We start from the raw sequence: 142842 nt of genomic DNA, 5'->3' as shown, positions 1-142842 counted from the left end.
CTAAGAAACAAAAAAGGTTCTGACTGCGGGTCACCTAGGATGTTACTCCATGCTGGTAGGGTAGAAGGCAGGGAGCCCGACAGTAGGTGGCGCCAGAGGCCAATGACAGGGAAAGCCAGGTTATTCGAGTTCTGTCCCCTTCTCCCTCCTGTGGAGTTCTACAAGGGCGACATGGAGGCTAAGGAGGAGGAAGTTGGCAGGCAACATCACCCCTGGGACCCTTCAGAAGGCAAGCAGATGGGGCTGGATGAGGTCAGACTGAGGCTGGCAGAGCAGCGCCCCATTTGCCCTAATGGACCCGCCTCCCCTGGTGTCACTCAAGGAGATCAGTTCGAACAGTCCGAGACTCTCTTACATTGATTAGCAATGTGTTTCACTAAATGATCTGCAATTCACAACCCATTTGTTGCTGAATAGTTTTATTAAAGCTGTTGAAGAGACAAGCTGCTCTGGACGAAATGGGAGAGTGGATTGCAGATGAAAGATACTTTCTGTTGAAATATGACTCTTCACTTCACACTTGGATTATTTCCATTTCCAGCCATTATATATACAATAGCATGAGTTGACCCTTTCATTGCTAATTGGAAATTCAGCCTTCTGGGTTCTCATCATAGGAGAATGGAGAACGGCATGTTAGAAAGATTGTCTCCCTGTTAGGAGGTAATGTAATGATTCGGGGGTGATTTAAATCTCTTTTCTACAAATTAGTCAATTGTGACTAACCATATTCAATTATATTCAGATAAGGGAGAAACAAATTACTTTTGTTACCTTGACCAAAGTACATTACCCAGGTCAGTCAGAAATAAGGCAGTTTATTCAGACAGTGTCTACTGTAAAAACCTGGGGATATTCTAATAGTAGGGGCAGCACCTCTGCTCACTGCTCAGCAACCACACGACCATTCCCCCCACTTTAACCCCCTTCCCCATGCAACTGAGCTCATTTTTCTGCTTCCCAACTCCATTTCTTTTTTTCATTTGGGGGGGCATAATAAAAATTTTAAAATATTTATACTTCTCAAGTCCATACATTTCACTAATTTTACAATCATTTTGACATTTCAAAACTTGACTTCCTTCCCCCTCTTTCTGCTGTTCCTTAAAATTATTTTTAATGTCTTCTGCATATCCAAATTAACTTAATTTGCTCATTTAGTCATCATCTTTAAATATATACTCTTATGAAACTGCAGGTTATTACAATAATCCTGCCAATGTTATTATCTGTTTACAGTTTATCTGTAAATATTCAATAAACCATTTCCATTCTTTTATGAAAATTTTGTTATCTTGATTTCTTATTCTTCCAGTAAGTTTCGCCATTTCTGCATATTCCATGAGTTTTTGTATCCATTCTTCCTTTGCTGGGACTTCTGCTTCTTTCCATTTGGGGGCAAGTAACATTCTTCCTGCTGTAGTAGCATACATAAATAAGTTTCTATACAGTTTAGGTCGTTCTGTCCCTATAATTCCCAAAAGAAAAGCTTCTGGGTTTGTTTGTTTTTTACAAAGGTTATTTTAAACATCCTTTTCATTTCATTATATATCATTTCCCAATAAGCTTTAACCTTACTACAAGACCACCACATATGATAAAAATAACCTTCATTCTCTGTACATTTCCAACACTTATTTGATTTAGATTTAAACATTTTTGCCAATTTCCTCGGTGTTAGATACCATCGATATATCATTTTCATATAATTTCCCCTTAAACCATAACATGCTGTAAAATTTATATCCATATTCCACAACTGTTCCCATTTCTCAACTCAATTTCTAAGGTCACTTCTCTCGTCTATTCTGAAGCCCCAATGACATACCTTTAAGATGAATGGGATCTTAAGAGCAAGCCTGTCAGCTTGTTCAATGAGAGAAGGTAAAATTCAGTTGATGGATGCTGTGCATATATGGGTGTTTGCTTGTTAATAAAATATTTCTTCTAAATTACAACACTGAATCTGGAACATCATGTTGAATACAACAGGTGGTACCAGGAGTGACATACACTGCAGAAAGGTACTATAGGATATTTGAGGCTCTGCATCCTTAATCTTACACGAGGCAACTGAGGAACAGAAGCAAGTGAAGATTCTTTCAGTGCTGCTCACTTCTTGCTGTACTCAAACAACAGTGGATGTTGACTTAAATCTGGGGTGGGAAGGACATGGAGGTGAAAATTGTGGTTTAAAAACAACAACAGATGTTTGAGTAAAGCAGGGATAGATATAGATAGATAGATGACAGATAGATGATAGATAGATAGATGATAGATAGATAGATAGATAGATAGATAGATAGATAGATAGATAGATGATAGATAGATAGATAGATAGATGATAGATAGATAGATGATAGATAGATAGATAGATAGATAGATAGATAGATGATAGATAGATAGATAGATAGATAGATAGATGATAGATAGATAGATAGATGATATAGATAGATAGATGATATAGATAGATAGATATAGATAGATAGATGATAGATGATAGATAGATAGATAGATAGATAGATAGATAGATAGATAGATAGATGATGATAGATAGATAGATAGATAGATGATAGATAGATAGATAGATAGATAGATAGATAGATAGATAGATAGATAGATTAGATAGATAGATAGATAGATAGATAGATAGATAGATAGATAGATGATAGATAGATAGATAGATGATAGATAGATAGGGTAAAGATATGTATAATTTTATAACATGCAGAGAATAATATGTGTAGAGAAATCAGAGAGAGGAGCTGAAGAAAGTCCCTGGCGGGGGGGGAGGGATGGAAGGGGGGTGGGGAAAAGGGGGAGAAAAGTAATGTATGTGATTATACGGTTTGATAATTTGTTATATTGAAATTGCTTAATAAAAATATTTATATATAAAAAACAAGGTGAAATAGCAGAGATGGGTACAACACAGAAGCTGGCACTAACAAGCTAACACAACAGAGCCTTTTCCCAACTTCCCTTCCCAATTTAAATATTTAAATAATTTAAATAATCCTCAATTTAAATAATCACATAACAGGCTGGAGAACTGCATTGCAAAATTCAGAGAGTTGAGAATTTTGAAGGTTGGCGATGTTCTGGTTCCTGCATTGTTTCAGAAAGCATTAAGTAAGGAAATTCACTTTTAATGTGATCAGGATTGACCTTCTATCCCCTCCCTACTCAGAAGTAAGTGCAATTAAGTTCAATGGGACTGAGTTCCAGAAACGTGAATGTAAGATTGCAGCTTGTTCATCTGAAGCTCATCAGGCTTTTTATTATTATTTAGGTTTATATCCCACCTTTCATCACTTTTGTCATCTGAAGAGCAGATCCTGCAACTCCCAAGCTCATCTCTGGAACTTCTGCTTTCTGGAACAAGCAATTCCTTATTGTGCTCCAAGCCATTTCTCTTCCAAATAGGGTTGAAAGAAAGAAAGAAAGAAAGAAAGAAAGAAAGAAAGAAAGAATTTAAGTTAGTTTTGCTCCTAACCCATCTAGAATTTCAGTGAAGGATGAGCATGTAATTTGTTAGAGGCTTCTGAAAATTTTAGCCTGAACCACTAAGGAATAAAAACAAGCTGGGAAGAAGGATTTTTGGACCAAAAGGAGAGAGTTAAAGACCAGGCTTTAAAATAAAATAAAATGGGGGGGGGGTGGTCCCTTTCCAGGAAATGTGTTCTGCTTTCACCTTATGATCCAAACATCAGTAATGTCAAAAAGGTCCACAGTGTGGAACTCATTAAAACTAGTTCATTAACCTCTGTATTTATTGAAACTGGTTTTTTAAAAAATCTTATTTTCCCCCTCCCTCCTCCATCAAGAAAAGTAGCTGAGGATTTTTCTTGTGCACAGAAAAGGTATGTTTAAAAAACACAAAATATTCAAAATGTCAATGTTATGACAACATATTTCCCAAGTTGAATTATATGGTGCCTTGAGTCATCCACTCTGCAAATGCCAAATTCTCATACAAAGTAACAACAAAGCCTGACGTTATTATTCAGGTCACAGATGTATTAAGAAACAGATGTGATTTCTTTAAAGAGTTGATCACCCATTTCTTTATTTCCTGTATAATCAAGACTCCCACAGAAAACTGACACTTCAAGGTCTTTCGTGCATTTATATCTTTAAAGAAACAAGCGTGTCTGTCGCCCTGTTACTTGGCCCTTCTTGGAAAAACTATTGACTTTTCCATTCTGCTGCTTCTGCGTTCTGCAGGGCTTAAGAATACACCAGGTGATTCCTGCCTGCGCAACTGATTATTCTGTGTTACACAGCAGGGGTGCCTCTTATCAAAGTCTGCTTGCCCTGCTCAGAAACAGGCACATGTAAGGTAGTAAACACAGCTGCAGAAGAATTTGTTGTTGTCATTTCATTTCCATGCTCCAAAAATAATACAAATGCAGAAATAGGGAGGGCTGGGGAAGATTCCCTAGATACAAAACACATTCTTATATACAGACTCTGACAATAGCTGATATCCAATAGTAGTCACACTCAGAGTGGGTCCAACGAAATCAGTGGACTTAAGTAACTTGCATCTATTAATTTCAAAGGGTTTAGTCTAAGTATGGCAATAGATGGATATCACCCAGTAAGTCCAATCTAACAGAGTTGGGGAACCTGTGGCCTTTCCGGGTTTTGTTGGACTACAACTACCATCATTTGGACAGTCACATATTCCCCACTTGTTTTAGCAGCCAATTCAGAAGTTGATTTTTTTTTTAATGGTTGCAATTCTATGCTGGTCAGTGTGACTGACCTCTGCGTAGGATTCTGCCATTGTAGTCCACACATGTCTCCTCAGAAGTAGGCACTCCTGTACCTTTAATAGTTGTATAGCAGGGAGGTTCGAATCCCCACAATGGAGTGAGCTCATGTTGCTCTGTCCCAGCTCCTGCCAACCTAGCAGTTTGAAAGCCCGAAGCGCAAGTAGATAAACAGGTACCGCTGTGGCGGGAAGGTAAACAGTGTTTCCGTGCTTTCTGTCCCGTTACGCCAGAAGTGGTTTAGTCATACTTGCCACATGACCTGGAAAGCTGTCTGTGGACATATGCCGGCTCCCTCAGCCTGAAGGTGAGATGAGCACCGCAACCCCATAGTCACCTTTGACTGGACTTAACCATCCACAGGTCCTTTACCTTTTACCTTTTTTAGCAGAGAGGATTTGCATGCCAAGCTATGCCGGCTGGAATTTCCTCTTCACACACAACTATTAATGGATTTCTTTTGTACCTGGCCAACTTCAGATTGAGGCAAGGCAACCAGGATGAGGAATGTACCAGCTGAGCGGAGGCTGGGTCTACTAGAGCAAATGGGGTGCTGCCCCACCAACTTCAGTCAACCCCATCTGGCTGTCTTCTTACTATGTCAAGCCTGGGGGTGACCCTAGCTGTCAGCTTTCTTCTCCTTAGTCTTAGTGTTGCCCTTATAAAACTGAGGACAGGGACAGAACTAGAATTAGTTGGCTGTGTCCGACATTGTCTCTGGCTCCACCTACTGTTGGGCTCCCTGCTCTCCACCCTACCTGCCCCAGTGGGCAGCAGCCACCACTGTACCAATCTGATTGTGGGCAGGGGTTGCGTAATGAGAGTGGCAGCAAGCTTAGCCACTCAGATGCAGGCTTTCGGTTTGTGGCGCCAATGAGCATGCCTTCATGGAGAAGTGGTAAATGGCACCTGAGTGGCTGAGCTCACTGTCACTCTCTTTGCACTCTCTTTGTGGATGTTTTAAACTTGATGTAAAATGACTATAGCCTCAGTTTCTGGCCACAGTACATATTGCAGTGTGTTGCTGCCAGACTCGTGTGTGTGTGTGTGTGTGTGTGTGTGTAAAAGAGAGAGAAGAGAGAGATTCTTTTTATTTAATTTCAGATTATATATCCTACCTGCTAAACAATCCCCTTGTTCTTTTGACAGCATTTGTTCCTCTATTTCATTCTGGGAGAACATCTTTCGCAACACACAGTGATTGATTTAACTGACAAATTATTCTCTGCACTATTATTTTTAAAACAAAATATGATCTATTCTCTCCTCCCCAAAAAAGAACTTGTTATAATCCATAATAATAATAATAATAAATAATAATAAAAATAAAAATAAAGTCATTTTAAGGAGAAAAGAAATCACATTCTCAACCCAAATGCTTTTATGAAAGCAAAGTAAACTGCAAATAAATTCTAATATGCTCTATCAAGCCTGGCAAACTCATGTAAGTTATGCAAAGGCCACATCATAAAATGAGGAAGATGATTTGTCAAAATAAACCACACACACTCACACACACACTTTAACAAATTATATAATGTAACAAAAATGTAAAAGAAAATATGGAAAGAGCTCTCTTATAATTATGATGTTGCACTTCATGTTTATATTTCCTTCTATTCTGAAGACTCTACAGCCCTACTCAGGTGTTCCAAATCCCTTACATCAAGAGTGTGGAACCATTTACAGGCTGAGGGACAAATTCCTTTCTGGGCTATCTTCTGAGGGACACACAGACAGGCCAGTGGTGGTCTTGGTCGGAGACAAAAGTGAGCAGATGAATGAATGAAAATTGTACAGTTGGCTGGTTGTACACATCCCTCTGTGTCCTCCATCCAACAGAGCAAGCAAGAAGCATTGCTCAGTGATGCATCGCAGCCCAAAAACATTCAAGGTGCCAAATATAGGCCGGTGAGGGCTGGGGCCTGTGGAAAATCCCAAACGACACATTTGGTCCCAGCCCTGAGGTTTCCTCATTATGTGATGAGGAAAAGTGAGGATGAGCATACTAGCTCTCCTCCCCTGTTCTGAAAGCCCTCCATGAGTTGGAGGATAGCTTCTGAAGCAGAAAGCCCGGCCTACTCATATAGCTTCTGTGGGTGATATAGACATAACTGTCAACTTACAGATTTGAAAATAAGGGACCAGCAGCCTCGAAAATAAGGGATCAGCAGCCAAAATAAGGGATTTTAGTGAACCAGCTCCTTTCCCCCATAACAGTCAATGGAAGGAGCCTCCAAAACAAATCCAAAAGCCCCCACTCCCATGAGATCGCCGCCCGCCATTGTACTCAATCAGCTCCTTTCCTTTTCTCCCACCATGTACTCCTGCTCCAGACAGACATTTCCCCAGGCAAGGGTGAGTGGGCCATCGATGACGTATCCATCCACTTCTGAGCACAGGTATGTTCAACTTCTGAGCCCCTCCGAGCCAAAGGCAGAAAGCCCAGTCAGCAGCCAAACGAAGCCTCAAGCGGTGGTTCCCACAGCGCAGCAACCCAGCAAAGAGGATGCAGCAAGGAAAACCACAGTCACTCCTCTGCTTGGAAGCGCTGAGCAAAGGCGAGTCCCCAGGCAATGCTGCCGATTTGATCGGCACAAAGCATGCAAGCTCCACCCCCCAGTCATTCTTAGACTCCTTATTGGGTGAGCAACGCAGCCAAGCAAAACAGTTGGAGCCTCCCTCCTCCCTGGCCGGCAGAGGAGCTGCTTCCTTTGAAACCCGGGAAATTTAAGGGACATCATCAATAAGGGACAGCAGTGGGACACGGCGCTGGGATAAGGGAGTTTCCCCCCAAATAAGGGACGGTTGACAGCTATGGATATAGAATCCTGGAAAATTAGGATTTGAAATTGCCTGGAGAGCTGCCGTGAGTACCGAAGGCTCTGAACTGAAGGAGCTGGTCCTTCAACTCGTGGAGTGATGTAAACAAGGGGAAAGCAATGTACCCAAAGTGTTGGGGCTCTCCAGCATGCCCCACTCTCCTTCGTGTGAAGAAAAAGAACACCCAAATAAGGCTGCCGTTGTATTCATATTGAATGTTCCTTATTCTTTTCACAAGCCAGACAGGGTCTGATCATTTCTAGACACACAGAGCAACCTCCAATAGTCAAATGTAGGCCTGTAATCCTCTACAAGTTCTATTGGAATCAAAGTAGTGGTTTCAGAGTAGGCATGAATAAAAATGTGCCAGTACTCTTTTAGCCAAATAGTTAAGCTTCCCAGAGCCCTCATGGAGCCTTATGGTATTCTAATGAAGTCTAAATACCATGTAGGAATGAGGTCAGGAAAATAAAAAGGGTGCTGTGATAGAGACCGAGAAGGAAGCAGTCTGGCGGAGAATGTTAAAAAGTTCAAAACCTCTATAAGAATAAAAGAAAATGATTATAAATTAGTTTGGAGATGGTATTTAACACCAGTCAGATTAAATCAAATAAAGAAGGAATATTTGGTGTTATGTTGGAGGGGATGCCAGGAAACCAGAAATTATGTTCACATGTGCTGGGGGTGTAAATATGTTCAATTTTTCTGGCAAAGGGTAATTAAGGAGATAACAGAAATCAATGGGTTAAAGCTGACCGAAAGTCCAGAGGTAGCATTACAGTGGTACCTCGGGTTACATACGCTTCAGGTTACAGACTCTGCTAACCCAGAAATACTACCTCGGGTTAAGAACTTTGCTTCAGGATGAGAACAGAAATCGTGCTCCAGCGGCGGCGCGGCGGCAGGAGGCCCCATTAGCTAAAGTGGTGCTTCAGGTTAAGAACAGTTTCAGGTTAAGAACGGACCTCCGGAACAAATTAAATACTTAACCTGAGGTGTTGTTGTTTAGTCGTGTCCGACTCTTCGTGACCCCATGGACCAGAGCACGCCAGGCACTTCTGTCTTCCACTGCCTCCCACAGTTTGGTCAAACTCATGCTGGTAGCTTCGCGAACACTATCCAACCATCTCATCCTCTGTCGTCCCCTTTTCCTTGTGTGATCTTTCCCAACATCAGGGTCTTTTCCAGGGAGTCTTCTCTTCTCATGAGGTGGCCAAAATATTGGAGTCTCAGCTTCAGGATCTGTCCTTCCAGTGAGCACTCAGGGCTGATTTCCTTAAGAATGGATACGTTTGATCTTCTTGCAGTCCATGGGACTCTCAAGAGTCTCCTCTAGCACCATAATTCAAAAGCATCAATTCTTCAGCGATCAGCCTTCTTTATGGTCCAGCTCTCACTTCCATACATCACTACTGGGAAAACCATAGCTTTAACTATACGGACCTTTGTTGGCAAGGTGATGTCTCTGCTTTTTAAGATGCTGTCTAGGTTTGTCATTGCTTTTCTCCCAAGAAGCAGGTGTCTTTTAATTTCGTGGCTGCTGTCACCATCTGCAGTGATCATGGAGCCCAAGAAAGTAAAATCTGTCACTGCCTCCATTTCTTCCCCTTCTGTCTGCCATGAGGTGATGGGCCCATTGGCCATGATCTTCATTTTTTTGATGTTGAGCTTCAGACCATATTTTGCACTCTCCTCTTTCACCCTCAATAAAAGGTTCTTCAATTCCTCCTCACTTTCTGCCATCAAGGTTGTGTCATCTGCATATCTGAGGTTGTTGATATTTCTTCCGGCAATCTTAATTCCGGCTAGTGATTCATCCAGCCCAGCCTTTCACATGATGAATTCTGCATATAAGTTAAATAAGCAGGGAGACAATATACAGCCTTGTCGTACTCCTTTCCCAATTTCGAACCAACCAGTTGTTCCATATCCAGTTCTAACTGTAGCTTCTTGTCCCACATAGAGATTTCTCAGGAGACAGATGAGGTGATCAGGCACTCCCATTTCTTTAAGAACTTGCCATAGTTTGCTGTGGTCAACACAGTCAAAGGCTTTTGCATAGTCAATGAAGCAGAAGTAGATGTCTTTCTGGAACTCTCTAGCTTTCTCCATAATCCAGGGCATGTTTGCAATTTGGTCTCTGGTTCCTTTGCCTCTTCTAAATCCAGCTTGCACTTCTGGGAGTTCTCGGTCCACATACTGCTTGAGCCTGCCTTGTAGAATTTTATGCATAACCTTGCTAGCGTGTGAAATGAGTGCAATTGTGCAGTAGTTGGAGCATTCTTTGGCACTGCCCTTCTTTGGAATTGGCATGTAGACTGATCTTCTCCAATCCTCTGGCCACTGCTGAGTTTTCCAAACTTGCTGGCATATTGAATGTAGCACCTAACAGCATCCTCTTTTAAAATTTTAACCTGAGGTACCACTGTATTAATTTACGATGGGGTGGAAGGTTCACAGGCTATGAAGGACTTACTCACAGATTTACAAATACTTCTCATATGATTAAATTAGATATACAGTAAATAAGTTAATGAAAGGAATCTCCATTGATGTGGAAAGGTGTGTCCTCCTTAAGCTTAGTATTAAGGTCAACACACTTAAGATTAATGAACTGCCAGAAGTAATATATGTACTGAATCGTATTTGACTACACATTCCCTGAGCATATTTTCAAAAGATTTGTGTGTTATTTTCAGAAGTTTATTTGGGGTAATTCTCCACCTTGTATATCATTTGAATCTATTGGTATCTCCTTTTTGGTCTGAAGTTGTTGTATGTGTTAATCTTGATTTGGTAGAATCTTTGGTATTTGTGGGTGTTGATGTACAGTAATGTGGGGACTAACAGCTGGGCAACAAAAATGGGTTTTACTTATGGTCACTAAGAGACTTACACTTCGAGCCTGGAAAGGTACTCACCATCAATTAAGTTTGGATCCTATCTGGACATCTGAATTGCATATATCCAACTATATGTGTAAATTGGGTACTGTATTGTAAATGTGAGCTTTTTTTATTTTGCTTTTATTCAGCTTTTCCCCCTTTTGTGTGTTTTTTCTCTTTAAAAATATCGCCCTCTAACAGAATAGGAAATCCCCACAAATCAAAAGACGCAAGAGGACAACACATAGCTCACTGACTGGGGGAGTTCCTTAATTTGCACTAAGGATTTACCCCAGAACCTGATACTATCCTTTAAAAAGATGTGGGCAGACATCAGGTTTGCAGGATCTGCGTTGGGTTTCCCCCCCTACATCTCCAAGATCTACCAACTGGAGCCGGGTGTGAAGTACATAGGCTTAGAATTAGAGAATTGTGAACCTAGGAATTTAGAAGGTCGGCAATTCGAATCCCTGCGACAGGGTGAGCTCCCGTTGCTCGGTCCCAGCTCCTGCCCACCTAGCAGTTTGAAAGCACGTCAAAGTGCAAGTAGTTACCTTCCAGTGGGAAGGCAAAAGGCATTTCGGTGCGCTGCTCTGGTTCGCCAAAAGCGGCTTAGTCATGCTGGCCACATGACCTGGAAGCTGTCTGCAGACAAACGCCGGCTCCCTCTGCCTATAGAGCGAGATGAGCGCCGCAACCCCAGAGTCGTCTGTGACTGAACCTAACGGTCAGGGGTACCTTTACCTTACCAAAATTGAACGAAGCTCTTTGTTCTGCCACCTGGCAAACCACTGCCAAGTTTTCATCATTTCAGCAAGGTAAGTTAGTGTGAAAGGGGGAATTGTTTTTGCAATTGTTAAAACTATCAGGAGTCAGAAATCCTTGTGGATCTAGTGCAAATCACCCAGAGATCAACCAGGATGTCCATTTCCACCTTTTCTGCCCATCCTTGTCCTAAAAGCCATAGTCTGTCACATTAGAGTGTGGAAGGCTACCAAATTCAAAAAGAAGTGACTTCCAGGGATGCCCATTCCTTACCAATTAAATATTGCTGAGCAAAGGGAGGGCTCCTTTAAGGGTCACTTGCCTTTTACTGTTTTTATACTTGTCTCCACTCCAGCACCTGCTTTGCCTCAGTATCTCCAGCTCTCATCTGAAGCCTGTCGCTCAGTGACCAGGCTCTCCTCTCTTCCCTTCCCTTTGGTTTATACATTCACTGGCTCCTGGGGACAGGAGATAGATTCATTTCTGACTTCCGGAGGCGGCGCCAATGGCAATGGCGGTCCTCTTCTGATCGGGAAGGGGAAGCTCCGCGGAAACGGGTCGTCCGCTACGGCGAAGCGGAGACCCTCGTGGAAAAATCGCAGACAGAAGAAGCCTGCGACCGTGGGACTCAGCGGGCACCATCAGCGCCCCCCGAATCGGCGAAGGGACCTCACAAGGAGCTCCGGAGCGAAACGGGGTTGGTGTGGTGCTGTGAGTCAATCGCTCTTTCCGTGGGGTAAAGCCGCAAAGCTGTTGCCGGAGAGCGCTGACCTTTTTTCTGGGACCATTTGGCTGCTAAACAACTACCCGTGAGTAGGTGAAGTTTATTGGACTTAAGATTAAAAGAAAATTAAAGCTTGAATTTGACACTGAACCGGGAAGGCGCAACCAGGAAGTCCGTCTTCTGGCTTTGTTTAAAAGATCAAAGCAAAGGCTCTCGATATTAATGCCTTGGAGAAGGCACCACAAAAGTTTAAATTTGAACATCAAAAGAGAAGAAATCCCCCCCCCCAAGTAAAGAGAGGGGGGAAGAAGATATTTGGAGTGTCTCTCTTTCTTTTATAGACTTTAAAAAAGTGAAACTAGCAAATTCCCGGTAACGGGCTGCCAGGCTGTCAAACTGTCAGGCTGTTTGAACTGATGGCAGAAATGACTGGCAGAATCTGAGACCTGGGAGAAGAAGTGGTGGAAGAGGACTGGAAGAAGTTTAAGGACTACCTGCAGAAACACTGCAAAATTTATGAATGTTAAAGTGATGTTGGATATGACAATACTATGGCATTAGTGATACAGTTTGAAAAAGTATGCAAAAATGTAACAGAAAAAGGGTGAAAGACTAAAGTGGTTTTCTTCGGAGCTGAGGGCGATGAAACAATTGCTGAGACGGCTAGAGCGTCGGTGGCAAAAAACTCACTCCGAATCTGACCGGACACAGGTTAGAGCTCAACGTCGGGCCTACCAAGTGGCAATAGCGACGGCGAAGAAGACTTTCTTCACCGCCTCTATTGCATCTGCAGAAAATAGTAGCAGGAGACTCTTTCAGGTGGTTCGCAATTTAACGGAACCACCTTTACCACCGGGGCTTTTAAAGACCCCAAGATCTCCTGCAACGATTTTGCAAAGTTTTTTGCAGATAAAATCACTCATATTCGGAAGGAGCTAGACACCACCGTGGGAGCAGGGCTGGGGCGGGAGAGTGCTAGAGCTCTGTCTGGTCAAGTTGCATGGAATCAATTTCAATCCGTTACCCCCGAGGATGTGGACAGGCTGCTTGGACGCGTGAAACCAACCACCTGTCTCCTTGATCCTTGCCCATCCTGGCTAATAAAAGCAAGCCGGGAAGGGCTGGGCGATGGGCTCTGCGGGGTGGTGAATGCTTCCCTCTGTGAGGGAACATTCCCAGATCCGCTGAAAGAGGCGGTCATTAAACCTCTTCTTAAAAAACCATCTTTAGACCTGGCCAGTATGGCCAACTATCGCCCAGTCTCAAATCTTCCATTCTTGGGCAAGGTGATTGAGCGCGTGGTTGCTGAACAACTCCAGGCACGCCTGGAGGATGCGGACCATTTGGATCCCTTCCAATCGGGATTCAGGCCTCATCATGGGACTGAAACTGCCTTGGTCGCGCTGGTTGATGATCTCCGGCGAGCTAGGGACAAAGGTGAGAGTGGTTTCCTAGTTCTGCTGGATCTCTCAGCGGCCTTTGATACAATTGACCATAACATCCTTCTGGACCGTCTAGAGGGGCTGGGAGCTGGGGGCACTGTTATACAGTGGTTTCGCTCCTTCCTCCTGGGCCGTGTTCAGAAAGTGGTGGTGGGGAATGAGTGTTCAGACCCCTGGGCCCTCACTTGTGGGGTGCCTCAGGGTTCCGTCCTCTCCCCCATGCTTTTTAACATCTATATGAAGCCGCTGGGAGAGATCATCAGGGGCTTTGGACTGGGTGTCCATCAATATGCAGATGATACCTCTCTTTTAAATCTCTTTTAAATGATACCTCTCTTTTAAATCAGAACCAGTGAAGGTGGTGAAGGTCCTGTGTGAGTGTCTGGAGGCGGTTGGAGGATGGATGGCGGCTAATGGGTTGAGGCTGAATCCTGACAAGACAGAAGTACTGTTTTTGGGGGACAGGGGGCGGGCTGGTGTGGAGGACTCCCTGGTCCTGAATAGGGTAACTGTGCCCCTGAAGGACCAGGTGCGCAGCCTGGGAGTCATTTTGGACTCACAGCTGTCCATGGAGGCGCAGGTCAATTCTGTATCCAGGACAGTTGTCTACCAACTCCACCTGGTACGCAGGCTGAGACCCTACCTGCCTGCGGACTGTCTCGCCAGAGTGGTGCATGCTCTAGTTATCTCCCGCTTGGACTACTGCAATGCACTCTACGTGGGGCTACCTTTGAAGGTGACTCGGAAACTACAACTAATCCAGAATGCGGCAGCCAGACTGGTGACTGGGGGCGGCCACCGAGACCACATAACACCGGTCTTGAAAGACCTACATTGGCTCCCAGTACGTTTCCGAGCACAATTCAAAGTGTTGGTGTTGACCTTTAAAGCCCTAAACGGCCTCGGCCCAGTATACCTGAAGGAGCGTCTCCACCCCCATCGTTCTGCCCGGACGCTGAGGTCCAGCGCCGAGGGCCTTCTGGCGGTTCCCTCATTGCGAGAAGCAAAGCTACAGGGAACCAGGCAGAGGGCCTTCTCGGTAGTGGCACCCGCCCTGTGGAATGCCCTCCCATCAGATGTCAAAGCGATAAATAACTACCTGACATTCAGAAGACATCTTAAGGCAGCCCTGTTCAGGGAAGTTTTTAATCTGTGATATTATAGTGTATTTTTGGTTTCTATGGAAGCCGCCCAGAGTGGCTAGGGAAACCCAGCCAGATAGGCGGGGTACAAATAATAAATTATTATTATTATTATTATTATTATTATTATTATTATTATTATGTCAAAAGTGAAAAATATGTTAAAGGTATTTAAAATATAAAGAGGAAAGATCGGAGACATAATAGAACGATTTTAATAATCAGAAATGAGTTTGAAAGAGGGTAAGGATTTGCTGTACTAGAGTGGCTAAAGAGGAACACAAAAAAGGGAGGCGTGAGGAAGTCAGGAAAGAAGGTTAATTAAGTTTGGATTTAAAAGACGGAGTTTTTACTTTTTTCTTTGTAATTTTATTTTTTATGTATCTTTTTACTTTGCTTTTTGTGTATGTGTTGTTTTTTTATGTAAAACTTTAATAAATATATTTTTTTAAAAAAAGAGATTCATTTCTGCTTGCATTTTAACAAGAAATTGCCTAATTTGGGTGTCTCAAACCAATGTAAGAAATTAATAATAATAATAATAATAATAATAATAATAATAATTTATTTATACTCCACCCATCTGGCTGGGTTTCCCCAGCCACTCTGGGTAGCTCCCAACATCATCATCATCATCATAAAGTGATAAAACATCAAACATTAAAAACTTCCCTAAACAGGGCTGCCTTCTGATGTTTTATAAAAGTTAGATAGTTGTTTATTTCCTTGACATCTGATGGGAGGGTGTTCCACAGGGCAGGCGCCACCACCGAGAAGGCCCTCTAGGTCTGGTCGTTATTGAGCATGCGTTTCAGTTCATTTGTGGAGAGGTTAGGTGAGCATTCACACCCTGATTTTGCTGGCAGGGTGCTTATACATCTTTGCATTCATCATCCATTCATTCTACACTTTTCAATGCATTTCCTGCCACAAAAAGGCAGTTTTGTTTCAGAAGGGCAACAGTGTGCTTTAACTGTACATATGTAACTTTCTCAGTATCCCCTCCCTGCCTTGCCTCATTTCCCCCTCCCATTGTCTAGTTTAAATGGTAAGCTCCTTGGAGGCAGGGACCTGCCCACTTTTGGCCAATATGTAACTTGGTCTGTTGGCATCTGTGTGCTCCGGAGACAATGGAGGAGTGCGCCTTTGGGGGTGAAGTCAAACTGTTGGAAGGTTACAGTGCCTGCTGTGGCTGTCGAGACCGATACGGGAGAGACATGTTTTGTGGCAGCAGTTTCTTCTCTCTGCGCTTCTCCCAGCAGTCATTCCTCCTCTGGTCACTGATATGGATGCTGTCTCCAAGTACTGCGATCATCTGCAAGGGATTCCCACATAACAGGGTTGGTGTTGCCAGCCTTCACGTCACAGTTACAGACATCTTTGACATGCAGAGTTGGTCTGCCAACAGGATGGGTGCCGGAAAAGTGCCATGTCCAGCTGTCCAGGCGAGTGTTGTTGCCAGAGGAGCCAACTCTGAGGGGCCGAGGTCCCTTTGGCCTCTCCCCACAAAATATTTGAGGAGCCTGGGGCCTCCCAAAGTTGATAGGCATTGCCGTTCAAATGGGGTGAATATGCCATGTCATGTGGTAATGTGGGGTGGAGCTTACCTACCCGGCCCCCCCATATTTTATTCAAGCTGGCACCCAGTGCCAGATTTACATATAAGCTAAACAAGCTATAGCTTAGGGCCCCACTTTCTTGGGGGTCCCAAAAAAAATTAAAGGGGGGAAAACTGGATGTACATTACCAAAATATAAGATAAAAAACAAAATAAAACCTACATACAGTTAGAGCTTAATAATTACAGTGGTACCTCGGGTTAAGTACTTAATTCGTTCCAGAGGTCTGTACTCAACCTGAAATTGTACTTAACCTAAAGCACCACTTTAGCTAATGGGGCCTCCTGCTGCTGCCGCGCTGCCAGAGCACGATTTCTGTTCTCATCCTGAAAAAGGTTCTTAACCTGAAGCACTATTTCTGGATTAGCGGAGTCTGTACCCTGAAGCATATGTAACCTGAAGCGTATGTAACCCGAGGTACCACTGTATTTCACTATTACTATACTTCTTTATTGCCACTGGGCCCATCACCTCCTGGCAAATAGAAGGGGAAGAAATGGAGGCAGTGACAGATTTTACTTTCTTGGGCTCCATGATCAATGCAGATGGTGACAGCAGTCACAAAATTAAAAGACGCCTGCTTTTTGGGAGAAAAGCAATGACAAACCTAGACAGCATCTTAAAAAGTAGAGACATCACCTTGCCAACAAAGGTCCGTATAGTAAAAGCTGTGGTTTTCCCAGTGGTGATGTATGGAAGCGAGAGCTGGACCATAAAGAAGGCTGATCGCTGAAGAATTGATGCTTTTGAATTATGGTGCTGGAGGAGACTCTTGAGGGTCCCATGGACTGCAAGAAGAACAAACCTATCCATTCTGAAGGAAATCAGCCCTGAGTGCTCACTGGCAGGACAGATCCTGAAGCTGAGGCTCCAATACATTGGCCACCTCATGAGAAGAGAAGACTCCCTGGAAAAGACCCTGCTGTTGGGAAAGATGGAGGGCACAAGGAGAAGGGAACGACAGAGGACGGACAGTGTTCTCAAAGCTACCAGCATGAGTTTGACCAAACTGCGGGAGGCAGTGGAAGACAGGAGTGCCTGGCGTGCTCTGGTCCATGGGGTCACAAAGAGTCGGACACGACTAAATGACTAAACAACAAATTAATATACTTCTTAATTGTATTTCAGTTCAACAATTACTTTGATAAAATACATAGTTTGTTATGTGCAAATGGCTTTAGATACCTATTTGGTCCATAAATTACCATATAGCACATATTCAACACAAAAAACAGCAACAATTTGTTGCTGACAAAGGACAGCTGGACCTAAAAAGGGCACCATTACCTTCAGTCGCTTAGGGCCTCATCAGACCTAAATCCGGCCCTGCTGGCACCCCTGATGTTGCTTCTGTAGCCAAAATAGCACTACCCACCCACAACTGCGGGCAGACAGCAGCAGCCTTGGAAATGCCCATGGTTTGCAGGTGTGTGTGTGTGTGTGTGTGTTGCCAGGATGGGGGACTTGAAACCAGGAGCAGCTTCGTGAAGAATGAGCAGGCTCAGAGACTACAGAAAGCTGACTGACTGGTGCGGGTGGGTGAGAGATGGGAGAGGCAGCTGCACAGAGAGGGGGCATAATGGAGTGGCTGAAACCTCGCTCCACGTTACAGCATCTTCTCTGGTGTCCCATGTATTGTTGTTGCTGTTCCTGGGAGTTGATGGTTTGCGTCCTGCCTTTCTAGGGAAGAAGGATAAGCTGAAGTGGCCTTTCCTATGGCTCTGCTGGTCCATGCAATTGCGCGAGGTTCTGTTTAACCTGACCAGGCCGTCACCGGGTACTGCGGATCCGACCTGCAACACTTGCGCGCAGAGCACGGCTGCGAGGGTCTCCTTGGGCTACTTTAAACCTGCGCCCGGATTGAGTCCCCAACTTCCGGCCCCTTCTCCAGACCCCTTCGCGGAGCAGCGCGCCTCTGAGCCACAAGATGGCACTCCTAGTAAAGATTTCAGCCGCTCCTCGCTGCCTTTGGTGATGCTGGAAATCAGAAGTTCTCCAAAAAAAGAAGATCAAGGAAAAGAATGACTCCCATTCTTCCTACGTGTCATGCCGCTGGGATGGCACCGAGGTTCCTTCCTGCCCCGCGCGGCATCCTTATTTGTAGCAAGGAGAGGCGGCTGCTGCAAGAAACTCCAAACTCAGCAGAACACGAGGCTGAGGTTGGGGTTGAGCTGAAGGCTTTTTCCAACCCGAGTGCCGCCGCCACAGGCTCCTGCCGTGACCACTTCAGCCAGCCAGCCAGCCGACCGCCCCCACCCCCACCTCCCTGGTCCCGGATCCCCGAGCCCTAAACAATGAGCAGATTGTGCACGGACCAAACCGGCTCCGGCTTTCTTGCTGAACGCTCCCTGGACTCTCCGCTCCGGATGTGCCGAATATAAACCAGCGAAGGAGAGAGTCCAGAAATCGGGTGGGGAGGATGGAGAGAGACTGGGACAGGGAAGGGTGGCTTACGCGTGTCAAATCAAGCATCTCATCATCATCGCTTGATGGGCTCCCCGCTTTCATTCAATCTAAAAACCAAATCAAACTTCTAATCCTTACACAGGAATCCCCGTCCAAGTAATTTATGGCAAATGACTACACTTAATCCGGAGTAGCTCCTAATGAAACTCCCAGACCGTGCTCCTTCTCGCCGAAAATTCAGCCCCACCGAGTTCAACGGGGTTTACTTTCCAAGAAAGTGTGCGCAGGATTGCAGCCTACTTCTACGGCGTCACCAAAGCACCACGCTATTCTGACAATGTTTTACGTGGAAGGAAGTCCTCTTTTATCAATTGGGGTTTACTGCTCCAGTAAGGTTACAGGTTTAATCTGAAATTGATTTGGGACTGGCATGCTAAAACCATAAATCGGTGGGGCTTATCTCCAAGCAGATGTGTCTGAAGGTGGGGTGCATTGAAACGATCGACAGGACCGAAGCTCCAGTCCTTGGGAGTGAAGTAGCCAGAGATGCTGTGCTTTGAATCGATTGGATTAAAGGAGGCACATCTTGCAAAGACGACGAACGCAGCAGACGCCCTATAGCTCGGGTAGAACAGTAACTTTCCCCAGGTCTATGTAGGCTGTTATCCCGCACTGTGCATTTAAAGCACGTCCAATCCCACCTCAATGATCCTGGGAATTGTAGTTTGTTAAGGGTCCAGGGAACTGTAAATTCTTGGGGTGGGTGTCTCTTCGATCTGTCTCTCTTGTCTCAGGCTTCCCATGGCAGCTCTCCTCCAGGCCTCTTCAAATACACATCACTTGGAGAGGTAACAGGAATGGCGGAAGCTGGAGTCTAGCAAGGGGCCTCCTCGGCCTTGATTTATGGCCTTGGCGATTTTCTTGACCCTTCTCCTGCCTACACGACCCTTTCAAAAGACCATCGTTCCTACTCAACACTGACAAGTGGGCATTTTCATACAACACCGTCGCCACCCAACCAGTCGTGAATGGACCCCGCTTCCACCCATCAGTGTGTGTGTGTGTGTGTTATAAAAAAAAGTTATTTGCCATTAATTTGGGTAAAGTGAATCCTATAATTAAACTGTAAGGGATTTGCTTAATGTGATTTTATAAGAGCTGCGGCCATTTCCAAAGCAAACAGACACGCTGGAAGCCAACACACTCACACACACACACGGTAGAGTCGCAAGAGTTACCCAGCTGGCTACGAGATCTTGAGTGAGCAAACAGTCTAAATCTGGAGGGTAAACAGCCTGGAGGAAAAGCGACAACTCTAGGCCACTGAAAAACAGCCTTGGATTTGTCTGCCTGCCTGATGCCTAGTGAGAAAAAAGAAAACCCTCATCCCTTCCTAGCTTCATCCGTTCTGTCTCCCACCCCTCCGCAAGAGACTCTGAAAGGCGTTCGGGGTTATTTCGGGGGGAAAGAGATGCTCCTTGGGTTTGTCCCCTCCAGAGATGAGAAATTCGGGGAGAAGCATGATGCGGCCCTCCAGACCTCACCATCCGGCCCTGGGACTCAGCCTCACTGGATCTGCTCTGCACCCTACCTGTCTGGCCTATGTCCTTATATTATGACGATCCCTCTGGCTAGCCTAGATGGCAGGTGGAGAGTGTTGTGTGTTTGGCCACGCCCACCTTGGTCACACTGGAATCCGGCCCCCCAAAGGGTTGCCCAGGAGAGAATGTGGCCCTTCCAGCCGAACAAATGGCCTGAGCGTGCCATCCCTGTCTTAAACGAATGAATGAGACTATGAACATGAATTGGAGGTGGGGGATCCTGAGGCCCTCCAGATGTTGATGGACTCCAACTCCCGTCGTCCCTGACCATTGGCCGTACTGGCTGGGGCTGATGGGAGTTGGAGTCCACCGACGTTTAGAAGGTCACAATTTCCCCATCACTGGGTTTAACACGTATTCTTCAGAGATACATCCAGCCCTGCTGGGATATTCCGTTCACGGTGTGGTGTGCGGGAGGCAGTAAAAAAAGTATGAATCTGAGGGGGGTGGGCTGGAGGAGAGAAAGAATATTGGGATAATTAGCCCGAAGTCCCGGTTCAACATATTTCTCAAAGGAACCTTCAAACTGAATGCGCAGGCGCACTCGCATAGGTTTCCTGGGGGACACACCTCTTAGTTCAGCAGTCTTGCTTAAACCATAGCGAAAGGATGGTTATGTTGTGAGTCGTATTGTGCATTTTCACTTGTTGGAAGAGGGTTGAGAAGGTCCTGAATGGTTCCCTTCCTCTCCCGGTGTTCGATTACTGTGTCAAAGTGGGCGATTCAAGGACCGTAGGGGGTATTTCATATATGGGTCGCTTTTAGCCACTTCCTCAGGGCCCCATGTTATCAGTTGGCCTGCCAATACACACACTTTTTCCCAGCACTGTAAGCTATTCGGGGCTTGTATATTCTGAGGAGGGATCCCTAAGTACGTTACATCACATATTGCTAGGTTCCATGTGCTTCCTTCAGAAGTAAGTCCCACCTAAGTAAATGGTGCTTACTTCCAAGACAACGCGCATGTTGTATTCTAAGGCACAGACTAGTATAGCAGAACACGGTCTCCATCTAGCCTTGATTTTATTTCAGAAGTTTCCCTGTATTTACGAAGATCACTCCGCATTAAGGAGTGGAAATCCGGAGCACTCGTCCCAAAGACAGTGGGGTCTGCATCCCCAGTATGTTGTCATGATTATTTGTCACTAACTGTCGTCTGTTGAGCATTTGTAGGCTACAGAGCTCCTTGATCTGGAAGAGATATGCAAGGTTTCTTATCCCCATTTTGCAGACGGGAAAACTGAGGGACAGGTTCAAAAGCTTTCACCAGTGTTATCCATGGCTGAGTACAAACCAGGATTCAGTCCTATTTGCATTCTACAGCCACTATATCCTGGCACATGCGTTATTGAAAAGCTGCAACCTTCCTATTTAACAATTGCCCATAAATTCCCTGATCAGGGGACGCTGGTTGTCTGAGAAGTTTGGGACTTTCCTAGAACATCCGACATCTTTCCACCCCTGGACTAAGCCACCTTTTGTCAGCCTTCCTCTGCATCTGCATCTTGAAACACGAGTGTCACGCGTTCACACATATAGAGGCTTGGTGCACCACCGTCTTCCTATTGCACAAACTTCGACGGTTCTTTTCTTTTTCCCTAACGCCCAAAATTCCCATCCTTGCTGGCTAGGAGAAGAGAACCCCGAGATAATGGTGCTGCTCGTATTGCTTTTTTTTTTTTTTTTTAAGGAGCTTGAATGGAACTTAAAAAAACGGGAAAGAATGAAAAAAGCAGAGCGCTTTGTTGTGCTAAACTAGTTGGACGAGTTAGGGTGTCGCTGCTGCTCCGGAGTGCTCTGGCCAATGGAACCCAATCCACCCCGCTGTGCGTAAGAGCGCAATTAAGGATTTAACCAAGCCTCTCCGCTCCCTGCGAGCAGTCTGCCAGAGCCAGAGCCAGCCCCAGAGAGCTCCCAGCCGCCGCCGCCGCCTCCTCCTCCGCCTCCTCCCTCGGTCCCTCCCCCCCGCCATGGCTGCCTAGAAGACCCAGCCGCCCGCCCGCCCGCCCGCCTGCTTGCTGCCTCGCCAACTACTATGACCGGAGTGTTTGACAGAAGAGTGCCAGCCATCCGATCCGGAGACTTCCAAGGTCCTTTTCAGACGGCTGCAGCCACCATGCACGGGCACCCGCCGCAGGAGTCGCCCACTTTGCCCGAGTCGTCCGCCACGGACCCCGACTATTACAATTCCCCCGGAGGAGCCCCGCACGGCTATTGCTCGCCTTCGTCGGCTTCCTACGGCAAAGCGCTCCATCCTTACCAGTACCAGTACCAGGGCATGAACGGAACCGCCGCCAGCTACCCAGCCAAAGCCTATGCAGACTACAGCTACGCCAGCCCTTACCACCAGTACGGCGGCGCGTACAACCGGGCGCAGAGCGCAGCCAGCCAGCCAGGTGAGAGGCGCCGACGGGGAGTGGGCTGGAGGCGGGGGCGGGGGACTAGGAAGATGCCCGAGGAGGGGTCTCCTGCTCGCGATCTGGGGGTCACCGAGGACCCTTTTGGTTACTCGGACAGTTTGACCCCCAGCCCACCCGATTTTTTTCTCCCCAATCTGGGCTGGGGGGCGACGAAGGAGGTTCACAGCCTCTCCTTCCACCGCCGTGCAAAAAAAATTGCCTCGTTCCTGGTTGAAAAGCCAGAGAGAGGCGGAAAGAGAAACCATTCAATCTGGATTCTTTGTTGTCTCCAACTCCGGACTGGGAGGCAATACATTGAGGGGAATGGGAACAGGGACTCCGACATTGTGTGTGTGTGTGTGTGATAGAAAGCCACGGTAAGTAGCTGTGGCGGGAAGGGGGTAGGTACTGGCAAGATTTCTACCCTCCTGCACACAAGATTTTATTGCAAAGGACTGGACGACGTCGGCGGCACCCCGCGAAGACAGGCCGAGTTTTTTGGGGGGGACACAGCAAACTTGTGGGGAGAGGGAAGGGGAAGGATCTGATCTCGTGCCTTCTTTCTTTCTCCCCACCCCCTCCCCCACCAAAACAGCCCTCGCCCGAAGAGTCTTGCTAATATTAGCTTCCAAAATGGAATGAGGGATTAATCCCACACACGGAGACGCGCGGTTAAACTGTTTCCGTGTGGGTTCCACAAGAAGCAAACTCAGGGAAATCCAGGGCTAGGCAGGAACAGCTCAAATCCTCGTCTCTCCTCCATGCCCCCCCTTCATTTAAAAAACAAAACACCGTTGTGGAACACGCTTATCCAATGCGATCCCGGAACAAATTCAGCTGAATGCACGAAGCCTCTCAAATTCATGTTTATATATAGTCTGAATATATATGAATGAGAAATGTTTTTTGCTTCCACCCCCTCGCCCTATTGCCTCTCCTACTTGCGCGTGTGTGTACATTTCTTGAGATACGTTGTTTGTCGCTCCCATCAAAGGCGAGGGGAAATGCCAGTGGCGCGTTAAGTATTTGTAAAAGGAACCAGACGCATCTGTGCCGCTTCTCTCTCTCTCTCTCCCACCAACCCCCGATCGGCGGCGAGATTATTCTGAATAATCGGCTCTCTGTCTGGGCCGGATTTGGCTACTTTCGGCTGAAACGGAGGAGAACCGTTTTCTTGTGGCGATGCGGCCTTTGAACTCCCTAGACCTCAAAATTGCGTGTCCCTAGTCTGCAGAGCTTGGGCTGGGCTGAGTTCATGAGGCTTCCATTCAAATGGAGGGAGGAAGAGGGAGACTGTCTGCTTGTTTCCATGCATGAAAAATCAATAGACACTGGATTGTGACCTAAAAACGCCCGGGAACTTTGCTGCTTGTTAGGTTTCTTTAATTACGGGAAGACAAAATGGTAAAATCTAACCTGGGTCCCTTCTCTCTTTTACGAAAACCGAGGAGCCAAATACCCCTTGGGGAAATAAAATATAAAATAATATTTCGGTGGAAACCTGGGTGCTGCTTATATCCTCTCTCAAACTCACTCACTCCCAAACACATACAGTCTTCCCTTTGCAAGAAATAGTCACGACGGCTGTTCCTACCATGTCAGTTTCCCTCTCCCCCCCGCCCTCCCACGTCCCAATTTTCCAGGGGTCTCTCGCGCTTGTTTGTCAGCTTCGCGGCCGCCACGTCCGGGTCAGGGCTGCGATCCTGGCCTGTCCACCTAGGTGCGGGCTCCTTCCTGTATTCTGCCGCTGGCGTCCTCTGCCCCAGTTCTAAGCTTCCTTTCTGATTTCCTCCCCGCTCCGATTGTTTAGAAAAAGAGGTGGCTGAGCCGGAGGTGAGGATGGTGAACGGCAAACCAAAGAAAGTGCGCAAACCAAGGACTATTTACTCCAGTTTTCAGCTGGCGGCCTTGCAGAGGAGGTTCCAGAAAACCCAGTACTTAGCCCTGCCGGAAAGAGCCGAGTTGGCCGCGTCTTTAGGCCTGACGCAGACACAGGTAAGGCCACAGTGGAAAGGAAGGGCGACCCTGAACATTAAAAAAAAACTATCCAGATCCTTCGCAATAATTCCTACTTGAGCGGGATCCACCAGTTCACTGGACATAAATACTATGTAAATTCTTTGCAAGAATTCCTGCTGGAAGAAGAGTCTAAAGTATGTTTCTGAGGGACCTTATTTCCCTGGTCATGTATACAGAATGTATACACACTCAAATTCGGGTTATTTCTCCTTTTGTACCTTGGGGTAAGGCCAAGAGGGCGCACCGCGCAGTTTTTCGCTGCTGCTTCCTTCCCCTTTTGCTCTGCGGTGCCTTTCTCTTCAGCTCTCTCCCGAAATCTTGCTTGCAAGATTGCAATGGCCTTTAACTTCCACGCAAGCATTTGCTTACCTTTTAGAAAAGTTAATGAGATTGAATCCGATGGGGCCGTGTTGGGCGGGGTGGGGTGGCGGGGTCAGTTGTTTTGGTGAGGATCGGGGGAGAGAGATCTTCAAGTGCGCACCAGCCCCGCAGATTGCGAAAGCGCACCGGCTTGCGGCGGAGAAGACCGTGAGCCTGTCTTGCATCTCGCCCTGTTGACGACGCGCAGTATTTTTGTTTTGTGCCTCGTTTAACTGTAGCTGGAGGCTTTCACTCGCTCTCTCTCTCGATCTTGCCGCACAAAAGATTGGAGCGGAGGGGGGGGGGACCGCACGTGGGTGGATCTCCTGAGTTACGAGCTTGCAAAGTGCAGCTGGACCCGGGAGGGGCTGCTTGTCAGACCATTTCGGTGCAAAGGGGGGAAAGAGTCTTTTGTGTGAAAGCAGGTTATCTCGGGATTGGGCTGGTATTGTTGCGCTGGGGCGGGTGTGGGGAGGCTGTTGCGTTGGGAACACAAAATCGACTGCACCGAGAACAAAAGCACTCGTGCGCGCACACCCACTGAGTAATGTAGGAGTTAGGATCTGCTGCTGGTCCTTGGCAGACCATAATCAAGACAGCCGTCGTGTCTTCTAGGCTCCCCGCCCCGCTTTAGCCTTTGTTCCTTTTGCTTTTCTTTAATTGAGAATAATATTCATTTAAAAAAAAGAAATCCCTTAGGCAGCTGCCACAGGATTGGGGGGGGGGGGGAGGGAGGCAGGCCTGATGTCCAAAAAATCAGAGGCCAAGGAGTGTCTGGGTTTTAGCATCCTCAGAGTCCAGATCCTACTTTTCTGATGGCCCGAGAGAGGCCCGATCTAGCACGCGAGCGCAGGGTGATCCCTACTGTAAATATTAAAGTAGATGGGGCAACTAGACTCTGGGATCTTCCTTGATTCCATTGCTGGCGGCTCCCCTCTAGGATCGCCTTGCAAGTGCCATTTGAATCCTCGGGGCCTGTTTCACCGTCCCTGCCGTTTCCATGGAAATCGTTTCCTTGGGAGTCCGACACATAGCAGCGCCCCGGACTGACCTGCGCGCACGGGGCATGCATAGATTTAGAGGGAGACCTTGTGCTTTTGAAGCAAAAACGAGAATGAAATCAAGGCGTCCAAATAAACGTCCGTGGGTTGTTGTTTTTTTTTAAAAAAAGGTTTATTTCCTTCTTTCTTGTCACCCATTTATTTATTTTCTTTCCCTCTTTTTCTTTCTTTCCTTCAATTCCCTCTTCTTTCCCCCCCTCCCTCTTCCTTCAGGTGAAAATCTGGTTTCAGAACAAAAGATCGAAGATCAAAAAGATCATGAAGAATGGCGAGATGCCCCCGGAGCACAGCCCTAGCGCCAGCGACCCCATGGCTTGCAACTCCCCGCAGTCTCCCGCCGTGTGGGAACCGCAGGGCAGCGCCAGGTCTCTGAGCCACCATCCCCACGCCCACGGGGCCAACTCCAACCCGTCGCCCGCCGCCACTTACCTGGAGAACTCCTCGTCCTGGTATTCCAGCGGTAACGCTCTCAGTGGTCACCTGCAGCCCCACGGCTCTCTACAGCACCCCTTAGCTCTGGCTTCTGGGACAATCTACTAGAGTAGGATTCTTTTTTAAAAACAAAAAAAACCCCTCTTTCCTCGTTTTAAAACTCTTTACTTTTTTTTTTTTGGACACTTGGCGTTTTGTTGATAAAAGGAAAAAATGCATATGGTTGACTCTCTTTTTTGTTTTGTTTTTTGTTTCGGGTTTTCCTTTTTTTTTCAGGGAAAGGGGAAAAAAAACACTATACAGGATGAAATGTGTACAGCTCCTGCATGTAACTTATTGCATTTCAAAGGAAATTTTCTCCCGCCCTCTTTTTGATTTTGATTTTTTAACAAAAAAAAAGACACAGACGGACTTTGGGGTTGTTTTGGGGGGGAGGGAGGGGGGAAATGAATGGTGGCTTATTTTTTACTTCATCAACTGTGGACACTTTCAAAGGTGCCTTGAGAAATCTGATGACCTCAACCTTTCCCCCCAGAGACTTTCATTTTCCCTTCCCAACAATGTCATTTTAACCCTGTACATAAGTGTAGATAGAAGGAATTAAACTGTATATTCTGAATAAATAAAATTATTTCCACCATGAGAACAGGAGAAGAGAAAGAGGAAAAATATGACGCGTTTCCCCTCTCTCCGTTTGTCGAAAGGGACTAGCTGGGGGCGGGGGCGGGTTGTGTGTTATCTCAGACTCCTTGCTCCATCTTTTAGATTCATTTTATTTGTGGGGAGGGGGGAAGATTGCCCCGTATGGCCCGATCCTCGGCTCACCAATTTACCTGTAAGGCTGGGTAGTCATTTAACAAGCTGAACTGGGCTTATAGAACCCGGCACGTACAAAATAACTCCCCCCATAACATCCCTATTTTAAAGCCTCCATCATAACGTCCCCTTCCCCCACCCCAGCTATACAAAAAGCGACTAACCCTCGAACGAAAATGATCTGGAGATGAAAAGAAGCGCTGGGAAGTGGCGGGGGGGTTGCAAATCGCTCTGTGTGCTTCTCTCTACTATAAAAGCAATTATCTGGGAGAAAGCCAGCATCCCATCGTCTAATTATACAAATTACATTTGCTTTTTTTTTTTAAGCTGCTAAACAGGGCAGTAGACTAAAATGTGGACCATCCCCTCCCATCTCGATTCCTTCTCTCTTTTTCTCCGGGTTGGGAACACAAAGGCGATCTGCAAAACGGGGCCTGGGTGGTTGTTAGCCGAGGAGCCTTTTCAAAGGCGAAGGCGATCATTATCTTTTCCTTCGCTCCTGACGTCCTCCTCCTCTTCGCCGAAACTCCGCACCCTCCTCCAACCCAATCCCGAAATTAAATTCCGGGCGAGCCACCCGAGGGCGACCGGAGAAGGGAGGGAAAGGAAGAGGGACCCCGTGTGGCCATCCACACGTGGCATCGCAGCCCTCTGTGTCCCCGCGTTGCGGGATGGAAGCAAAATGCTCGAAGGGAGAGACCAGATAGCTGGCTTCTCTCCCCAAACCCCGTACGGACTGGAAAACAAAACGAACCCCCTGGTTCCCACCCAAAAATTATTTTGTCTTTCCGGATCTCCGCTTGGCCCAGGAGCAAATTGAGAAAAAGGGTTCATAGCAGGCTTGGAAAAAGCACCTTTTGGTTTTTAAAAATATTTTAAAATGCACTGGGAACCCTGACCCCATCTGTAAGTAGAAAGTAATACATCAGGAGATACAGCACCGAAGAATAACAGTTGGGTTGTATATTTTTTTAATGTTGTTGTTAAAAAAGAGAGAGGGTTAGAACTTTAAAAAAACCAAAACACCACCATAAAAATTACATCCTGTCATCTGCTGATTTCAGTAAGAGATGTTCCAGGGTTTGGAGACAAAAACCTGAAAAGGCACGCTTTGTGGCCTCGGGCGAATTTACCTGTCTCTGGTAGTCTCTGCCTTTCTCTCCCATCCCCCACCTTTCTTTTTACTCTTTCGGTTTTGGTCTCCCCTTCTAATTTAATTTGGAGACAGACAGAGAGAGAGCTAAGCCGTTTTTTTGGAGGGAGGGCAGTAATAGGTTTTGTGGAACATTATCTTGTGCACATATATATTAGAATAAGATATTTGTTCGTTTGGAACGCGCGCGACTCGGTGTGTGCGCGCGTGTAAACGGAGCTCCAAGCCACACGCGCCTTGCCCCATTGTTCTCCCCCCTCCGCAGCCGAACCTTTCCTTTCTTGTTGGGGGGGGGAGGGGGAGAGAAGAAGAGAGCTTGTTCCAGATCACCCTCCCCTCCCCCATAAAAAGATCTCTTTCAATATGCACTCACGCACTCTTCTTGCAGTGCTTTTCATGAGTATTATTTTAGCAGAACAGGTATATACACACACACATACACACACCCCGTTTGATCTGTTCAGCATTCAGTGTGGGATTTCCCTGTTTCTACTACTGTTCAACTCTGGCCTGTTCTGTGGCCTACTTTCCATTAAAATAACCCTTCCTACGGCTCGGCAGTCTTTTTCTTTCCTTTGCAACAGAACCACCCCCCTTGCAAATATCACCTTCTCCTCTCAGAGTTTGCCTTTGCTCTCAACGTGCCTGGCTCATTAACCTGCTACGCGTTAAGCCCTGGTTCAGGGGACAGAAGGATTTTTATAGACAAATCTGGCTGTGTCTCCTGGGGTTTTTTTGGGGGGGGTTTTCTCTCTTTCTTTATGGTCCGGTCCATCTTGCCCTCGATCCTCGTGGACATCACGCCGCTCGGTTTCAATAGTATCCACGGCTGGGATTTCATTACCGTCTCACGTCTAAAAATGGCGCTAGTCCTCATGATCTTTCTCCCCCTCTTTCCTTGGAGCAGACAATGGTGTCACGATGTGGAGACTATCTAGAACAAACTGAACTCTTCCCAGTCCCCAAGGTCAAGCTCTGGGGAAGTCGACTCCCCATAATCTATTGTTGCTGTGGGCACAAACGTAATCATGTAGGGCACTGCACTCAGGCGTGCATATCTGGGCTTGTATATACGTGTGTGTGTGCGCACTATATCCACATATACTTTTTGGGAGAGTAGGAATCGCTCCGTCGTGCCTTCCCACCCTAAGGCAAGGATATAATCAAGTGTCCTCGGTAGTTTTTAACCTTTGAAGAAGTTTTTCTTCCCTTCTCCTTCCTCGCCCTCGCTTCCAAGTGGAGCTGGGGAGCCACAGCGGGGCGGGCGGAGAGGGAGAGAGAGCCGAGAAGGAGACGCATTCCTGTGGGTGCCGGATGGCTCCAGGGCTCCGCCGCAAGGGCCTACGAGAGGGACACAGACCGGAGAGAGAGAGCAGCCCGCAAACTTCGCCTGCCTTGATCTGGTTCCTCTGGGCTCCAGCTCCACCCAGGGGTTCACCCACCAAACCACCCACAGGAGCACCCACCCTCGCTCGCTCTCTCCCTCCCCTTCTCTGGGCAAGGGAAGGTCAGGCGCGCTCCACCAGCGCGACCCACCGCGCAGCTGGGCAAGACCGAGGCGATGGGAGTTTGAGAACCTCTTTGGAGCTCAAGACACAGAATTTTCCCCCTTCGGGTCTGCAGAAGCTGTTTGTCCTTCTGCCTCTTTCTCTGAGACGCGGGCGCTTGCTTGCTTTGCGATTTCTCTCTGCCACCCTCCGCCCTCGGTCACGTCTCCCACCCTAGCGCGCTTTCAGGCTGGCATGGCGGGGATGAGTTTCCTGACCTGTGACTCTCCTTTAGAAACTCTTTTTTGGTTTGTTGTTGTTGTTGTTGCACAGTTTGTTTCTTTTCCCCTCCACCTCCTCCGCGGGAGACCTTAATTAAACCCCATCTATAACCCCGCAGCGAAAGCGTAGTCTCCGTCGAACATTGCTTTTAATTTAAACCAAAGAGCTCCGCGCAGAGCCCAGTCAGACGAACGCGAACCGTTTCCTCCCAGGAGCACAACTGAAGCAAAAGTTTTCGGGTGAAAGCTGGCAGCAGTTGAGTTACCCCTGGATTTGCTTCGGTTGGGAGATTTAAAATCGGTTCAGCTTCAAGTGAGAGCTTTTGAATTGCGGTTTGGTTGCGATGCTTCACTCGGGAACTTCCTCCTGCCTTCTTCACCTCTAACGCGGAGCTCTGTGTCTTTGGAATAGACCCGCACACTGCTTCACTTCTGCTTCTTTTTTTCTGGCGTGGGCAATTGGGCCCCTCAATATAGAAGTAAATATCTGGCACAACCCTCTATCACGTTGCAGTGGTGGTGCGTTAAATGGAAGGAGTGCTATTATAGAGCACGAAGGTACATTTCCACAGAGCAGCAGTACGCGTGTGCGTGTGTAAAAAGAGCCAATCCGTATGAACGCAACAACCTGCTTTTATAGGTCATTCCTGGAGAGCTGGATGGATCGTGCGCGGGCGCGTATTTTGAAAAATCCACTGTCGCCGCAGATCATCATCATTTTGCATTTATTTGCTTGTTTATTGGGGCCTAAAACATATTTCCCAGCTCTGCAAGCCTTCGGGGGTCCAATCCCCAATCCCGAGGCGCGTTTTTTATTGCCAGCCGCCAAATGCCAGATATTACGACCTTTAACCAAATGAAAACACCTTTAACAAGCTCGGAGCCTTTTAATGCTTTTGCTGTGCTGAGAGGCTCATTCTACACACACACACAAACCTTTGCCAGCTTCCTCCAGCTTTCGTGGTCTGCAATATATGTGGGTTCTCTGGCGGACGGTGGGTTTTCTTTTTAACCCTTCGTTCTCCCGAACCTGATTGCAGGAAGAGTAGGAGGGGTGGAAAAGCGAGACAAAATTGTGCTGGGGGGGGACATCACTGGGTGGTGTATTTTTTTTAATGGTGGGAGGAGAAGAAACACACCAGCTCTGGCATTCTTGAAAATCAATGCAGTAGAAGCGCGTTTCATTTTTCTGGCCTCCCCGGGACTTCTCTGTGGCTGTGATCCTGTACACGCTCGCTTTGCTGGGGAGCAAGTCCTGGCTGAACTCAGCCGGTCTTCCGCCTGAGAAGACAAGTACAGGTTGGATCGCTGATTCTTCATCTCCCGCAGCTGCACCGCTTCTTCCTTCTTCCGCAGGATTGCAGGCCGCTTCTCTCTACCCTAAACACTCCAGCATCCCGAGGAACCTCCTCTCCGATATCCGAGAATGAAGGCAGCTCAAAGAGCGGGCCAGTTGGGGGAAAGGACACAAGGAAACTCCTCGGATCCGGGAATTTGGAGTCCATGAAGCACAAAGGAGGGCCTAGTAGTCATTGCCAGTTTTATTCCTCACCTCCCGGGCTACCGATCGCCCACGTTCAAACCCAAAAACTAGTTTTGCGGGGAGGGATACCGATTCTCCGGCAGAACCCTCTGCCCGTTCCCCCCAAACCTAGCCTTTTGACCTTTCCACAAATCAGTTCCACGACTCACGATGCTGTGATATATCCACTTTCTTCTGCCCGTTTTACTGCCACGCCTGCGTCTATCGCCATCAGTTTATAACTGCCGTGCAATCCCACTCATGTCTACTCAGAGTAGGCCCCGTTGGATTCCATGGGGCTTACTCCCAGGGAAATGAGCATAGATAGGATGGTCAATTTGCTTGGAAAGGGGCCTATTGATTTCAACCTTGTTTCGCTTCCTTAGTACTGTAGATAAGATACGAAATGCGTTTTACGCGCTAGGAAACTGTTCAGGAGCACTAAGCGAGTCTACAGCCCCGATTATAAATTTCTAAATAATCCCCCCACACACACACTTTATTTCTTTCCAACCGTTTCTACGTCTAAGTGGCTTAGGATCGCTGTGTATGTGTGAATATGCATAAGAGCGCGTGTATCAAGTACCTCCTTTGATGGTTCCAATACGGAACAGCCAAAGCAAACTCTGTTTGCATTGTGCATTTATCAGACACCAGAGACAATAGACGAGAGCATTAATCTGCGACAGGCTGCTTGGTTTAATTAATTGCAATTAAAAACCTGCCCGGCTAATTGCCTTTGGGGTTCCCAAGGGCTTGTCCAATGAGTAAATGCGAACGAGGAAAATAAAGGAATATTCATTCACTATGTGGAGACAGCGCGCAATGAAATCGAATTTGGTCTTCTAAGAACAACAACAGCATCAACGGCTACTACTGCTCTCTTTTATTTTTAAAGAGCATAACCTCAGAGGTTCACAGCCGGATCCTAGCCACTTTCCCTCGGAGTAAACCTGCGATCTCCGTAGGGATATTCTCTAGGAAGCAAAGGTCCCTTTTCAAATAAATGGGTCCACAATCCAGTGTGCTTGGGATCTGGTTATAAATAAATAAAAATCAGTGGGTTGAGGGAATTCCCTTGTGGTCTGTAGCAAACCCTGATGCCTAACCGGAAAAAGAGAGCTATACCTCTGGAAATCAAAGTCTTGAAGGCCAAACAGGCGTGGTAAGCGAATACTTCCACGGCCTGCTCCTGCGCTTCCCGGAGGCATGTCTGGCCGTCCGCTGTTGGAAACAGGATAGTGGCCTTGATGAGCGCTTGGTCTGATCCTGCAGGGATCTTTCTCTCTTTAAACAAAAAAACGGAACCAGTGACATTTGGCTCCACGTATGGTTCAGTCTGTGCCACTTCCAGCATGGGACTTGTACGCCCTCTTCCCTTTCCTTCTCGCTAACCGGCGTAGGGTCCGGGGGAGAGAAAGGGGGGGGCGGTGCAGCGAAATAGAGAGAGATGAGGAGATATGGGGAGGAGGATTTCATGCACACGCGCGCGCGCTTACACACAAACACACAAACCAGCAGCCCTTGAATACACAACGAAGCCTCCTCTGGCTCGCCTCAGTCCCCTGATTTGCTCTGTTCTTAATTCCCGCTCTTCTTATTCCTCCTTTCCCCCTCCTTCCCTCCCTCCACCAGAATCAACCCAGGCTCTCTCTCTCTCTCTCTCTTTCTCGCTCTTTCCCCCCCTCCCCTCCCGATTTTGATTTGATCGCTCCCGTTCACATTTCACTTTTGTATTTCTCCCCCCTCTTCCTCTATCATTACTCATTGAGTGCCCCGTGAAATTACAATCGTACATTTTCAGCTCAGCAACCCATTTGTAGTGGAGGAGAGAAGGAGGAGAGAGAAAAAAAGAGAGAGAGAGAGAGGTCTAAATAATGGCCGCATTAGCCCTACTGGACAGTTTCAGATGTAACACTCTGTAATAATTATATTGCAGGCTGGATTAGGATGCTATTATCATAATCTGGACGTTTACAATTATCTGTAATTTGCAAAGATGCGCCAGGTCTTGATTACAGCGGTGTTTTTTTTTATCAAGCTAACCATCACTAAACAGTGACAGTAATAACAGCTAATTTTGCTGGCAATATAAGAGGTGCTGGGGTGTGCAAACAATTTCACACCTGGATATGCTCAGTCAACCAAGAATATAGAGAAAGAGCTTCTGCCCTGAGACTCAGAAAAATATTCTCCTCTGCTTCTCTCTCCACTATAGATTTCCTTAGACCCTCATCTCTGCTTAACAGGTTTTGCACGGGGGTAAGTTTTTTTTTGTTCGGTTTTAAACCTCCTCGACTGCTGCCGCATATCCCATCAGCTGTACCTCTTCACGTTTTAATGATGGTTACTTTTATTATTATTATTTTTATTATTGCAAAAAAGAAAGAAAGAAAAAGGAAAGAAAAAGGAAACCCTGATCATTCTAATTTCTCGATTTTCCTTACTTAGACCTTTCGATAAGCGAGTTACACGGACGCACATTTATTTATTTACTTGTTTGTTTGTTTGCCTGCTTTTATTGTAGCTTTTATTGGGGGGCGCTCTGCGATTTGGGTGGGCGGCTAAGGATTCCCACATTTTCAGTGACTCACGTAGAGGTTCAGAAATAAGGGGGGGTGTATGTTGGAAGGGGGTGTTGTCTCGAAAACGAACCGGTGAATGTGTGTTGCGGGGGGGGGGGTTGGACTCGCTATGTTGTCAACATCAGTGAAGTGCCATTTGGGAACTCCCGGTTGAGAATGACAAAGAAATACTCCAGGGTGTTTTCCCTTCGAAATCTGGGTTTCCATGTTAATGCAGAGTCGTCCCATTGCTTGAAAGTGGTCTGATCCACTGTGTTAGCTGGTGTGCGTGTGTGCTCCATCTTCCCTAAGTCTGAAAGGATATTGCACGCTTACTTACAAGTAAATCCCATTCGTGGGACGTTTCGGAGTAGACAAGTAAAGAATAGGGCTGTGAAACCCCCTCCGGGATTTCCCCTAGGTAAATGTTCTTAAAAGCAAGTGTGTGTGTTTTTCCCCTTTTGTTTTTAAGAGGCGTATGTCGATTACAGCTTAGCTAGACACCCAGCCCAGCAACCAGGCTGCCGAAATACCGATTCTACTTTCCGCTCCTACTTTATCCAAGACACACCAAACTGGGAAAGAAATCCAGCGTATTTCAAAGGCGCACCGCCCTGCTTCTACTTTGGCCTCCTCTGCGAGCCTTTTCAGGGTCTCATCTCGCAAAGCAACCCGTTCATTCTAATGGAGCTGAGAATCGGATGTGTGTTGCGGGGGGGGGGGGGAGTGAGGGGGTTAAAATCCAGGTTGCTTGAACAGACTCGAGAGCCTCTTCTCGGTTTAAAGGGGCTGTAAATTTGGCCTGGCTGAGTTCCGCCAGTTTCTTTCCCTGTTCTACTTCAGAACATTTACACACACACAAACAAACACTCCAGTTCTGCGTGGGTTGTTTATTGCTTTTGAGGCTCCGTTTCCTCAGGAACAATCCGGATCTACACGGGCCTTTTGGCTTGGATTTCAATGGAAGAGGGATTATCCACACGCACAAGCCAGTGCGCGCGCCCCATATTACCTCCCCGGGTACCCCTTCCCCTTTATCTGGAAGTGGGATCATTACTATTAGAAATGTGAGGAATTTAAGGGACTTTACGGGTCTGGGGGTTTAGCTGCAAAGAGTTTTCTGGTGAAGCCCTAAAAGGAACCCCTTTTTGAGAAGCCTTCTCAAATCTGGCACAATTGTCCCACTCTTATCTATAGATGACGCTGTTTCTCGAGCGCCTCGGCGTCGGCGTCCCTCACCGTCAGCAGCAGACAGGTAAACCTTTCTGGCTCCCCAGCTAGCCGCCAGCCAGGCCCTTCCTGCAAGCACCTTCCACGATCCCTGGTTTATCTAAACGTCCCTTGAAAAACGAGCAAATCGTCCTTCCGGCTCTCAACACAGACAGGCCGCGCGCGATTCCTTATACACTGCTCAGAGGAAGTCGGAGAGAACCGATTGTCCCAATCCTGAAAGTCAGTCCCATTTGAAAGCGATGGAACTGACTTCTGAGTAGAGCCCGCTAGAGGATTGCGCTGCTACACAACAGACAGAAGAATGGGGAGGGGGAAGACGAGACAGATGAGGACCCTTCTCATCAACTCCCACCAAGAACCGGATTTTGATGGTAGACTAAAAGTGGACCAAGCCCTCGAGATCTAGTGAAATGGGAGGAACTAACCCGTGAAAGGTTAACATGTCATCCTGGATGCACTGCTCGTGTGTATGGGGGTGGGGAGTTTGAGAGGTGTATGTGTGCTGTGCAGGGGTAGAGGTGATGCGTAAGGCCGGATAAATAAAACAAGCCCCTCCAGTTAAGCCAACATACTAGAAATTCAGCGGATTTCAATCTGCCGTCCAAGATACTCAAAATCACGACAGCTCTGTCCCTGATTTCATCAGCGTGAGTCCTGCCATTCTCTAACTCTGCCCTGATCCTGAACATATTTACTCCCTTGGCACTGAAGGCCGCATTCATCTCAATGGTACTCACTTCCCAGGAAGCGTTGCTGAGAACTGGGATCTGAATCCTATCTGACGGGCTTTGTGGCTTCTCTCGCGGCATCCCCATTTTTCCTGTGGTTCCACTGGTTTGGGGAGGATTATCCTTCATCAGAAAGTCTTGGGGGCTCTTCCTACAAAGGGAAGGGGCTACCCCTCGGTTTAAATGTATGATAGCTTTCTCACTCCCTAACACGAATCTGAATAATTCAGTGAACCCCACAACCAGCTGTACCTCAGAAGCCTCTTCCATTCTTCATAGCATTATAATTTTGGTTAATTTTCAATTTTAGGTCCTTCGTCTCTGCAATTTGTGTATGAATAACAGAATAATTTCCCTCTTTTGTTTCGCCTTTCCTGTTCCTGAATCTAAATAAAGATGGCTTTTTAGTATTAAAAGTGGAAGAAAATTACAGGTAATTATCTTTGACGGTAAAAACGCTGTAATCAGCGGGCTACATGAAAAATTACTCTAATTATGGCTGCATTTAAGAGAATGGGGGGAAAAACCTTCTTATGGATAAAAACCTTAAATTGTCCCCAATGTCTGCCTCAAATTGGATGGCACTGCAGCTGGGGGCTTTGTTCACAATTGATCCTGGGGAGAGCTGAACCCAAAGTTTCACAGTGGGAACGAGGAGGGGGGGGGGAGAAAACATTTTTTCCTCCTAATGTAACAATGCGAATGGTAGAAAATGACAAGACTTGATCGGTTTTAAGCCATTCTGAAGACTGACTGAGCGTGGAAGTTGCTCAACAAAAAACCGGCGCTGGTATATTGGTAAGTAGTCTTGGCTTTTGTGTCTAATTATAGTGACTGTCCTTTTGCACGACTGTATGTAGCTGTCATTATACGGAGCACTCTGAGGATCTCCATTGACTTCTGATAAATGGCTCAGTGGTTTCAAGGTTCATAATTTGAAGGATGCCCAGGGCTCTAGCCATTAATTCTCGCAGTATGGGGCATCCTGCTTGTGTGACGAAAGGGGCTTTTCGTGGTGCATGATTTCTCGCCTTTGCACCACCCTAAGAAGGATATGATTCGTCCTGGACTCGGCAATGGGGACCAGGGAGCGCTGAGAGAGAGAGAGAGAGAGAGAGAGAGAGAGAGAGAGAGAGAGAGAGAGAGACCTGGGGAACATTATTACGCAGCGTTAGGTAGTCTGTTTGGCGGAGGAGCGTGTGAGAGAGCTGGTGGGGTTGCGGGGGGGGGGGTGAGAGACCATCACCCTCTGCCACCTACAAAAGCAGGCAACCTCTTGACTTTTTGCCAAATCTTCCAAAAGGCAGTTCGAGGGCAGCTTTCACGCCGCCAGGGTTGAAAACGGAAAAGAAAATTCCGCGGGATTCTGGAAATCCACGAATTCTCTCTGCGAGGCAGAGAATCCGGAAGGGACCCAAGTCGATTAAGAGGAAGCCAGTTTGATGCTGTTGGTTTCAGAGGGTGCAAATTGGCTTGCAGATCCAAAGCAAGTCTCCTTTGCACAAAATAATTTTTACTGGTTAGCCGGGCAGGTCGCAAAACAGATGCGATGTTACGACTGGTGCCCGCGTGTGTGTTATGTCATAAGCATCTATCTAGCTACTGAAGTGATACATCTATGGCATAGATAACTACATGGGCACACATCTCTGACCATTACTATATTATATTATATTCTGTCTGTATAAATCTTAGGCAGGCAGGCCATGCAGAACACGTCTACTCTAGAGCAGCCCTGCTAAAGTCAGTGGTGCTCTGTATGTGAACTATACGAGGCTTGCCATCCTAAGCACGATTACTGAGGAGGACAGTTCCGCCGAGTAACAAATCTCAAACGACTGCATTTAGGATTTAAAACATGGGGGGTTCCTGGGAAGGCGGGGGAAGATAACCTTTCCAAAGCTGTAGAGTAACGCAGGACTCTTTTGACATTTTGTGGCTTTTACTCTATATATGAAAGGAGACAAAACATACAAAGTATATATACAACTAAAATTCAACAATATGTACAACAAGGTTGCTGGGTAGGCAGCTGAGAGACCGAGAGAGAGAAAGAGAGAGCTGCCAGCCAGGGAGGGAGGGCAGGTGGGTGAAAGAGATTTAAGCCTTAGGATGGGGTGCGGTTTTGGGGTTTGTTTGGGGGTTTTTGTATGTATGTTACTCCCCCCCCTCAAATTCTCTTTCTCCTGCGGCAATAATACATAGGGGGTGGGGAGTTTTCTTCTGCAAGCTCCACCGAAATGAATGAGGGCACATCTCCAATTCATTACAGCGGGGCATGCGCAGGAGAACTTCTGGTCAGTTTTCAGGTGCTTTCTTAGTTTCAAATGACTTATGGATGTGGGAGAGAATATAGTGGATTCGCCCTCACAGCTGCCGGTTCCACTCCGAGAAAGCATGCAGATTTTACTTCGTGGAAGTGTCCTAATTAAACTAGAAAAAAAAGTTTTTCCGCCCGCCCGCCCCCGCCCCAAACGGTATCTTAAAAAAAACAAAATCCCTTTCTCCGCCCCTCCCTTTCCAATCTTTTTGTTGTTGTGGTCAATCTCGGTTTAGTGAATAAAAATAGGATCGCTTCTTTTTCATTGAATAAGTTTTGTTATTTTTGTCGTGTGCCGTTGTTTTAAAGTTGCTGCGTGGACTTGGTGGGAAAAGTCTGTAAAAATGTTTTGCTTTTCGACTTGTACTCCCAGAGAGGTTTGGTGCCTCCGAGTCCCAAAGGAAATATCCCAAAGAGGAGCATCTGACGTGGGCCAGGACGCAAATGGTCTCTTTCTGCTCAAGATCAATCGCTGAGGTTTAAAGAGAAGGCGAAGGCGAAGCCGCCCCAAGTCTGTCTTCCTTTGCCACACACTCCAGATTCACCCTGAGCCCCGCGAGCTGCGCTGCTCCCCCCACCCCCGCCCAGCTTGGCAAGGCCGCGCTGGAGACAGCGGCTCCTCCGGCGAGCTGTTTCTCTTGGCCCCGTTCACATCATTTGTGGTCTCTGCATTGTGTCTTGATGTGGAGAAGAGTACCAGTGAGAATAACCAGGCATGTAGCTATTGGGAGGCATGTTGACTCCTTTGGCAGAGGCTGAAACGTCCCAGACAGGAGGCAAACCTGGAGACCGCGGAGACAGGGTGGCAGAGCCCGGCAGGGGGTCGCTCTCGTGAGGGTTGCCGCCTTGCTTGAGCAGTTTCTTGAACTTGGAGCGCTTGTTCTGGAACCAGATCTTCACCTGCAACCGAAAGGCAGAAGGCATGAGAGGTCTGCTGGGGGAGGAGGGGTGGGGTGAGGTGGGGGACTTAAGGCAAATAGACAGTTTCAAATCCATCCATGTATCTATATCTGTCTGTCTATCCAATCTTCCTTCCTTCTTCTCCCTCCGTGGCATGAACTTCATGATCTCCCCTCCCCTCTTCCATGGCCATTGTTTGAATCACCCACAATTAGGACTTGCTTAAGTAAACTGCGCTGAGACTGTTTGGAAAGGCCATTTCCTTCTGGGGGGACAGTTACAATGCGTGAGTCTCGTTCATTTTTCCTTCTTCACGCGTCGATTGAAGGCAACCTACGCAGACTGAGAACCTGCGTGCGTGTATGGATATGATACCCATCGTCGGCCTATATAATGTATTACTGCATAATTGTCAAGTCGCGGCTACCGTTTTAGGACCCCGAGTGGGGAGGGGAACCAGGGCAGAGGAGGCAATCTATCCTACCCATAGCCTCCCTCTGTATTATGAGACCCCCCTCCACCCCCCGTCCTTTTGGAGAGGGCCACAACGCTAAAGCCCTGAGCCATCACCGGCGCCATTGATCTCGATGGGACCGAGGCGAGATCCTAACCACACATACTCAGAAGTTTTTCACCGAAATCAGTTGGACTTACTTCCAAGTAAATGTGCTTAGGAAAGGGTGCCACTTCCACTTTTACGAGTTTTAAGATCAGGCTCTAAAACCGTCTGCAGCTGCACCTTCAAGGGGGGTCTAAATTGGCTTAAATCCCAAAACGCGTCAGTTTTGTTGGATTCCAGCTTGGCCTACAAAGAAGTAATACGTGAGTCAAAAGAAAAAGGAAGAGAGAGAGAGAGCAGCCCAATTCGTAGAGTGAGGGTGGGGGTGGGGGGGAGAGGAGAGGGCCAGTAGAGTAGATCTATTTCCCTGAGCAAGATGGTGATCTGTAGCTTATCGCGGAAATCATCCCAGTGGCGTAAAACCAACAAAACTGAGCCTTACATACATCGAAAATTTAATAAAACAAAAACAGTAGATGAAAGTTTAAAAGAACAAAACAAAAAAAGAAGCAGTAGCAGCAGCAGCAGCAGCAGGAACAAGAACAAGAACAAGAAGCCTTCTGCAGCAATGTAAGAGAGCTAAGTGTCATTCAAATAAGAGCGTTTTGCAAACATTCCAGCTGGGAAGGTGAAAGTGTCCTTTCTCTGTACCACACTTCAGGTGCTCTAAAAGCTCGGATTGCCATTAAATATGTGTGGTGATGATATGCTGTTCTTTAAAGACACCTCCTGTCTTCTTTTGCCTTCAAGGTCGCCCCTATATCACAATAAGGCACCAAATCCAAAATGCCTCTCTTTGCCTACATTCCTGGCAACCACCAGCGGATCCAATGAACATGGTTTATCCCTGTTGTTTTTGTTTTTTTCTGTCTGGAAGATTACAAACTGCCACAAAAAATGTTTGTTTTTTAAAATTATTATTCCTTTCTGCATTCATGAATTCAAATTAATCGTTTTCCTTCTAACCTCGTGTGTCATTCAGGTTTAAATCTGCAGGGAAAGCCAGAACGCACCAACCACATTTAACTGTGGCTTAACTCGCTCTAATTTTGTACACGCTTCCCTTTGATCGTCAGCTCTATCATCACCTTTTGTACATTTCGCCTAAGGGCAAGCACTGAATTTCAGTTACTCATCCAGGATAATTTACTATTGAATATTACTAGGGAAGGTGCGCTTTCTTCGGGCCTAGAGGCTGTGCACCGTATGAAATAGATTTTCATTTCTATCAGCAAAGGATGGGGAGGAGGTTTCTCTGGGCCCCCAACAACCTTTTTTGTTTTATGTATAAATTTATTTCCACCTCAGTGCTTATTATCCCCTTCAGATTTGGGCTGTAACTAAGTAGATGCATGCCCAGATTCTGGAGTGGTGAACTCAAACCTTTCTCAATGCACCATCAAAACAGACTGAATTTGAAAAATAATAATAATAGAGAGAATGATATTTCACCAAGGCATACTTGGCCATGTTTTTGCAGTCCACCGACCTGGGTAGCTGAGTTTCGCTTTTATTCCTAGCCTTTGGCCAATGGAAATAGTGATTTGTCTGCTTGATTTTGGCCTGGCCTGGCCTTCTCTCGGAGCCCAGGATCTCAGGGATCTCTCTGGACTTCCCCGGGAATTACCTGTGTCTGAGTTAGTCCTAATGATGCCGCCAGCTCTGCTCTCTCAGGAAGCGCCAGGTACTGGGTCTGCTGGAAGCGGTGGTTTAAAGCCTGAAGCTGGAGACTCGAGTAAATGGTTCGGGGCTTCCGGATCTTCTTCCCTTTCCCATTAAATCTTATCTCCCCGTTTTCGATAACTGTGGTTTTCTGTTGATCTGCAATAAAAAGAAAGCACATTTGAAGGGGGATGTCCAGCACTGCGAAGCTCTTCTATGAGACACCCCGGATTTTGTTTTGGGTGCTTTTCATGTTGGGGAGGTGGGGGTGGGGTGGGAAATCAGAGACAAAGCCATTTCCATGCCATTACTAACAGAGTAGAAAATGCACGGGGTGATACATAAGAAGGTCAGGCCGCCGACAAATCCTCCAGGCAACCTTCTGTGTCGGATGATTCACTTTGACCTGCAAGAGCTACCCGCTTTCCTGACAGTTTTGCTACCCAGGCGTGCTAGGAAATTCATGACGCTCTCTTAATACAAGCAGTACTTCGCTCAAACAAAAACTACTGCTATTTCCAGAAATCCCTGGCCCATGGCAAAACTGCTTCGTTTTAACCGAGAACCTGAAATGCACCCTGTTGCCTAGTTTGTGGCTACTGCATTGATCTCTCTTACCAAAACCTGTCGTCGTTTTTTTACACACAAAGAGGCGCGCAGGGTTCATGCTACCTGAGCGTCTCATTTAATATTGGAATGTGTTCGAACTGCACACACAATTTGTATCTCCTAAATATGAATCTATCTCCAATCTCAGCATTTTCTCAAGGAATAAGCAAACAAGCAGGGTGGCATTTCTGCTTCGGATCTGTAGACGTATCTCCACAGCCAACGTGCAGGTGCAAATGATTTTACGAAGGGACGCGGAGCTGCGTCTTCCCTCGGCGACTTTTCCATTTGTTTCTCGAGACGTTTACTGCAGATTAGCCATCCGATGGGTGCACGGACGGGATTTATAATGTCATTTTCTAGGCACAGTGGCTGGGGGCTAAAGATGTGATAAAATCGCGCAGGCAAAAAACAACAACAACACACCACACACCTCTCCTCTGTAGTATACGCCCAACACAACAAGACACAGGAGTCACCAGCGTCTGACCTGGCTCTCTCGGGCGCTATCCCTGCTTTAGACTCTCTTTTTTCTCTCTCTGATCACCCTGCGTCAAAAGCAACAAAGAGGGAATAATCGTGGCAGAGCAATTCCTTCCCCAAAGCAGCCTGCAGTGCTATGGCAGTAGCCCGCCGTAGCAGGAGATGGGCTACGGCCTGGGCGCTCTTTCAAAGCGCATTTCTTCGTCCTGCACAAACCACCGTCGTGGAGAGGGCATCCGCGGGCTAGGCAAACAACATCCTAGGAAGAAGCAAAATCACTCCTGTTCCTCTGGACGGCTACATTATCGCAGAAGAAAGCCAGCACGGTCTTTGCTTAAGGTTTTCAATCCACACAGTCCATGGGCAGCTTCCAAGTGGAGGGCAGCGCCTCGGAGTCCCCGAAACACGACACACGTGCCTGAGCATCCCCACGCGCGTCGGCCGGCGGCCTGCGTCCAGGCACGCGTGTGGATGGATCCCAGAGGGAAACTCAGGATCCGGAGCACGCAAAGGGAAGGCAGGAAAGAGTTGCCGAAATCCGAGCCACGCTTACAGAAAAGCAAGTCCTCTGGAAGCGAATTGTTGTTGTTATTATTTTTTTTGGGGGGGGGGTTACCCTCCCAATGAAACCTGCACGGGATCGGGGTGAGGAGATGTCATTTCAAACAGAGATCTGAGCGGGAGAGAGCCAAGGGATCCCCATGCAAAGTAGCAACCCCCCCCCCCCCGCCCAAGAAATCCTGCGTATTGATTTGTAAACTTACTTCCGAGGGAAGGTTAAAAGTGGCGAGAGAAGGAGGAAGAAGAGGCAGGCGATGGAGGGAAAGCGAGGGAAGTGCAGCAGGAAAAGGAGACAAAGGGAGAGGAAGGGCATGCGGGAAAGAGAGACAAAGGAAGCCGGGAGCCAGCGGGCCGGCCGCGGGGGCTCGGCCCGGGCATCTCCGCGCCCGTCTCGTGGGAACGCTCCGTCACGCGTTGCCTCCCGTGTCACCCACCTGCGTCGTCCGGCCTCGCCGTCCCGCCCGCGCCTCCTCCTCCTCCGCCTCCTCCTCCTCCGCCGCCGCCGCCGGCGTGGTAGGGCTGCAGGTAGGGGCTGTGCTGCGCGTGGCTCACGTAGGGGTAGGCGGCGGCGGCGGCGGCGGCGGCGGCCAGCGAGCGGTGGCTGTACGAGTTGGCGGCGGCGGCGGCGGGGCCGGCCGGGTAGGGCGCGGCGTGGTGGTGGTGGTGGTGGTGATGGTGGTGCGGGTGCTGGTGGTGCGGGTGCGAGTGCGAGGCGGGCGCCGCCGAGTGCAGGCAGTGCAGCGGGTAGTGCGCGCCCGCCATGGCCGCCGCCGGCGAGCTCTGCTGCTGCTGCTGCTGCTGCTGCTGTTGCTGCTGCTGCGCCGAGTGCGAAGAGCCGCCGCCGCCGCCGCCGCCGCCGGGCGCCTGAGCCCCTGGAGGAGGCGGCGGCTGAGGCGGCGGCTGCTGAGGCGCCGGCGGCGGCGGAGGCGGCTGCTGCTGCTGCTGCTGCCCGAACTCCATGAAGGCGGATTTGGACGAGTCCGGCGCCTCCAGCCCGTCAGCCATCGTAGTCATGGTCATCATCCAAGTTGGGCAGCCAGCGACGAGCGCCTCAGCCCGGCTACTCGGCGTCGTCGTCGTCGTCGTCGTCGCCCCCCTCGCGCTCCCGCCACCTTCGAGGGAGCCTATTAGCCTGCGCCGGGCGGGAATTAGCGACGGGGCTCGCGCGCTATTCCTCCCCCCCCCCCGGGCGCGCTTTTTCTTCTTCTTCTTCTTCTTTAGCGAAAGCTGAGGGGGGGGAGAGAAAGAGAGAGAGAGAGAGAGGTGGGAGAGGGGGAAAAGAGAGAGGGGGAGAAAGAGAGAGAGAGAGAGAAAGAGAGAGAGAGAGAGGGAGCAATAGGGGGAGAGGGGCCTTGTTAACTGAGGGAGGGGTGGAGGGGAGGAGTGTGAGAGGCGCTGGGGAGGGAGAGAGAGAGAGGGAAAAGGAAGAGGAGGAGGGGGGCCAGAAAGAGAGAGAGAAAGAGAACGGCAGACTTAGTCCTTCCCGGGGCTTTTCCCCTCACGCTTCTTCTTTCCCTCCATTTGGGGGCTTTTGCTTTTTTTTATATACCTCAGACACACACGTTCCCTCTTTCTCTCTCGCACCCTCCCCTTCTCTCTCCCTCTCTCCGGTTGGGGTTTGTTATTAGGTTTTTGGTTTGGTAATTTCTTTCCCCCTCATTAAGGGGGGGGACCTTGAGGGAGTTTAAGGCAAAAGCAGAGAGAGAGAGAGGGAGAGGGAGAGGGAGAGGGAGAGAGGGAGAGAGAGAGAGAGAGAGAGAGAGAGAGAGAGAGAGAGAGATAACCCCCTTTCTCTTTAAGGTGGATTCTCTTTCATAAAGTTGTGCTTCTGCTTTTCGACTTGAGGCAGCAGGGGGAGGGGAAGGCGCACGACAACACACAACAACAGCGGGAGCGGGAAGAGGGCGGGGGTGAGGTGGAAAGAGAGAAAACGCCACAAGTCGAATGGTTGGTCTCCAAAGGGCAGCGCCTCCCCATTGGTCACTCCGCCCGTGACGTCACCCAGCCCGGGCACTTCTACTGGCGTCAGCGCGAGCCCACCTTCTGCACAACTTCAGAGCTCGCAGCGAGCGAGAAGCAGCCAGCCAGCCAGCCAGCCAGCTAGCTAGCTAGGCAGGCGCTTGGGGTGCATGTGTGTGTGTGTGTGTGCGCGCGGACGTGCGCGCGCGTGTTTTGCGCCGCACACAACCACAACAAAGCTGCGCTCTGAAGTAGCACCCTCGCTTTTACAAAGCCAAGCACCCTTCCAATGAGCTATGGGGGGGTGGTGGTTTCCCAATTAAAAAGAAGAATGTGCATTTATTTTCCGTACTGTATCGCTGCCTTGCACGCGTCGGTTAGGATTCACAACAACACTGTGCAGCCTTGGCATTCAGAGCCAAAGCGGTGCCCAGTAAAGAACTGTAAATTATGGTCTAGAATCCTGGATGGTAACTCAGAGTTCTTCTGGACAAAATTAGCAGGGTTCCTTCCTGAGGTATTTTCCTGGTGATGCAATGTGCCCAGGGGAAGGATTCATTTAAAACACACAAACACCCACTACGCGCGCGCGCGCGAACTCGTTTTTCGGAGCGCTGTCCTTGGATCAGTACAATAGTGTCTGCTTTTTCAGCATCCTGCTCCGAGGGCGAATCCTCAGAGATCTGTCAGTAATACACCCCCCCCATTGAAAACAGAAGCTCCTGTAATGCTTTCAAATATATGCAAATGAGACATGCGGTTAGTGGTTTGGCAAATCTTGATTGCAATATAAACTACCCGAGGAAAAGTGCCTTCACCCTAAATTTGCCTTTCGATTACAATTCCAGTTGATTTTATTTTATTGTCAACATTGTTAATGATAAAAATAGAGTCGCTTCGCAGTTATTTTTACTTTCCGAAAGGAGGCAATTAGACTTCTAATCAGGAATACACAAAAAGGAGAGAGAGAAAAATCTCCCATGATTAACTGCACTACTTTGTTCAAATTGCAGCTATAAAATTCAGAACAATTTGCCTGTAATGATTATGGACTGGGTTTATTTTGGGAGGTGGAATAAAAGTGGATATAGCATAAATTATCCTCTAATTATACACCAGTGTCGCCTCAATTATCCTCTTATCAAAATGGTTGTCTAACTGCCGCATTTAGTTTCAATTCTCTCCCATTTTTTTCTATAAAAAGAACCTCATACCTTGTTATTATTAATCCATTTATTATTTGCTAGGGGATTTATAACAGAACATCCAGGTGGTATCGCCACATCTCTCGCAAAGATGGACTGGGGAAAGACATTAAGTTGGAACCAACACGCCAGCGGATCTATCTCGTTCTCGTTCTGGGGGACAAGTCAGCCTGTGCATTCTTTTTTTAGGCAAAAAAAATCTGTCGTCCACTGAGCAGGGAAACATTAGGATCTTTGGAGATTTACGGAAGAGGAGTCAGGTAGGGGGGAAAAACCAGACCGCTTTCAAGGGTGGGGGAGAGAAGAAGCTGGAGAAAGTTGGAGAGGCTGATAAACCTGCCGGCTTTCCCTACATCGGCAACTTTTCTCCTGGAGGTGGGGGGGGGGGATTTATCCAGACCAAGGGGACGTGTGATATGACATTGCTATGAGATTTGTTTGTTGCAGATCTGGCAAGTATTTATTTTTTAAAAATAAGGCCTGGCATTGAGAAGGGTCAAGAAGAGGTTCTCTCTCTCTCTCTTTCTCCCTCTCCTTCCCCCCCCTCTCCCCTCCCCGCCCTCCTTCTCGCCAGGTCATGACAAACCTTAAGCAAATAGTTGGCTCTTAAGAATCCCACGGATCTTGCCATTTTGCGCGTTGCGCTTTGCGTTCAAAAGGTTTGGTTGCGCTTTGAGATGGGTAAGGCAGAGAGATCACCGCTCTGTTGTTGGGTAACTTGTTCACGGGACAGGGAGTGTGTGCGGTGTGTGTGGAGGGGGGGGGATGTGTGCCTCTTTCAGAGATGATGGGCTCTTTCCCCCCTCCTCCCTCTTTCTCGGCGTTTAACTCCTGGAGCCTCTGGAGTCGGTTCAGTAACTCTGAATGCCGCTCTAAGTGTCTTGCCTTGTTCGCGGAGTTCTTAACAAGAGTCATACCCCGACACTCGAATAGGGTAACCCGAGACGGGCATTTACAAATCTCCAATGCCCTTTTTTAAAAAAAATAAAAAATGTTCCTAGTCCTATGGAAGAACTGGGGTGGTGGTGGAGAGAAAGAGAGAGGGGGCTATGGAGTGGCGCGATTTTTAATATTTAAGAGAGCTGAGCGAAGGCCCATCTAGCGTTCTGCTGCCAGTTTCCTGAGAGACTTTCTTCCTAGGGTGTAACTAACGCGCAGGTAGATTTGGCAGGTTTATTGCTTTATACCCTCCAGCTTCTTGTTAACAACCGTCGGGGAAGCGGTTTTCTGCAGGTGCCAAGAACAGTCGCGTTTCTCTTTTGCTTTTCGGAAAACACTGGGGAGTGGAGAGAGGACTAGGTTAGGGAGAGTTTCTGTTGTCGGTGTTATTTATTTTTCTTTCTCTCTCTCTCTCTCTGAAAAGCTCTGCCCGGTGCGTTTCTAGGATTGCAATTCCTATGCACGCTTACCTGAGGGTAAGTCCGCATTTGAACTCACTGGCAATGAATTCGGAGTGAACTCGCACAGGATCCGTCTGTGCCTATATATGTGTTTGTGCCCTGCCACACGAACCTCTGTTAAAGCAGATGATATGAGAGTGAAATCGTCAAGCGGTTTTATTTTCAAGGAAATAAAATCAGGAGAGAAACGCGCGCGCGTGGAGCGGGGCGGGGGAAGAGGCTGCGAGATCCATAAGCAGCTCACCAGGCAAATATGTTGGTGGGTAAACTGCCCCCCCCTTTCTTTGAGAGTTTGTGATATCCAAGGGAACGAATCCCTGTATAGAAATGTGTATAGAATTATCGTTTGTATCCATCTATTCATTCGCCTCTTTTGAATGGGGACCTTTCTGTATTTGTTCTAAAATGCTCGGCAAGATGTATATCCTTTATCTGTTCTGTTCCATCACTGACGTAACAGACACATACACGCGCTATGCACACACATACACATAGTAAGGTGATCTCTTTTATTGGTCCAACTCTGTTGATATAGAAATACGCCAACTTCTAAGCTACACACCAGGCGGAAGAACTCGGTGCAGCTCGAAAGCTTGCATACCCACCCACCTGCGGTGGAATTGCCCCAAATACAAGATATCATTCTACTGTACCTATGTTGCTATCCCTGTTCTGAGCTTCTTTGGCACCCAGACTACAGCATCAAGGTGTCGAGGCACACCTAGCATGGTTGTGAGCACGAATCTCTTACCTCAAAGCAGACCGGTTGCTATTATTTTGGCTCTGTTGATGTTTCGGTTCTCTTGTTAACATTACGCAGCTCTACCTATAGACAAACACAACTCTTGGCAAAATCTGCCTGGCGATTTTTAATACATCCGCACAGGTGGCGCCGACCTCTCTTTAATGTGTCTAGGATGGATGGATAAATGATAGAGCGACAAACTCCCCGAACGATTTTTCTCACCGGGGTTTTCCTCTCGCCACCCCTAACTGGTTGAACTCCCCGGGTCTCATCCTGGCAATTGCTCCATTATCCAAATCCATCAGGCTGGCGGTAACTTTCCGAGGCTCTCATTGGCTGGTCTGAATGGCTCTTGACTTCGAGGAGCCTCGCTGCTGCTCGTAAATATTTATTGTTTTCAGGATCCTGTTGGGAAAGAGGCTCTCACACCTTTAGGGAGCGGCGCTTGGGGGGACGCAGCTAAAATGTGCCTCCTGCCCGTTTCGAACTTCAATTCCCCTAGCCTGTGTGGGAGATCTCTTGCTGCTGATCTCCCCAGCCACCCTCGGATCGATCCCTTAGTCCCCGCTTCCCACAGGGTGCCAGTTCTCCAGCGGAGAAGCAAGGGCGAGGCCTATCCCGGAGGGATACCTGGTTCAACCTCTCGTTACCTTCCAGGGAGGGTGCGGAGGAAGCCCCTGGGGAATCTGAAGGCGAGGTCGTTCTCGGGGAGAAGTGGCGGTAGGTGGAGCTGTCCTCGCTGGTCCCGAAGTTGAGGAACCCCGGGCCTAGCCGTGGAGGGGGGGGGTGAAGTAGTGACAGCGAGGGGTGGGTGGGTGGTTTCCCCCCTCCCCTCCTTCTTCACCCACATGGAAAACCGCGATTTTTCCACAAAAGACGCACACTGTGCATTTATGGCCTATACAGAAAGCAACGTTTCCCTGTTGCTTCTTATCTCCTCCTCCCCCCACCCCGTTCCTTAATTTCCGTCTTTCCGTTCTAGCCAGATCCGAAGGGAAACGTTTCGGTTTAGCAGGCCCAATGTAAAGGGCCCAGAAGGATAACCCGAAGCCGAGAGATTCTCTGTCTTCCCCACCTGAAATCAAGGATTTAGTATGAGATACTCAAGCTTCCTTGGAAGTAAGCTCTTCCTGAATAAATAAGGGTTTCTTTCCCAATCGAGGCTATAAAGTACGGTTACTAGGGGAGAGCCCCCACCGCGGCGGGGACTTATTTCAGATCCTGTACTTGTTCAGGATATGGCCCCACAAGCACTGCACTTTCACTGGGTGAGATTGGCCTGTGGTTCTGTTACATTCAGACCCGCTGGATGGCATTCAACTAAGTTTTTACTTCAGAGTAGACCTACAGAATTTCCTGGACACAGCTTAGGCATGTTCACTCACCTCGCTGGGTCTACGCTGAGTAAAACTTAGTTGCGAACCACTCGCTAGTTCAGCGAAGTTGTAGAGATAAAGCCATTAAGCGAAATTGCACACAGAATAAGCACAGAGATACTATTCTAAACCATTTCCTTTCCTTCTCAGCTCATCCCATCACTACGAAAAGCTCATGGCCTTGGCTTCCTCAGCGGCTTTCCTCAGGCCTCATTGCAAGGAAAAGCCTGACTTGGGGAGGGTGTTTGGTTGCTAAGACGAGCTCAGTTACAAGGTTCATTCTAAGGAAATTAGACCTGTATAAGTAGCCTTTGAATCCGCAGGAATAACTTGGTGTTCGTTTACACGGGTCTCGAAATAAATCGCACCGTGTGAGAAAGCCGGCAACTTTCTCTCCCGTGGATTTTTTTTTTTTTTTGGAGGGGTAGTGGCTGTAAGGAACTGAACATAAACTGTCAAAAGCAAGGCCCTCAAACCTGTAAAATATAAGATCTACACACACACACACACACACACACAAAATCCCCCTCCCTTGCACATTTGCTTGGAAGGTCTTTCTGGCTTTAAGGACGCAAGAATATTCTTTAAGTTGGAGAGAGGCTATTAGTCCATTGAGCTCCTTATAGTCAAAGCTGGCAGGCTCTACGGGAAACCATCTATTAAAATGGTGTGGCAAAGTTACTTCTACAGGCCTTTCTTGTTTTGTGGAAATTGATTCAACATCTCGGTGGCTCCCCCCCCCCCCCCAAAAAAAAAAATTGCTTCGCGGTCCTTCAAATGAGATTCCTCTAGAATTAAGATAATGAAGCGGGAGAGGCCATTTCGTAGGAGTAGTCTCCAAACCAGTAGAACCCCGCTTAAAACACATGCACACAAAGACAGCCGTGGTTTCTTCCTCTCGTCTCTCTGTAACTAACAGAGTTGTCCCCCTTTCCCTTGTAGAAAATCCGGAATCAAGGCCGAACGGTGTTTGCTTTGGGTTACGAACCTCCTACTGCAGCCAAATCCTCTGGCTCCCTTATATTTAAGCAGCCCGGTGCTGGATGCAGCAAAGGGCTTCTTAGGGCCGCAATCCAAAGCACGCTTTCTCTCCTCGGGCGTAAGTAACTCTCTTAGGACTTATTTTGGATGAAAAGTGGTTAGGATCGCGCTGCGCGGCTCTCCTGGTGGGTCCCGATGGAACTTGCGCAGCGGGTCCAGTACTTCGCGAAAGCATTTATCTTGGGAGCAACAGTCGGTTTCAAAGAGTGGGACTGCACACACACACACAACCCAGTGAAAAATGGGAAAGGTCTACATGATGTGCGTCAGATCGAGGGTGTAAAACTGTTGTGATCCACGCACACTGCGCTCTTTGAAACCAGTGATGGGCCTCCCTTCCACGCAAACGTTTGCCATGAATTTTTCACCTAGGGTGTATTAAAGCACACACAGAGAGTCACTCTCGCGCACATATCCCGCTCGCTCCTGATACTGCGAGGAGCTACTGAGAAAAGGCTTCTTCCCCAACTCCTAAGAGTGAATTTGTTGGAAGAGAAACATATATTTCCGCCCTTCCCCTCGTTCCCCGCCAGATGCGCTCAGGATATTGACAGATGCAATCAGTGGGTCTTTTAAGTTATTTATTTCTCCTGCGCATAGCATATTTCATACCGGGAGCTTAAGACCCGGTGGATCCTGAATGAGAGAAAGAGAGAGGGTTGGAAGTATTTGATGACGAAGAAATCGACCTCGATGGCCGCGAAATTTGGAAGTAAATAAATGTCCCGATCTGCAACCCAGGGAAATGAGAGTGTCTTTGAACAGAATCTGCCTGGCAGCCGCCGACCACAAAGCTCTATTTAATGGGTCCCACTGATGCCAATGGAAGGACCTTTCCAAACCAGCCTAGCTCCTGATGCAACTCGGACACGAACGCATTTTCCTAACCCCGGAGAGACCGCTTTGTACTTAGGAAAAGTAGGCGCAGCACCGAAACCACTTGCGCACATACTGTCGCGTGTGAACACTCGGTAGTAGGGACGGTCTGTGTTCCCTTTTCTCCGCCTCCTCCCCTTCCCGAGTTTTTGTTAATAGATACATTCCGAGAACAACAGGAAACGGGGGTCCTATTTTTAGAGTGATTTATGCGGAGTCGGTAGAAAGTCAATCAGACACACTTCCAAAACGCCTGGTAGCATCGACTGGGTCGTTCATATAATTCATTCCACTGTCAAACGCGACATCTTACACAGTATATTTTATTCCTTTGCTTAAAGGGTTTATAGACCAGAGTTTGGGGGGAGGGGGACGCTTGAGCTTATCTCATATAAGGTTTTTTTGGGCATGGGTGGTGGAGGATGAGAAACCCACCAAAACGTGCGTCCTGAAATAAATGGGAGCAGCTCCTTTTGCATGCAACTTGATCGCATTATTTTATGTTGAATTGTTGTTAGCCGCTCTGGGGACCGATTGTGGAAAGACGGGGTGTAAAGTGAAATAAGCAAATAAATAAATCCCTGCAGCGCGGATGGCGCTCTGCATTCTTTGAGGGCATCTATACATACATTCTTTAAAAGGTAACAGGGTACTGCAAAAACAATGAAGTCTTGCGAGGCTTCAAATATCCCAAATTGTATTATGATAAAAGCTTCATGGGCTAGAATAATGGTGATGTGGACATATGGTTCACGGAAGCTTACACTGTAGGTACTACCAAGAGATACATGGGATAGGGTTTTTTCAGTCATGGCTTCACATCTGGCAGATTCACTCCCGCAAAAAAATATGTGTGGCCCCCACATTGTTGTTGACTTCTATGCATTAATTGCTACTGCCTATTTTCTGAGGGCCTGTGATATGGTTTTTACTGCGACAGCGTTCTGCTTTGTTAACACAATTTTGTACACCGCCTTGCAAGGCAATGCGCCCTGAGAGGCGGGTTAGAAAGAACGTTTTCAATATAGAAATCATTTGTTCCTCCTTAACGGTTCCACCAGATTCCTGGTGATGGTGGTGGCTTTTCAGAAACCCATGAGTGCAATGTAGTTATGTATTTAACTTTTTAGTTTTGGGTGTGTGTGTGTCAATTTAAAACCAAGCAAAATATGTTTGAAAACATTTCAAGGTTGTGTGTGTGTGTATATATATATGCACCGGGAAAGTAGGGGTTGCAGGGCTGCTACCAAAGTCTTGTTCACGAATTTTTAGAACAGCTGGCACTGTCTACAGTGGATCTATCCAGCCCCTCGTGACAGCCCCCACCCCCCAAAAAAATCTCGACATGAACAAGCAAACAGTTTACTTGAGTATTTGAGCGCTTTGTAAACTGAGCCCGGTCATATTTGATGGGAATTAAACATGGCTTATGTTGAACGGGACTCTCAATAAACACGGATAATACTGGGCTGTGAGACAGCAGTCCTTTGCACTCTTACTCATATGTAAGTCCCCTGAGGTTACTTCCAGGTAACAGGCTGGGAGCCCCAGTGTCTGGAAGAAAGAGAGAAAAGAGGCTTAAACTGCTGTCCTCTATGAACTCACTGGAATTTACTTCTGATTAAGACATGTGCAGGATTGTTAATATATATATATATATATTTGTATTTAGGGATATAGAATATACACAGCACACACACACACACACACACACACCATGTTAAAATGGGCTCAAAAAGAGGAAAGGTTTCTTTTCCTTTAAAATAATGAGAGAGGGGGAGTAAGGAACTCTATGCTTTCTGATCTTATTCTGATTTAATCCGTTATATGCGTGAGAAAGAGCGAGGGAGAGCGCGCGCGAATACATGAAACTGATCCCTTTAAGCTGACTCCTAAAGTTTGGCTTGTGTGTACACAGATAACTGATATCTGTTTTCTCCCTTCCTTCGTTTGATTTACAGCTCGCCCTATGCCACAGGCTCAGAGCAGATAAGATTGTGACACAATGTCTTGTTCTCAAGGAAAAATCCCCTAAAGAGTCAGACCTCAAACGCAGGAAAATAACGAAATGGGTATCACCTAAAATCTCTTCAGAATCCATTGAATCTGGAAGAGTCCCAGTCTGAGTTGGAGACAGGTTTGGGGGGAACGGATAATATAAGTCAATTCACACACAAAGACGCGATTCCTGGGACATAGCCCACTCTGTAGGTAGGTTGATAGAGAGATAAGGATGGATGGATGGATGGATGGATACTTCTGGCGATATTAAGGTATGCATGGTGTATTTGCTTCGCCATCCTAAGGACGTTCACTCAGAAGTAATTCCTTGTAGTACAGTACACAGTGGAGTTTACTTCATAGTAAGAGTGCTTTACCAGGATGCACACTTCTCAGTGCTTGGGATTATATAGCAAAACTTGCGCCATCTCATAAGTCCCATCGATCCCAACGGGACTTCCATCTCAGCAGACCTCTATAGGATCGCAGTGCACGTGTACAGCTCACTTGTTAGGCGCAAGATCCCTGAAAATGTGTGTTTTTCTTAACCCGTGCCCAGCTTCTGAGATGCCTCAGAGACATCTCTCTGTCCTGCGGAGAAAAAGCGCTGGAATCGCAAGTCCTTCTGGCGCGATGGTCTAGAAAGGCAGCGCTCCCTCTACCAACCTTTAATATCCACCCGAGCAAGCCACTTTCTTGACATCAGTAGGAGAGAGCTAATTAGGAGTGAATGAGAAGTGCGAGCTGAATGAAAAGGCACCTGCCTAAATCCTTCGTCGTCGTCGTCATCATCATCATCATCATCATCATCATTATTATTATTATTATTTTGCCCACCTCCTAAAATTTGACACTATTCTCAAATATAAGCATTTGCTTAAAAGTTTTTCTTCTTCCTTCCTTCCTTCCTTCCTTCCTTCCTTCCTTCCTTCCTTCCTTCCTTCCTTCCCTCTCAGGCTAACCTCCCGCCCCCCAAACCCCCCTCTCCATCTGCTGATCACATTTCCAGCGCTTCCCCCAACCCTGTTTACCCCCAAACACATTTGCTCTTCGTCTTCTGCCGGGATGTCATATTGTCATCTCCTTAATAGCGAGCGAGTGGGAAGCAAAGGATCCCACAAAAAGAGGTCACCTCCTCTAGATGAAAGCGAGCCATTTTAAGGAGAAGCCAGGGAGTTAAACGCTGCCAGTCCGAGAATGGATGGAGGGGAGAAGACGCTCTCCACCGCGCGCACCTCCCCCCCCCCGCACCCCCGCGGCACACACACTTTCTTTTCTCCTCCTCCTCCTCCTCCTCCTCCTTCCTCGCTTTCTGGATTGTAAACCCACGAGCATTATAACAGACTGGCAGGCGTCAAGGGCTTTCCATACCGCTAGTGTGAAGGAAGTGGCGGAGAGCGTGCGGGGGGGGGGGGGGGAGCAAGCGGAGAAGGGAGGGGGGAGGGAAGCCTACACAGATGGATCACACACGCAGCGTTTGCTGCACAGCACCCTGGGTCAAAATAATGGAAGGCAGACGGGAACGATCCACAGAGACCCAGCCACTGTCTCTTGTACAGATTTGTCCTGTAATTTAAACCGGATCCTTCTTCCAGATGGGTTCAATGTGTGCTGCTGGGGAGGCGATCGAGCGCTTTCAAAGCCCTGCGGGAGAGGGGGGCGGGGTTAGGAACAATGACTTTCCCTGGCGTGGGGGTGTAAAAGCCGGTGGGTGAGGAACTAAACTGGGCGTGTGGGATGATCAGGGTGCAGAGTCTCGGGAGTTTAGCAGTAGGTGGTGGATTGTTTTGATGCGCATGTTCTGGTGGAATCCGAGGCAGCAGCTTCCCCGTGTGAACGCGTCCTGTCCTCACAACATCTGCCAAGCACGGTGCTACTGCCCTTCATCTGGATCCTGAAGGCACCTAAGGCCGCCCCCAATCCTCAGCATACTCACTAAGAAATCAATTGGCCTTATTCCCCCCGTTGCAGTGCTGCTTAGGATAACAGCCTGCTAAGATCCTCGCTTTCCTTGCTTCTATTTAAGCCACCACCACCTTGTCTTAATTCGAGATACTGTTTCAGAACGGTTTCTTCTGGCTTCAGAGGCAAACGCCTTAAAAGCTGAGCGATTCCTTAACTGGGGACTGTTTGGTACCTTCCAATCTTTACTCCAAACCTCAATAGTCTCTGGCCGGGATCCACACTCCTCCTTCTCCTCCTCCTACTTATGAGGGCTGACTTTCTAGGAGTGTGCTCAGGATGTGGTTCAAATCCAATGCAGTCACGCAGCACCCCTTCTCCCTCCACGGATCAGTTTTTCGGCTGCTGCTCTCCTCCACATCAGTTTAATTCCAAACATTTTAGCTTCTCTAAGTTACGGATCGCTCCAAGGGCGATGGCTGCTGCTGCTGCTCTTCTGTTGATAATATTAAATACTGCTACTAAACATTAAATACTGCTACTAATAAATCACTACCACCAACTGTATTTATATTTTAATCCTGCCTTTAACCGCTGGGATTGTGTGCCTGGCATTCCTCCATTATGCCCTCACAACAACCCTGTGAGGTGGGCTGGAACCCAGAGGGAGCGTCTGGACCAAAGTCTCCCTCTGAGCCCACGTTGGAACTCAGGACTCCGTGGAAATTAAAATCAGGACCGCAGCAGCAATTCAGAGGCCAATTCACCAACAAGACGTTTTCCACGATGATTTATTGGCCCCATTATTCTGGCTGCGTCGTACTATTCTCCCTTCTTGATGTGCTTTTACAAATCTTGTCTTATTCCTCTTATTTTATATGGGAGAAGGTCGGCCCGTTTCCAAGTTCGGAATGTGCCAGGGGGATCAGGCGCTTGGGTGGATTCCTGTCTGCCCACAAGTTTGCTTTGGCTTTGCTGAAATGAGAAAGGGAAAGAGGAGAGGAGGAAGTGGAGTGGGGGCGGCGGGGTCGATTCAACCTACAACCCCAACGGAACCTGTGGGGTTTACTTCTGAGGGGGGGAAAGACCTCGGATCGAGCGCCCCGGCCCTAGCCAGAGAATTGCGTCCGCGCGCAAAAGCGCAACAACCAGCACCCATGGACTTTTCTTCCGTATTTCGTTTTCTAATCCCTTCTAAAGCGGGGCGGCGAGCGAAGGCTGCAATTTCTCAGAGCTGGCTCCTTAAGCAGAGACGCGGCGCTCTCCTGCCTGTATCTCCGATCGAGTTGCAGCCCCGTCCATCAATATTTCAGACGGTCCAGCAGCGAACTCCTTCTCGCTGCAAGGAACCGACCCACCGGCCGGATCTTCTCTCTCTCTCGTCACATCTCCAAGAGCATTTCCGAGAGCCAGAGAGAGCGAGGATCGCCTCGGCAAATGAAGGCAGACACTTTAATTGCATCAAATTATCGCGATGGCCTCCTTCCCTCTTTCTCCTCCACCTTCAGCTTTTTCGCTTTCTCTTGTAGCTTATTTTTAGCGAGCTTCAAAAAGCCTCCGCGTCGCTTCCCCTTGTTGCGCTAAAGGCAATTATTTACTCTTACCTTCAAAGAATACATTTACCAAGCGTGGCATGGGCTGGTAGTAAACACACGAGACAGAGACAGAGGCAGAAGTTTTCATGTTTCTGTTGGAGTTGATTTAATTAACGAAGTTGCCCTGGCTTCTCCCCCCACTTTCGCCCCTGCATTTCTTTACCCAGGAAATTCTAATTATCTAACTATACTGGACAAAACTCGCTAGCTTTCCCCTCCCCGGCGGCTTCCGTCCCTATAAACTGAGCGGCTTCTTCATCAAGTTCTCGGTAGACAACGAAACATAAGTGAAAATTAATTACGTATAAGCGATCCACTGAGAGATCCATTATCTATTAACTCTGGGGAGAGACGTAAGACACAGACAGATACACACACAGAGAGGGAGGGAGGCGGGAGGGAGGCCTACCACTATGTTGAAAGTAGCATCTTTCTGTCACGCACATTTAATTAAAAAATTGCAAATTAATAGAGCCGCTCCATAATTCAATGAAGGACCATTCCGCCTCCAATGACTTCAACAGGACTCAACCTATCGCGTTGGCTTTAGTTACACTGATGGGTTTAATTCCTCTTCTAGGGAACTATTTCATTTTGATGGCAGAATAATTTATTCCTGGTCTGATTGTCCGTCCGTCCGTCCATCTATTCATTCTTCCTTCTTTTATGGCAAATGCATAGGAAACTGAGGCCCAAGCGCCGTAACGCCTCCAAGGTCACATAGACAGTAGTGTCTGACACGTGCAATGAGCGAGGGGTTATCCTTTTACGTATTGTTAATGAACAGCTCCAACCCCACCCCTAGACCCCATGAAGCCAGTCGCAGAATTGGGGTGACACATAGAGCAGTCGATGGTGATGAAATCGTCCCCCTCTTTCCCCCCACAAATGCAAAGAAGAAAGGAGTAGCTTTCCATGTGTACCACGCGGGGATACATTTTGCGCTACGTCCTCTTCTGTAACTGTGCTAAGCCGGAAGGCATGTAATTAAAGCCACACGTTACGGACGGCGACAGTCAAGGTCTGCCCCTGCGCCCCGTTTCCCTCCGCAGATCTGCCTGCCGGCCCTTTTGCAGCCACTCTGATAGCGACTTGTTTCGAACTTCCGGTCACTTCCAGGAGGAATTCTGAGCTTGGGTCTGGTCAGCGCGGGGTGGGAGGCCGCCCTAGAAGTCTGTGTAAGTCAGCTCCAGTTCCTGGGAGGTAAGGAAGGGTGTAATGAACTTAAGAAAGTGCCTGGTCAATGTTGTTCAGTAATAATAATAATAATAATAATAATAATAATAATAATAATAATAATAGACATGGATCTGCCGGATAAATGTAGACGACAACTACAGGGCCAGGTAGGGGTTGGTGTAAATATATAGAGCTGCGTAGACTTGCGACTTACACAGCACTCTTCTTTCCAAATCACAGAAGAGATGGCGGACCCGTTTAAAGATCTCATATTCTATCCCCGCGTCAGTCCCATGTCTACTCAGAAGTAAGTCCTACTGAAGTCAGTGGGGCTTACTCGCAGGCAAGAGGGGTTGGGGTTGCAGTCTTAATTATTTTATTCATTAGTCGAGGCTCCCTGTCTCTTTCTCAAGACCCAAACGCATCGACATCTGACTGGACGCAAGCATTTAGAAACGGCTGATCTGTCGAGATTATAATCTCAGCTAGCCTTGTAAATCCGACTCATGAGCTCCTTAGGTGGGGAGGTCTGTTTTATGTGACATTCCTATGTCAGTGCGGTTCTCCCCCCAAAAAAGAAAGAAAGAAAGACTATAATTGAGGATTGACGAACCTGCCAAGGGATTGGTTTGGGGCGGAAGTTTGTGCTTTAAAGGGCAACAGAGGAAATCTAGCGCAAGGCTGTGATCTGTCTCATTTCGAAGCGAATTTACAGCACTGTTTCCTTGCGATTCTCTGGAAAGGGAGCCGCTCAATTCTACCGCGAATTTGTGCAGAGTGATCCTACGTAATATTCCCCGTTGGAACTTGCCAACAGACATAGGAGCCAACTCCATAAAATATTTGTGGGAGCCGAACCACCCCAAACTTGTTTGGCATCGCTATTTACAAGGTGTGCATGCACCGCGTCGTGTGATTGATTATGCGGGGTGGGGCTTAACTCCCCCCCTCAATATTTTATTCAAGTTGGAACCCTTGCCACCAGATAGAAATGCATAGCCGAGCATGGCCTTAGCACGCAAGCCCACGTGGCCGTGACGACGCCCCGATGTGCAGTCCAAGAGGAAGGGGCAGAGCACGTGCTCTGAGTGCCAAAAGGGTCCCCGGGTTCAATCACCAGGCTCCTGCCTGAAACTCTTAATTAAGAGCCATTTTCCAGCCAGGACCCACAATTCAGAACTAGGCAGACCAATGACCTGCCTTTTCTAATCTAAATAATCTAATCTGATCTAATCTTGTGTCCCGATCCTATAAGTCATGAAAGTGGAGATAGTCATGTTGTTGTTGAACTACGATTCCCAGCAGTCCTGGCCGCTGGTCGGGGCTGATGAGAGCTTTAATCCAACAGCATATGGAGGGCACAACGTTGCAAGGGTGCCAACCTGAATAAAATATAAGGGGGGGTTTAAGCCCCGCTCCTCAAAATCTATCACAAGACACGGCACACACCATTTGAATGACAATGCCCATCAACTTAGGGGGGCTGGACCCCTCAAATATTTTATTTGGGGGACCGAAGGGACCTGGAGCCCTAGGAGTTGGCTCCTATACCACGTTGGCTACCCCGGAATTAAGTCCACCCCACTGGCTCCTATGGGGTTTAGTCCTAGGACAGTACTCAGGAGAATTCAACAACCACAGCCCCAAGTTCTGTATCTTCATCTCTTCCTCCTTCTGTAGGGTTCACCCCACCCCCGTCGAGTTGTGTAGAAAGCATCTTCCAAGCCTTTCCGTGGGCTAGATAGAGCGACGGTGATCGCGGGTTTAAGCCGCCTTTCGCCTGATTTCCGCAAACCGCCCTAACCCAGCGGCGCTGCTCGAGCGAGGTTGCACGAAAATTGACAAATCTCCTTCTCCACACCCTGTTCTTTTAAAAAGCGTGAAAAGCAGGCAGTCGTCACCACCAGCGGGTTTCTGTTGCGCAGACGCCGGCCGGGTCCCGTCCTTACAGCCGCAGCTCCAAATTACAGCAGTCAAAATCCAATCAAGAAGGATCTGGTTAGTCTCCACCAAGGGGTAATTAGTAGTATTAATTTGCCGGTGTCGACAGCTTCAGGGGAGAGAGAGAGAGAGAGAGAGAGAGAGAGAGAGAGAGAAGCCACGCTGGAAAAGGCCTATCAGTCTTCCAAGCGCAGAGGTTGGATGGGGAGGAGAGAAGACCAGCGAGCGAGCGAACTTGGCGAGGGATTTCCAACCAGGCAAATAAGTCAATAACAACAGAGAATAGCAAAATTGCTCTCCCAAGCTGTGCCTTTGGGGAAGGACTTGTAGCTCAGCATGTAAAGACCCCAGGTTCATTTTGGTCTCAGGCTCTGGAGAGACGCTACCCGTCAGTGCAGAAAACATGGAGTTGGATGGATCATGGTTCTGATCCCCTTTCCCTCAAGCAGTGATCTAGGGCTGGCACGACAGCATCCCTGGCAGGTGCTTAAATGTCCCCAGCAAAGGAGAGTCTCCTCCACAGCCTCTTCTACGGTCGAACAGCTCTAACCTAACCTTAGGGAAGTTTCTCCTAATGTTTAGGCAAAATCTGCCTCCCTGCACTTCCTCACCCACTGATTCCGTCCCTGCCCTCCGAAGCAGCAAGGAGCAAACCAGCTCCATCTTTTGCACGAGGACCCTTCAGATACTAGAAGACAAGCCTTATAAAGTGGCTAGCAAGGTGTCTGATCCAAAGGATAGAACCCATTCCTTAGAACAACTTGTGATAACCATTGAAAATAGGAAGGGGAATCAGGGGATATGTGTGGAGGCACTTAGCAATGCCTGTTGTTCAAGAGGGACTGCTGTGTGGAAAGTTAAGAGTTCCTCAAGTCCAGCCAGCGAAGAGAAAAATGGCAGGGCTGGAAGAAGGAGGAGGAAGAGGAGGAGGAGGAGGAGGAGGGCAAGGTGAGAACACAGGTGCATAGGAAGTTGCCTTTTTCCAACTAAGATCATTGGCCAATCTGGCTTAGTATTGTCTACAGTAAACTGACTGGTGGTGACTCTCCAGGGCCTCAGGCAAGGGACTCTCTTTCTGTCGTATCAAGAGATGCTTGGGATTGAGTCTGGGACCTTCTGCATGCATAGCAGATGCTCTGCCACTGATCTTATGGTGCTTCCCCCATCGAGAAAGAGGCAAGAGCCTGGCTTCTGCAGGCACTGCTCCAAATGATACATTGCAAAGTTATGCAAGAGAGACAGAGATGCTCCCAGGAGTATTCCTTCCACCCCTTTCCTATCTGTCTCCCACTAGCACAGGGTCACTTCTAGTAGAATCCCAATACTCTTGACCCTCCCCAGTCCTCCTGCAGTTGGCCAGCATCCTTACCATGTGAGAGCACCCCACAGTTTGAACATCTCATCCATGGGTAGGCAAACTAAGGCCTGGGGGCTGGATCCGGCCCAATCACCTTCTAAATCTGGCCAGTGGACGGTCTGGGAATCAGCATATTTTTACATGAGTAGAATGTGTGCTTTTATTTAAAATGAATTTCTGGGTTGTTTGTGGGACATAGGAATTCATTCATTATTTTTTCCCCAAAATATAGTCCGGCCCCCCACAAGGTCTGAGGGACAGCGGACCGGCCCCATGCTGAAAAAGTTTGCTGACCCCTGATCTCAGCAGTACAATCAGTAATTTCAGGGGGAACCCCTCTCGGGCCTAGATATACTTTAACTACTAAAAAAATGCATTTAAAAAGCAGCAGGGACCAAAACAGCAACCACTTCATCTCTAGAAAGCAGCCATAGCTTCCACACGTTAGTACCTGCCTGCTGCAGCAGCTGAGAGAAAGTGAGAAAAGGGAGCAGATGAGTCCTGGGGTGGGTCAAGGCAGGCAAAGAGGACCCGAGTGGGGACACTTCCTCTTCTGGGGTCCATGTGCCAGTAGTGGATGGCACCCAGAGGTACCAACCTGAATAAAATATTGGGGTGGGCCCACGTAAGCCCTGCCCTATGTAATCAATCACACGACACAGTGCACAGACACCATTTGAATGGCACTGCCCATCAACTGGGGGGGGGGGGAGAGCCCTCTCAAATATTTTATGGGTGTGTGTAAAGACCTCTCGGCTCCACCCCCTAGGAGTTGGCTCCTATGATGGTGCCATAGGCAAAAGCAGAAGGAGTAATAAATGCAAAGTTGTCTGCACGGTAGACACTCACACAGCTCTCACTAGGCTCCATCCAGACAAGACAGTTTAAAGATATATTTCAGACAGGTGAAAGCATGGGAAATGTCCCAAGGGCCAGAGAGAAAGAACTGGAGGGCTACATCTGGCCTCTGAGTCCAAGGTTCGTCATCCCTGAATTAGGAATTATTTCCTGTCAGGTTAGTAGCAATATGTTCCTCACTGACTGATTGTGGTTTTGTGTTTATGTTTGTGTGTGTGTTTGGTGAGGCATTCATGGACAATTCCCTAAGATATATAGCTCAGTCAGTAGAGCATGAGACTTAATCTCAGGGCCATGGGTTTTAGCCCAACATTGGGCAAAACATTTCTGTGCTGCAGAGGGTTGGACTAAGATGACCCTTGTGGTCCCTCCTAACTCTACAATTCTTTGACCCTATGGGTGAGCTCATCACAGGAGGCAATGTTTAACTCAGTGCGGTAACATGCAGGAGAACAGGGGGGATAATGCTGAGATGGTAGAGTGGGCTGCACTACTATTTCAGACTGCAGGTGTGTTTGTGTGGTGGGGGGGTCAGGTTTCTGCATACTTCCTTATGTTAAGCTCTCCATCCTACCATCCTAGCATGGTGCCATCTCGTTCTGCTACAAATGCGTAGACCAGGGCAATGGCACTTGAACATTCAAGAGGTCACTTTGTTTTAGGAAACAAAACAAAAGAATACAAAGCAGTCATCTTTGTGCTTTTGAAGAACAGCAGCTGCCTAGCCAAAACTGTCAATAAATTAAAGCTGTGATGCTAAGCCCTTACTTGAAAATAGGTTAGGGTTGCAACCCATCAAGAATTTCCCTGAACACTTTGTGGATGGCATCGTGTCATTCATTTGATCCCTGGACCCAGATGACACCCAGAAATATAGGCCTTATGCTGATTCAGACCATCAATCCATCTAAGCTCCATACTGTCCACATCACTGGTCTTCAACTGGTAGGTCTCAGCCTGATCCAAGGTGGGTTGCAACAGGAGCTCTACCACCATGCAAATATATGGTAAAAGGTTGAGAAAAGGGTGCATGTTTGCATGAAAAGTGGGTCCTGAGTCTGAAAAGGTGGTCTACACCGACAGACCGTGGCTCTTCCAGCAGGAAATATTTCTCAGCCTTTCCTGGAGATGCCAGGAACTGAATTTGGTACATTCTGCATGTGCTCTGCTGTTAAGCTACAACCTTTCCCCAGGGCTCAGGGTTGTATATTATTTTGGAAGTGGGAGTATCTTTTCACCTTTAATATAGAATAGCATAACAGGGTGGTCTTCGTTTCTCAAGCATAATGGTTAGGTTAAAGAAAGAGAAATAGGTAGAGCTCCATGAACAAACGGAGAGGGAATGCAGTGTGACTACAAATGTCCAGATTGGTGGCTCTTTGAAAAAGCATCTATTCTGTCGGAGCAAATCACTCAGCATTGTCGCTGCTGAGCCACTACCAAAGATAGACCAGGCAAGTAATTCTGCTTACAGCAATAGGCAATAGTGCTAGGGGAGAGCAACCCAACCTTATTTTTTTATTGCTGTATCCATTGCCCTGCCATTTTGTCATACCGTTCTGCTGATCCATTGGGCATGTCCAGGGAATGTATGGGGGTGGGGGGAGCTTTGAACCTGGTGGAACCATGCCTACACTCTGACATGCTTCCAATTCACCGTTGACATAGGAAGTTACCATAGAGAGACCTGCTTCCAATTCACCGTTGACATAGGAAGTTACCATAGAGAGACCTTTGGTCCATCTATAGCCCACCACTGCCAATACAGACTGGCAGTTGCTCTCCAGGGTTTCAGGCATGAGTCTCTCCCAGACCCACCTGAGGATACCAGGAATTGAACATGGACCTTTTGCATGCAAAGCATGTGCTCTGTCACTGAGCCCTTCGCTTCATGCCTAGCTTCCCCCCAGTAGTTTTCCATGTGTCGTTCCACCAGCAGACCTCCTTCACAGCTAGTCCCTAAGTCCCTGCAGCCTCCATCCTGGGGAGCACTGAGACTTGGGAATAAACTCTATGGGACACATGCATAGGATCACACTGTTAATTGGCCTCTGGGTTTCTTGGTGGTGGTAAGATCTGGGTGGACTTCAAAAATGCCTTTAAAACCACAACAATGTTGTGCATTTTTCTGTTTTTATATGGTTAACTGCCCTGCGATCCTTGGACAAAGGGCAGTATATAAATTTAATAAAGAACAGTACTTCTTGTTACTACATTGGTACCATATTCTTCATCATCCAAGGAGCTCAGAGCATTGTGTATGTGTGTGGTTCCCTGGTAGTCTCCCCATTCAGGAATAACCAAGGCTACCCTTGCTTAGCTTGAGTAACATAAGTGTGCCACGTGACTTCTGTGCATTCTCTGGGGGAATAATATAAAATGAAACCTCCCATCACTTCTATCGTCTTGGAATCTTGGCAAATGGCATTTAAGAATATGCGTGCTGAAATACTGCACACTTTTGGTGGGCTTCCTCCCATGAAGTGTGAAGAATTACCATACTTCATATATAGATTTCCTCATTCTAATAAATCATAAAAGTTGGAGCAATCATATACACATTAAAAAACAATAGGCCCTTGTGTCTATGCAGCTTTTCTCACTTGGAAAACTGGCAAAGCAAATTCTCACTAAGATCTCACTAGAACTCTGTCCTAGAAAATGTGCTTCAGATGCTGGTGTTTTGATTTTTGGTGAATTTTAATGGAGGCAGCTGCCCAGAGTGGCTGGGGAAACTCAGCCAGATGGGCGGGGTATAAATAATAAATTATTATTATTATTAAAATGTCCTGTAGCTCCCACTTCACTGGTCCTCACAGCAAGCTAGCTTCAAATCCCTATTCGTGCCCAGCTGTTCCTATGTGTTATTGGCCCAGTCACTAGCTGTCCACCTATCCTACGTCACAGAGCTGTTATGAGCACAAAGGGGGAGACATGGACAGTGGCGTAGCATGGGGGGTGCAGGGGGGGCCGGCCGCACCGGGTGCAACATCTGGGGGTTAGGGTTAGGGGGCACAAATCCACGGGTTAGGGGGCGCAAATCCATGGGTTAGGGGGCACAAATTACTTGCCTTGCCCCGGGTGCTGACAACCCACGCTACGCCACTGGACATGGATGTCCCAAGCTCCTCTGCAGAAGAGCAGGGTGAAATGTAAGGACTAGAAATCTTCCAGTTCACAGACATGGTCTGCAACTGAGGCTTGCATAACTTGTTCCACACAGCTCACTAGCCATGCATCCTGGCCTGATGGGCACTTGTCCTTTCCCCTGCAATTCCAAGCAGGTAACAAAAACACATACCCTACTTACTGAGTCTCTAGGAGGGTGTGTTTGAATTGAAAGGCACAAATTCTGTAGATTTCGTTGAAGCTGAACCATGTCCTATTGACTTCAAAGGGACTAGCAGCTAGATTGAATGTGTTATCTCAAAAGTAGATTCCATTGATTTCATTGGCGTTTGCTCACACATAGATGTGATGGGACTACAGGATTCCTACTTACTTGGGAGTCCTGCTGAAATAAACTGAACTTGCATTTGAGCAGTTGAAATAATGATTGGATTATCGCAGTGTTTGTTTACTGCATAATTGTTGTTTTATTCAGTTGCTGGCTTGTTGATGGTTTATTATGTGTTATTTTTGTGTGTTTGTAATCTACCTTGATTCCTTCTTAGGGAAAAGGGTGTGAAATAAATGTATACATATATACGTGTTTTGCATAGAACTGGAGGTCCTAGTTAGCTATATTAGGTAATAATCCAGTCCCAGAAAAACAATTGTTTTACTTTTCAAGAGTTAGAGGCATTAAGACAGTCAACTGTATTTCTGGTTTACCAAGTGAATTAAATTGAGAGCCAAGACTAAGTATTCAGGTTTCATAGTCAAAAGCATCGTTTTAAAATGTTGTTTATTCATTAAATATGTACACCTCCCTTCATCCGTAGACCTCAGGGCTGTTCACAACACAAAAATACAATATTAAAAAGCACAAAATACATAATAAAAACAAGAACAGCCCCCCCCAACAAACCAACAAACCACCTTCCATTCCAACAGCTGAACAAAACTCCTTATCAATAAGTTTAGTTCATTTATTTCCCCATATGAACTGAGCTGGAACTTGTGATCATCACTGGAGGCCCTTCTTCATGTGCCTCATCCATGAGAGGTCCGGAGGGTGGCAACACCAAAACAGGCTTTTTCTGCAGTGGCTCCCCGTCTGTGGAATGCTCTCCCCAGGGAGGCTTACCTGGCACCTTCATTAAATATCTTTAAGTTGGAGAGAAAAAAAGTTTCTCTCCAACCAGGCCTGTGGCTGATTAGCACCCTATATCCCTTTAAATGTGTCGGTGTGTGTTATTGGTTTGTTCTTGTTCTTGCTATACAGTGGTACCTTGGGTTAAGTACTGAATTCGTTCCGGAGGTCCGTACTTAATCTGAAACTGTTCTTAACCTGAAGCACCTGAATTCTCATCCTGTTCTCATCCTGAAGCAAAGTTCTTAACCTGAAGCACTATTTCTGGGTTAGCAGAGTCTGTAACCTGAAGTGTAACCTGAGGTACCACTGTATTAAGTATTTTGTGTTTTGATCTTGTAGTTTTAATGCTGTGATCTTTGGATGAAGGGTGATATACAAATTTAATAAATTATTATTTGAGGCCCAGACAGAGGCAATGCTAAGGCGACTGTGTCAACCACGGCTTTTGTGAGAGGCCACTGTCCTTATTTTGCATTCACTGATGCTCTAGTTGAATTGATTGTTCTGCATGCATTTAAGCACTAATGGAATTGCCACAGATGGTAGGATTTGCATTTCACTGCCATTGAACTCCAACTTGCTCATGTCTCCAGCGCCAACTGCATTGGATGAAGTGGACTTTAGCTTAAGGTTCCACAAGACTCTCTATTGTTCTCCTTGCAATAGACTAACTCAGCCACCTCTCTTGGAAACCTTAACTCCAGAAGGTTGCTCTTATGTCAGCTACAGCAGGCGCCCTAAACAAATGGAAACAAAAGGATTCCATGCAACTTAAACTCTTGCACCCTAGGTGTTACATTAGCATAGCAAAGCTGGGGAGAATGTGTTATCTGCCAAGGAGTCTGTGCTTGCTTTGTATACATAGGAGCTCTGAAAAGAAAATTCAGTGGCATTTCATGCTCATCTGGCCACACATGGTGTGTGCATGTGTGCATTGTTGTTTTTTCTTCTGCAATATGCTAATACCGCTTCTCCTCTTTAATGAAAGTCATTGAGGCCAGTGAAGTTAAACAAGTTGGATCTTTTATTCTAAGTTGCAACATGCTTAATTTGTAACATGCTTAGTCCTGGCTTGTGTGAAGACACTGGGAATCCCTCCTCTCTCCATTCACTTCTATGGGTTATTAAGAATGCAGTCCTAGATTCTCCTTGCATCTTGCCATTATTTGGGCTGGAGAGCCAATGCAGCATAACCTGTGACATATTTTATCTCAATGATCTGTAGACTACTCTTCACCAAATTTGCGCTCCAGCCACAACTTTTTGTGTTGATAACTTGGCAGCTGGACACACTTTTGTGTCATTTTGATGGGTCCCTATGTCCCCTCACTCCCCCATTTATGGACCAACTTTTATTTTTTAAAGACCTCTTTATTGTTTAAATTTGAAGTCCAGTTGGATGGAGACGCCCTCCCCAGCATAAAATTACCAGAGAACATTAATTTCAGTGGAACTCGCATAACAACCCTGAACTGCCTTAGTATGCATTTTTGAGAATGAGTCCCATTGGGAAAAACATTAGCATCCCATCCATGGGGGAATGTAGTTAGAGCCACGTGAAATGAATGAGACTAGCAGCCTGGTCTACAGAACTGTTAGTTGGACCGACCCTTTTTCATTAATACCCGGGTCCCATCCAGCGAGGAAGTGCTAAGCTCGACTGATTCCTCTGGAACGTGCCAATAACTTGCCTGGAGGCGCTTGCCTGGAATCCTACACTTTACTCGGGAGCAAGAATCCAACTAAGACCGGTTTCCGCCTTTCCACTTGCACTCCACACAATCGAGTTACCGGTATGTTTCATTCCGGAACGCATCCCGGACTAAACGCTTGGCGAATGGGTCTCCAGCACGACTATCTAAGTATATACATCAGTCCGACGGGGTTTAGGGCCCAGGAACTGCGGAGAATCTGCTTTAGGGACATTGAAACAGTCCATTACCGAATTAGTATGGAATCCTGGACTATCCTTATGGACGCTCACCTTGCGCGCTGTGAGAGGCCCCGATCAATTGCGCACCAGCAAAAACCGGGGCAGAGGATCATCTTATCCTAAAGGCACTCGCAACCTTTTCTCTCCACATTTATTTCCCCATGCATTTCCCTGATGCATTTAAACAGCCACCATTATTATTATTATTATTATTATTATTATTATTATTATTATTATCCTATAGATTTTTAAAATTTTTTTTTTTTACAGCCTGACCCTGAAAGTCCGTTGTGGAGGGCTTGATGTTTTGCTGTGGGTGGGCGCATCTTGCAACTTCCTCCGCTGGGTTTTTTTTTTTAAATTTCCAAGCCAACCAAAGAAGGCTGTACTGTATACAGTATATATATTTGCAAAATTTGTGTCCCTTTCTTTTGAAAGGAGAAGGGAGCTGGGGAGGGGTAGAGGGGGGTGGGGGTGGGAAGGAGCTCTATGTCATAAATGGGAACATTGTGCCTGAATGCTATTTCTCTCTCGCTCTCCCCCACCGCCCCCCTTCTTTCGAAGACATTATTAGCTCTGACAGCATGCGGCTCAGGTTTGGAGGAGAGGGTTTTGTAAAGGGATGACGGACAGGAAGGGCAGCAATCATGGTCTTCTCGGGCTAAAGCTCCCCCTCCTCCCCGCTCGCTCTCCCCTCCTCTCCCCCCCCCTCTTTTTTTATCAGAATGTTCTGTTCGATGCCATTTATCCTTGATGATAGAAAATTGCTCTGTTGCCAGGACGCTGCTGCTGCTGCTGAAATAGAGGGCAGGCGCTACATTTCCATTTTGCAGCTTGAAAGCTATTCAAATGAATTCCTAGGAAAAGAAAAAGAAGAAGAAGAAGAAAGGGGGGGGGGTCGCTGGTTTGGAAATCCAGAGATAAACAAATGAGAGGAGGAGAAAAATCGAGGTCCCCTCTCCTCTCTCCACTTCCATTTTTAAATTTGGTCCCCCCCCCATGTGTGTGTGTCTTATGGGGGCGGCGGTTTGCATTGTTTCCTTATGCACCTTAGAGGGTTTTTGTCACCCGCGTTGGAAAAATAGGAGGATATCCCATATACATCAGGGGTGAAATTCTTCAAGGAGGAGGGGCTTCCAAGCTTAACAAATAAAAATAAAATACACGATTGGGGTATGCTTGTGCCGACACTCAGTTTCCCCCTGTTTGTTCCATACACGTATACAGTAATACCATATCGAGGCTACGGTCCTTCTTTCTTTAGTCAGTTTCATTGCAGAAATCAGTTTAACACGCGTTGTGACCGAAGGAAGGGGAAGTATACTTGGTTTATAAATCAACTGCGCCGAACGCTTTCTTGTCGATGTTGGAAATATCTGCAATCCAGTTAAATTTAAGTTTTGGACTGCTTGGCCCACCGTTTTGGTTTTTTGAAATGGTGATAATAAAGACCCTTTTGGTTTGAGTCAGGTCCCCCAATGTGGGTTAGGATTGTAGCCTTACCTGCTCTCCAGTCCCCTAAAAATCAGTGGGATTTACTTCCGAGGAAACAGGTTCTTGCATACGCAGGGGTTTGAAAACGATGCTTGTGTTCGTGTGCGGAGAGGGTCTCTTTAACGTTGTTTAGCCTTAACTGAGCTGTGTGGATCGTGTTGGAAATTCGGGCGCAACTAAGCTTGCAGAAGAGATTCTGGCTCTGTAGCCTAAAGGGCTTCCAAAAGCTAATTGACCCAGTGATCCCCATAGATCGACATGTGAATCAGCAGCTCTGAAGCCTCCCGGCTTACGTGGGTTGTGGATGCCTGCAGAAGGCTGCAATTCTACGCGCACTTACCCAAGAGCAGTGCTCCCCCCAAAAAAAAATGTTTAGGGGTACTCTCATTTTGACTCAATAAAATCACCATTTTACAGTTCACATCGGGAAAAAGAAATGCAGTAAATGGACAAAAGTACAAAGATTCACAAAATATTTAGGGGTACGCGTCCCCCCAGAAAAAAGCCGCGCCCAAGAGTAAACCCCGATAAACACATAAGGGAGGTTGTTTTCAGTCTGTGGCACGGAAGGAAAATGGACCAAATATTGCCTTCTCACAATCTCCACATTAGCACGGGGCTCTAGGCTTCCAGCAACTCACAAAGCGCACCCAGCACCCTAAAAGGGTGGAATCTTTCCTGTCGGTTGGTAATTGTGGAACTCGCCTCCCCCCCCCGCACCCAGCCGCGCGTTCTGAGCATAACGTGTGAATGGCTCTGACCCAATCAAGGCAGCTTTGCTTGGAGGTAAGCTTCATCGACTGCACGTTTAGAGTCCAAGAAAGTAAGCCTGCACAAAATCTCAGCCTTAGATCGCAGTTCTATGCATGTTTACTCACGGGCAGCGGGGTGTGTGTGTGTCTTCTCCCCCCAATAAAATATTTGAGAGCCCCCCCCCAAGTTGATGGGCATTGCCATTCAAATGGTGTTCATGCACAGTGTCATGTGATCGATTCTGCAGGGCGGGGCTTACCTGTCCCCCCCATATTTTTTTCCAAGTTGGAACCATGTCCCCTAGTAAAGTGTGTGTGTGTGTGTGTGTGTGAGAGAGAGAGAGAGAGAGAGAGAAGAGGGAGCAGAAAGGCAGAGGCGTGGCTTGGCCCATTTTTTTGCACAGGTCCTTCCCCAGTAGGCAATTGTAGACTCTAGTCTTTATGGGGGGGGGCTAACTTATTTCAAAATGTGATAAGCCAGTCCTGCAGTATTTTGGGGACCCCTTCTGTTCATCAGTTCATGAACTGAGCTGGACCCTTTAATGCTGGAACATCTTGCTATAGATTTATTCATTTTTATTCTGGTTTATTTGAGTATTACAAAAAAATACCCAAGGAGTTCTCTATTGATACTTCATTGCTGCTTTTTTGATTTAGGGTTTTTGTTACCTGTTTCGAGCAATTGGTAGGGAAATGGAGAAGTAGTACAATATTTAAATAACCAAAGACATTTTTCCAAAAGTGCATGCACTATGGCGAGAGCTTGGGCTCAAAGAACCTGCAGGGGGGTTTGGAATTTATGCCATGAGGCCAAAATGACTCTGAGCATGTTCTGGGTGCTGAATGCACCTGTGTGTAATAGTGGGAATGAGGAACAGGGGATTTGCAAATCCTAACCAGAACATCAACAACAACCACCCACGCCTGTCAGCTCCTGGAAATTAGAACTGAATAATGAAAAGGAAAGTAAAAGACAGCAGCAGTCCTAAACATAGTCTCTTGAAAGTTAGCTCAAAGTCAAAATCAAGAGGAATTCGTTTTAAGGAAGACAAGTTTTGGATAGGAGCATTCTAGAGGAGTATATAATTTTTTCTTTTTCAGAAATTTGACATGATGGGACTCTTCCACCCAAGAAATGCACTTGTGTGCCCACCAATACTTTTTAAGATGCCAATTTAGGTGATCTAATGTGGGGCAAATTCTGGAGTAGTGGGGAGGGGTGTATGATCTAGGGTAGCCAAAAGCTTATTTGTGGGTGCAAAGCCCAGGTCTTTATTCCTATGTGGCTGTAGGAATAATATACTAAAGTGTGTTGGGTGAAACCAATGCTTTCAACCAGAGTCAGTGCTGGGGCATCCAAGGGGGTTAGACTCCTGGTCATGGGGATGTAGGATTTGGGGTGATTCGAAGTTTACTTTAGGATGCAGAGATACAGTGGCTTGTGTTGCTCTTGAGGCTCTTATCTTGTATAAGAAACATAAGGACCAACTAGTCCAACTAGACCCTCCCCCCTGACATCCTTTTAAACTGTGCATTTGTGGTGATTTGTGATCATGATGGCATCCAGGTGGTTACAGGCTACTCCACTGCCGATGCTGTTTGCCCCTGCTAGAATCAAACATAAGAACATAAGATGAGCTTGCTAGATCAGGCCAATGGCCCGTCCAGTCCAGGATCCTGTTCTCACAGTGGCCAACCAGATTCCTGTGGGAAGCCTGCAAGCTGGACCTGAGCACAAAAGCACTCTGCCCACCTGTGATTCCCAGCAGCTGCTATTCCTAGCATGATGCCTCCCTTGTCGATTGCATGATCCTGATTAAGCGCTCCAAAAAAAAAAGCTCAAGAACTTTGGCTCACCCAAAAAAGCTCAACAGGAGTTTAGTCAATCCAATGGGTTGATCACTGCCATTTTTTTGTTATAGTGGGAGTAGATCGCAGTTTCTTGGGAGTTGGACATGCCTGTTCTATAGCTTAACTAAGGGCTCAGTCACACTTTTCCTCTAGGCCAGGGATGTCCAACTCTCAATAGACTGCGATCTACTCACAGTATTAAAAAACTGGCAGTGATCTACCCATTGTCGTAAAAAGACTGGCAGTGATCTACCCAAGGTTGTGGAGCTTTCTTTAGGAAGCCAAAGTTGGGTTGTTTTGTGTGTGTGCGCTTTTTTTGTAAGGAGATCACTGAGGGGCCAGATGTCAACCAGGATCTACCAGGAACACCCATCAATCTTTCACAATCTACCTGTTGGATATGCCTGTTCTAGGCTTGCCAGATCTCGGTGGGTTTTCTTTTTCTTTTTTTGTCCTGCTGCTTTCCCCAGGAAAACCCTCATTTGAATCGGAGCAAGACCTGTGTCTAGAAACATAGTACAAAAGGGAGTATGGATGAGCCCTATGGGAAGTAGTATGTTCTTTTACCTGTCCTGAATTTTCAAATATTCAGCTTCATTGAATATCCATGCATTCTAGGGTTATAAGAGAGGTGTAACAACTTCCCTCTGTCCACTTCCTCCAAACCATGCATAATACTATGCATCCGCACCATGTCTCTCTTAGGTTAGAGGTGACCCATCTTGAAATATCACAACGAGGTGATAATGCTGCAGAAGCTTCCAACCTCAGTGGGAGATGAGCCATGGATTGCAGCAGGATGTGGTTTGCACCCACAGCTCAGTGAAACTGACTACAGCAACCACAGCTTTAGGTGGAGCGCGTCCCACAATAATTTCCCCCCAGCTCCTCTTACTGTGGTGGAGAGATGAAAAGGGGAAAGGCACTTCACACACACACACACACGGTTTTGGAATGAACATCTTTTTCATTGCACTTAGAAGAAGGAACCTGTCTTTTGTTTGGTTCCATTTTGGAACAGATGCATGCCTCCCTCCTTCCACCATCTCCAGGCCAGGTCAGCCACTCCCCTTGTCTCCCCCACTCAATTCAAAGGCCTAAGAGAATTGTTTTCAGTTGGTGCCAGAAGTTCATCAGTGTCAATGGGCTTTGCTCCTCATCTGCCCCAGTCAATGGGTATGAGACTGCAGCCTGAAAGTCTTCCACCTTGGTAAAACAAACAGCTGTTCTCCTTTTGCTGGAAGAAAAGCAAAAGTTGCACTGTTGACATTTGCTTGAGGTCTCTTATGTGGGAGACTAGAAAACCCCAACCATTGGATTTGGGGGGCTTTAATGGGAAATTTTGCCTCCCACTCTTATGACTGTTCAAGTAACTTCCTCCCCTTTCTTGCCATGGCATAGGCTGGTGTTAGAAATACCACAAGGCATTTTCCCCTATGACTCCAGGGCACAGGGAGTTAGTGGGATGCAACTGGCACCAGAAGAACGAAGAGGATTGTTTTGCTTTGAAGGGACACTCTTGCATTAGAACGAAACACAAGTAGGACAAAAAAGCCCCCCAAACAGAACATTTGTGGTATACAAAGATTTATTCAGGGCACACACTTGTTGGAAATGTAGTCTCCCCTATACTGGGAAAGGTAGCATGATTAAAAAGTTCCACTAAACTAAACTGCTACATGTCATGGTCACAGAATCATAGAGTTGGAAGGGACCCTGAGGATCATCTGGTCCAACCCCCTGCAATGTAGGAATATGCAGCTGTCCCTTTTGGGGATCAGACCTGAAACCTTGGCTTTATCAGCCTCCTGCTCTAACCAGCTGAGTTATCCATACGGAGTGAAGGAGAAATGTCACTTAGACTTGCTGCACACAAATTTGCTTGGAAGTAAGTAGGGCTTCCTCCCAGGTCAATGTACATAGGATTTCAGCCAAACAGCAGAACTCTATGCATGTTTACTCAGAAGTAAGCCTCACTGTATTCAGTGGGGCTTAGTGTGCATGAGATTGGTACCTAGTTTGTGCTGGTGCAAGAAGATCTCCAAAGGGAGTCAAGGAAGCAATGCCTAGGCTCTCCTTTTGAAAATATAAAAGCCATTATTTTAAGATCCATCTTCAGGGCTCACTGAAATCCTGCTCTTTCATAAGCTGGAGAGTCGAAGTGATGGAAAGGATGAGTGTCTTTTCATTAGCAATCCTGGGAAATAATTTTAGGTGGCAAACTAGGCAAAGAGTCACTAGAAGCAAGTTGTGCCATATTATCCCAGTCCTGGCGGCTGGACAACAAGCTTAAGGCTATTTGAACATATCACCTGCCCCAAATTGGCTTCGAGAATATTGCTTTGTTAGTCAGTTTGTCTACAACAAATTCAGCTATATGCATTTCTAAACATCGCTGGGAATTATTCTGCTGATGGGAGATACATTTCAACATGTATTCTTTGTCTGTTCTCAGCAAAGGCTCTCAGAGATGTATTGTGTGTGCTGCTCTTCATTTCCATTCTATTTCTAGAGGTTTGCAATGCACCAGGGGAACACACACACAAATTACCCCCGTCCTTCTTTGATCTGCAAAGGGTGATCACAGCAGTAATCCGGTCACCACGCTGCAGGGAAATAAGCTTTTGGTGAGCTCTAACCCTTGTTTTCCAGGGCCTCCATTGCCAGGTGGTAACTGGGGAAATGTCAGCATAGAGGAATAACTAGTCATTTGCAATGCGAGATTAAAGCGGACCATGGTCAAAGCATAGACTATTAGCCTATGGATGAAGGGCATTGTGACTGCACCTTGCACTCACCCAACATGAAATAGGTTTACTAGCTCCCCCTCTGTGTGTGTGTGTGTGCATGTGCATGTGTGTATCTACACATTAAATGCAATGTTAGCATCCTACATTTGTGCATGGGCTCCTCAGGACATTTTAAAATGTACCCCTCCTTAATATACTCTATAATATGTTAGAAATGTAGACCACATTCACTTAAAGCACCGTGATGCCATTTAAAACAGTCATGGCTTGCTACCAAAATTCTGGGAGCTATAGCTGTAGCTTGTTAAGGGTTCTGAGAGTAATTAAAAGAACCCCAGTCTCCTCCTAGAGCTACAGTTCCCAGAGTTCCCTGTGGGATTGACTGTTAATCCACTCTGGGAACCGTAGGTCTGTTTTTATATAAGTAACTCTCCAATATATATGCTGTTACACTGTAAATCACTTCAGGGTGCCTCATGGGAAGTGATTCATCAATGAAACAAACAAACAAACAACAGAAATATTAACATAACAAGTTTTGTTTTATAAACTGCCCGTGAAGCAGTGCACAAAACTGGCAAACTGATGTGGAATTGCATAGAAATTAGGACAAAGCAGGGGGAGCTGCAATAAAATGTTGCAGTGTAGACTGCTGCTGTTCAGCATTTAGGCTACTCACTTCCATTTCTCCTCTTTCTGTTCTTATCCCTACTGGCAACAGTCAGCGTTCTGTCATCACTGAACATGCTCAGTTCCCACTGGGCTGTTTATGGAAGTTTCTCCCTTCATGGATGGCCATCTGTCATGGATGCTTCAGCTGAGATTCCTGCATTGTAGGGGGCTGGACTAGATGACCCTTAGGTCCCTTCCAACTTTACGATTCTATGTTTTTTATTATAAATATTCTCTGCATTTTGTCACTCCCCCCTTTGGTGACACCCGGGGGGGCCACACCCGCAGCACCCCCCTTCCTCTGCCCCTGGTGAGGGAACCGGCAGAAGGCCCTCAGTGCTGGATCTCAGTGTCTGGGCTGAACGGTGGGGGTGGAGAAGCTCCTTCAGGTATACAGAACTGAGGTGAAGTGTCCAGAAGGTGAAAAAACAGGACTAGAATTAAATTCTCATTGTAAATGCTCTAACTCTCCCTGTTTTGGCAATTGAGAATGGCTTGCTTTTATTTTATTGCTAGATTTACTATCCTTCACGTTACCTAGTTTTACCCTTACCTAGTTTTACAGAAGTTAAAGCTGCGGAGGAGGGGAGATAAATATTCTTTATCTAGGTAAAGGTAAAGGGATCCCTGACTGTTAGGTCCAATCGCAGACGACTCTGGGGTTGCGGCACTCATCTCGCTTTATTGGCCGAGGGAGCCGGCGTACAGCTTCTGGGTCATGTGGCCAGCATGACTAAGCCGCTTCTGGCGAACCAGAGCAGCACACAGAAACGCCGTTTACCTTCCCACCGCAGCCATACCTATTTATCTACTTGCACTGTTGTGCTTTTGAACTGCTAGGTTGGCAGGAGCAGGGACTGAGCAACGGGAGCTCACCCCGTCGCAGAGATTCAAACCGCTGACCTTCTGATTGGCAAGCCCTAGGCTCTGTGGTTTAGACCACAGTGCCACCCACGTCCCATTCTTTAGCTATGGTACATGCAAAATGCAGATGAATGACTACTAATGCACCATGTAACGCACAGCCTGCCAAGTCACACACCAGTCAAGCTCATTTTCAGCAGTTAATAACAAACTGCAGGGCTGTTGTCTTTCACCAGCATATCTTCAGCCCAGGGATGGGAAATCTGTGGCCTTCTGGACTCCAGTTTCCATCAGCTCCAGCCAGCATGGCCAGTGGTCAGGGTAATGGGAACTGTAGTCTAATAACACTTGGAGCCACAGGTTTCTCCATCCCTGCTTTAACTTGAAGATAAGCAACTATTTGTTTTTGGTTTTTTTTAAAAAATACAGTGTTGCATAGGTTACCACAGTGTAAATGAATGCAGTGTACAGCAGGAGGATTAGAACATTTAGCAGTATGTAATGGGAAAGGGTAGGATTTTAATAGGGACATATAATAGTGACATATTTATTCCTGTGAAGCATTGTAACATATCACTTCCAGTTAATACCTGTATGCAATGGAGTAGAGATGGACCCTATATATCTCCCCCTCCATTTCCAGTAGCCACCAGAGGGCAAATTATTTAGACATGCAATAAAGCCAGATGATATCTGTCACACGCATTATTTTTTATTAAGCACAGTTTGCTTTTATTCCTGAAAATAATGCATGCACTTTCCTCAAATATTATTAACAGGTACACAATTTAAATTTCAGTGCAGTGGTGATAGGGACAGTCAGCGAAGTCTGTTACAAAATCTCAAATAATTTATCGTGGAATTGTGAAAGAAAGAGGTAGGTTTGCTGCTATTGTTTTCTGTGTAGTCAATACAGTGGTACCTCATGTTACATACGCTTCAGGTTACATACGCTTCAGGTTACAGACTCTGCTAACCCAGAAATAGTACCTCGGTTAAGAACTTTGCTTCAGGATGAGAACAGAAATTGTGCTCCGGCAGTGCGGCAGCAGTGGGAGGCCCCATTAGCTAAAGTGGTGCTTCAGGTTAAGAACAGTTTCAGGTTGAGAACGGACCTCCAGAACGAATTAAGTACTTAACCCGAGGTACCACTGTACTCGGAACCAACATGGACGCCAGAGAGAAATGGTCATGAAATACAACCCCATACCATCTAAAACAGGGAGTAGGAGAAGGTGGGTTTTATGGAACCTCGAGTTTAATCATGTGGCGAGAGTTGGGCGCTGACTTTAATAGTCATGTTTTACTTGGAAAGATCAAATGGCATTTCCATTATGAGCATACATTTCAAGGCAATGATATAACCTAAAACACACTTTGATGAATGCTCCAGGTTGACAGAGTGGGAACGGATTCATTATGGGTTCTTTTGGCATTTCCCTTGGACTAATCAGTTGTCCCCTAGTCAAGTTCTCTCTAAAAACCTTGAGGCTTGCTTGGAGCCGATATTTATGCACCACACCTGGATGCAGCAATGTAGCTGGTCGCTCGGGTGCCTGGTACGAGGGCGTGTCCTGCAGCCAGGGGCGGGGCGAGCCTCTCTGGCGCTTGGAGCCTCTCTGCTGCCTCCCCTTCTGTAGGGCGGCTGAGGGAGAAGCAGTAGGCAGACACAAGTCCCATGCTGCTGTTTCAGGCAACGCAGAACCTGCAGGCGCCTAAGCCACCACGTCACTCCTAAAAAGTTTTGTGAGCCCAATTTTTTTAAAAAAAACTCATTTTGTCAACCCCCGCTCAGTGATGACACCTGGGGCATACCGCATCCCCCACCCCCTTCCTTCGCCACTGCCTGGATGATCCATTTTATCATTCTTAGAGAAGAGAATGAAGCTCACTTGATGACCAACCAATATTTCCCTCTTTAGACTGGCAAAATCACTGAGCTTAATTTTTAGTGACAGGCTTCATGAGCAGAAGAGGGGAAGTTGACTCTGCTGAGCTTGGGGAAAGACAAGGATTCAAGAGGGAACAGGATCCTAGCCAGGTTACCCCCATGCCTTGTTATAAACAGAGCTGTACAACTACAGGCATTGTCTGAACCAGTAATTAGAGTGCAAACCTACCAAAGGGGCCCATGCAAAGTCACTGGAATTTAATTTCAGATTCATTTGTCAGTCCCACCTAGCCTCTGCATCCTTTGTTCCTGGTGTTTACTTTGTTTATTTTAATGTGATTCAAGATATTTCCATACTGTTGATTATTCACATACATAAAAACAATCCAAAGAAAGCAGGGCAACGAAACAATAACATGTTAGCATAAAACCAAATGCTGAGCAAAATTCAAAGTGTTGGTGCTGACCTTTAAAGCCCTAAGTGGCCTCGGCTCAGTATACCTGAAGGAGCATCTCCACCCCCCTTGTGAAGCCTAGATGCTGAGATCCAGTTCTGAGGGCCTTCTGGAGGTTCCCTCAAGGCGAAAAGTGAAGTTACAGGGAACCAGGCACAGGGCCTCCTCGGTCATGGCGCACACCCTGTGGAACACCCTCCCACCAGGTGTCAATGAGATAAATAACTATACAACTTTTAGAAGACATCTGAAGGCAGCCCCGCATTGGGAAGTTTTAAATGTTTGGTGTTTTATTTTGCTTTTATATCTGTTGGAAGTTGCCCAGAGTGGCTGGGGCAAACCAGTCAGAGACACAGACTACAAATACGATCATCATCATCACTGGTGGGTGGGGGGCTTTGCACATCCCTAGTAGGTGGTTAGACACATAGGAAGATGCCTTATACCAAGTCAGACCATTTGATTCATCAAGCTATGTAATGTTTACAGCAGGAGCAGGCAACGCTTCATATGTCCCTGGACTCCAACTCCCATCACCCCTGACCATTAGCCATGCTGACTGGGGCTGATGGGAGTTGGAGTCTAACGACACTGGCAGAGCATGCAGTTGGCTACCCATGATGTCTGCTGACAGACAATGGCTTTCCAGGGTTTTGAGTCTCCCTCCCTCCCTCTCTCTCCCTAGAGGATGCCAGGGATTGGATCCATGTTCTTCTGCATGCAAAGCAGATGCTCTACCTATGAGCTCTGGCCCTTCCCTTGTTCTTGCACTGCAAGCTAAGCATGCACAGCATTGAGAAGAGAACAGAGCTCTTTGTCTCCTAATTGAAGTTTACACAGCTTGCAGAAAGCAATTTCCTTAACTTTTAGATCCCATTGCTCCACTATTTCATTTTTATATTTCTTCAATGAGCCCCTGCCCTCTTTTCAAAGCACTAGAGTGGTGTGGTAATAAAAGCTATGTATTGCTTAGCACCAACATTCCAGGAAGAAAAGGAAACACATTTATTTGTACTGTGCCTGCAGGGAAGGACAAAGGATCTTGGCTTGTGAAATTGATGTCCTGCCACAAGTGGACCATCTTTGCTGGCTAGGATGCTCCTTAATGTGACACAACCCTTGCTCATTTCCCCCTTTATTTCTCAGTGCACCTGGTTTTCATTTTCCATGTAATTTTATAGCAGGCAAGAGCTTATGCAGTATCAGAAGAACTCTAAGCTACAAATTCCCTGGCACCCAATGAATTCTCTCCACTGTGTTCAAGACATCCTGGGTGAGATGATACAGCAATCAGAACTGCCTGTTACCTTCAGATAGAAATCAAGATATACCCTATCTATCTGTGTTCCTTATCATGGTTAAATCCCCAATAAAATAACATGTAAATTATGTGATGTAGCTCAGGGTACAGAGTCCCAGGACACATCAGCAGAAGAATGATTAGTATGAGAGGAGCAGTTGCATTCAGTCCTGTTATCTGATCCCTGAAAACCACATACAGCAATTAGACCTGGTGCCAGCACCCTGCAGGGTGGGGCAAATGCCAAGTCCCCAGCAGGACCCCGTGTCCCCACTGCCAGAGCTGCCACTACAGCTGATGTGGCTCAGCTGAGTGGCAGCTGCACTGCATGGAGCTCAAAGCCCACTTGGCATGTGCATAGTGATGAGCATCACCCTGTTAATAATGCCAGTCCTGCCCCCAACATGCATACATTGGGGGCAGGGACAGCATCATGAACAGGGTGGTGCTGGCCATTAAATGTTTTCCAAGTGGCCCTGGAGGTCCCATCCCAATGCATGTGCTCTGGCAGACGCTACCCTTTGGAGAATCCCAACTTCACAACAACATACCTAGGTCAGGGTCTGAACCAATACTGGGGTGCACTTGCCCATATACATACCCTCCAACATTTCTCTGGTGAAAATAGGGACATCCTCTACTACTACTCCTACTCCTACTACTACTCCCTGCCCAACTGACTGGGTTATAATAATAATAATTTTACTATTTACACCCCACCCATCTGGCTGGATCGCCCCAGTCACTCTGGGCGGCTTCCAGCATGTATAAAAACATAATAAAACATCAAACCTTAAAACCTTCCCGATACAGGGCTGCCTTCAGATGTCTTCTAAAAGTTGTGTAGCTCTTTATCTCCTTGGCATTTGATGGAAGGGTGTTCTACAGGGTGGGCACCACTATCGAGAAGGCCCTCTGCCTGGTTCTCTGTAACTTCACTTCTTGCAGTGAGGGAACCACCAGAAGGCTGGGTTGCCCCAGCCATTCTGGGTGGCTTCCAACACATATAAAAACATAACAAAAAAACTAGACATTTTAAAACTTCCCTATAAAGGGCTGCCTTCAGATGTCTTCCAAAGGTTGCATAGTCACTTATCTCCTTGGATCAGGGGGTAACATAACTCCACACCCTCCAACATTTCTCTGATGAAAATAGGGATGTCCAAAGGAAAAATGGGACATTCTGTGATCAAATCAGAAAGTGAGATGATTTCTGTAAATCCGGGGCTGTCCCTGGAAAATAGGAAAACTTGGAGTGTCTGCATATACACATGTAAAGTGAGCCTGAAACGCCACTTGGTAATGTAGCCCACCCTACCAACTAAAATCTGGCAAGGGGGGCAGCATGCTGCTGGGGGAGACCACTATGGGCAACTCCCTCCCCCCCAGTGGGATCTAGGTTTGCTAGTCATCATCATAATCATAATGCAGTGTTGGACTATTAAAATATACCACAAGTCTTTTCATTTGATGCTAGAGATGCCACAGACTTCTATTTTTTGGGGGGGGGGATGAAAAACGTATAGTCCTGGGTGTTACTCTCTCTCTCCCTCCCCAAAATGGCAGGTTTTACACAAGAATAGCATTTCCCCAACACCTTCATTGTCAAAAATCATAATCATAGTTATTGTTTATGCATTAGGAAAATCTTATCCTACATGGGGCACAATGTGGGAAAGATCAGAATCTGACACTTCAAAATAATCATTATCATTTAGCTGCTGTTCTACATTCTCTGTGACAAGCTTGACTTGGGAGAGGGAATGTAACATGCTAAGAGCCACGGACAGGTTTTTTAAATGTCATGTCAAGATGCCCACCCTTTTGTATTTCCAAGGGAAGAAGAGATCACACAATTCTGTGGCTGTACATTTGAAGGAGACTAAACGCCCCCTTTCATATGCAATCGACAAAGGCAAAAGGAAGGGGAAACTCTGGGAGCTAAAATTGCAGCAGCCCAAGAAGATCAGATATTACTATTTAACTTCATTATCTCAAAATAATGTTTTCATATATGTTCTAAGATGCTGTGAGATAAAAGCAAACTTCCTGGATTGTTAGTGATTCAATTCTTCTCTGAACATATCTCTTGATTTGCTGATAGACTGAGGTATAACCAGGGCACTGAGCTACAGCACAATTGTGCATTACTCAGAAGTAATTCCCACTTTGTTCAACAGGGCTTCCTCCCTAGCAAGTGTGCTTAGGGCCCCAACCTTATTCTCACTCATAGCACCTGTTTGCTTCTGGAGGACAGTCATCAAATGTGTGTTGTGTCCAGTGGCGTAGCGTGGGGGGTGCAGGGGGGGCCGGCCGCACCGGGCGCAACATCTGGGGGTTAGGGTTAGGGGGCGCAAATCCACGGGTTAGGGGGCGCAAATCCACAGGTTAGGGGGTGCAAATTACTTGCCTTGCCCCGGGTGCTGACAACCCACGCTACACCACTGGTTGTGTCCATTCATAAAACAACAAGGCTGTAGTTCCAGAATGGAATGTAGAAGTTATCTAGCTTGGGGAGATCTCTATGTTCAGCAAAGTCACATGATAGAGGTCTTCCTCTCCCATAGCAAGCTGGAGATTTAGAAGTGGGTTTCTGCCACAGGCATGCTATAGATCTGGCTGGTGCACAGATTTAAGGAGTTTGTGTTTATAGTATGATTTTCGAAGATATAAACCCTTTCCTTTAATAAAAGAAGAATAATAAAAGGTAGCATATATGCCCTATGTTAAAACCAACAAGAAACAACCACAATAATTGTTCTAAGAATACTTTGCTTTTGCAGTCTCAAATGTTTCCACAGTGGGCCTTAGGGCTTCAATGAATCTTTGCGAGTTTCCATACTCTCAGAGTGAAATCTGAAATGTTTTTTTCTGGAAGGATTATGGGGGAACCTCAATATCTACAGTATACAACTTACTTCTCAGTGGCAGACCAGCTCCTCTTGACCCTCTCTCAGTCACCAGCCAGTATGACCAAGAGGAAAATTGCAGCTCTCTGTTTGGAAGTAAACAGAATCCCCCAAACTACAAAAGAGAGGTGGATAATTGCTTTCACCAGCCATGTAAATGCCCTATGAAGACTCAAAAAGATAGGCGTTATTGTTTAATAGAGTACAGCTGGCAATACCTTGATATAGAATTTCAGCAACAGAGGCAATGTGCAAGGATTGCAAGAGGAATGGCCATGGAATTTGGGTGTGATATTTTAATCTTTGTATTGTACAATTGTACTATCTTTTTGTTTAAAAAAGTTGCACGCAGAAGTACATATAGATATGCCCAACCCTGTGCCTGTCCAGCAGTATCCCCAATCTGTCTCTGTGGCCCAATACCAGATGCAAATCCTCTAAGCCCATCCTAAATTAAGAGGCTTCTTGGAAACAGAGATGGTAGCAGCATGGACAATGGCACCACACAGGTCCCCTTGGTCCTCCAGGCTGGCCTGATGTTGTACCCAGTGCTTTTTTCCTTTAAAAAAATGTTCAGGGGAGGGGTACTCTCATTTTGACTCAAGAAAAACCACCATTTTATGGTTCAAACTGGGAAAAATAAATACAATAAATGGACAAAAGTACAAAGAGTCACAAAATGTTTAGGGGGATGCGTACCCCTGCATACCCCTAGAAAAAAGCACTGGTTGTACCCAACACATTGCTGAGTTTCAAAGTCATCACCACTGATCGTCCAGAGCTATGATGTTCTAAGGTAGGCCTTCAAGGCCTAGTTTATGTTCTGAATTTATCTGAGGTGTAGTGGAGGAGCATTCATTAGGATGAAAGGGACACTGCCCTACTCAGTGGCTACTAACTCTGATGGCTATGCTCTACCTCCTCAGTAATGCTTCTGAATACCAGTTGCTGGAAAGCAGAGGAGGAGAGAGGGCTCTTGGGCTAATGTTCTGCTTGCTGGCTTCCCATAGACATCTGGTTAGCCAGTGAGAACCAGATGCTGGACTAGATGGGCTATTCTTATGTTCTTAACTTCCATCTGTCCTCAGTCAGTTCCATCTGTCTGTCGTCTTACATCCTGTCCAGGTGGCTTTAGGGCGGTATATAAAATCAATCAATCAACCATGCTGTAGAATGGAGCATGAGCAGTGGGGGTGGTGCTGAACTTGAGCATCACCCAGAGCACCGCTGAAATTTGAGCGCCCAAAGTCCACCACTGGTATCACCATTCCCAATGGGCACCAGCCACCATTGTGTGCAGGAAGCTTTCTGATCATCCCCAGAGATGCATTTGCTCGGAGAATGTCATCAGAATGCACAGTGCCATCTAAAGAGGTACTGCTCTCTTTGAGAATGCAAGGCCCAGAGTCTTAAATTACCCAGCCACCACTGACCCTGGTGGACCCAGCCAAAACACAAGAGAAGCAAACCAGGGTAAGCAAAAACAAGTGGCAAGTACTGGCAGAATTAACCCCAGCGCTGTTCCCCTTAGTGAGCAAACCCCATTGCCATGGCAACAGACACACAGCCAGAAAAAAGCGGAGGAGGAGGGGGTGGAACAGGCTAGAAAGAGAGCATATTCATTATTTTCTAAATTAATATTGATTCCTTCCACTTAAATTATATATCTATAGTTTTGAAGACGAAAATGAATTAGACGCTTCTCACTCTTTTATACTGTATACCGTTGTTGCCTTTTTAAGCGCCTGAAAAACCTGCTTATTTCCACTGACCCCCTCCGGGTGAGATTATACTGAGAAAACCCTCCTCCCTCTTGAAAGCAGATTTGAGTGAGTGATTGTGTAGAACCAAATGTGTAGGCTAAATCTGCGACTATCCTGCGAAAAAAGTTGATGAACCACCGTCTCACTTTCAGCAAGTCATTTGTTTTGACAAGAGAGGAAAATATCTTATCATTAATCATTTCTAAGATTAAATTATTCTTTTAAGTACTTGTTACGCATTCTTGTAATGTGAAGAATCTCTATTAACAGACTATAATTTAGCAGTGATTACCTACCACTGATCGGGTACAATAGTTTTGGTTACTACTTTGAAAGAGAGCACACAGTGAAGAAATGATGGCATGAGGGACTGACAGCGACCTCATATTTGTAGACATTTATAGTGGCTTCATGTAGTAGAACGTATCTGGTACTCTGACATCTTCATGCTGGACATTTGGCCATTCCTGTTCCATATTGTTGAGCAGGGGTGGCGAACCTTTGACTAGGGTTGGTACAACTATTGGGCAAAGGGAGGCAACTGCCTCAGGTGGCAGAAGCTGAGGAGTGGCTGCAGCAGCACCTCCTTGGCTGTTCCCCTATGTTGGAGGGCAGAAGCAGGAGTGCCCTGCACCTCCTAAACTTGACCACAGCCCTCAGATGTGCAGGGGGATTCTGCTATTCTGTTGCCAGCTTTGAAGTTTGAGTCAGCTCTCAAGCCAACCACCTTCTGGACATGGAAGGTGGGCACCATTTTGTTCCTTGCCTCAGGCAGCAAAATGTATTGGGCCAGCACTTCCTGTGACCCTCCAACTGTTGCTAAACTACAACCCCCATCAGCCCTGACCATTGGTTATGCCAGCTGGGAAGGAGGAGTCCGAAAACATCAGGTTCCTCTATCTGATGTTAAGCAAAGAATGGAAGGCAAGGGGTTCATGTGGTGATGTGGAAAAGTTGCCAACTCTTGTGAAATATACTCAGAGTCGAGAGTGGATTTCATGCTCTTTATTCAGCTCATATTGGTGAGGAGGAATGGAAGTTCCCCCAGAATGTCTGCTTTATATACATTATTTACACAATGGGCCCCACGTGATTGGCTAATTCTGGGATTCACCTGTAGGCCAATCAGGTTGCAGATTCACTTCCACCTGGAGCTGGATTGGGTGGCTCCTGTGGACCAATCAGACTGCTGCCTTTTGGATCCTATTCAACTCAGTACATAACATCTTGGAATGAAAATCTTGGTACCTGGGTAGGGTCTAGGGGCAGAGGTTGTGCCACACACACCTTAGAGGCAGAACCTACATGTGAGCAGAGTTTGAGTCCACATAAAACAGCTTGTTTATCTCAGGTGCCAAGGTACTGCATGTGCTTCCAGGTCATCTACAACGCAGCAATGCCAGCTACACATGATCTTCTCTGACAGCATATATCTAGGCAGATAAAACAATGGAGTGTTGGAACTATTAGAGCTTTGCTGGAAATAATTTGCCAGGCAGTTTGAGGATAGGGTGGCCATGTTTCTTATTTTACAAAGAACAGTTCTCTCTTTCAAGGGAGTGTCAGAATACAGTCCTCTAGTTGAAGAAAGGTGTGGTTAAAGTCTGGTTTAAGATAATAATAAAAATTGCAAGAAGGAAGAGCAGGAGAGTTTGAAGTGGACCACCAACAATTAGAAGCTGGACATTAGATTGAGCAGGCATGGGTCACCTGATCCCAGTAATCCCAGTTTTCTCCATTATGATGAGACATACTGCATTTCTATTTAAATTAATTACTTCTAAATTTGCACCTGTACATATAAATTATGCAAAGTGTATGCATATATTTGCCCACTTTTTTTGGTGTAAGTGGACGCCTTATTTGAGGGCAAAATTGCTTTTCTCCATGCTGACTTGAATGCTGCTGTTATTAGGGAGTCAGGTGAGATGTCTTGTATAACATCTAACCTGATTTTGAGGGACCAGTTTCAGCTGATGAGGTCTGAGGATGTGGATGAGGTGCTTATAGCAGCTGAACTCATGACATGCTCTCTTGTTTTTTGCCCATCATGGCTTCTTCAAGCTAGCTGATGGGGTTGGCTGGGTGGGTCCAGGGAGTGGTCAACACATCTCTGCATGAGGGAGCAGTGCGGCCACATTGAAGGAGGCAATAATACAGACCCTCCTAAAATAAGCCTTCCTAGACCTTGAGGTATTTGACAGCTGTCACCTGAACATAAATATTTCCATTTTCTGGGTAAGGTGTTAAAGAGAGCAGTGACGGTTCAGTTGCAGACATGCCTGGAGGAGCACAATGACTGAGCATTTTAAGTCTGGATTCAGGTCCTGTCTAGGAACAGAACTGGCCTTGGTCACTCCTCAGTGCAGCTCTTTCCAGAACTGATAAACTCCTCAGCTCCTGGATCTGGAAACCAGACACATAATGCTTCGCAGCCATTACTGGATACAGCCCTACAAGAAGGAATAAAGGTAAAGGTAAAGGTACCCCTGCCCATACGGGCCAGTTGTGTCCGACTCTAGGGTTGTGCGCCCATCTCACTTAAGAGGCCGGGGGCCAGCGCTGTCCGGAGACACTTCCGGGTCACGTGGCCAGCGTGACGAAGCTGCTCTGGCGAGCCAGCGCAGCACACGGAACGCCGTTTACCTTCCCACTATAAAGCGGTACCTATTTATCTACTTGCACTTAGGGGTGCTTTCGAACTGCTAGGTGGGCAGGAGCTGGGACCGAAAGACGGGAGCTCACCCCGCTACGGGGATTCAAACCGCCGACCATACGATCGGCAAGTCCTAGGCACTGAGGTTTTACCCACAGCGCCACCCGCGTCCCTACAAGAAGGAATAGGACCACTGTAAAACAGTGCCCTCACGGCAACAGTCCTAGGAGGTTATAATGGTCCATTGTATCGAAAGCTGCTGAGAGATCAAGCAAGAGCAACAAGGTTGCACTTCCGTCCTTCTCCAGAAAAAGGAGTGACCAAGGCCAGTTCTGTCCCTAGACAGGACCTGAATCCAGACTGAAAATGCTCAAAATCATTGTGCTCCTCCAGGCATATCAGGTATATGATTTTGGGAAGTTTCTACCTAGAACCTTCTCTTCACTGGAGGGTTAAGAAGCCTCTGTGGTGAAGAATGCCTATGATCAACATAGGCTGATACTCTGCCTCTGATCTTTCCAGGACATGGATAGCTTGGCCACTGTAACTCATGACTACTTCAATGGGCTCTTGTGGGGCTTCCCCTGAGACTTACTCTTTCTAAGCCAAATTATCGGGGCTTACAGCAATAACTTTACTTCTTTAAAAAACCCACTGACTGATTCACACATGCACATGTCTCAGCCATCAATTGTTCAATATTCAGTCCTCAATGACTCACAGGCAGTTGTGTCTGAAATGCTGTCAGGCAGTATGGAAAACTTGCGAAATAAATATATTCATAAGTTATGTTGTCCTCCTTGCCCACATGCAACTCTGGCATGATAGCCAAGATGCCTGAGACTTCCACCCCTTGGTAGCTCTTAAAGGATGTACCATGTGCACAGTGGCGCCTACATTGACTTGGGGAGGTCAGAAGACATCAGCCATCTGAAGGATCTTTGTGAGTGAAAGGTTTTGCCAGTTGAATGTAATTTGACTTAAAAGTTGCTTTGAAAAGATCGTGCAGCTGATAGCTTCTCATTTGGGTGCACAGCTGAGGAAGAGGTGAGGAGGAATACATTATTTCATCAAAGCCTGCTGCTTTTAAATGAGGTGAAATCCCTCCAGCAGGAAGAGAGATGCCATCGATTCAGAGTCTGTGTCAGTTAATATTTCTCTTTCCTTAGCAGCACCCTTCTTATTGGTGTCTTCACCAATCAGTGTTGACATCAACAATGTAATGTGCTCCTTTATTTGTGAGACAGGGGATATTCTTCAAAAGACCAAGCAGAGAGAGGCTGCTTTTGCAAAAAAAAGAAGAGCAAGAAACCCCTGAGGCTCCTTCATTTGGTGCTGCATCTATAGCAGCAGCAAGTCTCAGATACTACAAGGTTCCTGCTGTGCTCTTGAACCACACACTGCAGTTAGGGTCAGTTATGGAGACGGCACCACAAGACACTTGTGCCCTTGTGCTGTAGCTCCTATTGACAAAGGGCTGGTCCACATAACATAGGCATTCAGGGAATAGGTCCTCGCTCAATGGGAGAGCACTTTCTGCACAGGTAGAAGGTCCCAGATCAGTTCCCTGGCATCTTCACACAGCACATGGTTAAACTGATGGCTTTAAAAGGGATTGGATGAATTCATGGAGGAAAAGCTTGTCGATGGCTACTAGTCATGATAGCTATGCTCTGCCTCTATGATCCAAGGCAGTAATTCTTTTGAATACCAGTTGTTGGAAGCCACAGGAGAAGAAAGTGCTCTTGTTCTCAGGTCCTGCTTGTGGGTTTCCCACAGGCATCAAATTGAACAGGCTCTTCTTATCTCTGGTTGAAGTTGGGGAAGACTTCTCTTTGGAACTCTGGATAGCCTCTGTCAGCCAAGAGTTGTCAAGGCTCAGCTAGATGGACCAAAACTCTGACTTGGTGGTTGGTAGCTTCGTGTATTCCTCCCATTTCAGCTATAACCAGACCAATGGAAACTTTGTGCTTACAAAAGATCCCCATGCCGTGATGAATTCTGTAACCTGTATACATTCTGCAAAAAAAGCAAGTGTGTGTGTGTGTTATCTTGGTTTGCAGAAATGATTTTGCATGGCAGAGGGAGCCTTTGCTATAGGCCAAACAACCTCTCCTGTACCCTAACTTCTGAGATTTAGAATGACAGGGTGCAGCTTGACACAGAGTCGTGTCACTGGTCCTTCAAACACAGCATTGTCTAAAAATGTTGGGCATAGCTCTCCAGGGTATCAGAGTGCCCATCACAAGAAAAATGGCAGTAGCCTTGTCAAACAAACTCAGGCTCATTATACCTGGTCTATGTAAATAGCGTGTAGGAGGACAAATTGTGACAGCTTAAGTCTTTTATCACATCATGTCGTGGTGGGGTGGGAGTAGAGTCTCATTTTCAAAAAATCACACACACACACACACACACACACACAGGCCAGAAAATTAGCCTCTCCAGGAGAAATCTATATCAGAATCTTTGTCCCTGACACCTAGTTTTGTACATGAAGGTAGTTTTATATTATGTAGAAATGCATTCTAGCCTAGGAATGTCCACAAACTCTTTCAACATCTTGTCTTCTGCTCATGTAGACCAGGCAAATGATTCTCTGGATGGTGAATCCTGTACCAAACATGGTGCCTTAAAGTGGGATGGGGACTGAGAAATATACCTGGAAATGCTGATAACACCTTGTAGGGGAAGCCTATATCGGAGTTATTTTGAGTAACCAATGCGCTTATATAGCACATCATCTGGTATCAGCCTCCTCTGATCTTCTGCTGCCCCATGACAAGGCTTCTATGAGTGACAGGCCATGTCATCCACAGTGCTCCTTTTGCTGGCACTGGTGTGTCCACCAGGGAGGGATATCTGCTTCTTGTGTGCAAAAGCAACAGACCAAAGGTACAATCTTCAGCAGAAGTCGCTTCAGATGACTGGGAATTGAATGAGAGCAGGGGCCAGGGATGATTGGAGCTGTACTATGATAACACCTGGAGAGTCACAGTTCCTTCATCCCTGCTCTAACCATTACACTGTACTTGCACCATTAAAAATCTACAAGTCAGATGACAGAAAAACAGAAGATCCATTAAAGAGCATTAATTTTTTTTGAAAGGCAATCTGATTGGACCAAGTATTTTGATCTACCTGTAATAACCAATGGGTTTCAAACATTCACATCAGGACAGAGTAAGAATTAAAAAACTAATTTAACACAATGGGTGAAATAGCTTGCAAATGTATCAAGCTCTCTGAATTGCACTCACCAATAACAGATTCATCTCAAATTCGTTTTATTATTATTATTTTATTTTAGAGCTGCTGAAGAAGAAATTGCCGTTCCTGGACAGCACATCCTTAATCTTTGAGCATCCTTCCGTCATGTTCTTTTTATCTGCTGCTCCCAGTGTCTCAGCAGAGGAAAGTCAATTCCTTGGATATTTTAAAGTCCTCTAAGTAATGAGGAGTGTATTGGACTCCAATTTCTTTCAGCAAAGCTGCATTCATTCATTGTGCATCTAATGTGTCGGCCAAGGTAACTGCATTGATTTCAAAATACCCACCTTGATGCTTGCGCAAGGCACCTGAAATGAAATGGGCCATGCAATTTGAAATGTCAATATATCTTACGTCCTGATTCAAACATGATTGATGCTGCCTTGCCCACATCACTTATCAGGGTAGCTGGAGTATCATATACATGGGAAGGATTTGTGCGCAGTCAGTGCATTCCTTTGGGCCACAGATCTTTCAAGTGCAAATAATGCTGCATAACATGGGCTGCTTCATGTGAGAAGTGCCTTTTACCCATGGTGTGGGTCAGGGGCATTGTTAAGGGGAGCCTCAGAGGGACATCAACATATGCAAATATTATGCAAATTTGTATCATGGGCCTGTGCCCCAAGCCTTTTAAGCACTTCTAGCAATAGCCCTGGTGTGGCTACATAAGATGCCAATACAGATAACTGCTTTTTGTATAACAGCATTTAAGCTGTGTATACACCATATATTTAAAACACAGTTAAAGCACATAGCTCCCACCAATGAACCCTGGGAGCTGTGGTTTGTTAAGGGTGCTGGGAACTGTAGTGGTGTGAGGGGTAAACTACAGTTCCCAGGGTTCTTGGGGGGAAATCCACATGCTTTGACTGTATTTTAAGTGTACTGTGTGCATATAGTCCATGTTTAAACTGGGTCACTGGATGAGGCAATGGAGATCCATGTGAAGCAATTCCAGTGACTCAGACCATAAATGAATCTATGTGGAGAACACCCCTGGAAAAATGTTTGTCTGATGACAACACCATCCCCCATGCTCCCCTTCAGCAGGGGAACTGAGCTCTTTCATTCTGTCAGCATAGCTGGGTTGACACAAGTCCATGCCTGAAGAGACCACTGTGGTCTAGAAGGTTCTAGAATCCGCCTTTGCAAAAGAAGCCATCGGTTTGTTCTCCTTCCCATGGTGGGATTGGTTTTGGCAGAGAATGTGCACACATTCCTTCCCTGCTGGCGATTCCTTTATATATCTTGTGTGTTCTCGGAGTTGGGCCTGTTTAACTCTACTCTTGGGCCCAGCTAACTGGCTGAAGAAGTTTCTTCTTCTTCTTTGCTATGGTTTAACTCTTTTGGACAAAACCATCTGTCAGCAGCTGTGAAAGGACCAAGTTTTTCCCAGATGTGACAGGGAGCTGATTCAGAGCCAGCATTTATTAACAGGCAGAGTGTTTGACTTTGACCTGGGATTGGTTTGGGTGGTGAGACCACACTACAGTTCAGACTGGTTTAATATCCATTACCTCTCCCTAGAGTTATGAAAGAGCAGGGAATTGCCAAACTACAGATCATAGGATTCTTGGGATGGTAGGGAGAGTCAGGATACTCACATTCATGTAGGTTATGAGATAGAGTTATCTCAGTCACATATCAGCCAGGAATCCTCAGTTCAGACTGGACATAAGAATCTGCTAAACTGAGCAACAGGTCCATCTAGCCCTGTATTGTCTATCATCCAGAGTCTCCTCAGAGACTCAGGTAGAGTAGAAGTCATTCTTACCTCCTGCTCCTTGCCAAGGGATTGAACGTTGGCATGATTTCTATGTAACGTATGTGCTCTGCCACACAGCTCTGGGCCCCAACTGCAAAAATACAGCCACTTTATCCCCCTAGCTGAATTTGAAGTTGTGGGAATGTTCAGGGAGGCAGGAGAGGATATATTGTTTAATTATATCCTTCCCAATTTGTGTTAACAAGTTCTACAATTTAGTAGAGTAACATTCCCATTTTTAAACTTACACAGCGGATAATGTTTTTGCCAGGCTTGTTTAAGCCTCTAAAATAAGTTTCCTGGTAATTCCCCTTTTAAAGGTAAAGGTAAAGGTACCCCTGCCCGTACGGGCCAGTCTTGACAGACTCTGGGGTTGTGCGCCCATCTCACTCAAGAGGCCAGGGGCCAGCGCTGTCCGGAGACACTTCCGGGTCACGTGGCCAGCGTGACAAAGCTGCATCTGGCGAGCCAGGGCCGCACACGGAAACGCCGTTTACCTTCCCGCCGGTAAGCGGTCCCTATTTATCTACTTGCACCCGGAGGTGCTTTCGAACTGCTAGGTTGGCAGGCGCTGGGACCGAGCAGCGGGAGCGCACCCCACCGCAGGGATTCGAACCGCCGACCTTTCGATCGGCAAGCCCTAGGCGCTGAGGCTTTAACCCACAGCGCCACCTGCGTCCCTAATTCCCCTTTTATTCCCTCCTAAAAAGATAGACACAACACAGTCTTGTATAAAATAGTTTACTCACAGTTTCATGCAGTTCACAAAAGGATCCCTGAAGGCAGGCTTAAGTTACAAAATATATACACTTGGAATCCATCCCATAAGGAGATAGTTCCTTTGTCCTCTTTGGCTAAGAGAGCATCTCAGGCTGATGCTTCTTCGATGAAAGCAAAATGGAGAAGAGAGAGATGTGGTGGCCAGTCCTGTGCTTTTGTTACCTGCACAGGTAAAGTCACACTCACCTCTGGTCACATGTAGAGGAAGTTTGTCCCGGCACAGGAGGAAACAGGAAGTTTATCTACTGGCTGGACAAACATCCCTCTTCATGTCTAAACATGTCCACTCTAGGAATGTTGTATTTAACTGCTCTGTGTTTCACACCCCACAGAAGTCAGGACCTCTTATACCCTAAGGACACTTATATTCCAATTTGTTTGTCTGCATATTTATGGCATTTATAACTCACCTTTCCTAAATGGACATGATTCCACTCTTCCATTTTAACTGCACACCAACCCTGTGAAGTAGGTTAGGCTGAAAGATAGTGATTGGCCCAAGGCCATCCAGTGGGGATTTGAAACCTGGTTCCTCAGGCCCTAGTTCAATGCTTCAATCATTGTATCGCAGTGACATGTCTAGACCAGAGGTGGGCAAACTTTTTCTGTTATACGATCAACATTCTAGACTAGGCTATGGCGGGAGGATAATCATGTTCTTGATAGCTTCCCCTGTCTTCTACACCACAAATATGCCTTTTTCTCCATTCACCACCTTTCTGCATCATATACTGGCATCATATCCCCCACTCAGTCCTTTCAAGATGAAGGTCATAATTCTTGAATGCCAGAAATTTTCTTCTGTCTGCTAACACTGTACTGGACACCAAGTAATCTGTGGGTAGCCAAAATCTGTAACATTCCCAATCCCCAATGCTTCTGAATCCCATATCCCACAGTGATAGAACCGCAGGGAGAATTAACGCTGCTGTAATGCTTGGCACCTACGGGATGACATTTGGAGATGATCCCAGAATAAATACATGGGGGCGGGATGATATTCTAACTGGTTATACACATACTTTTTCTCAAAAGGGACCTTCTGGAATAAGTGTTTGCATTCCTACTAGGCTGTGTCTATGACACTGTCCTCGGAAAATATATATGGGAATTAAATAGATGTGGCTGCATTATATTGGAGTAAAATCACTGGTCCATCATTACTAATATTGCCAATGGTTCTCAGGTATCTTTGGAGAGTCACTCCCAGCCAGCCAGCATATTCAAAACTGGGTTAGATTTACATTTACAGTTACATATACATACTACATACTACACACACACACACACACACACACACACACACACACACACACACAAATAATTTCTTATTTATACCCCGCCCATCTGGCTGGGTTTCCCCAGCCACTCTGGGTGGCTCCCAATGGAATATTAAAAACATGACAAAACATCAAATATTAAAAACTTCCCTAAACATGGCTGCCTTCAGATGTCTTCTAAAAGTCAGATAGTTGTTTATTTCCTTAATATCTGATGGAAGGGTGTTCCACAGGGCGGGCACCACTACCGAGAAGGCCCTCTGCCTGGTCCCCGTAACCTCACTTCTTGCAGTGAGGGAACTGCCAGAAGGCCCTCAGAGCTGGACCTCAGTGTCCGGGCTGAACGATGGGGGTGGAGACGCTTCTTCAGGTATACAGGGTCAAGGTTGTTTGGGGCTTTAAAGGGCAGCATTAACACTTTGAATTGTGCTTGGAAACATACTGGGAGCCAATGTAGGACTTTCAGGACCGGTGTTATATGGTCTCAGTGGCCACTCCCAGTCACCAGTCTGGCTGCCACATTGTTGATTAGTTGTAGTGTGTGTGTCTGTGTGTGTGTGTGTGTGTGTGTGTGTGTGCTGTGATCACCACACACATGCAACAGTCAGGCACACACCACAGCCTGTTCTGTTGCCTGAGATGCAATCCTTCATTCAAGCCTAATTTCAGCAGTCGGAGAAGACTTTGTGGGTGCCAAGGGTGTCTCTGTGGGACCCTGAGCACCAGGTTGGCAGCTCCTGCCCTAAACTGCAACAGCCATGCACCAAATAATTTCCCCCTTTTCGTTCCACAAAGTGAAAGGCTTCATATACAGAACAGGACACAGAACTGGGCATTAGAAGAGCAGGGTCACTTCAGGGAAATCCTCAGGTCCAATGTGTACCAGCATTTTGTACAATAATCCATGTTTTCTTCTTCTCTCTTCCCAAGGCAGAGCCATGAGGGAAGTTCACGCCGATTGAAAGCAAGTTGGAGATGCACAAATATGTATGTATTAACATGCAATAAATCATGCAGAAATGCTAAATCACAACTGTAACCTTCTGATACTCTATGACATGATATCAATCAGCAGGCTTCTGTGTAAATATGTCTCTGTCTTGTGGAGTGCCTGCTAATCTACCCGGACTTCATCATTGGCACCATGCTAATTAATAGGCACGATTCATAATAAATAAATTATTTTCACCAGCTAAAACATGGAATTTTGTTTATTTGCTTATTTGAAAGTAAACATGCTACCCACTGACATCTGCTGAGAATGTGGCAACAAATGGATGACAGCAATGGTAATGAACAGTGTCTGCTTTATTTATGTAACTGCAAACAGTTGTACACCCATTCATAATTCTTCCAGTAAGACGGAAGCCCACACAGAGCAGAGAGAAATGGAATCCAGACACCAGTTTGTGCAAATGAAGGACAGATTTGGTTGCACCATTCAAGCTTTCAGTTGTTATATTCTGTGACTGAAGTCACTGCAATTAGTGCTGGATTATAGCTACTGTAAAACCAGATGAACAATGTGCATTTATAAATTCATGGTATGAACTAAAATCCTTTAAATGTGAAAAGGGAGGGGGATATTATTATTATTATTATTATTATTATTATTATTATTATTATTAAAATTGCTTACATCTCACTTCTGAAAGCGGCTTGCAACAAACAAGAAAAACAATTACCACCAAACAAAATAAAAGAAACCTCAATTAATAAACAACACACACACAACAAATAAACAGATATTATTGCATTATAGTACCACAAAAGCAGGAGAAACACACACACACACACACACACACACACACACTTCCAACTGTAGCATTTGTGAAGTGAAATATCCCAGGATTTTTGCAGGAAGCTATGGGGCATGCACCCACAGCAATAGGAAGCAACATGTCCACTCGGAAACTTTTGCAGGTGAAAAGAGAATTGAAGGTATATAACCACCTTGTTATAAGAGCCAGGTCCTGGGAGACCAGGGTTCAAATTCCCCCAAAGGCCATGAAGCTCACTGGGTGCCTCTCAGCCTAACCTACCTCACAGGGTTGTTGTGGGGATTAAATGAGGAGGGGAAGAACAATGTATGCCACCTTGAGCTCTTTGGAGAAAAAGGTGGGACATGAACATAATAAATAAAAATATATTGAGCACAAATCATCACGAATACAATCAGAAAGGATATCAGGGAGGTGGGAGGTGGAACAGGGGACGGTGACCTTGAGTTTCCAGATCTGAGTCCCCCAAAGCTTGGTATGGACCGATGTCCTATAAATATGTAGCAGCACCTCAGATGGGTTTAGCTGGTGTTCGGAGCCCTGCCATCTCCACATCTCTGGGAGAGGCCACTGAAAATATACAATCCCCAGCCGGGAGTGATTTAGGGAAATGAAAAACAGAGAGCAGAGCTGGAGGAGGTGTCAAATGTTTCTCCTCGCCTCCAGTTTGATGTGACCACTTGCTTTCCCTCAAACCCCCCCACCTGTCTACCTCTCCTCCTTGGCTGCTGTCTACTTTTGAAAGCTAAAATGTCCAACGTCAATAAAAATTGCAGGAGGGACAGTGGGGGGGGGGTGCACACACATTTTAATTGGTGTGTTATTATCAGTTGATTGCAGTACATTCAAGGAAAGGAAGAAATGAAATGTCAGCTTTCTTCGGTCTGGTGATCCAGATGTTTTGCTCTCCACCCCCCACCAGCCCCAGTCCGAATGGTCAGGGGTGATGGAAGTTGTAGTCATACAATATCTGGAGGGCACCGAGTTGCAGAAACCTGGCTTAGACTCCACAGTTTTCTCTGAAGCCCACAAATAGCTACAAACTTTTGATGAATTTCCCCTGCCTTGGCTCTCCTTTTCCAGAGAAGCCTCTTTTCCTTTACTTCAAAAGACAGCTGCATTAAGCAGATGGCAACCAATGTGGAAGAGACCAATCAGTGAATAGGGCTGGGGTGGGTTTTGAAAGACATAGAGGTTCAAAGCATAAACAAGACATACTTTGGACCTGTTCACTCTTAACACTTGGGAGAGAGACCTCAGCTGGGTGCCACTGAAAAGCTATCAGCACACCAAATCAGATCATTTATTCACCTGGTCCTGTATTGCCTATTAGAGTGTCCTACCATGCAGTGGACAGTCCTCTATTTGAAGGGCTGCCCAGCCAAAGTCCATTTTGGAGATGAAGAACCATACTGAGGGAGAGCAGGAGGGCTCTTGAAGTTGCCCGCCAACAGTCAGCAGACTGAGAAAGCACACAGGTTACTTCAGTATTCTCTGCCACAGTGTAGTACACTTCTGTTTCAATTACAGGGCCCTTCCAGAGTGGAGTTTTATTGACGGTGCATTCTGTAACATTTTCTGGATACGATAATAGTTTATAATAGTTCATTGATGAGTCCCCAGTGCTACCTCAGGATTGCTGTCCAGAGAGGCTAAAGCACAACAAAAGCAGGGCCGAAAGAAACTTGAACATCTGTGGTATAAAAAGGGATGGGGTTTCAGCAGGAAGTTATGGGATATGCACCAATTAGACAGGAAGCTGTGTGACCGCCCCAAAATATTTGCAGACACAAACAGTATTGAAAGTTGGATTGCACGTAACTGCCCCCCCCCAAAGTGTCATGAGTACAGATCCTAATAAATGTATGAAAAAGAAAAATATGTCTGGAGGGGGCCTTAGTCATTCTTTTCAAATTTGCATATATTTTATTAACATAACATTCCGGCCTGGTCTAAGGCCCTATGCTCCTGTGATTGTGCAAAAAAGCCCTTAGAGCTATAGTACATCCCTGACACGCCCCCTGCCCTTTCTGTGACAACTTATGCTAATTTAGGTGGGAGCTGAATCATAAAGTAAGGAACCTCAGGTCATGAGAGCATAAGGAGAGTCCTGATGGACTGACCAAAGGCCCATCTAATCCAGCACCCTGTTCTCACAGGGACCAACCAAATGCTGATGGGAAGCCTGCAATCTGGGTCGGAGTGCAACATACTCTGCCTCCTTGCAATTCCAGGCATCCAGTACTCCAAGGCTTAAAGCCCCCAACAGCGAAGACAGAGCACAGCCATTGTGGCTAGTAGCCACCAATAGCTTTCTCCTCCATGAATACTCCTTCCAAGTTCCACTAGGCAACATCCTTACAGGTATTCAGAGGTGTACAGGTCCTCCAGAAGTTGTTGGACTCCAACTCCCATCAGATGCCCGCAGTAGTCAGGGATGGTGGCAGTTGTTGCCTAGCAGCATCTAGAAGGGCCTCAGGCTTCCCCATCTCTGGCATGAAGTTCCTAAGGGCAACACAGGCCCGCTGTGATGAAATAGCCGACTGCAACTGACACAGGGATGAGTCACGTACATACACAGCATTTCAGGCACCACATGAAGCCATCTCTCCCCGCACAGGCAAGCCTGCCAGACATGTGGCACTCATCTGCTATGATGGAGCTGAAAGTAACTGAACAATCTTCTCTCTTGTTGCCTCGGCCCACAAGGCTTCCGCAGTGGCATGAGTGGATGCCACTCTGTGTGACATAGACATATCTGCATATTGTTCAGATGGAGGGTGTTAATCTCTCCTCCTACGTGGTATTCTAAAACACACAGAGAGAGACCACAAGCCAGGCAGGGAGGATGTTCAGTATCTTTCATTTCGCTGCCCTCCCCCCTTCCTTCCTTCTTCCTCCTTCTTCCGAAAATGGCCTATGTTTAAAAAGTACTACCCCCGTGGTTTCTGACTATTGCTCAGGGCAATTTTGCTTAGCCTAGCGGAATGTCCTGGAAACTGCTGGCAATAACTTTTAGCCCCCAAGACTGGAACATGTTGAGCAGAGACAGAAAGCCTATGAACAACTAATGGCCGGGAGCCAGAGTAAACAAGTGCGGTTCGTCGGGTTGCGGTCAGAAATGTCTCCCTTTTCAGTATGCAGCGCAAAATCCTCTGCCAACAGTTGCCATAAAGTTATTACACAAAGCTGTTTTTCCTCTCAGTAAGACAAACCCAATGAAAGGCTGCTTCTCGTCCAGCCCCTTGCTGACATTAGGCCTCCGAGATAGTCTGTCATGCCAAGAGAGACCTGTGTGAGCTGCGGTCTCCCTTCCAGGCTGCGTTTTTCATTAGGCTAGTTAGGGCTTCTGTACAGAAGCAAGTGAGAGGGGGTGGAAGGAGGGGAGAGAGCAGAGAAGGAGAGCAGAAGATTACACACACACACACACACACACACACACACACCTCTCTTTCAGGATAGCATGACAAACCACAGAGCAGCAAATTCTGTCCTCCCTTTCCAAACGCCGTCCTAGCTGGCCTGGGCTTGCGAGGGGAATTGGAGCATAAGCTGCTAGCTTGTACCAAGCCAGACCATTTGGGCCTTCAGCAGTGTGTCTATACTGGGGTAGGGAACTGCAGACCCAGAGGCTAGAAGTGGCCTTCCTCTCCCCTAGCTACCAGAACCCACCAGAGCACCATTTCTGACACATTAAAGCTCCTTAGGAAGCTGCTAGTTGCCCCAATGTGCCTTTAAGCTCTTTGAAAGAATTTGTGCAAGTCTGATTTGAATTAGTTATAAAACTCTACCTCTTACGTCCACATTTCCTCCCTGATTATAGGTGCCTACCCCCTGAGGCCATCATACCAAGCAATGGTTTTGATAGTGAGGCTTCTTTGTTCTTACTGATGTCAGAGTCGGCTAGCACCTTGGATTTCAGTAGTAGAGACTCACCTCTTAGGATGATTGGGGCACTTCCTCATGAACCTCCGTCCATCCTGAGCCAGCCCCTGCCTGCCTGCCGTCTTACATCCATTAGAGGGAGCGGGTGGCACTGTGGTCTAAACCACTGAGCCTCTTGGGCTTGCTAATCAGAAGGTCAGCGGTTCGAATCCCCATGACGGGGTGAGCTCCCATTGCTCTGTCCCAGCTCCTGTCAACCTAGCAGTTCAAAAGCACAACAGTGCAAGTAGATAAATAGGTACCACTGTGGCGGGAAGGTAAACAGCATTCCCGTGCGCTCTGGTTTCCGTCACGGTGTTCTGCTGCGCCTGAAGCGGTTTAGTCATGCTGGCCACATGACCCAGAAAGCTGTCTGTGGACAAACGCCGGCTCCCTTGGCCTGAAAGTGAGCTGAGCGCCACAACCCCATAGTCGCCTTTGACTGGACTTAACGGTCCAGGGGTCCTTTACTTTTTTTACTTTACCTTACATCCATTGCAGGAGGTAGCTCTGCCTGTCACCTTCCTCCTTCTTAGTCTCAGTGTTGCCCCTTGTAGAACTCAGCAGGGAGGTCGATGGGAACAAGACTAGAATTAGTTGGCTCCAGCTGCTATTGGCACTGTCTCTATGTACTGCCGGCCTCCCTGCCTTCCACTGCACCATTTCCAATGGTACCACTGGGTGGTGTTAGCTGGAAAAAGTGAATCCATCCTCTCCTTCCCCTTTCTTTTTTTACAGTACTAAACTCTCCTCCGGTGCCTCCAGGCCCCCGGCTTCCCTGACAACAGCCGAATGCATTTCCTCCATGCTTCCTCAGCCTCTTAATAAGCATGCATTATTGTGTGCTCTCTGTGCTGCGCCCAGCAGATATAATAATAACACCGTCTGCTGAGCTTTTCACAAGGCACCCTGCAATAACAGCACCTTCTCCTCTCCTCTGAGTTAAAAAGAGAACAGGCTGACATGCATTCCGAATGCACCATACCAGTGTAATGATAGCAATGATTACATGGGAAAGTAAAAGGTTCCATGGCATCCGTGTTATTTCAATCCACTCTGACAAGGAAGCGTTTGAGCGGCGTCATTTGTGTTCCTCTTGTGCCTCCCTTTGAAATGACCAGTTTGGCACAGCAGGTCGGTAGGAGAACCTCTGATGGAAGGACATGAAAAGCAGGTACCAGGTGCAATTATTCTGTGTATGCACATTTCACCCACCAGGGCTAATATTATTTTTTACCAGAGTGAATGTGAGAAGTATGGATAGCTTTTGGAACCATTCCTAGTGGTGCAGCAATAAAACTGCTAGCACATTTGCAAAGCTGAGCAGGGTCTGGGATGGTTTCAAATTGGATGGGAGACCACATGTGTATGGCCCTTGGGGTCTCTTATGATTCTACGGGTTCAAATTCCTCTGTCCTTCTCTTCTTCCTGACCATGCAATGTGTCATCTTGTCACTCTGTATTGGGGCAAACTTATTTAATCTGCTCCTAACAGGTGGCAGGAGCCTCAGGGCCCTTCACCAATATCAACTGCCCCAATTTAAGTTGGATATTCTGGAATTAAAGAAGCCATCCCAGCTTCTGATTGGATCCTGGAATGTCCCATCTTTTGGTCCAGTGCTCTGGTGGGAATCAGCTGGCTCGTGCAGAGCCCCAGACCCAAAAGTAAGCATCCCAGTTTGGGGCTGCCAGATATTGGAACGTATGCAACATACATGCTGATCTTTCATGAAATTCTTGGCAAGCAGCATCACGTGGTGCAGAGATGCTGTGCTAGATGCAAAGGATGCTTGCCAACCACTAACTGAAGGGACATTTCTGAAAGTCAGAGTTTCCAGTTCTGAAGTCATTCAAGAGCAGTTCTCATGCTCATCCTAGATGTGAATCCAGCTCCACCCTGATGCCTATGGTGGAATAAATACCGTAGGTCATAAGATTGTGTCTCCCCTGTGGGCTGTTAGCTACAGATACAGTAGTATAATAGTATATGCTATAGGTCACACAGGATGAGCCACAGAAACCCCACACTATAAGTGACGCCATCACCTCCAACCCTATTTGTAGCTCCTATGGATGCAAGTCAAATGCCTGAGGCATGGCATAAATTGCAAAGAACCCTAAACACATTTGGAATTGGACCACTTTTGACTTACACAAAAAAAGCAAAAGGTCCTCTCTGTGTGTGTTTTAAATAAACTCATATTCATTGACACAGCAACTAGGCTTTATTTAAATTGGGGGGGGGGAGGAATAGTCACCATCATTTCCTTCATTTTTGCAATAATGGACAGAATGGCAAGGCATTTCTCCAAAAGCATATCCAGAATGGGCAACACAAATCCTGTTGTTGTTTTTGTTGTTGTTGTTGTTGAACTATCTACTAAAAGACACCCATATTTTTTAAAAGTTTATCTTTTGCGGTATGCCTTCAGTGTTTGATAAAAGTTTGAAATCAGTTCTACAGAAATCTGACACTACTGATCCAAAAAGTACGTAACTGAAGGCAAGGATCTAAGCATACAGTAAAAATAGTGAAACAAGATTGCAATTAGTAAACAATATATCCACTCCTTTTCTTTACTGTTAACCTAACATTCTCTAGGTGTAAAACAGTGGGATCTTTATAAAGCTGATGGATGGTTATATATTTTATTTTCAACACACCTTTTCATCAAGACTTGATTTTAAGGCATCCCTTCCATCATATATGCATCAGTGTATGAAGCTGACCATGTATTCCTCAGCAATTCCCCAGAGTGGTACTTAGGCTGTAATCCTGTGCACACCTGCTTGAGAATAAGCTCCGTTGAACATAAAGGGACATACATCTGAATAAATGTAGGATTTCCTCTTTAATCCTCAGAGTATTAGGTAACCCCTCTAAATATTATTTTACAGTGTGATTCCTTTATGTTTGCATACTGATGAAAGACAGAACCTGAAATTCAGGTATGCTACCAATCAAATTATGTTAAACAAACCTTTAAGACACTTTCCACTATATAAATAATTTTTAAAAAACACACACAGAGAGATGATTTTTAAGTACAATATAGTTATTGCCAGGGTTTCAAACCTGGGACTGTGCCTGGGGAGCCATCATTCAGTGTAAAAGCCTGACGGTTCCGTATTTTTTGTTTCATCCTTATTCTTCAGTCCAAGTAGCTGAATTAGCCAGAGGTAAGAAACCCTCTCAGTCCCATTTGTAAATAAACAATAAAAATCTAGTCCAAACAATGTTACTTATTTAATTATTAAGATGACCAAGGGTTGCAGGACAACGTACATTAAAAAAAATGTTGTTGTTTAGTCGTTTAGTCATGTCCGACTCTTCGTGACCCCATGGACCAGAGCACGCCAGGCACTCCTGTCTTCCATTGCCTCCTGCAGTTTGGTCAGGCTCATGCTGGTAGCTTCGAGAACACTGTCCAACCATCTCGTCCTCTGTCGTCCCCTTCTCCTTGTGCCCTCCATCTTTCCCAACATCAGGGTCTTTTCCAGGGAGTCTTCTCTTCTCATGAGGTGGCCAAAGTATTGGAGCCTCAACTTCACGATCTGTCCTTCCAGTGAGCACTCAGGGCTGATTTCCTTAAGATTTCCTTAAAAAATTACAATACAATAAAACATCTCACAACAAAATAGAGAGGCAAAACAAAACCAGGAGTCACAAGCATTTGCATCTTTGGCAAACATTCCTTGTGCGCTACTGTTTTGTTGTCAGGAACCAGCACAGCAAGAATCAGGAACTGTGTGGAACTGAACTTTGACGCTGCTTATAAGGAGCGATTATGGGCAGCTGTGGATGGGAAAGCTTGCAGGAGTATGATGGCCTCTCTCAGCCCAGCCTCCAGGGTGGATCCACCTATCCAGAGGGCCACCTGGCTTCCCTTGACCTGGAAGGACTATAAAAGCTTCCAGCTCAGGAATGAGCTTTGCTTCAGCAACTGTTAACCTTGAGCTTGCTAGGGTCTGTTATCCCTGGTGCATCTTTCCCTGCCTGCCTCTCTGGTCGTGGTCCCAGGGACTTTGTACCTTCTGTTCTCTACCTACAGTGCCAGTTCTGTGAGGCCTCAAGCCAGATGTCCATGGTGGGTCCCCTACCACTTGTGCTTTGCCCCAGAAAATAGCCACTAGGGATAAAAGAGAAGCAAGCAACCTCTCCGGACTGGTGTGTGTGTGTGTGTGTGTGTGTGTGTGTGTGTGCTTGTGTGTGCATTCCACAACAAACCATTGATACAATAATAGTGCATTCGTGGTGGGTTTATACTGGGCTGTCCGCATATCATTTCCCTTTATTCTGGGATGCTTCCCCAGTGCTACCACATTATTGCCATCTTGATGAGTGCTCATACACTGTAGCACAATAAAAGAGGGACAATAAATAAACCAGAATGCCCCTGGTATAAAAAGTTACAGAAAGAAGGAATGGGACATGCACTGATTGGAAATGAAGCAGTATGCCAGCCCTGAATTTTTGCAGGAGCAAACAGTCTTGAAAGTGGAATTATGTATAACACACCAATACCATCATGAGCACAAATTGACATGAATGCACCATAAAAGGACCTGAGGTCAGCATCAAGCAGTCAGTAATGGCAAACAGTTGGTAAGGGCAAGAGGGGGTGAGCATGAGGAGCAGAATCAGCGACTTGTGGGCAGTTGTGGGTCCCCTGCTAAGGTGTGGGCCTTGGCATATGCCCGGTGAAGCCAACCTCTGACGTTGACCCAGTTTTGTTTTCAGGCTGCCTCCAACTGTCAGGGACTGGTTTGGATCGGAAGATTGGGGAATGCAATCACAGGGAGATCAGCTCCTAACAGAAGAGGAGGGAAAATATTCGCGCGTGCCCCCACCAGTCAAGCGTTTCCAGAAGCAGAGAGATGGGCATACACAGAAGCTGCACAGTTGAGAGAGGAGCTACTCAGCTATGAGATAGTAGCTAGGCAACCAGAAGGGAGGGAGCAGCTGGGCGATACATAATTGAGAGGGGGCGTGTCAGGAAACAAAGGAGATGCAGGGGGAGGAACTTCCTGTTGGTGTGCTTCTTGGCTACAGAAGTGGGAAGGAGTCAGAGTAGGCAACTGATATCCTTGTGGAGAGTTGCCTGTGTGTGTGTGCTTGTAACATAATGCTGGAATAAAAGGACTATAAATCTGCCAGATGCACTTTAATCCTTATCAGTGAGCCACCTGAAGGGAGAGGGGAACTCCCGTACTTGACACAAGCCCAGCATCTTGACACACCTAGGCTAGCAAATGCAGATCCACCCTATGACTTCTCCCCAGCCTTGCTTTCTGTGCTATGGTGGGGAACCTCCAGCCCAGTGGCCTAACTAGTCCACCCAGGGCCGGATTTAGGTTTGATGAGGCCCTAAGCTACTGAAGGTAATGGGGCCCTTTATATGTGATATTTTAGGGAGCAGGCTAGCAGGCGGGACCCATTACTTACATCACAGGAGCCTACACAACACAAAACACTGTTGCTGTATGTAGGTTTTATTTTATTTGTTTTTTATCTTATATTTTGGAAATGTATATCCAGTTTTTTCCCTTTAATTTTTTTGGGGGCCCCAAGAGAGTGGGGCCCTAAGCTATAGCTTGCTTAGCTTATTCATAAATCCGGCACTGAGTCCACCCCATTTTTCCTTTGAAGAAGAAATACCAAAGATGCAGTCATCTCAGAATGCACTTCTTAACTATCTGCAAAGACTTCCTGGCACCCTGACCCTACCAAGACTATGTGATAACCTGTCCTATCTTTGCCCAAGGCCCCAGCTGGAGCTTCTTTAGTGGATACAGTGTGTCGGTGGCAGAGCTTTGCACACGGACATTTCGGTCTCTGGTTAGGATGGGAAAGACGTCTACCTAAAACTCTGAGGAGCTGTAGATGGGTGAATGGTTTTGACCTGAAAAGAGACAGCTTCCTACAGACTTAGATAAAAGTTCAGATATATATAATACACAGGGGGGTGTCCTCTGTAAGCAAGCAATATTGGGGGCGAGAAAATTACCATGGAAGTTGTGAGTCCCTCTTACCCTTGTAGAAATGAAATTTAAAAACTCAATCTCTTGAGGTCATATTAAGCAACGAGCGTTTTGTGACTGTACCAGATTTCATCCATGAAAAATAGGTCCGTGCTAAAGAAGAAGATGAAGAAATCTGACAAATGCTGAACTTTCCCTCTCTGCCAATAATAGTTAGGTCTACTGTGGAGGGGGTTTTTTCCCCCAGAGCCGGGAGCAGACATTTGTTAAAAGGAGAATGAAAGAGGGCTTCTCCACCCTTTCTTGCATCCTCTTTATGTCCTTAGGAAGATTGCTTTTTAAAATGACAGGCCTCTTTATTATGGTTATTATTAATATCGCTTATTTTCCTGACCAATTTGAAGAAGGATGTCTTGTAGCCTCAAAAACCAAACTCCTTTTGAATATGCCAAATTGTGGGCTGTCAAGTTTGGCCGCCGGAGCTATCAAAGAGAATGAGCGAGATTATTTTGTCCCAATTGCTTGATTGGATTGACTGCATTCTTCTCTCCTATATCCCCTTTTCGCTGCCCCTTTGGGTGTATTTGTGTGTGTGGCTTGCAGTTGAAGTCTCTATTTATTTATTTTTCTTTCCTTCTTTCTTTTTAAATCACGCGCTTAATCCCCCTTCTTTCACACACCTCCTTTCTCCCTCCCCCCTTTTAAAAAAGAGCCATAACAGAAGTTGCATTTCAGAAGTAGTGAAGTTTGTGCTTCCCATCTGTTTTGATACCAAAAAAAAAAAAAAAAAAAAAGGAAAAAAGTTGCCGGGCAGTATCTGGACACTGTCAGGGTGTTGTAGTGCATATCTCAAAGTGACTTTGTTATAAAAAAGGCGTTTAGTCTCACCTTCCCCCCACCCCAACGTAACCTTGTGAAATTTCCACATTAAAAAGCAATCACATCTTTCAAACCAGAAATGATTGTATTTGGCAACGTGGCTCTAACTCCCATGGGTGTCAGTCAGGGCTTGTTTTTCGCTAAAACAAAACCAACTTTCAAAATACATCAGCTGCAACAATATTATAGTCCTCAAATCTTATAATCCTATTAACAGGGGTTGGATGTTTTCGTTGGGTCCTCCTCTGCACCTCCCTGCTCTCGTTGCCACCGGGCTGACATAATTGGCCAGGTTTCAGTGGTAGAAAGAAGCAGATAAATCTGAAGAAGAAAGTAGCCAAAACATGCAGTCAGGGCCCTGGCTTCTGCCCAGCCTGGCCCTGTGGTTAAAGAGCTCTTAATGACTATTGTAAGCCCTTAAATATCATCATCTGTATTTCACCTCCATCTAATGCGCCGCCTGTGTAACATGTTTATGTCCTCAGACAGCGGCATGAGAGACTCAACAAATAACTCTGTAAGAAGAAATGGAGGGCAGCGAGGTCGCCATGGCGATTCCCGTGAATGAGGCCTCTATCGAAATTGCAGAAGGGTGCCAATGTGCTCGGGGAGGCCGTGCCCAAAACTAACCTCAGCAAAGTCCCCTTTGCCAGAAGTGGAAATGATGTGGTAATATCAAAAAGTAAATGGACTTACATATAATTCTAGATTTCTCTACATATATTTTTATTGGAAAAACGACAGGAAGGCTAAATCTTGCAAGTCTTTTTTCTGGCTCGCTCTCACAAACCCTTAGGCTTTTGAGTACTCCTGGTGGGAATCTGCACATAAATGACTACTAAGGGCTTATATAGGAACTGGCACTCGGTCCTTCGCAGAGACAAAATGCTCACTGAACTAAATGAGAGAGGCAGTGATTTAGAAGTCCTGAGGTAGGCAAGGTATTGAACCGCTTCTGTGCAACTCGTAGTCACTTAGCAGAGCCCTAACAATTCCAACTTTTACTTTCCCAGCTTTCACAAAAGCAAGCTACTAGTCCCTCAGGATAGTGGATTTGTGCCAAAGATGAAGGTTAGAGACAGGCAATTGCTTTTTAAGAGGTGAATATTTTGGACAGAAGCCACACCTAACGGTGTACTGTATAGTCTAACATTTTTATTTACCTTGCTGTTTAGGTCAAGTAGGCTTTGTAAGTTTTTGAAACAACATGAAAGTCTGCAAAATTTGCTTAGCAGAGATGAAAGTGGAAAATATACTTAACACAAGGGATCCAACAATCTTCAGTTATCTGGAAAAACTATCATTTTTTTTAGCAGAATGAAAAATAACTTAATTTGCTGGCATGTGACTGAATCTCACCCTCAGAACAGTGTGTTTGGAAGCACTCCTGCTTGCCTCTGTGAGAATGGGATGCTGGACTGGTCTGATCTGTAAGAGCTCTTATGTTCCAATGCTCTTAATTTTAAACCTTCCATTACAGATGGCTGTCCACTTATATTTTGCTTCTGATTATTTGTACTACTATATTATACCGGGCATTTAGCTCCATACTGAAGCACCGATTTATTTTAGAAAACGTTCTTAAGCAAGCCAATACAATGAAAGCAAGGCCAGCCCTACCGTTAGACAGAGTGAAGTCACATTCAAAGACCCACCTTACATGTGTGTAGGAGAGCCTTGATTGCTGCTATATGAGGATAGGACAACAGACACCTGTGCATTGATGTGGGTGCCTATCCACTGGCGTAAATACGCATGCAGATTACCATGCACATGGCCATTTTCATGTACACCCAACAAGTACAATACAGTGACACAGATGTTAGTGAGTTTATCCCACAGCTGAGAGAATGTGCCTATAAACTTTGACTGATGTCACTGCAAGTAGCTGTTCCTCATGTGATGATCATCACACACAACATCCCATCATCCATGATTATTGCTGGATCATGATGACGGAACCCTTTGCCATTGCTTTTGTCTACCAGACAATGGTACTAGTTCCAGAGTGGGGAGGGAGACTTAAAGTGATGTCTGGTTTATCAGAGGTTCTACTGTAGTTTTGTAAAGTGTCATATTGGCAGAAGCTGGACTGGGTGATATCACTGCACCCCAATCTTAAGTATAATTTTTTGCTATATTGGAAATGTGTGAACAAGCTGAGATGATAACTCTTAATTTCAATCATGGGGTACATGTATCCAGCATGGTGTGTGTGTGATAACTGTGATTCTTTGAAAGAAGAGCATCCAGTTGTGGAATTTCAGTCTCTTCTCCTAAGCTTGGGGAATGTGATCAGCATAGCAGAGACTACAGGATCGCCTCTGTATGTCCCTCACTGACCACACTGTTGGGTCAAATGAGGCAGTGGCTTTGAAAATTTTTTTTCAGAGAGCACTGTACATGCCTTTTTGATGAGTAAAAGGTCACTCTGACCCCTTTTTTTGAAGCAGTAAAGGCCCAGAATAAATAGCAAAATGCTGAAGGAAGCCACTTTTCTGCCTCTCTGTCTTCTCGCTAAAATTCATGCATAGTTTTACACAGGATTTGGGGTATCAGAGCAACAATGGCTAGAACTGAAATCTTCCCTAACAATCATTGTAATATACCAGCTACTGAAATAAAAGGTAGCTGTACATTTGCATGAAAAAGCACTGTGCCACTTTTCTTGGGCAGAATAAATTCCCGGAGGACAGTATCTTAGGTAGTGTTGCATGCATGCAGACTTGCATAATTATAAAAAAATAAAAGTACTGAGAAACTGAGATGCAATCATTATTTTTCTCTTTCACAGGGCAAACAAATCTCCAGATACAGCTATAGATATGACAATTTACACCTTTGAGTCATAGAATCACAGAGTTGTAAGGGACTCCAAGGTTCATTCTAGTCCAACCCCCTACAATGTAGGAATCACAGCTGAAGAATCCCTGAGAGATGGTCATCCAATGTCTGTTTAAAAACCTCCAGTGAAGTCAACCACTTTATGAGGTATTCCATTCTATTGTTGAAAGCCTCCTATCCATAACTCAGAACCCAGTGAATGGCTAAGTATGTTAGCCTAGGAACCCAGAGGTCCAAACGCCACCTCCTCAGAGATGAACTTACCAGAAATCCTTATGCAAGTCACTCTCTCTTTCAGCCTCAACTTCCCCATCTGCAATATGGGAATAATAACAATGCTGTTCTACTTTACAGGTTTGGTAACAACTCAGAGATAAGTACACAAAACCCTATAAGAATGCTAGGTTTCTGTAGCTTATCTTCCATCACTGCAAAATCAACAAAGAGCGCTCACCATGTCCTATATTTTGTTTAAAAGAAAGAAAGAAAAAATTGCAAGCAGAGGCATGGATTTCCCATTGCAGAAATATTACTCTTCCCCAGAAAGGCCAACTCCCACATTACCATTGCAAGATCAGATGTTGCAAGAGTATAATGCGAAACATGAAATAAAGCTAGGGGCTAGGGCATGCTTTTCTGATATTAGGGAAAGTATGCCCATGAATGCTCTTGTCTAAAAGCAAACACAAAAGTAAGTTAGAAATCACAGGTTAATCCCCATTTCAAGTAAGATTGCCCAAACCCTGATGAAGCCACCATTTTCCTAATGCTTCCTATCAGCAGAATCTGAATGGAGTAAAGAGATAATTGAGTAGAGGTAAATAAATGAAAGTCACTGTTCTATTTCCTTGCCATTCTTTGCACCATCAGTGCCAAATTCATTAAAGGCTCTAAATGCAGAAATGAATTAAAACTAAATTGCTTAAACGATCACAAAAAAAGAACATCAATTTCCAGGTCATCCCAAACCAACCAATTGCCTCTCCTAGTTCTATCAGACTTTTGTACAAAAGCTCGTTTCTCTTTCAGGCACTCTAAAAGTGACTTAGAATTTATTTTCCAGTGAATGCGTAGCTGTATACCGACAGCGATTCAATTTAGGCAAAATTGTAGTCAAGACTAAACTGATTACATTACTATAAATGGGAAAGAGTTAAACTCAGAAAGGGAATAAAAAAGAGAGGAAACTAGCCTCCCCTTTTCTTTTATAACATTCCCCTTGGTGAATTTCCTCGTAGTCTCTTCTGACTCTTCCAAGAGATGTTATTTTCCCTTCCAGTACCAATTTCAGCAGTGATGGCCTAAAAGGTTCTGGTGCCCCAGGCGAGACTAGATTATAGGACTCCATATGGGGTCAAAAATAGGAGAGTCCTTACATGTGTTCGCCAAGAAAATAAAAGCCGTAGGATTTCACTGCACTTCAAAGGCAAGATACCCAGCCAAGCCAATCCTATTCTAGTCACTCAGGCAGTGAAAATGTTGCAAGCCTGTTTTGTGCACCAACTGCACACTTAAAAGTCTAGAACATTTTGTGCGTGGCTGGTATCGCAGTTCCTTGCTTGCCTCTCTCCCTTTTGTCTGCTGAATGGGACTGATGCAAAAGGTGGGCTGGTTCGTGGTCTTTCAGCAAAATGTTTGTTGCTTCCCCCTGTCCAAGAGCATGGTTGAGAACCTCTGCATATGTAGTGACAGAGGAAGTGGTGTGTGTGTGGGGGGGGGTGCGGTCCACCTTGGGTATCATTACTGAGGGGGGTTTGGCAAAATGAGTTTGTTTTTTTTTAAAAAAGGGCTCACTAAACTTTTTAGGAGTGACATGGTGGCTTAGGTGCCTGCAGGTTCCGCGCTGCCTGAAATGACAGCATGGGACTTGCGTCTGCCTACTACCTCTCCCTCAGCTGCCCTACAGCTGAGGGGGAGGTGGTGGAGAAGCTCCAAACATTGGAGAGGCTTGCCCTGCCCCCATGGGTGGATCACCCTGCCCCCGGCTGCAGGACATACCCCTGCACCAGGCACCCAAGCACCTAGCTACGCCACTGTGCATATGTCACTACCACTCAGGTTGCCTTTTCTTTGACCACAACTGATTATGCTAAGCAAGAGTCAGGGTGTCTTCAAGCGTTTTGCATGACTGTATGTGGATGCACAAATCACAGGTTCACTCGCTCCTCTTGTTCCACCTATAGCAGGAGCAGGGAAACTTTTGCCAACCGCATTCCCACATCGACAACTTTTCCGGTGTGTGTGACGCATTCTGGTGGAGGACAGAACCAGAAGCAAAAAAGCGGCAGAAGCAATGGATGTGCTCTCACTTTTGTAAAGAGGCTACAATTCAGTCAGGGGGGGTTACACACCCATGCCTCCCTCCGCATGCCAGGCATACAAGAGACACTATCCCACTTCTAGGGCACATTCCAACGAGGCATAAGCACTTGAGTGAGGAAGCTCAGTGACTTGTGTAACCTGGCAAGAAGAAGGGGTTCTGGAGAGTCCCAAGAGGCCTGGAGGGCCATACGTGCTGCCTGGGCCTCAGCTTCTTCACCACTAAGCCAAAGTAAAATAGGAAGCTGCCTTAAACAGAACCAGGCTATTGGTCCATCTAGGTCTGCATTGTCTACACTGGCAGTGGCTGTGCACGGTTTCAGGCAGGAGGCCTTCCCAGTCCTACCTCGAGACAATGCACCCAACTACCCTCAAGGAAGGTGAGGAAGCTCTACTTGCAATGCTGCACCCATAGACAGACGGGTATTGTTTATTTAGTTATAGCTTGCCCTTCACACAAAGGTCCCAGGGTGGGATGAAACATTAAAACATATTTAATACTGAAATAATAGCTATTACAAAATTGAAAACAGTTTAAAACAACTCACAAGATGATAGAGAAGTAGATCTTATCTGCATGCATGTGTAATAGTGTATATTATGTTATTGGCACCGTCCCCTTGAGTAAGACTCAGGCGAATGAATGAGATAGGGTTGCATCACGTTAACAGGTCAATGTCCATATAATAAATGATAGATTGGTTGTTTGCACTGCATATGAGTCACCTGCTACAGGTGTTCCTGGCCAAGGATAGTCTAGCCTTACTTGTCAATGTGCATTTGTAAGATACAATGTTCTGCAAAAGTGTCTTCATGTCCCTGTTACTGAGGCAAGGATGAAGTATTCCAATCTTAATATCTTAGAGATCCCATAATTGGTAAATAATAATAATAAAACCCTATAAAAGACCCTGATGTTTTCATCCACCACATGGGGAAAGATTATCTGATGCTCATTTAAGTTCTCAGCAGATCAGATTTGACTATCTTTTGACCTTCTATGTCTATGGTATCCATCCCCTCCAGATGTATGTTGTAGATGCTTGCTGTGGAAAGCTGTTGTGAATTCTTCTTGACAAGACCTGGGATGGACGAATCTGTCAACTGGGAAAATGTTCCATTTATTCCAGCTCTCTGCTTCCTGTTACTTAACCAGTTCCTGATTCCCAAGAAGACCTCTCCTCTTATTTCTTGGTTGCTAAGCTTACTTGGAAGTCTTTAGTGAGGTACTTTGTTTAAAGCTTTTTGGAAGTTTGCACCCACGTGTTCTCGCAGGCTGCAACCTGTTTGCGGCCTCAACAAGGACAGCTGAGGCATGGATCAGCAACCATGGCCATTTGTAAATTTTATTCTCTCCTACTAAACTTTATGACATCCAGAACAATATCTCCATGGATGGATTGCAGCGTTACTTCTATACCTCCACCTCTATTCCCCTCTCCCCGCTTTGCTGCATATTTCTGCCTTGTAAAAAGAGTTAATGTATGTTATAATTATAAATCTCGAAGGGTGTTTCCTCTAAGAACATCCTTCAAGCATGTAATATTCCCTAAGGGAGTTGGAACAGGATGGGTAGAGCTGTTCTGGAAATTCTCATTTGGTAGAACGTGGCTAGAATGCAGAGCTCAGCAAAACTGGGTCTATGGGTTTTTTAAAAAAATAAAAAATAAAGATTTTCTTGGTTTACAAAAGTACATGCCTTGTCTCTTTTTTCAGGCTGTACAGTCTTCCTTACAAATCAGTTGCATTTGTTGTGAGACATTAGTGTTGAGTACAGTATAGGGTTGGGGAAAAAGAAAGGGGAGAGGAAGGGTATGGGTGGTGAGCCTTATATTCTTTTGCATAGTGTACGGGTGGGGTTTTGTGTCAGCATCGACTGGGTAGGTCAACCATTTCTATTCATTTATTACATTGCCTTCGTAGTGAGAGATGTTGGAGGGCAGGGTGTGGCTGGTTGGCTGCAGTGGGGTTTGTTTGCATTTGTGGGGGGGGGGGGGCTTGTTGGGTGAGGTAAACCAGATTGATTTGTATGCTGTTGGTGGATTCTTGTTGTTGTCCTGTTGGGCTGTGTATGTGATAAAGGGGAGCCATACTGGGGTGAAGGCGTCCTCTTCTATTTGTCCCCAGTTTATTGGTTAGCTTTTCTAGTAAGGCTGTCTCCCATACAATTGGATACCATTGGTCCATGTCTACTCCTGACAGGTCTCTCCAGTGTCTAGCTATGAAGCTTCTGGCTGCTGAGAGTAGGTGGGTTATAAGCTCTGAATAATGTGAGAAGTCATTATGAACTTGGAAGATGTTCAGAAGGGCCAGTTCTGGGATGAGTTCTAATACCTGTTTAGTTATTTTGCCTATCTCTTGTAGGCATTCCCACCACATGTGGAGGTATGTGCCTGTGAAGGTGCAGCCTCTCCAACATCTTGGTGAGGTTCCTGGGCATATCAGTGCCAGTTTCTGTGGTGTTAAGTACCACCTGTAGGTGAGTTTCATTGTGAGTTCCCTTCTTTTGGAAGACATGGACTTAAAGGGAGGTTTAGACCACATTCTAGTCCATTGGGTGGGGTTAATTTCATAGGCTATACCATGCTCCCATTGTTCTTTGATTGCGTCAAGGGCTCTGTGGGACTTTGGAGCAGTATTTTGTATATTGTGGATGTTATCCCTTTGCCGTGTCACTCTGCTGTCAGAAGGTTTTTAAAGGTGGTCAAGGGCCTAGTGGCTGCTGATTTTACTGCTGGATTGTTTAAAAAGGCATGTAGTTGATGGTGTGTTAGCCTAGGTATTTGGGTGTCCCTTGGTTGTCTTGCATTTCTTGTGTTGGCATGAGTTTGTTGTTTTTGCAGAAGTCTTTTTGACAGTATAGGCCTTGGGCGTGCCAGATTTTTATCTGGAAGTTTTCTGCTGCGTGTTGAAATAGTGGGTGATAGGCCTGGGGGGTTAGTGGAGATGGGAATAGTTAGCCTGCTTTTCCCTTCCATGCTTTAAGCATGGACTGTGTGAACCTGTCAGTGTTGTGGGGATTTTCTTTCGTTTGTTTTGGAGAAAACTTTGTCTGTGTTGATAGCAAAGCCAGTGGACATCTTGGGCCCATTTTTGCAGGCACTCACCGTACTTGAGCCATATTGAAAGGGATGGGAGTTAAGTAAGGGCATGGACTAAGATTCAGTACTTTTAAAGTAGGGGAGCAGCTGCCCCGGGCCTCACATATAAAAGGGGAATTTACCAGAAGGGAGCTGCTTCCAAACTCACTGTGGGACAGATGTAATGACTCAAAGAGCTGGTAATCTGCAGCATCCAGTCATACAGCAAAGCGATTCATACCACGCTTTTGCAACCAAACGGAAATGTGGGGCGAGCAGGGATGAGGTCACATTTGCCTCACCATTTGGCAAGACACTTTGGTGACTGAAGCCGAATAACCCCAAACGGCTCCAGTCTGCATATGACGGAAAGCCTCACAATATCACATCTGCTGCAGCACTAAGCAATGTGTAACTTGTTAAAAGCGTGATGAAGTATATTAACTATAAATCTTTACTGTTCCTCCATTTGTTTACACATAAATTGGAGTCTCTCTTCATGATGAAATGTGCATAATCCACAACATACATACAGCAAAGACATAATAGCATGCTATTATCTGTTATACATACCACATATAAATAAATGTAATCAGTATCCAACACAACTCAGTACATAAATTTAATTGTAGGCTCATCTGAATTTTACCCAGGGACTAAACTAAGATGAATCATGATGGCTTTTTTGAAACAGGATGACAGAGGCCCTATGAACACTTACCTGGGAATAAGGCATACTGAAAACAATGAAATTTACCGTAAATAACAAGCAAACACCATCCAATGCTTAGCGTGTAATGCACATTTAGCTTGTATATAGCTCATTAAAGACTGTTCATCTCACCCTTTATATACCCAATCAACAATCGTGTTATACAGGAGAGGACTTCCTGCATTTACTATGATGGGAGTGAGATTCAAACAAGGGATGTCCCAATCTGTCGATCTGTCTCTTAGGGCCCATCTGCTGCCCAAGACCGATGACTGGAGATATATATATATATGCATATGCAGATACATAGGACTCAATTTTTCATTGGTGCAGCAGAATTAAAGGATGAAGCGTTTAAGTCAGCCTTCTAAAAATGCTCCAAAAAGTCACTAGCTCACAAAAATCATCACTGTTATTTATTAATTAAATGCATATTTCGCCTTCCTCTGAAGGGATGGTAAAGGAGAGATGGAGAACTCTGCAGACAGAAGGTCCCAGGGCCAACCCCTAGTGGATCCAGTTTAAAGGACCAAGCAGTTAGCGATGGAGAAGACTTTTGATCAGGTCCCTTGTGGCCAGAGTATGCAATGGTGAGTCAGCTGGCTAAATTGCCTGGCACAAGGTAGCTTCTTAGGAGTGAATACATACATCTATTTACATTCGCAATTCCACTCTCCACCCCCAATGTCGTTGCCCCCCCCCATACTATATATAATAAGCAACTCATTGGGCTACAGAGCCTAAATGTTTACATTCATGGGAGGAGGGCTACGCCCCCCCCCCCCCAGAAAAGAGCCCTTGCCCATTTCTGAACCAGTCAACATATAGACATGCATAAAATTACCCATTGACTATCACCAAGGCTGAGTTAGGCCAGGGAAGCCTTCGGACTATTTTGCAAGAGGGATTCAAGGGCAAACCAGAACTTTAAATCAAAGTGGATTAAAGCTGTCTACTCTGCTACCCTAGCACAACAAATCCATTCTAAGAAGAAATGGGGGTGGCCTTTAAAAAAAAAAAAACCTTCGGAAAGTGACTGGGAAATGCATTGAAAAATGTGGGCTTAATGAATGATTAATAGGAAGAGATATAAACATCCTTCAAGCAAATCAGGATGAGTGTAGGTTGAATGCTTGTTGTTGTATAACCACCCTGAAAACAAATTAAAACAAATGTTCAGTAAAAACAGGACATAATATACCGTAATCTCCACATAAGCGTTGTGCAAGCAGATCAGAATGAATGCTCAGTAAATAGGTTGCCTGAAGTAACAGCAGGAGTCAAGGCTGGTCTTTAACCAGTGGGGTGACAGCATCCAACAGGGGTACCTAGTACACATTTTCTAGCTATTGCCACTATACTTTTGACCATCCTGGTGACTTCCCACCATTTCACAGCAGAATTTTAATCTCATGATCATTTGCTTTGAGTGCCTCACCAAGTGGTTAGGTTGGTGTGTTTTGGACTTGAGTCTAACCTCTTCTGTGCCACCATCTATGAAGGCCAAATTGCTCTTAAAATGTTGTGGGAACTTGACTAAATATCATTTAGAGCTTTATATAAATTACTCCTCTGGGGCACAATGTTATGCACAGCAGTCTCTCTGGAGACACTCTGGTGCGGCTGTGCTTCTGAGAAAAGGGAAAGGACTACGAAGATGATGGGTGAGGCTTTCACAGCCACCGCCTTTGCAGAAGGTTGTTGCCAGGCACTGTAAGAAATGGAGGAGAGGAAAGTAAAAGTGGGAGCATATAATTAACCCTTTGCTGAACGGCCGCTGGTTTCACAGAAAAACAGTACAGAGGTGAAGCCTGCATTAGATAGTAGCTAAAAGGCACAATCGGTAGGGATGGAGGAGAAATTTTATTTTGCTTTTGAAGAACAAACTACATATTTGCACTTTTTGAATACCAGGGTGGCTTTAAGCAAACCAGTATTCCTGCTTTAGGATCTCGCCATCTGTGATAATTTCCAGCCAACTCTTGTTGCTTTGTAGAAGCAAGGAAGAGCCAGTGTGGTGTAGTGGTTAAGAGCGGTAGTCTGCTAATCTGGGGAACCGGGTTCGCGTCTCCGCTTCTCCACATGCAGCTGCTGGGTGACCTTGGGCCAGTCACACTTCTTTGAAGTCTCTCAGCCCCACTCACCTCACAGAGTGTTTGTTGTGGGGGAGGAAGGGAAAGGAGAATGTTAGCCGCTTTGAGACTCCTTAAAGGGAGTGAAAGGCGGGATATCAAATCCAAACTCTTCTTCTTCTTCTTCTTCTTGTAGCACCTTAAAGACTAATGCAAATATTATGGCACTAGAGTCTTTAGACCCCTGTTTTCACCTTCACTGCCATGGACTTGCCTCTCTCACTCCTTTGGTGGAATGCCCCCTTGCACACAAACTTCCTGAATCTTGCCCCTCCCCCAACGTTGGCTCTACTAAGCACCTTTTTCATCTTCTGCCCAGTAACAAAGCCACTTTCCCCTCCAATTCTTCAAACCCTTTCATTCCTCTGCTTTCATCTTCAAACCCAATCCCATGCCTCCTTGTTGTTGTTTAGTCGTTTAGTCGTGTCCAACTCTTCGTGACCCCATGGACCAGAGCACGCCAGGCACTTCTGTCTTCCACTGCCTTCCGCAATTTGGTCAAAATCCCATGCCTCCTACTCCCTCCTTTTTTGCAACCCCCTTTGCACTCCAATTTTCACCTTCACTCCCTTTCCCCCCTCCACCCTCCTCTTTACTTTTCTCATCTGTCCCTTGCAAACAGACCACCCGCCATTTCCATGTCTGATTCTCACTCCTATTATGGAGCCTCCTTTTCCTTCTCTTGTGCTCCCCTCCCCCACCGACATCATGCAAATCCAGTGACGTGGCACTACAAATCCTCCAATGGGGTCTGAGCGATGACAACCTTACCTTTTTATGTATATAGGAAGATAAGAAAAGCCAGGGGTGTGGAACCTTAGGCCTGGGACCTGAATGTGGTCTTTCAGGCCTCTCTAATGAGCTCATGAACAAGGCTACACCCCTTCTGACTTTCAATTTTGAATTACAATCAGCAGCTTGCTTCTCTCAAACTGTTTTGCATAAAATGTTATTGCTATGTGTCCTCTGGTACTTTTCACTGGCAATAAGAATGGGAGACCTTGGAGAAACACAGTGTGTGTTTTTTCATGGAGAAGGAGAGAAGTTCTCCTAAGACTGGATTAAGCAACCATCTTGGACCTTCTGGAAGTCACTGCAAAACACCCTAGGTCAGCGTGTATATTGTATGGCTAGGCAGCAAGACTGTATAGGAGGCGACTGGTGCTGGGCCAATTTTTCTGCTCCTTTGTCCTTCTCTTCGGCTACCCCTCAACAGGGAGTCATGGTTCCACTTTGACCCTTTCTCCTTCAGCATCACACATCTGCCTCCCTTTCCAGGGCAGGAGCAGCATCACTAATTCATCACTGGAGGATGAAGGCATGAAAGAGAGGAGAGCATCCTTGCTGCTACTGCTGCCACTCCTGCTGCTGCCACTGCTGCTGCCACAGTCTAAGAAGAAGGTGCAGCAGGGGGAAAGGGCTGTCTTTGGCATACTACTTGAGGTGTTATTGAGGAGTTGAAACCAACAAGTGGGATGGTTATGCAGCCAGGACGGCAAATACATCACATTGATTCTTACTCCAATGTACCATGAAGCAGTAATGCAGCTTAAGACAACCTGGCACCATCTAGATCAGAGGTAGGCAACCTAAGGCCCATGGGCCACAGTTGGCCCATGGGGGTCATTTAACCGGCCCATGAGCCACCCCAAACCAAGCCGTCCGCTTGGTGAGTCCCCGCACACTGCGCTAAACCTGTGCAGCGCAGTGCAGGGACTCACTTCTGCAGTGCCGAAAATCATGTCTGTGCATGTGCAGATGCTGATAATCGCATCTGCACAGACGCAGACACTGGAAATCGCATCTGCGCAGACACAGACACCAGAAACTGTGGGCGCGCACACTCGCACGCTCACAATCCAGCCCACAGAGGGATCTCCACTGCAGTGAACCAGCCCAGACAAGGTAAACCTTGCTGACCCCTGCTATAGATGTTTAGCAATACCACTTCCATCAGCTCTGAGCTGCAGCTAACCAGATTTGCAGTCCAAAGCATCTGGTGGGCACCAGGTTGGCAAAGGCTGGTGTAATGTTTGGAAACATTACAGCTTCATGGAGTGCTACAAGATAAGAGGCCACGTCTCTGCCATGCCCCTTAGTTTTGAAATGTTGGCCCCCAACATCCTCTTGCAACATTCAAATCCTGTCCAGAAGAGGTAAAACAAAATACTTCTAGAAGAAAGGGGAGCTGGGGGGATGGGGGGGAGAGAGAGAGAAGGAAAGAAAGGGAAGATAATAAGGCAGAGATGAGCACATAATGCACTTTCAAACTGGAAATTAATTAGATTCTCAGAGTGTCAACTAATTCTGTTGTAATAATGAATTAATGAATCATTTTGAAATGAATTACTGTAGTAATCTCAGCACACACAGAGAGACGCACAAGAGCCAATTAGGTCCTATAGTGGCAGCAGGAGAGTTGAGATTATTAACTACAATTAATTGGGGCTTTCTTTCTAAACATAAGAATGTCGAGGACTGGAGAGACTTGAACATCTTCTTTCAGAGCCACCTATGTGCTGAGGCAAAATCCTCTGTACATCAGATACCACAAAACATTGATAACTCAAAACAATAGTAAGGAGTCGTGAGCATCCTTCTCACCAAATAATTATCACTACCCCATTCTCCGCACCTGCTTTCAGTTGAAGCATATTTGTATTTAATGTCTGTATTAGCAACATCCTTAAAAATTGTCTTTGCCATCCCTTGGCAGTTCTTTGGTGGGTGTTGACCTCATCTCAAACAGAGTAGTCAGAGCAGAGGTTTTCAACCTTTTTGAGTCCACAGCTCCCTTGACCAACCACATTCTTTCTACGGCTCCCCCCACTTTTTCTTTTTTCTTCTTGCCTTGGAGGACTTCCAGGGACTAAGTCTGTACCTACTGATTTTCTTTGCTTCTGATTTACAGTGGAACCTTCTGTTACATACTGTCCTGCTTGCGAAGACTGCGGGTTACGAAGAAGAGTTTGAAGAGTTTGGATTTGATATCCCACTTTATCACTACCCGAAGGAGTCTCAAAGCGGCTAACATTCTCCTTTCCCTTCCTTCCCCACAACAAACACAGGGTGAGATGAGTGGGGCTGAGAGACTTCAGAGAAGTGTGACTAGCTCAAGGTCACCCAGCAGCTGCATATGGAGGAGCGGGGAAGCAAACCTGGTTCACCAGATTACGAGTCAACCACTCTTAACCACTACACCACACTGACTCTAACCTGGAAGTAGATGCCCTTTGTTGCAAACTTTGCCCCAGGATGCAAGTGGAAGTCGTGTGCCAGCAGCGGGAAACCCCATTAGCGAAAGCGTGCCTCATGTTACGAGTGGTTTTGGGTTACAAATGGACCTCCGGAATGAATTAAGTTCGTAACCAGAGGTGCCACTGTATTTATTGTATTTACTTATAAGAAGATTTTTAAACCGCCAACTCATTAAAAAATAAATAAAAAGGTGATGCAAGAGTAAATAATTACACACTAAACAAATGACCAACAATGTGTCAAGTTAATTCTCTAAATATGCTTGGTGAAACAGAAACAAGATCAGCAGGCAATGAAATATCAAAATGGTAGACATCTGACTGATTTCAGAAGGAACAGTATTCCAAAGAACTGGCGCCGCAACACTATAAATATTGGTTTGCAGAGAAACGAAACAAATGAGCGATAACTGTGGGGCTGTCATAAAGACAAATGGGTGGATCTTTTACTATCTCACCTGGCTGGATGCCATGTCATGCTAGGATGGAGAACAATGCTTCAAGGGGGGCTGGGTGTGTGAGAGAGTTTGGGCAGATGCTGGAAACTGAAGATTCAGGGACCTGTCTTGCTCTGTGATAGTCCCAAAGTTGTAGCTTGGAGCTTCCCTGGAAACCTAATGGGGAAGCAAGATCTGCTGGAGGGTTAATGCTATGAGCCCCTCCATCCTGTGCTCAGGTTGTATATATGTGTTAAAAACCAACCAACCACCATACACCCACACTCTCCATTCCAAGGAAACTGAGCTGTTGAAAGGTGCAGGCATCCCTGAAGTCTCTCCCCCTTGGGAGACTGGGTTTTACGCATCAATATTAAACAGTCGCATTGCGAAGCAGGCAAAAAAAGGTGTTTGGGATTTTCTTCCAACTATGTGAAGTTTCTAATGGAGCCCATCAGCCTCCTGAATAATTAATAACAATAAAGTGGACCATACAGAGCTTCAATTGTAGAGTTCGGGACTATTAAGCCTCTTAACCTTTGAGTTTCCTACTTGATTTTAAATGAATGTGATACTCAAGAAGAGAGAGCCCACACTCCTCGGTCTTTATTAAGGAGACATATGATTGTTAATGTGCCAAATGGATGTCATTATACTAATAAAGAGTGGCAAAAATGTTCAAAGCAAATAGGAGGATTGACTTGTCTTTTCATAGCACCGGTTCCAGTTTCAGGTTCTAATTTTCCATTTCAAGGTGACAGCGGGAATATTCAGCAATAGAGAACCTATTAACAGGTTCTTTGCAGCTGCTGTTCTATTTACAATCCATGGGTGGGTAGGAATATTCAGCACATCCACTTCTGTGCAGTTTCCACAAGTTGGTACTGAGAAAACCGCAACAATAACACTCTTGAGTTTTGTCTGACAAGAAGAAGGGATCTAGCGGCTGCTGCAAGAATTTGTTTTGTTCTCCGTCTCCCACAAAAAAAAGCCAGTGCTGGTTTTTGGCAAGCATTAACATTTCCTCCAAACTGTTTATTACCGGTACTTTTAAGGTGGAAAAACTGGCACATTATGGAACAAAAGAGTTTAGATATGTGTGATATCATCAGATCTATACTGGGTCGGATTGTTAAGTGAAGGGCCATAGAATCTGCTTTAGCTTCAATCTTCAGCATCTCCAGGTATGACTGGAAGAGAGTCCCCTATCTGAAACCTTGGAGAGTCACTGCCAGTCAATTTACGAGACCCTTAACCGTTTGGGTCCAGGATACCTCAAGGACCACCTAATCCCTTATATCCCTGCTGGGTCACTGAGGTTTTTGAGGGATTCACTGTCAGTGCCCCCCCCCCATGTTTTCCAGAAAATGTGTATCAAGAGGAGGTTTTGGAGGAAAGATACGCATGGCAACAATCCAAATGCACCGTTTCATGCATCCTTCTGCCTCTCATAAGTGTGACCCACCTCTTGTGACAACCAAAGGAAATGCAATTTGAAGTCAGTTCAAGGAGAGGTAACATATCTGGCTAAAGAGGTAATGAGTATTTTGTGGGTTTGCTAACAACTATTACATCAACTTATTTATTTCCAGGTGCTTCGCCGCAAGTAGACACAGCATGATGCTTTTGTGCAGTCCCATAACTCTCTTCTTAAAGTAGATGTATTTAAAGTAATCATCCATTTATAGCATTTATGTCTGGCAGGTAAGTGTGAACACCCAGCAACGCTCTGTACTTGCCTGACAAAATTTGATAGGAAATAGAAAGATTCTATAGAAATAGGATTTCAATGATATTTATGGAAAAACACTGCAGCTTTATACCTATTACTAGTGCAAAATAAAATAAAGGTCCATTCTAAAGTATTATGCTTTTTCACACACACACACACACACACACACACACAGGAGAGAGAGAAGTAACCATCCTTTCTTTTTTTTAGTCAACTTCTTGAGACAAGTCTTGATTGTCTTATAAGCTTATAAGTAGCCAAGATTCTGTTCTGCATGACCCAGGCTAATGCTACTTAGGCCCAAACAATCTTGCACAAATGGCTCTTCAAGCATTTCTACACTGGGGCAGAACAACCAACAGAGTAGGGGCCCAGTGAGAGACCTGAGTATTGTTCACTCCATTGACCAAAGCGGACCTCCTCCATGCGGTAATCAATGGCCTCCTTTCTGTACTATCTGCAAAGCAATTGGTGATGATGGACAGTGTTGTGTCGTCTATGAAGCCGTTGATGCAGTTGGTGAGACAGGTTTCTGTTCTGGAGTCCAGCTTGGAACCTGGCTTGTCAACATGTTTTTCCCAGCAGACCTCCATGAAGTTGTGAACATGGGTGGTGAGGCGGACTTGTTGCTGCTTGGCAGCCACCAGGTGCTGTAGCTCCGAGACGTCGACCTCCCTCTCCGAGTCCTCCCTGGCGGAGCCTCTACCCTGAGGCCTCCCCAAACTGAAGTGGAAGTGCTAGGAGAAAAGCTCCCTTGCAACAAGGTCAGGTAAAGAGGAGGACCAGCCGCCCTGCGCATTCAATGGCTGACCGGAAGCACCTCCAGAAGTAACCATTCTTGTACCATTTTCACATCCATAGCCACAACCCAGATGTACCGTAATAACATGGTCCAGGAAATGTCTGTGTTCCTGCCTAAGTCTTTTAGTACCAAACTAGAAGTTTGGGAGATAATCCTTAAAAAAATCAGGCCTTTTCATGCAAAGCAAGTGCTCTACAATGAGCTAGGGCCCTTCCCTCCAACAAGCCTCCATCCCAAGAAGATAAGTGGCAAACTATGTGGTGCATTGAGGGGGCGGGGGGGGGGCTGAAAGCTGAAGAATGGCACCTCTAGGAATTCACAATATATAATAAACAGTTTGAAAGAAACAGTCAGAAATCTCCACAAGAGATAAAATGGAGATAGAGATTTATCAAGGATGGGTACCAGAAAATCAGAGCTGTCCCTGGAAAGTTAGAAGTATAAGTAAATTTACAAACAGTAATTATATAATAAATGTTCATCTTGCAAGCAACCATGTTTACAATTGTGTCACTAGGCAAGTAAGAAAACTATTCCTCTTTTGTTCTGGTTGAAAACTATGCCTAAATGAAAATCAAGGGTCTTAAACTAACCAGTCAGTGCTATTTCTTGGGGACAAGGTTCAGATTTAAATGTGGAGTTGCATTTTTACTCTATTTGCAGACAGCAAACAATTCAAAATTTAGCCACTTGGAAACTGAATATGGCTGGGCATTTGCTCAGCCATTCCTGATTGTGGGTTTTGCCATGTTAAATTTGTACAAACAGATTAAGTGTGTTTTAAGCCGTTTCCTAAATAGCCTGGGAACTAAGAATTAAGTACAGATCCAGCCCAACCCCTCCAAAACCAACCCACCCTTTCCCTAGCCCAACACCTGCTGTTCAAAACACATCACACAATGGCCTTCATCATATCCCCCAGCAGATGTGAGGAGATGCCCAGAGGTCTCTCAGATGTTTGTTTTCCTGGGTCACGTGAGGGCACCAGGAAGGGGAGGGAAAATTATTCTGGAATTCCAAAGGTCACTGTTGGACAAAAATAGTGAAAATTGCACACATGTTGGGGAAAAACAAAGGCTTTGAGAGGCCTGGCAATCAGACGGGGGGAAATTAACTAGGCTAACATTTCATATCTCTGTTCAAAATAAAGGAATAAAAAACTGGAGGGGAGAGAAACGGGTGAGAGGAAGAAAGTTCTTGGTTTGATTTTATTTTTTAAAAAGCTGCCACCAAGAGATAGAAATTATTATATTATCTTGCCCTAGGGCTAAAATAATTAAGGGGTTCAAACAAAAGAAAAAGAGAGAGCTGCTATTACCGAATGCTCTTTGTCTTTGAATATATATACATACCGGTTACAAATGTTTTAGTTATTTGCAGCGTCTTCCCAAGCAAAATGTTCGCATATGTATATATGGGAATGCAATTGAGATAGGGTCAGGGTGGCATTGTGGGAAACGGAGGAGACACCATTAATTTTTGATATCAAGATGTTCCATAAACAACAGGGTAATTCATGTCTACTACTTCCCTAGCACTTAATAAAATGACTTGCGTAACCCAAACAATTACCACAAGCTTTTGCTTTGTGCATTGAAAACCTTGAGGTTAGTTAGCAGAACCTTTATTTGCATACATAGTAAGGGCTGGAAAATAGTGGAATCCGCTAGATCGGAGGTTCCAAACTGTGGTCTGCAGATCACTAATGTTCCACAAGCTTCTTTCAAGTGGTCCATGGTGGGCCTGTGGATTTGGGGCTGAAGACGGAAGGCAGCAGCACACTGATTGCTTTAAATATATGTATTGGTTTTAACTGTATATTATTGCTTCTTTCATTTCCTATAGCACAAGTAAAATCAGACAGCATCTAGCACAGCACAGCACAATTGCTGCTGCAGTTAAGATAAACCATTAAGTGGTTTAACAAGATCCTCAACAACTTGCAAGTTGTTTCTGGAGCAGGGAGAGAGTTTGGTAACCACTGTGCTAGACAGATTAGATGTAGGCCCTATTTTCATATTTTTGTGTAGTCTTCAACTTTTTGGGTGGTCTAAGGTAATATACTGGCTGCCTAGCATCACTTGACCATATGTAGAATGGAGATTATTGCAGCCTTGTTCACATCAAGTCCAAACCACGTAAGAACGACAGCCTCCAGCATCGCAGGACAAATCCCTTGATCAGTTCAGGTTTCTCAGCTATACAAAGGAGCAGTGTTAGAAACTCAGATATATGAGCTAATAGCAAAATGGCACCTTAAACCTATGTTACAGTCGTCATCATGGAATGTCTAGGTGCTTCCCCAGCCACTCTGGATGGCTCCCAATAGAATTAAAAGCACAATAAAACATCAGACATCAAAAACTTCCCCAAACAGGGCTGCCTTCAGATGTCTTCTAAAAGTCAGGTAGTTGTTTCTTTCCTTGACATCTGATGGGAGGACGTTCCACAGGGCAGGTGCTACTATGGAGAAGGCCCTCTGCCTGGTTCCCTGTAGCTTTGCTTCTCGCAGTGAGGGAACTGCCAGAAGGCCCTCGGCGCTGGACCTCAGTGTCAGGGCAGAATGATGGGGGTGGAGACGCTCCTTCAGGTATACAGGACCAAGGCCGTTTAGGGCTTTGAAGGTCAGAACCAACAGTTTGAATTGTGCTTGGAAACATACTGGGAGCCAATGTAGGTCTTTCAGGACTGGTGTTATATGGTCTCGGCGGCCGCTCCCTGTCACCAGTCTAGCTGCCGCATTCTGGATTAGTTGCAGCTTCCGGGTCACCTTCAAAGGTAGCCCCATGTAGAGCACATCTATATTTTAAAGAAAAAATCTCAAAGCTGTTTACAACACATTAAAACATCAAAGGAAACAATCCAGAATAAAGCAAATTCAAGCTTCAAGGAAAAAATTCAGATCCTTCTCTACGTGACGTTGTGCTTGCCCCTTATTTATTTACCTACTTAATTTATTTAGCTGCCCCATAGCAGAAGTACTCTAGGAAAATCCAGCATGGTGTAGTGGTTAGAGTGTCAGACTAGGACCCTGGAGATCAGGGTTCAAATACCCACTCAGACTTGAAGCTCACTGGGTGACCTTGGGCCGATCACAGCCTCTTAATCTACCTTGCAGGGTCATTGTAGGGATTAACTGAGGAAGGGATGAACCATGCACTCCTTGGAGAAAAAGATGGGATATAAATGCAATAAATAAACTATTCTGTTTACCTGCCTAAGAAAACTGGAGGGGCCAGCCAGATGGAGATATCAGTCGCCAACCAAAAAGCCTATTCAATACGTTTGTCCCATAGAGAGCAGAGCAGAATTGCCACCATCCTCTTATTCACAGCCTGCAAAGCCCCCAGTGTGATACACCTGCAACATGCATAATGTGAAATTGCGTGAAGAAAGCTCTGGGATATATATATATATATATTTTAAATCAGCTGAGTGGGAATCCAAAAAGGACTGCAGAAACAAACCGATGTACATTCTGGGCATCAGACTTCAAGGAAGAACACTGGCAAAACAAAAGTGTTCTGTGGAGAAACCGGAGGATGATAAATTGATCAAATGGTGCTGCAGAACCGTTGAATTCTTTGGGCAGCACAGCAGTGGCTTCAAAGAGGCGTACAAAAAAATGTATGTATCTCCTTGCAGTTGCACGTTGAGCATTTTAAAAAAGCTAGAATCCCTTAAAACAGTCTCCCCATCCTAGATCCTTCAAGTGTCCCTATTTTCCAAGGACACTGCTGATTTAGAGAAGCTGTCCCGGTTTCTTGTTTGTTCCCAGAACGGCCCACTTTTCCTTAGAGAAATGTTGGAGGGTATGGAATTATCCAACCCTTGAGCTGTCTAAAGGCAATCCTGTATAGGGAAGTTTTCTTAAAATGTTTAATGTTTAATTATGTTTTTATATATGTTGGAAGCTGCCCAGAGTGGCTGAGGCAACCCAGTAAGATGTGTGGGGTATAAATAGTAAAATTATCATTATGGAATAGGACGTCCCTATTTTCATTGGAGAAATGTTGGAGGGTATGCCATCCCCATCCCTATCCCTGCTGTATAATGTTTTCCCAGCGGGGTCTGTTGGAAGACCCAAGACGTAGGAAGGCTTGGGTCACAGTGGGTGTCCTGCATCAAAGCTTGGGCAGGGCTAGGCATTAACCCTGCAGCAGCTCATCAGCCCGATAAGCATCTATGAGCATTTAAATGAAAAATACTCTAGTGTTTTCTTTATTTCCTTCTCTCCCCCCCCCCCACCATGAAGGCATGTCTATTTATCAATATATCTATCTGCATTTATACCCTGGTATTCCACCTCAAAGAGATCTGAGTGGCATATTTTTAAAAACAGTAGAACAACATAAGCAACATAATACAGCAGTCAAAATACGGGGGGGGGGGCACAGTGACTAAAAAAGTCTTGTTTTTTTTAAAAAAGAAGAAGAAGAAGAAGTTTTAACTAGTCCAGGAACTGGCAATTCAAAGGCAGGCTCCTTCTGACAGTAGAAACAGAATGGAGCTGTCATGGAATGGAAATAGCCACACACATACACTTTTCTCCTTCATGCAATACATTATTGCCCATAGCTGGATGGTCAGCATATAAATGCAATGGATGGGATCATTTGTGTGGGTTTGAAAATTCAAATCTTCATTTGACGCCAGCCTTGATAAGTCTCTCTCTCTCTCCGCCGCTCCCGACATGCCAACGGAAGAAGCCTCTGGTAAAGGTAAGAGCCACATTTTTTAAAAAAGAAAAAAGTATGAACCTTTTACCTCAGACACCTTTTGTACCTTGTGCACAAAGCACTGTATGTGGCCATTTAAGGCTGAACAAAAGCTCATTATGCAAATGTTTTGTAAAGGGCAGTGCTGAGCTGCCTTCTCCTTCTGACACTTGGCTTTTGTTTGTTAATAGGGTGAATTGTGGAGAGTGAAAAGATGAATTCCTCCATCCCTGGGCCTGAGGTTACTTCCATTCTTCCACCCATGCCTTCAGCAAGGGCTGAACACAAGCATTGCGGGCTTCACATTTATCTTGCCTAAAAACATGTGGGAACAATAAACCAAGCCAACCACTCTTGCCAACAGTGTACCTTGATCAATTTTTGTCAGTTTAGGGCCTTACCACCTGACCTGTCCTGATCCACACTGTGCTAGTGAGAAACGTGTGTATGTCGCTCATATATAAATTCAGGCTCTAGATTATCAGCAAATGTTATAACCTTCAGCCAAGCCAGAAATGCTAGTTCATGCCTTAAGGCTGCTGTCCTAACCATCTTTCTTGGATGTTACCTTTTCCTTCTTTATTTTTCACTTCTTGTCATCCTCTTAATGCTCTGGGTGTCCACATCTCCAAATTCCCTTCTCCCTCAATGCACTTCACCGCTTTTCATTAAAACCTAACATTTAAGTATTTGGGGGGTGGGGGGTTCTTGCAAGCAACATACATTTACTTTCCTTGTTGTTAACAGCTTCTTTGTTGATTCCCATGATTTAACATCTTGTCAAGAAGCAGCATAAACCAGTACCTGTCACCTCAGTATTGTGTTTATCAAGTTTTGCACTTCCATATCAAATTGTGCAACTAGTAGTTTTTGTTGCTTTTCTTGTTGCTCTATTTTATTTATATCTTTCTCCCCCCCCCTCTCTCTGTGCAATATTAGTGATGCATTCTGGTCCCAAGTTGGCCCATTAAGCTTCATGAAGCTACTAATCTTCTCTGAGCTTTGAGGGCGGATTAAATTAGCACTGAATAATGGGATATTATATGGAATTATGAACATCCATCTTGTTTAACCCCTCATTTTGGGAAACACATCTTGCCTCCATACTCCGTTTTCTTCTCTGTGAATGTGTGACATGATTTTTACAATTTAATGTAACATTGTGTGTCTGTACCATCAAAAACCTACTATGTCTGGGCTAACTGTAAAATAGTTTAAAGAGAAGCAGTGGAAACATGGCAGTCTTACAATATGATCTATAAAGTATGTGGCAGCCCTATAAGAGTATCAGTAGGGTGGTTTTATTATAAAATGTGCTGCTGAATTCTCGTAACATAACTTTGCAAGGATTGTATCATTATGGATTATATATAAATGTACTGCTGAATTCTTTGTGGGCTGATCCTGAAACACTTATTCCTCAACCTCTTCTGAGTTTTGCCTTTTTCAGTATTGAAATACGATGGAAATATCCAATTAAGTCATGCACACTGAACCCAATTTAAGTAAATTAAATCCATTTATTTGAATGGGTCTGCTCTGAGCATGAATTGGGCTGTGTGCACACTCCCATTTACTTTGCAATGTGCACACAATGTTAGCCACACTCTATATCTATCCCATCGTTTCATATGAAGTACTGTTTTTTGATGTGTTTCCTTCCTCAAAATGAGCTTCAATCCAAATTGAGGAACAGAATGACCTCATTGAGTTTTAAGCCAATAATGTGTACATATCATGTGTGGATATCACCCTATTAATGCTAAATGCAAGTATGAAAACAAAAGCTCAGAAATCCAGGAAGTACCAAACATAATGACTGGAAACTATGCTTTGAAATCAATGGCAAAACTTCCCTTGATTTTGATGGCTCTGGATGGCACCCAATATTTTCACTCAACTCCCTTGTGGTCCATCCAGGCACTTGACATCTTAGCAAATCTGTACTTCATTTCAGGTCTGTTGCAGATTTTCATTCTGACCTTTGGCAACAGATATTAAAATGCTTCACTGCGATAGTCAGTTGGGAAAACAGGGTCTTAGAATAACATATGCCCAGTTAAGTTTAAAGTGCAGGTTAACTGACAGCACAATCCAATACATATTTACTCAGTGGAAGTCCATGTTGAGTTCAATGGGGCTTAATTTCCCCATAAGTGGATTTAGGATTGTAGCTACTTACCTGGGAGTAACTCACTGGGACTCACATATGAATATATGTACAGTGATACCTCTGGTTACGAACTTAATTCGTTCCGGAGGTCCATTCTTAATCTGAAACTGTTCTTAACCTGAAGTACCACTTTAGCTAATGGGGCCTCCCGTTGCCACCACGCGATTTCTGTTCTCATCCTGAGGTACATTTCTTAACCCGAGGTACTACTTCCGGGTTAGTGGAGCCTGTAACCTGAAGTGTTTGTAACCCGAGGTACCACTGTATAATTTGTTAGTACATACTTTATCACTGATACTCAGGTACCTATCTAGCTCAGTGAAGTAAGTACCTTTAAATGATCTGCAAGAAGATCAATTGACATACTAGGTGAAAATGTCAGATTTAGCTCCTGAGATGTCAGATTAAGCAGAAAGCGCTGCAGAGTCAGAAGGGCAGAAGATTGGGATCTATGGGAAGAATGGCAGTAAGAAAAGTCAGCAGCTTTTCAATAATCAGTTATTTATCAACAGCAGCTTCAAAAACGCTTTTAAAGAGGGACCTAAATTAGGATGTTGAGATCTTTTAGCAGGCAGGGACCAAGAATGGATCTGCGTGTGAAAGGATTGTCAGCTGGGGCTGCATACACACTACACATTCAAAGCATGTGTTTCCCCCCAAAGAATCCTGGGAACTGTAGTTTGTAAAGGGTCCTGGGAATTGTGGCTCGGGGTGGGGGGGGACACACAGTTCCCAGGATAATTTGGAGAAAGCTGTCGTGCAAACACCATTTCCTGGGCCAAACCTGTGCTGTATCTGCTTCCATTCCTAGAGTCACTGTTTTACACCTGACTCTTGATTGGTACTTGGGGTACTGTACTAGTAAAAAACACAACCCAAACTGGATCCTACAAGCCTGAAGTCTGCCTGCTTGCTCCTGCTACAGAGTTCACATGTTTGTCTGGACTTAGAAGGATGCTCATTTGGTTCTGTATCAATCTGGCATTCTCAAGAGTGTCTCCATTTAAGGGGACATCTGGCAAACTTGAACGGGAGTCCGAGCTGCATTAATGCAAAAGGCTGATGCAGTCGCTTCTAAGCACAGCCAGCTGGTTGGGCATCTCAATGCACGGGGGTCAGATAGGAATAAGACTTTAATCACTGACATAAACACAGCTGCTCAGTATTTCTGGCACACTCATTTCTCCTTCAAGGGAATCCCTTTGAAGAGCTCGATTAATATTAACTATGTATGGAAACAGAAAACGACACACACACCCCTGCCTCTAGCGTTGAATGTGACATGACAAAAGTTTCCATCAGTGTTCATGATGTGTGCACTCATTCCTGCTCAAATAGGTCTGGCAGGATTTTGTAGTACTTCAAAAACCTGCAAAACCTGTTTCAGCAGAAGTAACCGTGCATTAAAATCGAATGGAGTTTTTGCATAGTGTGGGCAATGATAACTCCATCATATCACCCTGAATGCCCTTAAATGTTACTTTCTTTCACTCCTAGCTGTTTCTGAGATGTCCAGGGAAGTGCAAAAAAATATAAAATAAAATCCTGTTTCTTTTCTTTCTCCTTCATCTGAAACAGTGCTTTGCCTTTTGTATGATCGTGAAAAGTTGGCCCCAGGGCCAGTCCTCCCATTAAGTAGAGTGAGGCAGCTGCATCAGACAACTGCCTTTGAGGGTCATGAAAGGGCAGCAAATGGGAGAAGCACTTTCTTGGCTGTCCTTGGTGGCTACGTGCAGCAAAATGTTGCAGCATAGAACAGTGCCACTGTCAGCAGGTTCAGGCCTCTGGATGGGTGGGGGATTGGACCTCCCAGCAAGGGTAGACCAGCTTAGGGTTGCCACCTTTGTTTTGGCAAAATACAGGACAAAGTGGGGTGGGGCGGTTGGGGGTCAATCCCCCCCAAAAAATCTGGTGCAGAACTGACTTCAATGCAATCCATTACAATCTATAGCAGCCTAAAAGGATGGCCCCTGTTATTTAACTTTAAGACTTTAGAGCCATCTTGCCCCAAAATAGCAACTAGACATTTTGTTTTGGCAACCGTAACCTTGGTTTAAGGAGCCATTTGGCACCCAGCTTGCATAGCTGGATTTCTAACACTGTCCGTGTCCCTTTAAAACACCAAAGTTGTTGTAAAGTGAAGAGCGATAATATTAATAAAAGCAGCTTCTTTGTACAAAGGCAATCATTAATTGAAACCTCCCCACCCACACCTGCTTTGGTTGCCTAAACTCTGGACAAAATGCTGTTGAGATTTGACCATTTTTATATTTTTCTTGTGTCAAGAGAAACGGACCACATTTCTGAACGTGCCTCTGTTTTGTCCCATTTACACCACGGAAGAAAAACATTGTATTGATCTCTGCAAAGAAATCAAGAAGGGTAACTCCAAAGGGTGTCCAGTTTCAGTGCAAATCTGTAGTAATTGGAAGCTTCAGACAGACCTGAAGTGACCCTCATTCTTTCCTGAACAGAAAATAGTTTTTGTCTAACTTGGACAGAAACCAGACAAACTCTCGCAAGGTTATGTGTAACAGCAATACCCTTCTTAGAATTACCATATGCTGGGAACAGGCCTGCTTGCCTATCTAGGATGTGAAGTCTGATGGACTTTGTTATGGCTCTTATACTTGGCATATCTTAGACCTATTTAGAACATCAACACCATCAATCACGTAACTACGTAGTAGAGCAGCTGGATGGACCTTCAGTATCCCGCAGAGCTATTTGTCATCTGGGCATTTCTGTCTGGCTTGTAACACTCAGCCAGTCCCAGAACAATTTTCCCTCTCCCAAAATATTCTCTGATTCAGGAAACACGTGACTAATAAAAGGACAAGGGTTTGAAGATGGAGGTCAAGGCTAGAGCCTTAACCAAACAAGTGCGCCACTTACGCATGTTTGCCTCATACCTTCCACTGAATATCTCATTCACAGGGGGTGGGGTGGGGGTGTTTAATATACAAGATGAAGTCTGTTCTAAAATGTCCCAGGTTTCAAGAAGCTGGCTAAATCACATTCCTAAAACATCTTTCTTCCATTCTAGTTTTGTTGTCCTTGACAAACACCAACACAACCAGGGCCGTCTTTACCTGTGGGTGCAAGGGGTGCAGGAAACTCGGGCGCCGAATTCAGGGGGGGACCAAATGCATACCTGCTGTATACCAGTCCCTCTCAATCAGCAGCAGTGAAAAGCAATGGAGCAAAAGTCCCTGCCCCCCTCCTCTGTCGCTCTGTTAGTCCGTAGCGTTCCCAACAAGTCAGGAAGCAAAAGCAGTTTGTCTTTGGTTTCCCCCCTCCTCTAAAAAGCTCAATAAAAGTTAATTTGGGGGCTCTGGGTAGATCTTTGCACCCTGGCAGCGCATATGCTAAAGATGGCCCTGCACAACCATGTGGCTCAGCAGTATTCTGCAGCCATCTTAATTAGCAGCTCTATAATGCGCAAATGGCACCGTGTTCACCTAAAAGTCTGTTGACCAGGAGTCATATTTGAGAACAGAATATTAGATAAGGCTGCATTCTTGAGTGCATTTACCCGTGGTTAAGTCCCACTGAAGTCTTCTGAGCAGATGAACATTGGACTGTGCTGTAAAATGCCATAACAAGTTTTGGTGCATGCTTAAAGATACATGGTAGGAAACAGACACCACTGGCATGTTATCGGCATGTGCCTAAAACTATTAGGGCGCTCCCAGCCAAAGTTAAGCACTTCTCAGTCCAAAGAGGAAAGTTAAATAATGTTCAAATGATTGTAAAATTACTGAAATGTATAAAATTGAAAATCATAAAAAAGAGGAAAGTTAAGCACAAGGTGGGATCTCTCCTGCCAGGGGAACCTTTTTCAGTCTGAGGGCCAAACTACCATTTGGGCAGCCTTCCAGGGGCTGTATGCCAGAGGTGGGTGGGGCCAGAGGCAAAATGTAAATTCTACTGCCACATCCAGTACAAGCAGAAGGCATTATCCCAGTTCAAGGTCACCCTGGCAAAAACACTTGGCATGAAAGCAGGGTTCAGTTTTCCCACATTTGATTTACTGTGTGCCAGCAGTAATTTCTCAATGTCTTAGGTGCAGAGGTTTCTCATAGCACTGCAGAGTGGAACTTTTAAAACTGGGCTTGCAGAAAATGTAAATAACTGAACACGGTGGGGGGGGGGGTCTACCGTAAAGTATCTGCATCACCACTTAGCTTCCCTTCTCATTTGAAGTTAACGAGGTCCAAATGATATCAGAGTTCTTGACACTCGGACTTCAGCCAATTTATTCTGCATGATTTGGGGCTCAGTTTAAATTTGAATAACCTGAGTATAGCCACAAGGACTGATGAGAGGAATTGTGTGTGGGAGCAGGAATGCTTTGCTCCCGCTTTAAATCTCCGAATTTCAAAGCTGAAGTGCGTGGTTTTGTCAGCACACGTTCCTCAGCAAGAAATGTTAATTCTTAACAATGTCACATTACCTCGTACGTCCTCTTCCAGCTTTCCGTCGGGGCTTCCACGAATGAATCAGAAAATTGCTCCCGTATGTTAAGCCCGGTGTCTGCACCTGTGTCAAATTCATGTCAAAAGCAGGGCCGCATCAGCAAGCCAAGAGGGAGAGGAGTCCAGCTTGGGATTTTAAATATGTCTGGCACAACACCTCCACGATTCTTTCAACTGTGTTTCTGTGGTACTGCCAGGAGGGGGGAAAACATATCAGTGGTACCTTGTGGTGATCTCTGCAGGAACAATACAGCACAAATAGTTTGCCATCTTTTCCCAATCATATCAGCCTCTCAGGTGGTTGACTGCTTTTAGTGCCATCTACAATTTAGAACAGATAACATCTTTACATGTTAATTGCTTTTCATTGTTTACAGTCAAGGCCTTATGACTGCTTGAATAACACAGGTATTTAGTAACCTGTTAGGCCTTAGTATAGGAACATGGCCTTGTCCTGAGTCAGCCCATTGGTCTGTCTAACTTAGTATTGTGGCAGCATCAGTCTAGGGTTTCAAACAGAGGTTCCAGTGCACTAGGGATAACTGGGATTGAACTTCATACCTTCTGCTTGCTCTACCACTAAGGCCTCCCGCAGTCTGTCAGTTTAAGGAGAAAGTGGAAACAGGAACATGTTGATTCTTACAAAACAAGGCAAGGAGTTTTGTTTCTCCCAATCCTGTGCAGAATATTGTTCCACCCTAAGTGACACAAAGCATGTACAAGCTTTGTCACGTCAACTTCCTTCCTAGCAAATCTTCCGCTTTTGCTTTATTCTGCAGATTTGGCAAAGGAAAACCTCTCAGTGGCTTGAGTGCAATGGCATGACTTTTTAATATTATTTTTTAAAATCCCTTGCTTTGCTATATATACAGATGCCGTTGTTTCTGCTTAATGCCAAATGGTACATTTCTCTGCAGATTTGAATAATCAAGGCCAAACTAACAAAAACACAACACCTTTGTTAACTGACTTCTGTCTAGATGGGATTAGGAGCCAAAAGTGTGTGGATTTTCCTTTTTAAATTTTCCTTTTAGGAAATGGACATCTTGGCAGCAATGCTCAGAATTGTTCATGTTAAGATGGTAGCATGGACTTCCTCGGCTTTCTGTGGTCTGCTGCACCATCTGATACTTTTGATATATAAGAAAGCCAAGGAATATGTCTAGGGCCTTTGGAAAGAAGCATCTTTTTATAAGATGAAAGAAATACACACTCGGATGAAATATGACTTGCATATTACCACGAAAGCCAGTTAAAATCCAGGCAATTACCTCCAGATGTTGGTTTTTGCTGCAACTCAAAACTTAGCACTACTGTAACTAGGTGTGGTGCCAAGGCAAGCTCCTTTGGCGCTTTATGGTACTTGGAAACTGCACAACAGTTAAATGAAAATACGCATTACAAGACTCTGGTTTCTTTAAGCTTTGCAAGAGGAAGGATTTAATATATACTCTACCCATCTTCATTTGGAGATGAGGAAAGAAAGCACATTTTCAAGTTATTATTTGCCTGCGCCTAATTATGTGTGCATATACAAAGCCAAATCGGCGTCAAAGTGCCATACACAGTGCGGTGCTCAAACCGCTTAAGTATTTGCACACAAGTAGTCTTAAGTTCCATTGAAGACAATATCACTAAGCCTCTGCTAGAAAACAAAACATGCCAGTTTAAGTGGCCTGTGGTTTGTTGACATGATTGCCAAGCTCTTTCTGGTGGAGAAAAACAGAATGGAAGGTTTGTTTTTCGCTTATTTTCTTTTTTAAAATAATTTTTATTAACTGGCCAATCACATCAAATTAAATCACATCATATAAATTCCAAATTACAAAGCCAAATTTTTAAATTTTGTTGGGGTAACCCACACTTCAAGATCCAAAGGGGGATTCAAATCATCTTCTTGTTACTGCGTTAATGTCCAAATCAGTCCCAATCAGTCCAAACAAAGTTCATAATTCTATCCAGTCTTGTCTTGGTGTTGCCACATCATATCTTGTTCGTATAATTTCCCTTTTTCCTTTACGATCTCTTCTGTTAGTCTCCTTAAGCCAATAGCAAGTGTAATATTCCTGTGTGGATTTCCCGTTCCTCCACTAAGTCCAGATGGTTTCCATATATCTCCTTCGTAGATAACATCACTCTTTCCATCGTAAATTTTGGCATTTGTCGCTCTTAAGTCCCACCGAGAAGTTGATTCACGATATGTAAACAACTCTATTTCTCTCTTTCTCCTCCTCCCAGACCCAAGAGCTCCAACAATGCCTCACAAAATGGCGACGGCATTTTTTCTGATTGTGTCACTCCAAAACTCTTAGCTTTCCAGCTTCATCTTGAAACATTGCTTTAGATCGAAAGTTTATCTCCACACAGCCTTAAATCCACAGCTTAAGTCCTTAATTTCTGACTCATTAGGGGAGGGGGTTCTTGTTAAATCACATAGTAAAAGGGAAAGGCAGGTTTTTTTCCCCTCCCCCTCAGTCATTTATCATACCGTATCTTGACATATCTTCTTGTATTTTATTGTTGTCTTGTTATCAGAGATCTCTTCTGTCAGCAGTCTTTACTCCCCTTTTTCCTTGATGTATGTGCAATTAATCTCGTCCAAATTGTTTCTTTTAAAGATCATTGCAACCAGTGGCGCGAATCAGGGACAGCGTCAAGGAGTGCCGAAAATCCCACAGGAGGGCTTTGTGCCTAGTGCCCCCACCCCCACAAATTCGGGGGTGGTATAGGGCACAGCAGGCAAGGGCCGTCCCCACCACAATCCTGGTGGGGTTAAGGAGGCTAATTACCCCCATCATAGCCTCCAAATTACCTCGTGTGGGTCGGAGAGATGTTATTGTCAGCCATCTTCCGATGCGCCACCTAGTGGCCCCCTGTGTTTTTCGCTTATTTTCGCTTTGCAGAGGTTTATTAACTTTATAAAACTATGAATGGCCTTTCAGTGGAAAAAGTACAAGCATTCAAAATTTTAAAAATGAAGCAAATGAAATCTTCACACTAGAAATGTCAGCAGAAAAATCTCTCTCCCCTCCCCGCCGGGACTTCTGTATCTTAGACCAGGGCACATTCTCATTGCTGTGAGGGCAAGGTGTTGGAGGCAGGTGTGGAAAACCATTTTGAAATTCAAAATGACAGTGGTTCCTAGATGCACAATAAACTCATAAGCTCAGTTGACTCTGAATTTCAAGAGGAGGATAATTGCTAGTGAAATGCCCAAAGTTTCTGTCACATCCCCTCCCCCACTGTTCTCTGTCATTCAATGAGAATTTTTTAAAATAAATTTATATTTTGCTTTATTGCAAAAAAAAAAATACCCCTCAAGGCTTTTACAAAAATAATAAAACAATTAGATTATTGGCGGGGGGTTGGGAGTCAAAGACAATTATTTTAAACCTTCAAAACATAATTAAAATCAACCCTAAGCTTCTCTCTCTCTCTCTTTCTCTCTCTCTCTCTCTCTTTTAAAAAGAGATTTAAATGTATATCAACATTCTACATGTCTGGGTAGGCATGGCTAAACAAAAAAAGTTTTTAGCAGGCACTGAAAAGGGTATAGTGAAGGCATATGCCTAATGTCAATAGGCAGGAAGTTCCAAAGTGCCACCGCAAAAGATCGATCTCTTATAATTGCAGAATGAGTATAAGGTGGTACCTGTAACAGTAGCAGTTCCACAGAGTGGGCATGTATGAGGTAAAGCAGCCTCGCAGGTAAATTGCATCTGAATTTTAGCAAAGGGAAGAGAAAAGTTTGGTGAAATCCTCATAGGGGGTTTGTTGCATTTACCTTACTTCAAAGGCTGCTGAAGGGTTTACTAACTGTCCTTCCTTGTCCTCCTCTAATTATTACTTCAGTGGTTGATATTCTGAAGCCTTCCTAGGTATCTGCTCTTTTTGAAAACCTGTGTTGGGCTTTTCTGAGTGGGAATTCCAGAAACTGTGTACTATGAGTATAAGACTGTTAAGAAGAGCTTCATAGGCCAGGTTAATGGCCCTTCTAATCAAGGATCCTGTTCTCACAGTGGCTAACTAGAAGTCTGTGGGAAACCAGAGGCAGGACCTGAGCACAGCAGCACTCTCCCACAACCCCCTCAGGGCTCCCAGCATTAGACAACCATTTGCTGCTGCTGCTGCTGCTTCTTTTAAGCAAAGTCTTTAGTGCAGAACATTTTTTAATAAAAGAGGTAAAAGGACCTCGCTTAAAAAGAAAAGCAGCAGGAACACAAATCTCAGGCATGCCTAAGACAAACTCCCCAGTGTCCTCCTGCCCAGGGGAAGATGTCATGAGGTAATTCCTCCCAGAGCTCTGTAAAGATGTTTTATAGAAAGAAGAGCACACCTACCGCCCTCACCCACCCACCAAAATTCTGGAGAAATTTTTTAGAGCCCTGAGAATGAGAGAGAGAAATGGAAGCCCCATTTTGCAAGGGAAGAAGACTTTCAGGAAACTGGAGGCACAGTGCCAGTAATTGCTAAGGCTTCTGCCGGCGGACTAAGAGTCAAATGTATTCTCTCTCAGTTGGGTGTCCTAGGAGAGTTGCTTCTGCCTCCTCAACCTTGACCTTCCTTCTGACCTCTCCACTTCCTCTACATAGTTAACACATGTCAGTTCGGGTTAAAAATAGCAGTAGGCTAGTGTGCAGCAGCCCTCTGTTGTTTTATAAAAGACTCTCAGCTATATACACATCTAGAGAAGTCAAAAAGATCCAGCCGCTTCCTCTGTCTCCATGCTGTCTCCATGTCCCTGGGTGTGTGGCACCCCCCCCCCACCAGAAAACAGACTTTTTATTGCCCAACGATGGAAGGAAACCTCTGATATACTAAGAGAGGCTTGGGTTAATAACATCTGGAGCATGGCTCTATCGGAATGCCTCACATATCACTGGCAAATAATTAAGGCATCTCCCAAAAAGATACCTTTGACACAATTTGGTCTTCTTCTTCTTCTTTATTATCATTATTGAAGAACAGGATATTTTACTGCCATCACCATCACAGAGGTGTCTGCAAAGGGGAACGATTGACTGAAAATGTCCAGTAAACCAGATCAGTAGTTAGTTTCCTGTTGAGGGTATTTGGCAAGTGATGAGGGACTGAGGGTTGGAGTGATCATTCCGTGGCATTTATTGTAAATGCTTTGAACTCTCCCTCCATAAAACTCAGGGATAAATATGTGTCAATAAACCGTATTTCTTAAAGACACTAGTCTCTGCTGCACTTGGATTTCCCAATGGAAACACAACCCTGGTTCAAGTGCCAAGACCCCTCACATATTTTGCCACCACTCGGCATAAATTGGGAGTCCCAGTAACAATAGAATTTCAGTGACTGGTGATGTTGGAAGCTATAGCCTAATCCTATGCATCCCTGTTGTGCCTGAGACACTGCATACAGCACAGCCTAAACAGCCATGCTAATCTGCCAAGTAAAAATGACCCCATTCTACTGCCATGAGTATCTAATGTCTTCTTAAGAAGGACCCCTATTAATAGTATAAAGGCTTTGTTAACAATACGTAAACATGAATGAATAAAGGATCAGTCATCTTCCAGTATGTGGCTTGATTCATTAGTTTTGCTCCATTCCAGGATCCATATATATATATATATATATATATATATATATATATATATATATCACAAAATGTTAATATACGGGGGTGTTTGGAGAAGAAGGAAAAACCCTATTCCTGTTGTCACATACTAAAGACCACACAGCTAGAATAAACAAAAACACAACACACATTATCTGTAAACTTTCAACTGGGACTCCCTCATTACAATTATTTAATTCCCATTCACAAGAAATATGAGAATGGATAATGTATTTAATCCTCAGCACAGCAGAAAGACATTGATACCAATTTAAGATCTTCTCGTAAGGGTTAATTGGTTAATTCTTGCCTTTGTGTTACAATTTCACTTAATCACATAAAGGAGCAACATAATTAATTGCAAAAACTAAAAGGGAATTTGAAGAGAGAATGAATCCTTTCATTCAGCTTACAAAAATACAATTAGTAATTATTACCGATTTCCTGGAGATAGTCCAGAGCAGAATTAAAAATATCTTCAATCAATGGGAAATTCATTTGTCCCTGGGGGGAAAAAATTGCTTGCTGCGCAGTGCTTTTATTTCTTCCCGCAGCAAAGTAATGTTCTCACATTACTCTAAGTCTTG

General features: G+C 45.7%; 2 protein-coding genes and 1 long non-coding RNA gene across 4 annotated transcripts; 2 read left to right on the top strand and 1 right to left on the bottom strand.

The window, feature by feature from the left end:
- Nucleotides 1-22080: 22080 nt before the first annotated feature.
- Nucleotides 22081-27127, top strand: DLX5 (distal-less homeobox 5). The gene is made up of 3 exons (XM_079947860.1): nt 22081-22581; nt 24395-24579; nt 26238-27127. The coding sequence occupies exons 1-3, from the start codon at nt 22221-22223 to the stop codon at nt 26562-26564; spliced, it is 873 nt and encodes a 290-aa protein (XP_079803986.1). The 5' UTR covers nt 22081-22220; the 3' UTR covers nt 26565-27127.
- Nucleotides 27128-36845: 9718 nt separating this feature from the next.
- On the top strand, nt 36846-96979 carry LOC307199405. 2 transcript variants are annotated; one of them, XR_013831974.1, is made up of 3 exons: nt 36846-37038; nt 91628-91846; nt 96346-96979. It is a non-coding gene; the product is annotated as an uncharacterized lncRNA (long non-coding RNA). The 2 variants fall into 2 exon arrangements; XR_013831975.1 differs by lacking the exon at nt 36846-37038 and adding an exon at nt 46549-46758.
- DLX6 (distal-less homeobox 6) lies at nt 38908-44870 on the bottom strand. The gene is made up of 3 exons (XM_079947131.1): nt 43769-44870; nt 41647-41840; nt 38908-39460 (listed from the first exon to the last, which is right to left on the bottom strand). The coding sequence occupies exons 1-3, from the start codon at nt 44355-44357 to the stop codon at nt 39209-39211; spliced, it is 1035 nt and encodes a 344-aa protein (XP_079803257.1). The 5' UTR covers nt 44358-44870; the 3' UTR covers nt 38908-39208.
- Nucleotides 96980-142842: the final 45863 nt, after the last annotated feature.

Source organism: Podarcis cretensis (assembly GCF_951804945.1).
Source record: "Podarcis cretensis genome assembly, chromosome: 12".
Lineage (NCBI taxonomy): Eukaryota > Metazoa > Chordata > Lepidosauria > Squamata > Lacertidae > Podarcis > Podarcis cretensis.
Note: the sequence above shows the minus strand (reverse complement) of the source record. Positions and strands in the feature narration are given on the sequence as shown.

Coding starts and splice junctions, on each gene's coding strand:
- DLX5 (XM_079947860.1), top strand. CDS start 22,221: ATGACCGGAGTGTTTGACAGAAGAGTGCCAGCCATCCGATCCGGAGAC. Junction 22,582..24,394: donor GAGCGCAGCCAGCCAGCCAG/GTGAGAGGCGCC, acceptor CCGATTGTTTAG/AAAAAGAGGTGGCTGAGCCG. Junction 24,580..26,237: donor TAGGCCTGACGCAGACACAG/GTAAGGCCACAG, acceptor CTCTTCCTTCAG/GTGAAAATCTGGTTTCAGAA.
- DLX6 (XM_079947131.1), bottom strand. CDS start 44,357: ATGATGACCATGACTACGATGGCTGACGGGCTGGAGGCGCCGGACTCG. Junction 41,841..43,768: donor GGCGAGGCCGGACGACGCAG/GTGGGTGACACG, acceptor TTTTTATTGCAG/ATCAACAGAAAACCACAGTT. Junction 39,461..41,646: donor TAGGACTAACTCAGACACAG/GTAATTCCCGGG, acceptor TTTCGGTTGCAG/GTGAAGATCTGGTTCCAGAA.